This window comes from Ostrea edulis, chromosome 5 (genome assembly GCF_947568905.1).
Source record: "Ostrea edulis chromosome 5, xbOstEdul1.1, whole genome shotgun sequence".
Lineage (NCBI taxonomy): Eukaryota > Metazoa > Mollusca > Bivalvia > Ostreida > Ostreidae > Ostrea > Ostrea edulis.
Genome location: NC_079168.1, coordinates 34,539,026 through 34,674,025, shown reverse-complemented (window position 1 = coordinate 34,674,025; position 135,000 = coordinate 34,539,026). Strand labels below are relative to the sequence as shown.

General features: G+C 34.8%; 8 protein-coding genes and 1 long non-coding RNA gene across 10 annotated transcripts in view; 6 read left to right on the top strand and 3 right to left on the bottom strand.

Annotated features, from left to right (window-relative positions):
- The window catches only part of LOC125650830 (lamin-B1-like), a 20,346-nt gene extending 12,685 nt beyond the window's left edge, over positions 1-7,661 (bottom strand). Inside the window, exons 1-4 of the mRNA XM_048879370.2 lie at positions 7,084-7,661; positions 6,493-6,625; positions 4,972-5,121; positions 3,504-3,674 (exon numbers count right to left, since the gene is read on the bottom strand). Coding sequence (XP_048735327.1) covers positions 3,504-3,674; positions 4,972-5,121; positions 6,493-6,625; positions 7,084-7,481 — 852 coding nt within the window. The 5' untranslated portion in view covers positions 7,482-7,661. The remainder of the gene's footprint in view (positions 1-3,503; positions 3,675-4,971; positions 5,122-6,492; positions 6,626-7,083) is intronic.
- Positions 7,662-18,687: 11,026 nt separating this feature from the next.
- Positions 18,688-34,926, top strand: LOC130054872 (sorbitol dehydrogenase-like). The gene is made up of 8 exons (XM_056165895.1): positions 18,688-18,753; positions 21,932-21,965; positions 22,207-22,371; positions 30,752-30,911; positions 31,711-31,895; positions 33,670-33,845; positions 34,028-34,149; positions 34,396-34,926. Exons 1-8 carry the CDS (start codon positions 18,706-18,708, stop codon positions 34,544-34,546), a joined length of 1,041 nt encoding a protein of 346 aa, XP_056021870.1. The 5' UTR covers positions 18,688-18,705; the 3' UTR covers positions 34,547-34,926.
- Positions 22,770-24,975, top strand: LOC130054873 (uncharacterized). Its single transcript, XR_008803206.1, has 3 exons — positions 22,770-23,138; positions 23,286-24,464; positions 24,725-24,975. It is a non-coding gene; the product is annotated as an uncharacterized LOC130054873 (long non-coding RNA).
- A 2,585-nt stretch (positions 34,927-37,511) lies between the features above and the next one.
- LOC125650991 (sorbitol dehydrogenase-like) lies at positions 37,512-48,356 on the top strand. Its single transcript, XM_056165894.1, has 8 exons — positions 37,512-37,602; positions 40,416-40,449; positions 40,814-40,978; positions 44,248-44,407; positions 45,059-45,243; positions 47,102-47,277; positions 47,460-47,581; positions 47,828-48,356. The coding sequence occupies exons 1-8, from the start codon at positions 37,555-37,557 to the stop codon at positions 47,976-47,978; spliced, it is 1,041 nt and encodes a 346-aa protein (XP_056021869.1). The 5' UTR covers positions 37,512-37,554; the 3' UTR covers positions 47,979-48,356.
- A 2,543-nt stretch (positions 48,357-50,899) lies between these two features.
- Positions 50,900-54,780, top strand: LOC125652633 (lysoplasmalogenase-like protein TMEM86A). The gene is made up of 2 exons (XM_048881971.2): positions 50,900-51,097; positions 53,846-54,780. Exon 2 carries the CDS (start codon positions 53,848-53,850, stop codon positions 54,553-54,555), a length of 708 nt encoding a protein of 235 aa, XP_048737928.2. The 5' UTR covers positions 50,900-51,097; positions 53,846-53,847; the 3' UTR covers positions 54,556-54,780.
- A 1,006-nt stretch (positions 54,781-55,786) lies between these two features.
- Positions 55,787-60,139, bottom strand: LOC125652171 (lysoplasmalogenase-like protein TMEM86A). Its single transcript, XM_048881170.2, has 2 exons — positions 59,695-60,139; positions 55,787-57,212 (listed from the first exon to the last, which is right to left on the bottom strand). The coding sequence occupies exons 1-2, from the start codon at positions 59,711-59,713 to the stop codon at positions 56,467-56,469; spliced, it is 765 nt and encodes a 254-aa protein (XP_048737127.1). The 5' UTR covers positions 59,714-60,139; the 3' UTR covers positions 55,787-56,466.
- An 8,181-nt stretch (positions 60,140-68,320) lies between these two features.
- On the top strand, positions 68,321-104,501 carry LOC125651747 (CCAAT/enhancer-binding protein zeta-like). The gene is made up of 28 exons (XM_056165893.1): positions 68,321-68,443; positions 69,778-69,876; positions 70,014-70,084; positions 70,257-70,503; positions 84,352-84,451; positions 85,379-85,567; positions 92,412-92,476; positions 92,590-92,715; positions 93,060-93,105; positions 93,214-93,257; positions 93,784-93,868; positions 94,158-94,242; positions 94,330-94,426; positions 94,586-94,670; positions 95,751-95,865; positions 97,358-97,499; positions 97,944-98,075; positions 98,615-98,771; positions 98,878-99,020; positions 99,280-99,379; positions 99,493-99,640; positions 100,014-100,117; positions 101,380-101,452; positions 101,710-101,906; positions 102,209-102,299; positions 103,167-103,209; positions 103,847-103,928; positions 104,314-104,501. The coding sequence occupies exons 1-28, from the start codon at positions 68,360-68,362 to the stop codon at positions 104,451-104,453; spliced, it is 3,090 nt and encodes a 1,029-aa protein (XP_056021868.1). The 5' UTR covers positions 68,321-68,359; the 3' UTR covers positions 104,454-104,501.
- Positions 104,502-109,866: 5,365 nt separating this feature from the next.
- On the bottom strand, positions 109,867-117,890 carry LOC125652168 (dr1-associated corepressor-like). 2 transcript variants are annotated; one of them, XM_048881165.2, is made up of 7 exons: positions 117,759-117,890; positions 115,303-115,375; positions 114,353-114,446; positions 114,096-114,227; positions 113,015-113,081; positions 112,468-112,754; positions 109,867-111,993 (listed from the first exon to the last, which is right to left on the bottom strand). In XM_048881165.2, exons 1-7 carry the CDS (start codon positions 117,798-117,800, stop codon positions 111,660-111,662), a joined length of 1,029 nt encoding a protein of 342 aa, XP_048737122.1. In that variant the 5' UTR covers positions 117,801-117,890; the 3' UTR covers positions 109,867-111,659. The 2 variants fall into 2 exon arrangements, with proteins under 2 accessions (XP_048737122.1, XP_048737123.1); XM_048881166.2 differs by lacking the exon at positions 117,759-117,890 and adding an exon at positions 117,618-117,680.
- A 401-nt stretch (positions 117,891-118,291) lies between these two features.
- LOC125651489 (BTB/POZ domain-containing protein 9-like) lies at positions 118,292-129,115 on the top strand. The gene is made up of 12 exons (XM_048880110.2): positions 118,292-118,429; positions 119,731-119,942; positions 120,152-120,287; positions 120,466-120,696; positions 122,940-123,204; positions 123,483-123,702; positions 125,136-125,255; positions 125,486-125,595; positions 125,784-125,973; positions 126,549-126,656; positions 126,744-126,822; positions 127,411-129,115. The coding sequence occupies exons 2-12, from the start codon at positions 119,758-119,760 to the stop codon at positions 127,645-127,647; spliced, it is 1,881 nt and encodes a 626-aa protein (XP_048736067.1). The 5' UTR covers positions 118,292-118,429; positions 119,731-119,757; the 3' UTR covers positions 127,648-129,115.
- The last annotated feature ends 5,885 nt before the right edge of the window (positions 129,116-135,000 follow it).

The window sequence follows — 135,000 nt, the reverse complement described above, 5'->3', positions numbered from 1 at the left end:
CAACCCCAGGGAGGCATGATTTTAACAAACCTGAATCTGCACTATATCAGGAAGCTTTCATATAAACCTCAGCTTTTCTGGCTCAGTGGTTCTTGAGAAGAAGATTTTTAAAGATTTTCCCTATATATTTGTATGTAAAACTTTGACCCCCTATTGTGACCCCATCCGACCCCCGGGGGCCATGATTTTAACAATTTAGAATCTGCATTATATAAGGAAGCTTTCATATAAATCTCAGCTTTTCTGGCTCAGTGGTTCTTGAGAAGAAGATTTTTAAAGATTTTTCCTATATATTTGTATGTAAAACTTTGGTCCCCTATTGTGGCCCCATCCGACCCCCGGGGGCCATGATTTTAACAATTTAGAATCTGCATTATATAAGGAAGCTTTCATATAAATCTCAGCTTTTCTGGCTCAGTGGTTCTTGAGAAGAAGATTTTTAAAGATTTTTCCTATATATTTGTATGTAAAACTTTGGTCCCCTATTGTGGCCCCATCCGACCCCCGGGGGCCATGATTTTAACAATTTAGAATCTGCATTATATAAGGAAGCTTTCATATAAATCTCAGCTTTTCTGGCCCAGTGGTTCTTTTGAGAAGATTTTTTAATGACCCTACCCTATTTTTACCTTTTCTTGATTATCTCCCCTTGGAAGGTGGCCTGGCCCTTTATTTTAACAATTTAGAATTCCCTTTACCTAAGGATGTTTTGTGCCAACTTTGGTTTAAATTGGCCCAGTGGTTGTTGAGAAGAAGTTGAAAATGTGAAAAGTTTACGGACGGACGGACGGACGCCGGAATACGGGTGATCAGAAAAGCTCACTTGAGCTTTTAGCTCAGGTGAGCTAAAAAATGGGTCAAAGACTCAATTGGCCGGGTTGCAATATTTAGAGTAAATAATTTGGGTAGGGATTTATTTGGTGGTAGTTATCTGGAGGACTGTTATGATTTGTTATGGCCTTAGTGTTGAAGGAGGCAGAATTGTAAAGTAAATTATCAAAACGAGTTTTGACGAGTGGAAAAAATGTTAGTTCCGTATCGGTAACGTGAGCGGACACGATTGTTTCCGGATACAGGTACGGATTTTTGTCTTGTAAAAATGCCGATATATATATATTAAAAAAAACATCACATATTGCCACAGGGCTTTTATTGATTAATTAAAAAAACCATGATACAGTGCTCCAAGTCGCATCTGCTATCAGGTCGCAAAATGGCAACCTAAAAATATTTCTGGTCGCCATTTTCAAATTTCTAGTCGCCATGTTCAAAATTTCTACTCGCCATAGTAAAAGCTTTTGTAAATATAAGACTTACAAGGTTTTTTTTAAAAATATGAATATCTTGCAAGTAAAAAATCAACACCATGTATACATTTTGTTTGTTTATATTTTGAAACTGAATAGAAATGTACTCTGAAACATGCTGGATGCTAACAAGTCAAGTATTTACTCTGGCAAAAGTTGTATTGCATTGGGCCATCCTGTATATTTTACAGTACGCTTCTGGAGAAGAAACCCAGCGTTCTACACAAGGATTTGCTTAAAAGTTATCAATAAGTGGGCCTTCACTGCTTATCATGTTATGCGAATAAGAGCTCCTAGTTTTGTTGGATCTTTTGCTGAACAATTAGTACCAGCATCAATAAGAACACTACATCCCGAGTTTGATTGTCTTTGAAAATTAACAGGAACAGTTGCCCCGCTCAACTTAACTGCTAATAATGCAGTCTCAGACAACGACATGTCTCTTACTGTTACCATGAATAGTCACATTTCAACGTTTGAAAGATGTACACTCGGTCGTGGCGAAATAGGACAATGGACGTTGCTGACTTATTGGCCTCACAAATTCTGCAAAACATTTTGCCATCACGAAAATTTCCTCCGCCATTTCAGGACTGGGGTTCTTCCTTTACTTTTGCATTTCTCTTTAGACATTGCTACGCCATCTTTTGATGCAGAACTTTCCCCGTGTGATTCTTGAATTTCTTTGTTACATGTACAAGGCTGAGGTTTCTGTTTTTTACTATTGATAAATCCAAAGTGCTCTAAACCTCGTTTTCCCGCCATCTTGATTGTTTTGACTGAGACTAAAAATATTTATTCAGACTTCCGATCCCGATTCTAAAATTTTACTGGTTGCCCAAATTTTCTTCACTCGCGAAAATGCGACTTAATTATAATCTCTAGTCGCAAAATTGATTTTCTGGTCGCAAATGCGACCGTTTTACTCGCAACTTGGAGCACTACTGATATATGTAATATTAAGTAATAATAACTAAAATGAACAATAACTTCAGGTGCTTGAATTGTATATGATTATATGATAAAGAAACAGAATTTCTCTATTTATATTGCAAATTTACAACTCATGCCCAGAAAATTTGACATTCATATATAATTGAATTTTTCCTCAGAGGTAGTGCAACTAAATTTAACCACAAAAGATAATCTCACTTATACCTTTTTCAAGTTGAACTCTATTTTTAGTAACAACTTTTTGCTGTAGCGCCCATATTCGACAAAGGTCAGACTTCAAAAAACCTAGTGCATAACTTCTATATATATACTTACTTTCTGCAAAGTTTCAAGGTTGTACATAAAAAACTGTAGGAGGAGTTGATTTCACAAAATTTCCCCAACCGCCCGCACTTCACCATACTATAGACCGGATTTGCACTTTGTGCAACCCGGCCAATTAGCTAATACAAATAATCTTATAAAATGGTAACTATGTTCAATATGTGTAGAATTTTAATGTAATGAATTCAACTACAAGAGTTATTGTTTTGTTTTTTTTTTGAGGTATGAAATCTTTGACATGATTTTGCTTATATATGAAGAAATAATATACCATGTTTTGTTGAGTGAACATTAGAATGCATCAAAGCAATTTTTCTTGACTTGTATTGATTATTTAACACTAAGTATTAATTTTGATTCAAATGTTTCAAAATTTTCCCAATTTGCAGTCAATGATATTAAGATTTGCAAACCACAAGCCATTCGGGCAACCATTTTCAGGAAATCTACATGCCCGAACTCAATTTCACTTGCCCGAAGAAAGTAGTTGATAATGAAAATAAATTATACGCACGCGAAATCTGAATGATTTTCAAGACAAATCCGAACAGACCGAGTGAAGGTGCGTAATTAATGGGACGAATGACTTTGTTTGGGGCGAGTTATTCTAATTCTATGACTTGAGCATGCGTGTAATATTTATTTACTTCCGATTGTGAAATTAGAACTCCGACGGGTAATTTTTCTTTACAAGTCAGTCCGACTTGTTGCCAAGCGGATTTTACAAGTCCGACAGGAAAATCACTAGCCGCAGGCATTCGGACTACCGCTAATTTCGCGGACTGATTTGAACATTTTACATGTCAATTTTCTCAATTCTATGGACCCTTGACCCAGTGTGAAAATAGTTGGAAAACCCCAGTAGAAATTAGAAAACCTTTTGCACCAGTACATATGGTAAACACGAATTCAGCATACCTGTCTTCCGTAAATAATTTCCACTTCCTCTCTAACTTCCCTGAGCTGATGATCATGCTTGTCTCTCATTTCCTGTAGAGCTTCCAGCATCTTACCCTCATACTCATCTCTAATAGCAGAATCAACATCATCATATTCTGTTGTTGTTTTCACTGCTCTTTCATTCAGTTGCTGTAAGAAACAAAATATATTTCATCACATATACACATGCAATTGATCACCACAGGTTCCTATAATAATAGAGCTCTGCCATATACATGTACAATCACCGTCAATTTCCTGTCACTATATACTGTACCCTCTCATGCATCTCAATTTCTTAATTCTGAATACTTCCTGAACAAGAATAGATTTCAAAGTGTTGACCATGCATTATTTAAATGTATACATTACATAAAACAAACAAAAACATTGTGGTCGGTGAACATTTTATGAAGTTAAATTACCACACTTAGTATTTGCAGGTTTGTTCACTAGAAGACTATAAACCAGTTTTGTCAAGAATTACTAGTTTAAACCTGCTATCAATTGATGAGCTTAAGGTTGTGCAGTATATCCCTAGGTTTTCAAAATTATTAAATTTTTTCAGGGTTTATCAACACTTGGGAACTGGGGCCCTAAAGAGTTGGGAATTTGGCTAATTTGAGAATTTTTAAAATATTGGCTATAAATCAGAAAATTTTATTTTGTTCTATTATGGCTGTTTTGTATGCAACTTCAAACATAGTGGATAAATTTAAATATTTTTAATTATCAAAATAAAGATATTGGTTTTAATGATACAGAAATCAATTTTAATGGGAAGACAATATAATTCAGAGCCTCTGAATAAACTTCAATAACAAAAGTTTATATATATACCTTATATTTTTTTCTGTTATTGAAAAAGTAAAGCACAATTAAACAAAACATTTTCCAACACCAAATTGTGTCTTTGTGTAACTTTGACAAACATTATGGTTGGTAACAAATAAAAAATAATGATATGGCTTATCCAATAGCATTAGTGGTTTGAAGAAATTCCCTGATGAGTTGCATATTTATCTGACCTTAACAATTATATCACAGTGATATGCTACGGTTCAATTCCCGATACTTAACACCATACTGCGGTTCAGTATTCTCGTTTCGGATTAATTTGAACCGTCCGATTTGGCTTTAAAATTATGTTGTAAAAATGCTTTCCGTTAATGGGAAATGTGGTTGCTGACAAGTGCCGCTGAATTTTTCTCACCATGCAACCCATAAATCTCCAGTATGGGAGCATTTTGGATTCCGTGCAAAACAAGAAAACAGTAGATCATATTGATGTTTTGATCTTTTAAAAGAATAACATGCAGTTGTAACCAGGTCTCTATCATGATAGGTATCGAATCACGAGGCAAGCACATCGTTGTACTCCGAACATTCATATAACTAGATGAAGCGCATTTCACCAACCTCCTCAATACCACATGTAGCTGCCTACCTGTTCAAACATCTGAGTTTTGAACTGCAGGTCTTCTTTAGTGCTCTGAAGCCTGTTTTGTAGGTCCACTCGTAGAAGTGTCTCATCCTCAAGCTGCTTCTTGGCATGTGTAAGCTGCCTCTCAAGATTGGCAATCTCTCCCTTTAATTTCTGAAATACAATATGTAATTTGTCTACAATTTAAAAAGCTTTTAAATAGTCCCACATTCAAATTCTTCATAACATCCCTATTTACCATACTCATGAGAACTGAAGTGAAAACTAAATTGATATTATGCCCATTGAAAGCTCTAATGTAGAGTTTTTCAGTTTCCCTTTTTTCCCCCCAGTCAAATACGCCATGAAGCTGTACATCTTAAACTTTACCAGAAAACATTAAAGTCAACCTTCAAAGTTATCTAGTCTCTTATCTAGAAAAAGCAATGGTAAATTAACATGATTAAGTTCTGTGTAAACCATTCCTGTGGGTATAGTGCATACCTTCAAAATACAGTAAATACAGTAATTTCTATGGAGGCTAATGTTGTTTCATATGTATTTCATGATTTAAATCCTCCACACACAAGACCATAAGTATTGCAAGGAACCAAAAATAGCATCATTAATCATAGTATCCAGTAAACAACCCTCATACTGTACAAGGAATCCACATGCTAAATATCAGTTATTGGGTGTACAGAGTCCTAAAGTGTGACAGACTAACAGGCAACAAAATAATCCATGAAGTATTACTAAGCTTTGCAGCCAACAAGAAAAATTAACAACTCTTGAACCCTTAAAGGGACTGATTCACAATTTCCCCCAAAATTTTGTTGTTCACTTTTAATGATCAAAATCTATTGTCTAATGTGTTTAAAAGATTTCACATAAATATTAAGGTTTTACATTATCACTGAAGGTCATTTTAGAGAGTTTATCATTTGTTTTGTAAACAACGATTGCGGTATGTTATAGTTTACAAAATTTTCAAAAGAAATGGATATCGATCTAAGTTTATTATATCTTTCACATTTCAAGCATTCTTTGGGCAAAATGTATCATCTAAAAGTTAAAATTTGTGAGTATGCAAAATATAAGATGCTTTATATTACAAAATTAACATTTCACCAATTTGTTTGTACAAGTCTTTGTTTACATAACACAGATTAAGGCTAACATACTTTTATTCTTGCGTTCAGAAGGTCAAAATTTTGGCCGTCAACATTAAATCAGTTATATTTTTAATGTTTAACTTCAAAAATGAAAAAAAAAAAAATCAAATATCGTGAACTAGTCCCTTTAAATCAAGTCTCAACGAACATCTCATTTTTCTCAGATCATGAAATTTTGCACCCCATGAACAAATTAATTTTACAGCAGCAGTCTTCAATAAACAACAAAGCCCAACAACCCTGGCTAACAGAATTTTTTGTCGTTATAAATTATTGTAGTGAAAATTGTTAAGGGGCATTAAAGCACTTCTACATAATTGTCACAAAAGACTATAGTAGGCTTTAAAAAAAAACATCTTCATGTTCATACATTGACTTCTGTATCCAGCGCCTTCCTGGCTGCCTCTGCATCGCTGGTTCTGGCCTGCAGGTCATTGTTCTCTTTCTGTAGTTTCTGGGCATTGTTTTCAGCATCTCTAGCCTCTCGGTCTCTCTTATTGAATCTAGAAGTAAACAGCATGAGATGAAACACAAGTTTCTCACACTTTCTTATGTTGATATTCAATAGTAGCTGTGTTAGAATTACACTGATACATAAAACAAGTCTGTATCAGATTGTCAGTCATCAAAATCTTTTAATAAATATGAAATGTTGAGTAAATATTTAATAAAAATAAAATGCCAACTATATATATATATATATATACATCTGGCATTATGTTTCGTTTTTTCCGAATGAAGCATGCACTTAATATTGCTGATTGTGCGAAGTAACACTTCACTAAGAAGCTTATTACACTTAGCCGCTTAGTTAGCGTGGTAAACATGTGCTTGGGTTTGGCCAAGGGATGACTCATCCGAGATTTAAATGCCCTATAAACGCAGACGAGTGGAACGGATCCTTTCAAATACACAGATATTAGATTGCACAACAAACGTTTAGCATGTTAAATCTACTTACTTTCCCTTCCACTCATCGGCGTCTGCTTTGTACTTTCCGTTCTCAATTTGCAATCGAGCCTTTTCTTTGGCTGTATCGTCCAAGACACGGCGAGCATCCTCCAACTCATTTTCATACATAGACTTGACACTAGACACCTCGCGAGACACCGTTTCCTCTGTAGATCTGACCTGTACCAGTAGTCGACTGTTTTCTGTTTCTAAATTACGGATCCTATCGATGTATGCTGCCAGCCGATCATTTAGATTCTGTAACTGGGTTTTCTCCTCCTGTCTGGTGATGCGGGCGGGGGATGCCGCTCTAGAGCGCCGCCCTGGGGATGTATACCCACTAGTCGAGGGTGTTTCCTCCTCGGACCGTGTCGATCTTCTCGATTTCGTTGGTGTCAAAGTCGCCATTTCACTTTTTCTTCTATGGGTCTTGCAGAACCGGCTTTCCTCGGTGGACAGTAACAATGGCTTCCAAAAGCGTGGTTACCCGCCTTTTCAGTGTCACGTGACTTGCCTAAAGGGAAATTCGTAAAGGTTGAGTGATAATATAACAACTGGTTTCGGATAATAAAACCTCTGTCTGACTTTTTTATGCCGATAAGCCTAAACGAAAATATTTTCTTCGTCCGGAACCATCGAGAGTAAATTATTTGAAATAATATTGTGCCGTTGAACCGCGAATTTAAACTAGACTTTCTCAAGAAAAATAAATAAAAGATAAATATACGTGTGTGTATTCCATGTATTTTTTTTTGTATTTTTTTAATATTCTATGGTCTTTTTTAAAAAATTCTCGAAGAAGGTCACTTTGAACATACTATCTAGGCATATGAATGGAAATTCTATGAGAGGATATATATAGATCACCACCCCATCACTTTCTCTAGAACTTTACAACCAAAAAAAAATCCTTGTACATAGCTCAACTTGCCGAAGGCCAGCTTGAATGAAATTTGTAGGGCATGATCAGTCAGCAGATCTCGATCTCGATCTCTCTCTCGCTCTCTCTCTCTTTCTTTCTTTCTTTCTCTCATGTACTAGAATGACTGAATACTTAGTCCCTTCAGACCTAAGTTGTAAAATCCTAGTGTATGCATGCGTACCCATCACTACAAGGAATTGCTGCGGATCATCTTCAAGACCTAATAATCACGTACGGAAACATTCACAACTAATCAGAAGGCTTCAAGCTATCAAAATATTTTTGAATTTGAAATGTAGTTACACATTCAATTTAATTGTTATTTCAAACTTTTAAATTCGTGATAACAAATTTCCTGAAGTTGTTATAGCAAATTTCAAAATTTGTTTAAACGAAATAATAGATTTAAAAACACATAACTTTTAGGTTAGGACCCAATAACTCTTTTAGATAGAGCAACTATATAATTAGACAGGGGCGGATCCAGGAATTGCAGTTTAGGGGGGGGTATGAGATTAAGAAAGGGAGTCGGGCGCCTTGAGGTCCCGGTGTGTCCAGGCGAAACCCTGGTGAGGGCGCAGGGGGCTTCGTCCCCGGAAGCTCCTGGATTTTACAGATTTTATAGGGCTGAAATATGTCTCCTAACTAGTAATTTTTACTATTTTCTGCCATTTTTAGATAAAGTGAAATTAATAAAATGACACATTTTTCTAAGAAAAAAAGTGACCACGATTTACCCCTTAGGCATAAATCCCCCACTGTAGTGTTAGAGATAACTTAAATTCAACATATCCACAATTGAATTATTGATCTCTTTTTTTTTCTTCTTTTTTTTCCCACATATATCAGTCTTTAATTCCAAAATACATTACTATTTCGGGGTAAAGTCTCCGCAGAGACCCCCTTATAATCTTTACCTAGGGTGCCAGGGGCCCCTTGGATTAGATGTATATAGGCATACATATACATATATATAAATTTATACATATAAATTTCTATATATATAGAAAACACAAACATATATGCATACATACAAACACACACACATATAATATACTGTTATATAACAAAATTTATTAACATGTTATGGCAAAAAAGGTTCTTATTTTTACGGAAAAACCAACAAGACAACAATATAATTATGTACATAAAGAACCTGAAACTGCCATATGCGGGGTTAACAATTCAAAAGTTCATATCACAACCCCCATGGCAGCACTATAGGAGGACAGGACCCCTCCTCATAGTGGGAACTTTTTGCAAAATACCAGTATATAAAAGGTTTATTACAAAATTTTATTTGATATAGAAATATAATTGTTTGTAATCAATTCTCACATTGTAGCATAGTTAAAAATGTGCATAGACAGATATTTGTCAGAGGTTTCATATTATAAAAGGTCATACCTGCAAAGGTGTATAAATTACAATTTGTCTTTAATTGCTTTCATAACTTTAGCATATTTTTTATCCTGAATTTTTGTGTACACTTCTGTATAAAAATTCAATTTACTTTTTATGTGATTACATATTTCTTGAGGTTTTTCGTCTTTGTTATCTAATCTACAATACATTTTATACTTGTATATTTTACAGGCAATAAGAGATATTATGCTATTCAAAAAGAGTGTCTTTTCATTGTTTTCATAGTAAAATCCTATCACAATTGTTTTCCACGATATATCAAATTTTAAAATTTGTTTTACAATGTCCCATATATGAGAAACATTTTTACATTTTAAGATAAGATGTTCATTGTTTTCTTTAGCATCTCTGCAAAAGACACAAAAATCATTTTCTACTATCTTCCATTTCTTCAGCAATTCTCTGTTACACAATAGATTATTTAATAATTTATAATTAAATTCTGATATACTTCTGTCTCTTATGGATAAGATTTTTTGTTCATAAATAGATTTCCAAGCCGTTTTTGTTATTTCAAAAACCTTTCCGTAATATGCTTGGTGTAATGGAGGTATAAATTTTTCATGGCAAAGAATTTCGTAAATCAACTTTGAATTGATATCACACACTTTAACATGTCCTTTACATAATAAATCGTATGATGTATTCCCATGAAAAATGTTTTCGTATCGTATATTTGAAAATTCATAACTTTTGAAGGTTTTTGTTATAACTGTTTTTATAATCATATATTCACACATCCAGTTTTTTTTACATATAAGTTTGTCATCAAACCATTCCAAAGGTTTTATGCCATTTTCATTTACAATATCATTCAAATATTTAAAACCGCTCCTCAGCCAATTATGAAAAAATATTGGCTTGTTTTTGTACATAAAATTTTTATTACACCACAACGGTTCTTTCAATAATGCATTCAGATAAAATTGTTTTATTTTTTTTTTACATTCGTTGAAAAATACAAGCATTTCCTTGTAGAATAGAGGAAAATGTTCCATTATTTGATAATCATTTGATTTCGTAATATTTGTTTTACATAGATATTCAAAATCAAAGTCTCTTTCTTTGCACAAACTATCTACAAAAAAGAATAGAGAGTTTCTCTCGCTTGAAATCCTGTTTATCCAAGATACTTTTATGGATTTTAATTTCAAAGATACATCGACAATTCCAATGCCTCCCTTTAGGACATTTCCAATCTGTGTATTTCTTTTAATTCTATCTCTTTTGTTCCATATATAGTTATATAACAAACTTTGAAATTTCTTAATTACTTCTTCATTTGGAAAGCTCAGAACTGATCCAACATATATAATCTTTGATATTGCTAGGCTATTGATGACACAAACTTTACCAAAAATGGTTAGTTTTCTTTTTTTCCATGATTCAAACAGTTTTTCTAAGTCATCTACAATTTTTGTCCAATTGTTTTTATAACATATTTCTTTGTTGTGTCCTATATAAATTCCAAGAGTTTTTATGCTATCATTGTTTACGTTAACATTTCTAATTTGTTTATAATGATATTTGTGAGGACCCGTTAATATACATTCTGTTTTTGACATATTTAAATACATACCCGAAACATTGCTGAATTTTGCCATGACTTTTAAAGAATGTTCTAGAGAGGTTTCATCTTTCAGAGGAAGAGTACAGTCATCTGCATGTTGTATAATCTTAATACTGTTAGTCATTCCTGGTTTTTGAAATCCTTTAATATTTGAAATCGATCTAATATTTACCGCTAATATTTCTATAACAAAAAGAAATAATATTGCAGAGATGGGACATCCTTGTCTTATACCTCTCTGCATATTGCATGTTTTGGACATCCATCCATTATTTTTTATTTTAAATATAGGTTTATTGTATAGTATGTTGACCCATTTGAGAAAGTTTTCGCCAAAGTTAAATTTTTTAAGAACTTTCGTCATAAAGTTCCATTCCACAGAGTCGAACGCTTTTTGGAAATCAAGAAATAACATTATTGATTCTATATCATTTTCTTCACAATATTCAAAAATATCAATAATTAACCTTGCATTCAGAGCTATATTTCTCCCTTTTATATAAGCTGATTGATTAACATGTATTGCTTTATCCAACACTTTTTGTAGTCTATTAGCTAAAAGAAAAGCTATTATTTTATAATCAGTATTTGTAAGACTAATAGGCCTATAATTGTTAAGACTCTGAGGGTCTCCTTTTTTAAATAAGAGAGTAATTAAAGATAGTCTTTGTGAATATGTCATTGTATTCTTTTGGAAGATCTCTTGAAGAGTGCAATAATAATGTTGTTTTATGTTTTCCCAGAAAGTTTGATAGAATTCACACGGTAATCCATCAGATCCGGGTGATTTATTTTTTTTCATAATGAATACTGTTTCCGTACATTCTGATAGTGAGGGAAGGGTGTCTAATTCATTTTTTTCTTCATCATTTAGACTATATTCTAATTGTATATTACTTAAATATTCATTCACTTTATTATCATTTTCATTATTTGATGTATACAATTTTTCATAAAAATTGCATGTAGAATCTAATATTTCATCTTCATCAAAAACTGTACCTTTTTCATTTTTTAATGATTTTATCACATTTGATATTTGTCGTCTCTTTTCTAAATTTAAAAAATAAGAGGTATTTCTTTCTCCCTCTTCAATCCATTTTGCCCTTGATCTTACCTGTGCACCTTTTGCCTTTTTGTTTATTAATTCTGTCAATTCATTTTCTAATTTTCTTTTTCTATTCATATCTATTTTTTCATACGGCAAGTCTTCTATCTTACTTATTTCTCCTTGAATAGAATTTATTTTGTTTTTGTAAGATTTAGATATATTTTTCGATAAATTTATACATTTTGTTTTTATATTCCTTTTCAAATTTTCCCATGAATCTAGTGCATTTTCTTTATCGAAATTATAGTTTTTCAGGAATGTATTCATTTCGTTCATGAAGGTTTCATTTTCAATTAAAGATGTGTTAAATTTCCAGTATCCTGGACCTCTAAGGTTTTCATTTACAATCAAAGAAAAAATTAAACACTTATGATCAGACATCCTAGTACCGTTTGAGTGTGAACCAGGAATGTTTTGAAGCCTTATATTTTCACATTGAAAACAAAAGGTATCGGATAGTAAAATATAATCTATTCTACTTGTTGGGATATTTACTCCGTTACACCATGTATATCCTTTTTTTTCGCTTTTCATAGTTTTCCACATGTCGTGTAAATCGAGCTTGTTCAGTAGTTGTTTTAAAATTATAACACTTTTATCTGATTCATTTTCTGTTGAGCAATTAAGGTCACCACATATCAATAGATTATCAAAATTTGCTGTATATTTACTAATCCATTCTTTAGCTCGTTTAAAAAAATCACATCTATAATTGATATCGTTTGGAGCATATAAATTAACTAATGTAATAATTTTTTCATCATATGCTATGTTAACCATGAGTTTCCTGCCTTCATTAGATTTATGTATATTTAGTATTTTGAAATTCAAATCTTTATTAAATAATATTGAAACTCCTCTACTGAAAATTGAATCGGAAAAGCAATGTATTGATATACCTTTCCACCTTGCATCATAATTTAGTACATTTTTTTCAATATAGTGGGTTTCTTGCATAAATATTACATCAAAACAGCTATCATTAATCCAGGTATAAAATTTTATACGTTTTTCTGCAGTATTTAAACCCCTGCAGTTCACTGAAATAATATTTAACTTGTTCATGCGTATGACTGACTAGCGTTTTGTTTTTTTGTTTTTTTTGTTTTTTTTTGTTTGGTAGACTTAACTCTGTTTTTTGCCCTGCTTGTTTCTTGTTGATCTAGAGGAATTGTTGGTAGCTGAAATTTCGTCCGTACGCTGCAATTTGGCTGCCATGCCGTCGAGGATACGTCCAAGCTTGTTTTCACCTGGCCAATGTTGCATTAGAGTATGAGATGTTCCGGTCACGTTCAGCCCGCTACCCCAATAAGTATCCCACGTCGATTCCACCAGAATATCTGATTTTCTGATTTTTGTTAAAGCACTTCTGAATTGTGAACAATGCTGTAATTTAGATTCCAGTATTTCCCGCATAACGGAGTCTTTAGATGTAATCCAAGCATCAGATTCCAGGACCTGACCTCCTACACGTTTGGCATCTAAGGCGGTTTCAGCTTTACTTACGGCTTCTGCACGGTTAAGATCACCAGAACGTAAGGATTTGATGTGTTGGAAAGCATGTTCGGCTGAAGGATATGTTTGCCCGAAAACCTTTAACTCAGTAGGGAAGAAATTTGAAAGAGGGTTATCTTTTCCAGAGAAGCATACTATGTCCTCCTGGTGAGTGACATATGATCTGCATTTATCCGATCCCGGAAAGTGACTTGGTAGCTTGCATATTCTACAACTCTGCTCGAATTCGCAAGCATTTTTGTAATGGTCATCTGCCCAGCAGTTTGTGCACTGCTTCTTTCGTTCCCGTAGGGGTTGGCCTTTGTGAGATATGGTACAGCGTAAACCTGCACATGACGCAGAGCGTGGAAGGAATTTTCCATTCTCTAGAGGCGACATATACACAAAACGATTTCCATTTAATATTTCAGTCATTCTGTGGGTTTTAGGATGTCTGATTTTTTCATATTTGATATCACTTGTTAATTCTACTCCTAGACCCAAGCCTTTGAGCATCTTTTTAATACATGAATCTTCAACCGATAGAGGTATACCTTTAATTAGGACTCGAACAACTTTCTCATCAGGAGAGTCTGTACCCGCAGAGAATGGGTTCGTGTCATAAACCTGGATTGATCTGCTTCCAAGTGAGAATTATTGATCTCTTTAAAAATAATTGAATGAAGAAATTAGATAGATTCATCAAATCATTCATTTATATCGAATTCCAAATCAAAATTTCCCGAGCAATGATTCGATCACATTGATACGAGCATTGAATTAAAGAGATCACCAAATCATTCATACCGAGTTCCACTGAATTAAATTTTGCAAGCAATGATTTCATCACATTGATGCGCGCATGAATTGAATTGATGAGAGCAATAATTGAATTGATGCGCGCATGAATTGAATTGATGAGAGCAATAACTGAATTGATACGCGCATGAATTAAATTGATGAGCATCAAATTAATCACTGATCTCGTGAATTGATTTCAATCGACGAGAACTTGCGATTAATTCAGTGGTTAATTGGGGGGGGGGGGGGGTAGAAGGCATACACCCCTTTTGTTGACAGAACATGATCTAGATGCATAAATTTATAAATAATATATATCTTCCCATCGTCGCAAACCACGGGTTATTGTTTCATTCTATGTTTGTGGTTTGCGACGATGACATCTTCCAAGCTATATATAATTATTAAATAAAGTACTAATAAACATATAATTCAGCTCAATAGAATATATATAACAATTATCAAGCTGCCTCGCAATCAGTCATCACTAGAGCTGCTCTACGGAACACATGTCGGTCCTTGCGTCAGAACCCCCCCCCCCCCCCTTAATTTACCAGACTTTTTAAACAGATTTCACGTTTCATATTTATCAATGATTAAAATTTATGAATGATTAAAATCAAGTTTTCCAATTCTTTCATAAATACAAAGTTATTTCACCCGGAAATATGACTAAGTTAGAAGGAAAAGAAATTTGTAATGGAGGACCCTTAGAACGCACCATTTTGTAGTCTGAGAGGAAGAATATTAGGAAGAAGAAACCCAAGAAAACTTGAGAATACAGTGCCGAGAGGGAGTGCACCGGAGACGTAGAAGATACATGTAGGCGTTTAAATTTTTTTTAAACATAAAGAAAAGTTATTTATTACGAAAGCCGGATAGGCTCATTTTTGAAAAGTAAAAAAAAAAAAATCCGACTTGTTATAACGAATTAGTTATCTCGTTATAACGACTTAATTATCTCGTTATAACGAGTTAGTATCTCGTTATAACGAGTTAGTATCTCGTTATAACGAGTTAGTATCTCGTTATAACGAGTTAGTTATCACGTTATAACGACTTAATTATCTCGTTATAACGACTTAATTATCTCGTTATAACGAGTTGATATCTCGTTATAACGACTTAATTATCTCGTTATAACGAGTTGATATCTCGTTATAACGACTTAAATATCTCGTTATAACGAGTTAGTATCTCGTTATAACGAGTTAATCATCTCGTTATGACGAGATAATTATCTCGTTATAATGAATTAGCTATATCGTTAAAATGATACATATTACGGAAACGTTGTAATACCTTCTCTTATTCCCGAAATCTAAGATTAGTTTGAAAACAATTTAAGCATTAATACAATTTCTATATATTTAAACAAATATCTCCAAGATAAAAAAAAAAAACATGTCAACTTCGTAAGTGTTTGTAAAAATATCTTATGAAATAAATCATCAAAGTATATCAATTTGCAGATGTTTGTAAGTTTATATATCTTATTTGAATATTTTTTTGTGATATTTAACAACAGAAATAAATTCAAACTACTGTTTGCTTGGTCAGCCCGTGTTTACATTTATTATATAAAAGAAATGAAGTACATTTAGTGATATTTTTCAGTGACTGTTTACTTTATTGGTGGATTGGCATTACAGATTACAGGCTCTTATCCCTGTTTTTCAAAGTAAGGGAGAGGACAGTGTTATGAGAAGTTGACTTCACAATTGTCTGTGATTCTTTACAAGCAAATAAATAAATAAATAAAAATCCATAATAAATTAAAATCTAAATAAACCCAACCTTCAAAATCCTGGAATGGGGGGGGGGGGGGGGGGGGGGGGCAAGGAAAAGCACGCATGCACACACAAAATAAACGACGATTTTACTCAAAACTCAAACTTCACAATCGTAAAGGGTCGGGGGGAGGGTAGCAAGTGTTCGTCCTCCTCTACACGGGTTCAATTCATAGGGTCAAATGCTGTCTGACGAGTTACAGTGCATGCCAATTGTGAGAACGTTCTTTTTATACTACTTTTGACTACGGATTATTCCGATTGCCTGATCAAGATGTGGGCTTACCGCGGGGTGCGACTGTCAACGCTCGCAACCTTCACTTGTTCAAGCTTACATCCTTAACAGTCGACACTACTTTGAAAAGACGCAAGGGGGAGGGGGTTATAACCCAATATATTTTACTTTGGATTGTAAAGATATAGTTTTTAATGTAATAATTAACGGGAAATGTACGCTGTCAAACACGATGTCAATAGGCCACATCGCTCACCTTAAGCCATCTTAGCCCTGCCGTTGTTCAAGGTCATTAGGTCAAACAACAAAGTATAACAAGATATAGATACGAAATAGAAAGCCCTATCTTAAATAGTTCAGGAGATACTAAATAGGTCAGAGTTTTTTCAAACATAGTTCAAACTCCAAGGTCAAAAGATCAAATACCATTGTGTCACAAGGTCTTGCCAAAGAATATATACACAAAATATGAAAGCCCTACCTAAATAGTTCCGGATTTATTTAATAGGTTATGTTTTCTAACAAGTAGGTCAAACTAAGAGTACAATGTCACAAGATCAAAGGACATAAGATGAAATGAAAGGTCTTGCCATAAGAAATGTATATAAGATATGAAAGATCAATCTTAAATAGTTCAGGACATATTGTATAGGTCAGAATTTTATTAAAAGTAAGTCAAACTTCCAGGTCAATGTCATAAGATCACAAACCATGCAATCACATGAAAGGTCTTCCTGTAAAGAATGTATGTACAAAATATGAAAGACGTAGCTTAAATGCATGTAGTTCAAGAGAGTTGTAATGATTTTTCCTAAATATATCAGCATACAAAACTTTTATCCTCCTATTGTGACCCCCATCCTAACCCCCTGGGACCATGGTTTGAACAACCTTGAATCTATTCTATGTAAGGAAGCTTTCATGTAAATTACCACTTTTCTGACCCAGTGGTTCTTGAGAACATTATTCAAAAATTTCCCTATACATCTAAATGTAGACTTTGATCCCCTATTATGGCCCCATCCTAACCCCGGGGACCATGGTTTGAACAAATTAGAATCTATTCTATATCATGGAACTTTCAAAGTTTCAACTTTTCTGACGCAGTGGTTCTTGAAAAGAATATTTTAAATGATTATCCCTATATATTCGCATGTAAAACTTTGATTCCCTATTGTCACTTACCTCTGGGGGCCATCATTTTAGTAACCTTGAGTTCACTATGTCAGAAAGCTTTCATTTAGATTTACATTTTCAGGCCAACTGGTTCTTGAGAGATTTTTAAATTCATTCAATTTTTGCGTTATCGTGATTACTCCCCCTTTAAGGGACCTGTCCCTTCATTAGAACAAACTTGAAATCTCTTTACTCAAGGATGCTTTGTGCCAAGTTTGGTTGAAATTGACCTTGTAGTTATGGAGAGGAAGTTGAAAATGTTTACTGACAGACAGACGGAGAGACGGACGCCGGACAAAATGTGATCAGAAAAACCCACTTGAGCCTTCAGCTCAGCTGAGCTAAAAAAAGGAAAAGCTCTCTAGTCCTACGTGTTTGCATTAGTAGTATAAATATATTTATATTCTCAAGAAAATCATCTACATCTAGGCTGGCTGATTTGTTGCTCAAATATCGAGTTAGTTCGAACACGTTGTCAAACCATTTTGGTATATTGAAACAATAAAATCTAAATTCATTCATGACAATGGAAGATAAGTATTTTTGTTGAATCGTCACCTATTCATTTGTTGCATCTAAAAATAAACATTTTTTTGTCATCTTCACGACGAATAAAATTGTTACGCAATACATGTAGTCATCATAAAATAATAAATTCAATTTTGCGGATTTTGTTATTCATAATCATTGTGATTAAATTTTGGAAAGAACAGGCCCATACCATTTCCATAGGTACTAACTCGTTATAACGAGATAATTATCTCGTTATAACGAGATACTAACTCGTTACAACGAGATAATTAACTCGTTATAACGAGATACTAACTCGTTATAACGAGATAATTAACTCGTTATAACGAGTTGAAATATTTTTTTACTCTTTCAAAATGAGCCTAGCCGGCTTTCGTAATTTAATGAAATTTCGTCCGTGATGAACTTGTACTTGTGACCTTGCCAGTGAATATAAAACAATGGAATTTGGTATATAATGAACTGCCATTTAGTTGGTCATTTGAATGTTATCATTCACACAGGCCCTCCGAACGTGTTGTAAATTAATATTAAACAGCTATGACTAGATCATACCGCCATATTTTCACTTAGCACAATGGCCAACCCAACTGTTATCTTGAAAAAGCAGGGAGAAATCGCAATTGTAAGATTGTATACAGGGCCGTAACTGCCGATGAGGCAGACGAGGCAACTGCCTCGTCTGATTTTTTGGCAAAAAAGAAAATAAAATTATATAAATGTTATATTATAGGATATATGTTTAAAATGAAGACAAGCACCTTTGTCTTTGACACCATATTACGATTCTTTACATAGTACAAATGAAACACAAACATGATAAATTGGGATTTAAAAAGTGTCATTTTCAGTCGTAAAGTCAATCGGCGGCCCCCAATCCCCTGCCTCCCCTGATTTAGAACCCTACTTACGGCCCTGGTATACGATTAATATTTTGGTACTAATTAACGATTAATATTTATTATCTGTTCTTTGTCACGTGTCATGCAGGTGTGTGGATCTATTAATCGTTCCCATATGAGCTGACACAAATCGAGACGAAATAGGTCACGGCGCGATGAAATCCAATGCCTTGTAGGCCTAATTATGGTTCACAGTACGGAACACCATCAATTTAACGACTGTTAAAAAAAAGTTAGGAATCTATTCTCTAGATAAAGCAGTCTTGCATTATAAGTTGGTCATAGTTTAGAAACAATAGATTGCTTTTTTCAAATAATAAAAAAACCCCAAGAAATTCCATTTTAGGAAATACGTGAAGGTATGATGCGTCAGCTTGATTTAGGCTCTGTGGAAACCAGGGGGATAGAAAGACCGAATTTATATAGCCCCTCGTTATGGAGCGCCAAATTAACATAAACTCAAATAATTGAAGATATCTTCATTTATTTGAAGATATCATCAATTCAATTATTGCTCCCTTTAATTGAATTAATGCGCGCATTTGATCAATTATTGCTCTCATCAAATGCATTAATGCGCGCTTCAATTCATCTATTGCTCTCATCAATTGAATTAATGCTTGCATCAATTGAATTAATGAGAGCAATAATTGATTTAATGCGCGCATTAATTCAATTATTGCTCTCTTCAATTCAATTGATGCGTGCATAATTAATTCAATTAACGAGAGCAATAATAGATTTGATGCGCGCATTAATTCAATTATTGCTCTCTTCAATTCATTTGATGAGAGCATCAATTTAGTAGAAATATTGCTCGCAATAATTAATTTAGAGCTCGGTATAAATAATTTGATGATCTCTTTAATTCAATTGAAGATATCTTTAAATCAATTACAATGCTTTTGTATAAGGAATTAATGCGTGCATCAATTCTTTTAAAGAGAGCAACAATTCAATTAAAGATATAATTTAATTCAATTGTGGATATGTTGAATTGATGATATCTTTAATTATATAGTTGCTCTCTCTAAAAGAATTATTGCTCTCTTCAAATGAATTAAAGATATCATTAATTCAATTGAAGAGAACAATAATTGAATTAATGCGCACATTAAATAAATTATTGCTCTCATCAAATGAATTAATGCGCGCATCAATTCAATTATTGCTCTCATCATTTGATTTAATGTGCACATTATATCAATTATTGCTCTCTTCAATTGAATTGTAGCGCGCATCAATTCAATTGTTGATATCATTTATTCATTTGAAGATATCATTAATTCAAGTAAAGCGCGCATCAATTCATCTGAAGAATTAATGCTATCATCAATTCAATTAATGCGCACAATAATTCAGAATTGAAGATATCATTAATTATTTGAAGATCTCTTTAACCCTTTAACGCCCAGTGATATCGTTAATTATTTGAAGAGATCTTTAATTCAATTGTTGCTCGCATCAAATGAATTGATGATATCTTCAAATAATTGAAGATATCTTCAATTATTTGAGTTTATGTTAATTTGGCACTCCATACCTCGTTTCCACAGAAATTAGATTTAGGCTACTATGTAGTGGTGGGTATTATACTGGGGGAAAAAACCCAACAGTTAGTACTAAGTAGTAATTTTTCACTGAATGTTTTGAAATAATTTTTTTATACATTTTTTTCCTTGTTACATCAAACATTGAAATCGTCTACTGGATAGATGATTCTATAGAATTTGAGGACAATAAAACATGTTTCCATAAAATCCTATAATAGGTCTCTGTAACTAGAGATGCTTTTTGAGAAATGCCATGTCTGAATGACGCTCAACGCAACAATTTGCAGTTGCAAGAGGTTTCAATGTCACACAAAGCACCATATCTCGCCTTTGGAATAGACATCAACAGCATGGTTCAACAAACGATTGTCAGAGAGTAGGTAGACCACGTGTGACGTCGGAAGCACAGGATCACTTCATCCGATTACATTGTCTAGCTGTCATCTAGAGCATCTACCATTCCTGGGATTCGCGGAATATTGGATCAGACTGTTTGCAATCGACTACAGGAAGCTGGGATTAGAGCACGCAAACCTGTTTGTGTAGCATTGATCTGATTCCACAACATTGCCAGAACTGACTTTAATGGTCTCATACTTATAGAGTATGGCCGTAGCAATGCTAGCATACAGTTTGGTTCAGCGATGAATCTAGATTTTAATTGTAGAGGCCTGATGGAAGACTCAAGAGTGCATAGGCGCCAAAATGAACATTTTGCAAAAATCACATCGAGGAGGCTGACCGGTTTGGAGGGGATATTGTTATGTTGTGGGCAGCAATATCTTATAACTAAAGGGCAGGGCAGCATTGGTTCACATACAGGGTATTGTGACGGCTCAACGGTATATTGATGAAGTCCTACTGTCACACGTGGTTCCTAATGCAGCATCCTGGAACATTATTCCAACATGACAACGCCAGATCGCAAACTGCTCGTCTAACACATGATGTTCTGTAAAGACACAATATCCAGGTTCTTCCTTGGCCAGATTTGAACCCTATCGAACACTGGAGAGGTGCATCCACCAAAGACGACCGCAGCCTCAATGGGTCCAAGTTCTGCAGTTGGAGTAGAACAACATCCTAAAACAGTTTATTAGAGACTTAACTGCGTCCAGGGAATGCGTTGTCAGGCAGTTATTGTTGCTGGGGGGGGGGGGGGGGGGGCACACTAGATATTGGACTGTTAATAACTGTAATTGTCATTAGTGGTTGTGATACTTTGATTATAAACCCAGTAATTACATAATTTTTGTTGTACACTGCACAAAAAATATTGAAAACAACTGAAAGTCAAATGAATATTCCATATAATTGAATTAAATGTTTTGATTATCTTAATTTTAAGGAAGACTGTCCCATTCCTGAGCCCAAACCAGGGGGTATGTATGATTTTTCTTCTTAGAAATAAAAATCATCTCATTTTTTGGTAACAATAATCAATGATCGATTATAAAATTTTGTAGTTCTTGAAGTAACAATGTTTGACCTTTTGCACTAGCTTTGTCACTATTTGACCTCTTGCACTAGCTTTGTCACTATTTGAACTTTTGCACTAGCTTTGTCACTATTTGACCTCTTGCACTAGCTTTGTCACTACTGTTTTCAATTCTTTTCTATAAGAGGTTCAGCTGTGTGTGCAGGATGTTGGGATCTGTGGATCCGACGTTCATTATTGGCAGCACGGAAGAATCGGCGACTTTGTTGTTAATGCACCAATGGTACTTGGTCATGAGGCAAGTGGAGTGGTCAGCAAAGTAGGGGAAGGCGTGTCCAACCTCAAAGTTGGTAAGTTCTGATTTATCTAATAAAACACTCCTTAGCACTGAAGCAAGTAGCTGCAGAATTGTACCTCCCTGTGAAAGAATTTGGATTATATCCCAATCCCCCCCCCCCCACCACCACCACCAAGAGCTACAGATTTGCAGCTGCATAGCAGGGTTGGGTTGGAGGTATGATATAGGAACCATCATTTCCACGTATCTTGTTTTAGTTTTAGCGTCTGGTTTTAGATATAGTGTTGTATAGATATATAATATCACTATACACTCAAGTTTCACCTAAAGGTTCCCTAGTGTGACTATTTTATGATGGTGAATCAAGGTCATTTGGACAAGGTCAAGATAGTCCAAGCAGTGTAAAGATGTGCCACATATTTTGTCTCTCCTTATTCTTAAAGGTTCTTAAAGGAAGAATTGTTTTATTCGCAGGACACTAAAAGGTAACGAATGAACTCGGTATGATAATGAGATCATAATGAGCTGATACGTCATGACAGTTGCCCCGCCTTGATCAATCCATATTTGGAAAGATATACACAAACTCTATTTTTAGGATCATATAAAAATATATCGGAATATTGCCTTTATTCTACGCTTAAAATTAGTCAAATTTCCCTGATTTGACAACACATCACAAGGCATTATGATGAGAAATACCCTGGTGAAGTTTGTCGTATGGTTGGAATCAGCGTCTAAAATACGCTTACTAGGCACATGGCAAAGACGACGTTCAGAAGATGTCAGCTGTATAACTTTGAAATCGGAAAAAACAAGGTAAATTCTCGTAATTGAAATAATGATGTATGAATACCTGAAACCAAGGTTGTCAACAATGAAAGTAGACAACATTTACTGTGTTTTATACATTGACTCAATAATTTAGAGGTAGTATATACATAGTTTGATGTTCTTTGTTTACAGGCGGGTATCTAGGCAGTAAATTCCACAGACACCTGAAGATTGGACACTACCCCCCCCCCCCCCCACTCTTTCTTTTGATTTTTTTTGCGATAATTTCTCACACGTAGCCGATGTGTAGCGTATTGGGTGCACACACGCAAAATATGCCTATATGTTAGAGAAATGATGCTCAAATGGTACCAGTTGTTGTTTGTTTATATAAACATGAGCACAGGCAGGTATCTAGGCAGTAAACTCCACAGGCACCTAAAGTATGGATATTACATGACCCCCCCCCCCCCCCCCCACTCTTTCTTTTGATTTTTTTTCTTGCTATACTTTCTCTGAAATAAGTCGATTTCCTGTCTATCTCATCCTTCTTTCGATTCAGGTAATCCTTTCACGCTTTTTGTAAGCTTCTACCGGTATCATTTAATTTATTTATTGATTCACCAAGCATGTTGGCATACAATCATGTTACACAATGATGAGATATGTATAATGATGACAAACTAAATACTAACAGTTCATATGCATATATGTAAAAACGTGTATATATATTTGGCATGTACATATGACATCTAACTGTATATATAATTTAGTATTGCAAGTATAACAGCCTATGATTTATTACAAAATTTGTGCTCAATTTTTTTTGTACCCTACAAGGCCACTCTCTAAAGCTTACAAAAAGTGTGAAACGATTACAGTACTTTTAAAAATCGAAAGAGAAATGAGTTCGACAGGGAATCAACACATTTCAGATTTATCGCTGCAAAAAAAAAAATTCAAAAAAAGGGGGTGGGGGGGCTAGTATCAGTGCATCAGGTACCTGTGGTAATATCTTGTACAAACGCACGTGTAACGACATTAATTTTCATGCTCTAGATTTACAGTCACATTTAATTTTATCAAGTGACATACAAAAAAAATAATAAACTTGGGATATTTTCGCTTACATTACAGTTTGAATAAATGGAAGAAAAATAAAAGACTTTGAATGTATACTGATTGCCCACATTTTTTATGTGTATTTGAGACCCTTCTCCAATACATTGAATGTTTGCAGCATATGTATTTATAATATGAGATAATGCTATTTACAGATGTGCATGATACCAACAAGAATATGAACTTTTCAAAGAGCATATTTCCAATTTTCCACATCTCTAGAGCTGTGACCACAAATGTACATGCAAGGTAATTTTTACAAACTTTAAGTAATCCAATCAGGCACTGGATATACATAAATATAGGCATTATTTACATCTAGTCAATATTAATTTCTTCAAAATGATAAATTAAAAGAAAATTCATATGAAGCATGTTTTGATATTGCTGTATGGTATGGAATTTGAATGTTTTTATGTTATAATGCACATATAAACTTGAACACTTAGACCTACAGTACTGTGTTTTAAATATTTTTGACTGGCAACTTTCTTCTTTTTTCCATTTAGTACCCACAGATGACAGCCATATTGACTCCAGTGGATAATATTTACCTCCATCAGCTGGTTACTACACTGTACATAGTGGTCAAACCAGGATATCCACTAATTGCTTTCAGTGATGTGAATTGTCATCTACATTTGTGCTTATGAACTTTAGTAAACTGTCAAGTTTTAATACGAAGAAAATGACTGCTGAAAAAGCATCTAATCTTGTGTTCTATGAATGTTTTCAATTAAACACAAAACAAAATGAGAAATAGTTTTATTGAAACTTAATTGAAATTCACTTTGAATTACTTTGCATTGACTGAGTACTTCAAATTTTAATCGTTCTACATTTTCATGGTCAAGTGATAAAAAGTATTTGAGAGTGTGGGGGGGGGGGGGGGGGGGGGTCATATGAAGTAAAAAGATTAAAGATTGACACCCATTTGGTGAACTAGATATTTTACACACTGCAGCCACTTATCTTTATTTTCAATGATGACTTAAGAATATTTCTTAAAAATGGAAAAAATAGACCCCCTCCCGAAGTAGTGGAGGAATATGTGTCACTTCTGGTTTTCCGGTAGCTTGTATGATGGCTGTATTCTAGATACAAATTTTGTTGAAAGCTACTTTGAAGTTGTCATCTTAAACTATTTCTAAACGAAATTCAACTCGAGTCGTTAAGTATTCCCACGGATTTTTTATATACACAGTGATATAATACAAATATTCTTTGTAGAACAAGATATATATACCCCCCCCCCCCCCATCATTATGTATGTTTCGTTGCAAGAGCAGATGCTGCATGGGTCCAGACTCCTACCCAACCCACTCAACTTGAAAAGTAATAACTCCATGACATTTTCATCGTTTTTAAAACTATCAAATTAAGTTATCCCCTTCCCTAAACTGTTTCATTGCAAGAGCAGCATGGGTCCAGATATAGACAACCACCCTTCAACAGTGTTTCATGAAAACATGCATGTAGTGTGTCATATTTTTGTATATATTCTACATCTATTTAATAGATACTGCATGTTTGTAACCTTATTTAGACACACCCCCACCCCCCAATGCAAGGATTGACACCCAAGACTATATTCCTGGATCATCACATGATTTTCACCGCGAATCGTCAGTTACAAATTACGCACTGAGTTTGATATTTTATTTTAAAAGCTCAGAAATATAAGAACTTGCTGTACTAATGGCTATCACATATGATGTGTTCGAGGTAATGCAGAGAATTCAACACCGCACCGATTTCTGTGAAATTAAATGCATACTTCTTTGCATCAGATTAAATTTTCAATAGATAGATAGATAGATACTGGTGTGTTATTGTATTCATACCAAAGCGAAGAAATATTTTTTAATATATGTAATACATATATTACACACTTGTTTAAAACAATCACATTGAAGGAATTATTTCGTTTTAGGCCTAGATCGAAGGTAGATATAGTGCATGTATATTTATGTGTGTAGTCTGATTAAAACCAGCTCCCTTCTAATGGTCCCTGACGACGATATGGTAAAAAAAAAAAAAGGGGGGGGGGGTAATCAGACTGTCATTCATTCATGAGGTTTAAGATTGGAATCTAAACAATCTGATTGTAAACAGATCTTTGATCCGCTCCGTTATTATTATGTCGTTACAAACGTACAATGTTTGAATACAAACTAGAGTTTAAAATGTTTCTGAAATTAGTTAAATATAGCTGTCTTGGTTACTGGGAGTACAAGATCAACAGTCCGGTACAATACATTTATTACCAGACTGTTAACAGGCACTGTCCCATTGGTGCCCCTGTAATCAAGTCAACAATTCATGAATACCTTTTTTACTGAACACTTCATACAATTAATTGTTTTCATTTATATAATCATTCTATTCTAACTTCTCTGCATTAGCATAAAACATTCAGAACAATTGGATCGTACATGCACATGTGTTTTATACTTGCATACTGTACTTACTAAACTATAATTAATATACTGATTTGATTACAATTTCATTATGTATTCACACAACACACTTATCCGCTGTTTCAGAAACTGATGTGTGAAGCAGTTGGGTTATTTTATTGTATATATCAAGTTGTTAATCTAAATCTTGTCTGCAATCAGTATTTCATATATAATTATAGATATGTGTAGTGCAGAAGTGTGAACTCTGATAGTATTAGTGATTCTGAATGATTGGTTTTTATTCCCATTGCTGTACATGCCCCCCCCCCCCCCTTTCCCAAGGAACCTTGATTGGCGAATAAACAACAGAGATAGAGAGAGAGAGAGCGTTAAAAGATTAAAACTAAGGTAAATGTTTCTTGGTTAAAATACATTGGTTGTCCTGCGTACATGTATCATGTATATATTTACAATACATAATAAATTGTAATTTTCCCGCCGTGTTACTTCCCTTTCCAGTATCTAATTTTGGATCAATAGTCTACATCAGTGCTGCGTTTGAATATTAATTAGATAGCGTGTTTACATGAATATCGAAGATAAAACTGGATGGCGGTAAGAGGAAAATAAATGTATTGTGATAACATGAGATTATTTGAAAGCATTGAACAAGGCTTTATCTAGAAATCACTGTCCAAATCTTGAAATATTCTTGAACAATACACTGAACTCGAGAAAAAACACAAATAAACAAAGTGCAGGGGTAGGTTTTCATATTGCGGGCCATTTTTAACTTATTTGCATGCGGATGATGCAATTTGGACAGTGAATACTGGATTCTGTGAAACTTATACATTTCTATCATGTCATGTTTTTATTGGTTTATGTACAACTGCCTGTGCGCCGTGTCGATTTATGATCATCTACTTGCGTCTTGTATAATCTGGTCAAATGACGTCATATGACCCTTGACATCTTACGTAAACATGCGAAGTGAAAGTACAGGAGACGTATATATGTTGTGGTACTTGAAAAGTGTCTTTAGTTTTGTAATATTAATAAATGAACTACACCCAAAACAATAGGATATAAAGCTTCATTTTTCTGAATAATTCTTACACATGACCTTAAGTCACACGCGTTCTGATTTTTTCTTGGTGATCCTCTTGCCATATCTTTCTTAGTATACACTTAGTATTCGAATATTTGGCATGTAGATGCATTACTGTAGTAATATGTTCCATTTATCCTAGTAAACAAAACATGACGTTGTATAGTTATCTCAAAGGTCAAATTACTTGTAAAATTTAGCAAATATTGTCAACAATATTTTTGCTCCCTTCAAAGAAGAAGGGCATATTGCTTTGCACCTGTCATTAGGTATGTCGGTGGGTAGACCATATGTTGTCTGCACAATATCTTGAGAACCATTCACTTGATCATAATGATATTTCTTATGTGGGTTGGTTATGGGTAGTGGAGGTCCCCTATTGATTTTCAAGTCAATAGGTCAAGGGTCAATCCACTCTAGACATGGGAATATACTGTCCACTCAATATCTTGAGAACCCTTTGCCTGACAGACATCAAACTTGGTACACTGGTACATTCTAAGGAGTAGATGACCCTATTGATTGTGAGGTCACATGGTCAAAGGTAAAACTGGACATAGGGAGATATTGTCCACTCAATATCTTGAGAACCCTTTGCTTGACAGACATCAAACTTGGTACACTGGTACATTCTAAGGAGTAGATGACCCTATTGATTGTGAGGTCACATGGTCAAAGGTAAAACTGGACATAGGGAGATATTGTCCACTCAATATCTTGAGAACCCTTTGCTTGACAGACATCAAACTTGGTACACTGGTACATCATAAAGAGTAGATGACCCTTACTAATTTCAGTTCACATGGTCAAAGGTCAAGGGTCAAACTGAACATACTAATGTTTTGTCTCCTATATTTTAAGAATCGTTTGCTTGACAGACACCAAACTTGGTACACTGGTACATCCTAAAGAGTTGATGACCCCTATTGATTTTTAGGTTACATGGTCAAAGACCAAGAATCAATCCACTCTGGACGTAGTAAGATATTGTCTGCTCAATATCTTGCTATTATCAATTGAATGATGCCTGTGTATAACCCTTTTCTATTTTGCACCACGGGGGCCAATATGCTTTACATATATTTCTTGTTGTCTTACTATTCTGATATTTAGTTCATGTAGTGAGATTCAAAATATATGCCTGAATTTTGAAAAAAAATTAGTTGAAATTTTAATTTTAATTTGTCAAAATCTTAATCTGTTTGGAAATTTACTATTATCCACATTTAAATTGATTTAATGTTAGCAATTAGTATGTCTGATTCTGAACATTTTAAAGATGGAAGAGAAATTTGGAAAGATTCGACATTTAATTCTTTCTTCTTTTTTGTTGTTGAGTTGTTTGAATTTCCATTATCTAAAGAGCTGGATAGCATTAATGATCGGTATCTCTGGTTTCAAATATATGATTGAAGAGAAGGAATTAAGCCATTAAGATCCTCAGTATTACAAATACGTACACCATACCACAATATATGAAACATGTGAAATCAGTAGTAGGCCAACACAAGCTAAGGATATTTTCACCTGTTTTGATTTAGCCTGATTTTGTGTGTGTGTGTCATGTTCTTGAATCCTGATCACAAGTTCGAATGTTTCAGTATGTCTAGATCTACCTCCTTTCTCTGGAGTACCCCGACCTCCCAGGCCAACTCGGTGTTAAATGTACAAGTGATGCAACACATCCTGGCTATAATTACAAAGCTAACGAATCATTTGGCAAAATTAATTCATAATTGAGTGATTAACAATAATTAAGGCCTCACCATATGGTGGTTACCATATAGTATCATTCTGTCCATCCGTCCATCTGTCATCACTTTCTATGGCACACAATAACTTACGTTCCTTGGGAAGATTTACATAAAGTTTTACATAGTACTTGGATTAGGGAGAGGAAGCCCCTTTCCATTTTCAGAATTATCAGCTTACCATGAAGCTGGAACTGTAATACTTGACCAATGCAGATTGGTGGACAGATATAGACAGATGGCACAGTGGTTCTATGTGATAGCTCTAGAACAGATTGATCTGATTAATTCACTTCATATTTCAGACATAGATAGACAATAGTGAACTGCATTTGAAGATTATTCCATATTCATTTTTAAGATTGGGTATGAAAGTACGAAATCCATGCAAACAAAAAATGTAAGCACTCCATCGACCATGCATTAAAATCAAGAGGCCTATAGGCCACAATACTCACCTGGGTCAACTTATCCTATTGTTCTTGTGAAGAGTTTTAAAAAAATTAACCATATTATGACCCCAGTCTTGCCCCACAGGGTCATGACTTAACTGAATTTGGATCCACACAACATAATGTGCATCTATAATAATATTGATACATGTAGCATGGTCCCACCCTAACTTCAGGGGGTCATGATTTGATCAAATATGAATTATGTCAGGGGTCATGATTTTATAAAATATGAATCTGCACTAGATTGGGATTTTCAACCCCCCCCCCCTCCACCCATATATTCCCATATAAAACTTTGAATCAGTATTGTTACTTAATTTACCCTTGGAGCATTAATTTGATCAAACTTGAATCTGCACTACCTGAAGATACTTGCATTTTCATTTCCTAATGAGGCCCCATCCTCCCCCTGAGTGTCATGATTTGGACAAATTTAAATTTTCAGTATGTTAGGAAGCTTCCACGTAATTCTGGCCCAGTGGTTCTTGAGAGATTTTTAAATGACCCCCACCCTATTTTTGCCTATCTTGATTATCACCCCTTGGCTCATCATTTAAACAAACTTGAATTCCCTTCACCCAAGTTTGATTGAAATTGGTCCAATGGTTCTGGAGAAGAAGATAAGATTGTTAAAAGTTTACAAGACCAACAGGCAATGGTCAAATTTTGATCAGAAAAGGTCACTTGAGCCTCTGGCTCGGGTGAGCTAAACAGGCGTTCAGTTGATTAAAATCATGTGCGAGTTCTTAGAGTATGTAGTAGATGAGCAGCTACAGATCCATTACTGTATGAACTACATTGTGTTTTGTTGTTATAGGTGACAGAGTGGCTATAGAGCCAGGAGTGCCGTGCAGAGCGTGTAAGAGTTGTAAGAGTGGTCGGTACAATCTCTGTCCTGACATGAGGTGTTGTGCTACACCTCCCTTCCATGGGAACTTGGCGAGATTTTACACCCATGCTGCAGATTTCTGTTTCAAGTAAGATATTACCATAATAAATAACTTAAAGCATGTTGTTATGTGTTGGAAACCCATTTGAGAAAGATAAAACATGCAGGGATGATATTGACTTTGTAGTAATTAGGGCTATACGGACCATGGATATTGGCCTGGATAGCTCAGTAGTTAGAGCACCTGACTAGTAATGCAGGGGTCCCGGGTTCGATTCCCGGTCCAGCCAAAGATTTTCTCCTCTCTTCTTTATATACTACAACTTGATGAAAATTTTGTAAACATTCAGGTTTGGCAGGTTAGATGGTAAAGACATCAAGTACTGTTTGTTAGAAGCACATTTAACCTTATTTGAGACCTGTGTTAATTTCATATCAATAGAATGAATTATCTTAAACTAGTAAAGTAATTAAAACCAATATGTGTAACTGTGTGTGTGTAAAGGGGGGTGGGGGTGGATTTGTCACCCCTAACCACACATCATGCATACTCATTGGATGAATAGAACATATCCTATGTTGCTCTCTAGAAACTTATTAAACAGCAAGCCAAAAACAGTGAACATGTTTGTATTATAAATATGATTGTAGATGTATTGATGGCTTTTTTTCTGTACATCTTTTACTTGTAAAACTTTGTTTGTCCTGAAGAAGGGATGGGTCATCCCAAAAATTTGACAATTGTTCGTATTTAGGTCTGTATGTCATTTTATAGTGCTTTTTGTAATTTTTGTATTTACTTTGTGGATCTGACACTTTCAGGTCCCCACCCCCACACATACACATTTTTGATATCATGTACAAAGGATTTTTTTCTGGAATTTCAGATTACCAGACAATATGAGTACAGAGGAGGGGGCCTTCCTGGAGCCCCTGTCTGTTGGGGTCCATGCCTGCCGCAGGGGTGGAGTCACTTTAGGAAGTAGGGTACTAGTGTGTGGGGCAGGACCGATTGGATTGGTCAACCTAATGACAGCAAAAGCTAATGGAGCTTCAGAAGTCTGTATTACAGGTTAGTATCTAAAAAGGTAGGACCTCACCCCTGTTTGATCCACCTCCAAATTTGATGTGTAATGACTGAATATGTAGACTCGAGTTTCATTGTGAATCATTCCTATGAAAATCATAAAAAGGACATCATATGTGATCATATAATGGATTACATATGATTTATATTATTCTGTGAACTGCATCCAATAAAAACTTCAATTCATTCACATATGATAGGGAATTCCATACATCATACAGTCTTGAGTCCAAATCTGATTGGCCTCCAATATGAAGACATTTTAGAATCTTTCACCCTTCATTCTAGGGACAGGTATGGTGTCCAGATAGAGGCATGTGCAAACGCGTTTCTGAAAACACGCTATCACACAACACGCCGTTGTGCTGTAATACTAACATGCTGTTGCGCTAATACACAATACGCTGTCGCGCTAGTACACAACACACCATTGTTCTATCAAGCTAGTACACAACACACCATTGTTCTATCAAGCTAGTACACAACACACCATCACCCTAACACACAACACGCTATTGCGCTATCACGCTAACACACAACATGTCAAGCTAGTACACAACATGCCGTCATGCTAACACGCCGTCATGCTATGTGTGTTTGGGGGTTAGCGTGATTGCGCTACGGTGTATTAGTGTGATAGCGCAACGGCGTGTTGTGTGTTAGCGTGATAGCATGACAGCGTGTTTTAAGAAACACACAGTTGCGCTTTTGCATATGGGACACCATAGACAGGGCATATCTATGGCACCAAGGATAAAAGGACGGGGAAAGGGAAGGGGGAAATTTATTGGTCCCCTGATACTTTAGTCATTCTATTATGGAATGCTCAACCAACTAAGCTATTTGTCAGTGACGATTGAATCTGATTTAACAGTTCATTCTCTGGTTGTTGTGCCTGGAGAGATTTTGAGAACAATATCATCACATGACTTACGACATTTTGAGTAGAAAAATGAGGCATTAGGATTTTCATTTGTTACTTAAATTAGATGCATGTATTTCTAGAGTGCCTACCGTATATTCTCGCCTATAAGTCAGTTTGCCTAAAAGTCGGTTGTATAGTTTTGGGGTTATTTTGGAGGGAATTGCCATTGACCCATTTACAAGTCGGTCTAACTTTTTTCAAGAATCAGTTAACAATTTCAAATCAATGCTCTAATGTTTTTACCTGTGTTTCAAATAATATTTTGAGAAATGCGTCGACATTGGATATTTTTTCCCAACAAATCAATTTCCTATCAATACTCTCATATATTTATCCGTGTTCCAATAATGTTTTGGGATATGTTATCGATATTTCACTTTTTATTCTCAACAAATTCAACAGTTACTATTTTGTTTATTTCGACCATGTTTGTTGTTTAAAAAATACTAGGCTATACATTACGCCATCTAGAAAAAATACCAATCTTCTTAGGACAAGTCGGACATAGAGTTTTGAACCAAAATTTAACTCCCAAAAATCTGACTATACGGTACATGTTTTTATAAAACTAAGTACCTATGTTAATCTGAAAAATATTGGGATAATAGGTTCCCACTTTGCTTTTAAAGAAACATTGCCAAATAAGCAACAAAATCATTATAATTTCAAAATATTTTTCTTTCATGTTATCTGTAGCTTTCTTAGGAAAACAAATTGGTTTATCCCAAATCTTTCCCCAGAGAGCTATAGTTCTATGTAAGCTTGTCTGCTATCAACATATCTAGTTTTTGATAAAAAATGACCAAGTCATAGAGAAGCAATTGATCTATGCAGACATTGATGAGAAGAGGCTAGAGCTGGCTAAGAAAATTGGAGCTGACTACACAATCCTTGTCAAGAGCAGAGATGGACAGGAAGTAGCTAAACAGATAGAGCAAGTTATGGGTCAGAAACCAGAGATCACCATTGAATGTAGTGGGGCACCACCAAGTATACAAACAGCAATTTATGTAAGCTTTATGATGTTTTATCAAAATTTTAAGACCATAACTTGAAAAATAAATACAGGTATCTTCTTTTTTGTTGTAGCCAATATCTGATTTAAGCATGAAACAATTTTGATAATTTTTTTCAGGGTTTATATATCTGGTGAATATCTACTGACCAAACCTTTTTCTTGCATTTTTGCTAGGCAACCGAGTCAGGTGGTTGTGTGGTGTTAGTTGGACTAGGACCAGCAGATGTCACTTTACCCATCGTTAATGCCTCAGTGCGTGAAGTAGATATCCGAGGCATCTTCAGATACGTCAACTGGTAAGATCTATACCCTGAACATAAAGGAAGAATATCATCCATTGGACTGAAGGCTTGTTTTCTTAGAGGGATGAAATCACCACCTAGTGATTCATAATAGAAATTCTTATGACAAAAACAATATTGGGATTGCCTTCCATTACGCATGCAACATACGGCATACTGTATCTGTGGATATCTGACATGCATATTCTCAACTTTTGCTCATTATTACATGCATTCACACAGTTATTTGTTGTATTGCAGCTATCCAACAGCTATGGCCATGATTTCCTCAGGGAAAGTCAATGTAAAGCCCCTCATCACTCATCGATTCAAACTGCAGGACAGTGTGAAGGCATTCGAGACTGTTGCAAGGGGCGAAGGCATAAAGATCATGATTCACTGTGCTGAGTAACCAGTCAGATCATACTGTGGTGTAGGGTACAAACAGGCATGGAGTATATTTAAATGAAGATGACATATTTTTTTTTTCTTCGAATTAATGAATGAGAATCATGGATAACAAAATAGAAATGGTTACTCATGGTAGAAACTGGCAGACATTGGTAGAGAGTAATCTACCGCATGTATTGACAGAACTTACCTGATCTGCATACATAAAATGTACCTGCATTGATTTTATATTCCTAGTCAGTTTTACACACATGTATTGCCTTGATTCGATATGAAATTGGATTGATTTTGTCTGTGATATAGCCATTCATTAGTTGTAGAATCACATAATCGTATATCTAGTGTTGACCAGTGTACACCAATAAAGGCTCGGACACACTCGTTTCTATTTGTGAGGATTTTTTGAGCCGTTGTCATGACTACCAGCCATTTATGTGGTGCACAGTGATGAGGCTAGTATTGTGACATGAACTACAATTATCTAAGTATTGCACATAGCATTTGCTTGAAATTAAATCTGGCACATTTTGCTCTTTTTATTTAATTTTGACTGGGGTGTCATACATCTTCAACTACCAGTAGATGAGAAAGACATTTTGTATTCAATTCAGATAAAAGTCCCAGGAAGAAAGAAAAATGAATATTGTACATGTATCTTCTATCCTGAACATTTGTCATGGTAAGGGACAATGCATTTCACTGTAAGACATTTTGGGTTAGATTTTAAATATAGCTTTGATAAACAAACGAAAAAACAAGTACATGTAACTCTTAATCTATACACATTTGTAAACTAGATGTTGTTTGTTTTCATGATGAAACAAGAGGCCCATGGATGATATCTGTCCCCTGAGGAATAGCACTGTCTGATGTTAAACATTGACTCCCCGTCGTGCCTTTATGCTGGTTCCAGGCATCATGATATTTACTTGAATCTACACTACACATGGAAGCTCGTATATTGACAAACCATTCACATGAGATGAATGTTAAAGAATGTTCCTATTTCTTTGCATAAATTAAAACCCTTTCTTTGGACCCACTTTTATATAGTTCAGGAGATACTAAATAGGTCAGAGTTTTTTCAAACATAGTTCAAACTCCAAGGTCAAAAGATCAAATACCATTGTGTCACAAGGTCTTGCCAAAGAATATATACACAAAATATGAAAGCCCTACCTAAATAGTTCCGGATTTACTTAATAGGTTATGTTTTCTAACAAGTAGGTCAAACTAAGAGTACAATGTCACAAGATCAAAGGACATAAGATGAAATGAAAGGTCTTGCCATAAGAAATGTATATAAGATATGAAAGATCAATCTTAAATAGTTCAGGACATATTGTATAGGTCAGAATTTTATTAAAAGTAAGTCAAACTTCCAGGTCAATGTCATAAGATCACAAACCATGCAATCACATGAAAGGTCTTCCTGTAAAGAATGTATGTACAAAATATGAAAGACCTAGCTTAAATGCATGTAGTTCAAGAGAGTTGTAATGATTTTTCCTAAATATATCAGCATACAAAACTTTAATCCCCCTATTGTGACCCCCATCCTAACCCCCAGGGACCATGGTTTGAACAACCTTGAATCTATTCTATGTAAGGTAGCTTTCATGTAAATTACCACTTTTCTGACCCAGTGGTTCTTGAGAACATTATTCAAAAATTTCCCTATACATCTAAATGTAGACTTTGATCCCCTATTATGGCCCCATCCTAACCCCGGGGACCATGGTTTGAACAAATTAGAATCTATTCTATATCAGGGAACTTTCAAAGTTTCAACTTTTCTGACACAGTGGTTCTTGAAAAGAATATTTTAAATGATTATCCCTATATATTCGCATGTAAAACTTTGATTCCCTATTGTCACTTACCTCTGGGTGCCATAATTTTAGTAACCTTGAGTATGCACTATGTCAGAAAGCTTTCATTTAGATTTACATTTTCAGGCCAACTGGTTCTTGAGATTTTTTTTAAATTCATTCAATTTTTGCATTATCGTGATTACTCCCCCTTTAAGGGACCTGTCCCTTCATTAGAACAAACTTGAAATCTCTTTACTCAAGGATGCTTTGTGCCAAGTTTGGTTGAAATTGGCCTTGTAGTTATGGAGAGGAAGTTGAAAACGTTTACTGACAGACAGACGGAGAGACGGACGCCGGACAAAATGTGATCAGAAAAACCCACTTGAGCCTTCAGCTCAGCTGAGCTAAAAAAGGAAAAGCTCTCTAGTTCTACGTGTTTGCATTAGTAGTATAAATATATTTATATTCTCAAGAAAATCATCTACATCTAGGCTGGCTTATTTGTTGCTCAGATATCGAGTTAGCTCGAACACGTTGTCAAACCATTTTGGTATATTGAAACAATAAAATCTAAATTCATTCATGACAATGGAAAATAAGTATTTTTGTTGAATCGTCACCTATTCATTTGTTTGCATCTAAAAATAAACATTTTCTTGTCATCTTCACGACGAATAAAATTGTTACGCAATACATGTAGTCATCATAAAATAATAAATTCAATTTTGCGGATTTTGTTATTCATAATCATTGTGATTAAATTTTGGAAAGAACAGGCCCATACCATTTCCATAGGTACTAACTCGTTATATATCGAGATACTAATTCGATATAACGAGATAGTTAACTCGTTATAACGAGATAATTATCTCGTTATAACGAGATACTAACTCGTTACAACGAGATAATTAACTCGTTATAACGAGATAATTAACTCGTTATAACGAGTTGAAATATTTTTTTACTCTTTCAAAATGAGCCTAGCCGGCTTTCGTAATTTAATTTCGTCCGTGATGAACTTGTACTTGTGACCTTGCCAGTGAATATAAAACAATGGAATTTGGTATATAATGAACTGCCATTTAGTTGGTCATTTGAATGTTATCTTATCATTCACACAGGCCCTCCGAACGTGTTGTAAATTAATATTAAACAGCTATGACTAGATCAGACCGCCATATTTTCACTTAGCACAATGGCCAACCCAACTGTTATCTTGAAAAAGCAGGGAGAAATCGCAATTGTAAGATTGTATACGATTAATATTTTGGTACTAATTAACGATTAATATTTATTATCTGTTCTTTGTCACGTGTCATGCAGGTGTGTGGATCTATTAATTGTTCCCATATGAGCTGACACAAATCGAGACGAAATAGGTCACGGCGCGATGAAATCCAATGCCTTGTAGGCCTAATTATGGTTCACAGTACGGAACACCATCAATTTAACGACTGTTAAAAAAAAAGTTAGGAATCTATTCTCTAGATAAAGCAGTCTTGCATTATAAGTTGGTCATAGTTTAGAAACAATAGATTGCTTTTTTCAAATAATAAAAAAAAAACCAAGAAATTCCATTTTAGGAAATACGTGAAGGTATGATGCGCCAGCTTGATTTAGGCTCTGTGGAAACGAGGGGGTTAGAAAGACCGAATTTATATAGCCCCTCGTTATGGAGCGCCAAATTAACATAAACTCAAATAATTGAAGATATCTTCATTTATTTGAAGATATCATCAATTCAATTATTGCTCCCTTTAATTGAATTAATGCACGCATTTAATCAATTATTGCTCTCATCAAATGCATTAATGCGCGCTTCAATTCAATTATTGCTCTCATCAATTGAATTAATGCTTGCATCAATTGAATTAATGAGAGCAATAATTGATTTAATGCGCGCATTAATTCAATTATTGCTCTCTTCAATTCAATTGATGCGTGCATAATTAATTCAATTAATGAGAGCAATAATAGATTCGATGCACGTATTAATTCAATTATTGCTCTCTTCAATTCATTTGATGAGAGCATCAATTTAGTAGAAATATTGCTCGCAATAATTAATTTAGAGCTCGGTATAAATAATTTGATGATCTCTTTAATTCAATTGAAGATATCTTTACTAGTAAATCATTTACAATGCTTTTGTATAAGGAATTAATGCGTGCATCAATTCTTTTAAAGAGAGCAACAATTCAATTAAAGATATCATTTAATTCAATTGTGGATATGTTGAATTGATGATATCTTTAATTATATAGTTGCTCTCTCTAAAAGAATTATTGCTCTCTTCAAATGAATTAAAGATATCATTAATTCAATTGAAGAGAACAATAATTGAGTTAATGCGCACATTAAATAAATTATTGCTCTCATCAAATGAATTAATGCGCGCATCAATTCAATTATTGCTCTCATCATTTGATTTAATGCGCACATTATATCAATTATTGCTCTCTTCAATTGAATTGTAGCGCGCATCAATTCAGTTGTTGATATCATTTATTCATTTGAAGATATCATTAATTCAATTAAAGCGCGCATCAATTCATCTGAAGAATTAATGCTATCATCAATTCAATTAATGCGCACAATAATTCAGAATTGAAGATATCATTAATTATTTGAAGATCTCTTTAACCCTTTAACGCCCAGTGATATCGTTAATTATTTGAAGATATCTTCAATTATTTGAGTTTATGTTAATTTGGCACTCCATACCTCGTTTCCACAGAAATTAGATTTAGGCTACTATGTAGTGGTGGGTATTATACTGGGGGGAAAAACCAACAGTTAGTACTAAGTAGTAATTTTTCACTGAATGTTTTGAAATAATTTTTTTATACATTTTTTTCCTTGTTACATCAAACATTAAAATCGTCTACTGGATAGATGATTCTATAGAATTTGAGGACAATAAAACATGTTTCCATAAAATCCTATAATAGGTCTCCGTAACTAGAGATGCTTTTTGAGAAATGCCATGTCTGAATGATGCTCAACGCAACAATTTGCAGTTGCAAGAGGTTTCAATGTCACACAAAGCACCATATCTCGCCTTTGGAATAGACATCAACAGCGTGGTTCAACAAACGATTGTCAGAGAGTAGGTAGACCACGTGTGACGTCGGCAGCACAGGATCACTTCATCCGATTACATTGTCTAGCTGTCATCTAGAGCATCTACCATTCCTGGGATTCGCAGAATATTGGATCAAGCTGTTTGCAATCGACTACAGGAAGCTGGGATTAGAGCACGCAAACCTGTTTGTGTAGCATTGATCTGATTCCACAACATTGCCAGAACTGACTTTAATGGTCTCATACGTATAGAGTATGGCCGTAGCAACACTAGCAGACAGTTTGGTTCAGCGATGAATCTAGATTTTAATTGTAGAGGCCTGATGGAAGACCCAAGAGTGAATAGGCGCAAAAAATCACATCAAGGAGGCTGACCGGTTTGGAGGGGATATTGTTATGTTGTGGGCAGCAATATCTTATAACTAAAGGGCAGGGCAGCATTGGTTCACATACAGGGTATTGTGACGGCTCAACGGTATATTGATGAAGTCCTACTGTCACACGTGGTTCCTAATGCAGCATCCTGGAACAATATTCCAACATGACAACGCCAGATCGCAGACTGCTCGTCTAACACATGAAGTTCTGCAAAGACACAATATCCAGGTTCTTCCTTGGCCAGATTTGAACCCTATCGAACACTGGAGAGGTGCTTCCACCAAAGACGACCGCAGCCTCAATGGGTCCAAGTTCTGCAGTTGGAGTAGAACAACATCCTAAAACAGTTTATTGGAGACTCAATATGTTGTCAGGCAGTTATTGTTGCTTGGGGGGGGGGGGGGGGGGGGGGGCACACTAGATATTGAACTGTTAATAACTGTAATTGTCATTAGTGGTTGTGATACTTTGATTATAAACCCAGCATTTACATAATTTTTGTGTTACACTGCACAAAAAATATTGAAAACAACTGAAAGTCAAATGAATATTCCATATAGTTGAATTATATGCTTTGATTATCTTAATTTTAAGGAAGACTGTCCCATTCCTGAGCCCAAACCAGGGGGTATGTATGATTTTTCTTCTTAGAAATAAACCAGGGGGTATGTATCATTTTTTGGTAAAAATAATCAATGATCAATTATAAAATTTTGTAGTTCTTGAAGTAACAATGTATGACCTTTTGCACTAGCTTTGTCACTATTTGACCTCTTGCACTAGCTTTGTCACTATTTGACCTCTTGCACTAGCTTTGTCACTATTTGACCTTTTGCACTAGCTTTGTCACTATTTGACCTCTTGCACTAGCTATGTCACTATTTGAACTTTTGCACTAGCTTTGTCACTATTTGACCTCTTGCACTAGCTTTGTCACTATTTGACCTCTTGCACTAGCTTTGTCACTACTGTTTTCAATTCTTTTCTATAAGAGGTTCAGCTGTGTATGCAGGATGTTGGGATCTGTGGATCCGACGTTCATTATTGGCAGCACGGAAGAATCGGCGACTTTGTTGTTAATGCACCAATGGTACTTGGTCATGAGGCAAGTGGAGTGGTCAGCAAAGTAGGGGAAGGCGTGTCCAACCTCAAAGTTGGTAAGTTCTGATTTATCTAATAAAACACTCCTTAGCACTGAAGCAAGTAGCTGCAGAATTGTACCTCTCTGTGAAAGAATTTGGATTATATCCCAATCCCCCCCCCCCCCACCAAGAGCTACAGATTTGCAGCTGCATAGCAGGGTTGGGTTGGAGATATGATATAAGAACCATCATTTCCACGTATCTTGTTTTAGTTTTAGCGTCTGGTTTTAGATATAGTGTTGTATAGATATATAATATCACTATACACTCAAGTTTCACCTAAAGGTTCCCTAGTGTGACTATTTTATGATGGTGAATCAAGGTCATTTGGACAAGGTCAAGATAGTCCAAGCAGTGTAAAGATGTGCCACATATTTTGTCTCTCCTTATTCTTAAAGGAAGAAGAATTGTTTTATTCTGATTTCTTCTTGGTGATCCTCTTGCCATATCTTTCTTAGTATACATTTAGTATTCGAATATTTGGCATGTAGATGCATTACTGTAGTAAAATGTTCCATTTATATTAGTAAACCAAACATGATCTTGTATAGTTATCTCAAAGGTCAAATTACTTGTAAAATTTAGCAAATATTGTCAACAATATTTTTGCTCCCTTCAAAGAAGAAGGGCATATTGCTTTGCACCTGTCATTAGGTATGTCGGTGGGTAGACCATATGTTGTCTGCACAATATCTTGAGAACCATTCACTTGATCATAATGATATTTCTTATGTGGGTTGGTTATGGGTAGTGGAGGTCCCCTATTGATTTTCAAGTCAATAGGTCAAGGGTCAATCCACTCTAGACATGGGAATATACTGTCCACTTAATATCTTGACAACCCTTTGCCTGACAGACATCAAACTTGGTACACTGGTACATTCTAAGGAGTAGATGACCCTATTGATTGTGAGGTCACATGGTCAAAGGTAAAACTGGACATAGGGAGATATTGTCCACTCAATATCTTGAGAACCCTTTGCTTGACAGACATCAAACTTGGTACACTGGTACATCATAAAGAGTAGATGACCCTTACTAATTTCAGTTCACATGGTCAAAGGTCAAGGGTCAAACTGAACATACTAATGTTTTGTCTCCTATATTTTAAGAATCGTTTGCTTGACAGACACCAAACTTGGTACACTGGTACATCCTAAAGAGTTGATGACCCCTATTGATTTTTAGGTTACATGGTCAAAGACCAAGAGTCAATCCACTCTGGACGTAGTAAGATATTGTCTGCTCAATATCTTGCTATTATCAATTGAATGATGCCTGTGTATAACCCTTTTCTATTTTGCACCACGGGGGCCAATATGCTTTACATATATTTCTTGTTGTCTTACTATTCTGATATTTAGTTCATGAAGTTAGATTCAAAATATATGCCTGAATTTTGAAAAAAAAATAGTTGAAATTTTAATTTTAATTTGTCAAAATTTTAATCTGTTTGGAAATTTACTATCATCCACATTTAAATTGATTTAATGTTAGCAATTAGTATGTCTGATTCTGAACATTTTAAAGATGGAAGAGAAATTTGGAAAGATTCAACATTTAATTCTTTCTTCTTCTTTTTTTGAGTTGTTTGAATTTCCATTATCTAAAGAGCTGGATAGCATTAATGATCGGTATCTCTGGTTTCAAATATATGATTGAAGAGAAGGAATTAAGCCATTAAGATCCTCAGTATTACAAATACGTACACCATACCACAATATATGAAACATGTGAAATCAGTAGTAGGCCAGCACAAGCTAAGGATATTTTCACCTGTTTTGATTTAGCCTGATTTTGTGTGTGTGTGTCATGTTCTTGAATCCTGATCACAATCTCCATTAGTTCGAATGTTTCAGTATGTCTAGATCTACCTCCTTTCTCTGGAGTACCCCGACCTCCCAGGCCAACTCGGCGTTAAATGTACAAGTGATGCAATACATCCTGGATATAATTACAAAGCTAACGAATCATTTGGCAAAATTAATTCATAATTGAGTGATTAACAATAATTAAGGCCTCACCATATGATGGTTACCATATAGTATCATTCTGTCCATCCATCCATCTGTCATCACTTTCTATGGCACACAATAACTTATGTTCCTTGGGAAGATTTACATAAAGTTTTACATAATACTTGGATTAGGGAGAGGAAGCCCCTTTCCATTTTCAGAATTATCAGCTTACCATGAAGCTGGAACTGTAATACTTGACCAATGCAGATTGGTGGACAGATATAGACAGATGGCACAGTGGTTCTATGTGATAGCTCTAGAACAGATTGATCTGATTAATTCACTTCATATTTCAGACATAGATAGACAATAGTGAACTGCATTTGAAGATTATTCCATATTCATTTTTAAGATTGGGTATGAAAGTACGAAATCCATGCAAACAAAAAATGTAAGCACTCCATGCATTAAAATCAAGAGGCCTATTGGCCACAATACTCACCTGGGTCAACTGATCCTATTGTTCTTGTGAAGAGTTTTTAAAAAAAATTAACCATATTATGACCCCAGTCTTGCCCCACAGGGTCATGACTTAACTGAATTTGGATCCACACAACATAATGTGCATCTATAATAATATTGATACATGTGGCATGGTCCCACCCTAACTTCAGGGGGTCATGATTTGATCAAATATGAATTATGTCAGGGGTCATGATTTTATAAAATATGAATCTGCACTAGATTGGGATTTTCAACCCCCCCCCCCCCCCCCCCCCCATATATTCCCATATAAAACTTTGAATCAGTATTGTTACTTAATTTACCCTTGGAGCATTAATTTGATCAAACTTGAATCTGCACTACCTGAAGATACTTGCATTTTCATTTCCTAATGAGGCCCCATCCTCCCCCTGAGTGTCATGATTTGGACAAATTTAAATTTTCATTATGTTAGGAAGCTTCCACGTAATTCTGGCCCAGTGGTTCTTGAGAAGAAGATTTTTAAATGACCCCCACCCTATTTTTGCCTATCTTGATTATCACCCCTTGGCTCTTCATTTAAACAAACTTGAATTCCCTTCACCCATGTTTGATTGAAATTGGTCCAATGGTTCTGGAGAAGAAGATAAAATTGTTAAAAGTTTACAAGACCAGCAGGCAATGGTCAAATTTTGATCAGAAAAGGTCACTTGAGCCTTTGGCTCGGGTGAGCTAAACAGGCGTTCAGTTGATTAAAATCATGTGCGAGTTGTTAGAGTATGTAGTAGATGAGCAGCTACAGATCCATTTCTGTATGAACTACATTGTGTTTTGTTGCTATAGGTGACAGAGTGGCTATAGAGCCAGGAGTGTCGTGCAGAGCGTGTAAGAGTTGTAAGAGTGGTCGGTACAATCTCTGTCCTGACATGAGGTTTTGTGCTACACCTCCCATCCATGGGAACTTGGCGAGATTTTACACCCATGCTGCAGATTTCTGTTTCAAGTAAGATATTACCATAATAAATAACTTAACGCATGTTGTTATGTGTTGGAAACCCATTTGAGAAAGATAAAACATGCAGGGATGATATTGACTTGATGAAAATTTTGTAAGCATTCAGGTTTGACAAGTTAGATGGTAAAGACATCAAGTACTGTTTGTAAGAAGCACATTTAACTTTATTTGAGACCTGTGTTAATTTCATATCAATAGAATGAATTGTCTTAAACTAGTAAAGTAACTAAAACCAATATGTGTAACTGTGTGTGTGTAGGGGGGGTGTGTGTGGATTTGTCACCCCCTACTCATACATCATGCATGCTCATTGAATGAATAGAACGTATCCTATGTTGCTCTTTAGAAAACTTATTAAACAGCAAGCCAAAAACAGTGAACATGTTTGTATTATAAATATGATTGTAGATGTATTGATGGCTTTTTTTCTGTACATCTTTTACTTGTAAAACTTTGTTTGTCCGGAAGAAGGGATGGGTCATCCCAAAAATTTGACAATTGTTCATATTTTAGGTCTGTATGTCATTTTATAGTGCTTTATGTAATTTGTGTATTTACTTTGTGGATCCGACACTTTCAGGTCCCCACACATACACATTTTTGATATCATGTGCAAAGGATTTTTTTCTGGAATTTCAGATTACCAGACAATATGAGTACAGAGGAGGGGGCCTTCCTTGAGCCCTTGTCTGTTGGGGTCCATGCCTGCCGCAGGGGTGGAGTCACTTTAGGAAGTAGGGTACTAGTGTGTGGGGCAGGACCGATTGGATTGGTCAATCTAATGACAGCAAAAGCTAATGGAGCTTCAGAAGTCTGTATTACAGGTTAGTATCTAAAAAGGTAGGACCTCACCCCTGTTTGATCCACCTCCAAATTTGATGTGTAATGACTGAATATGTAGACTCGAGTTTCATTGTGAATCATTCCTATGAAAATCATAAAAAGGACATCATATGTGATCATATAATGGATTACATATGATTTACATTATTCTGTGAACTGCATCCAATAAAAACTTCAATTCATTCACATATGATAGGGAACTCCATACATCATGCAGTCTTGAGTCCAAACCTGATTGGCCTCCAATATGAAGACATTTTAGAATCTTTCACACTTCATTCTAGGGACAGGTATGGTGTCCAGATAGAGGCATGTGCAAACGCGTTTCTGAAAACACGCTATCACACAACACGCCGTTGTGCTGTCATACTAACATGCTGTTGCGCTAATACACAATACGCTGTCGCGCTAGTACACAACACACCATTGTTCTATCAAGCTAGTACACAACACACCATTGTTCTATCAAGCTAGTACACAACACACCATTGTTCTATCAAGCTAGTACACAACACACCATTGTTCTATCAAGCTAGTACACAACACACCATTGTTCTATCAAGCTAGTACACAACACACCATTGTTCTATCAAGCTAATACACAACACACCATTGTTCTATCAAGCTAGTACACAACACACCATCACCCTAACACACAACACGCCGTTGCGCTATCACGCTAACACACAACATGTCGTCAAGCTAGTACACAACATGCCGTCATGCTAACACGCCGTCATGCTATGTGTGTTTGGGGGTTAGTGTGATAGCGCTACGGCATATGGGACACCATAGACAGGGCATATCTATGGCACCAAGGATAAAAGGACGGGGAAAGGGAAGGGGGAAATTTCTTGGTCCCCTGATACTTTAGTCATTCTATTATGGTATGCTCAACCAACTAAGCTATTTGTTAGTGACGATTGAATCTGATTTAACAGTTCATTCTCTGGTTGTTGTGTCTGGAGAGATTTTGAGAACAATATCATCACATGACTTACGACATTTTGAGTAGAAAAATGAGGCATTAGGATTTTCATTTGTTACTTAAATTAGATGCATGTATTTCTAGAGTGCCTACCGTATATTCTCGCCTATAAGTCAGTTTGCCTAAAAGTCGATTGTATAGTTTTGGGGTTATTTTGGAGGGAATTGCCATTGATCCATTTACAAGTCGGTCTAACTTTTTTCAAGAATCAGTTAACAATTTCAAATCAATGCTCTAATGTTTTTACCTGTGTTTCAAATAATATTTTGAGAAATGCGCCGATATTGGATATTTTTTCCCAACAAATCAATTTCCTATCAATACTCTCATATATTTATCCATGTTCCAATAATGTTTTGGGATATGACATCGATATTTCACTTTTTATTCTCAACAAATTCAACAGTTACTATTTTGTTTATTTCGACCATGTTTTTGTTGTTTAAAAAATACTAGGCTATACATTACGCCATCTAGAAAAAATACCAATCTTCTTAGGACACTCCTATGAGTCGGACATAGAGTTTTGAACCAAAATTTAACTCCCAAAAATCCGACTATACGGTACATGTTTTTATAAAACTAAGTACCTATGTTAATCTGAAAAATACTGGGATAATAGGTTCCCACTTTACTTTTAAAGAAACATTGCCAAATAAGCAACAAAATCATTATAATTTCACAATATGTTTCTTTCATCTTATCTGTAGCTTTCTTAGGAAAACAAATTGGTTTATCCCAAATCTTTCCCCAGAGAGCTATAGTTCTATGTATTAAGCTTGTCTGCTATCAACATATCTAGTTTTTGATAAAAAATGACCAAGTCATAGAGAAGCAATTGATCTATGCAGACATTGATGAGAAGAGGCTAGAGCTGGCTAAGAAAATTGGAGCTGACTACACAATCCTTGTCAAGAGTAGAGATGGACAGGAAGTAGCTAAACAGATAGAGCAAGTTATGGGTCAGAAACCAGAGATCACCATTGAATGTAGTGGGGCACCACCAAGTATACAAACAGCAATTTATGTAAGCTTTATGATGTTTTATCAAAATTTTAAGACCATAACTTGAAAAATAAATACATGTATCTTCTTTTTTGTTGTAGCCAATATCTGATTTAAGCATGAAACAATTTTGATAATTTTTTTCAGGGTTTATATATCTGGTGAATATCTACTGACCAAACCTTTTTCTTGCATTTTTGCTAGGCAACCGAGTCAGGTGGTTGTGTGGTGTTAGTTGGACTAGGACCAGCAGATGTCACTTTACCCATCGTTAATGCCTCAGTGCGTGAAGTAGATATCCGAGGCATCTTCAGATACGTCAACTGGTAAGATCTATACCCTGAACATGAAGGAAGAATATCATCCATTGGACTGAAGGCTTGTTTTCTTAGAGGGATGAAATCACCACCTAGTGATTCATAATAGAAATTCTTATGACAAAAACAATATTGGGATTGCCTTCCATTACGCATGCAACATACGGCATACTGTATCTGTGGATATCTGACATGCATATTCTCAACTTTTGCTCATTATTACATGTATTCACACAGTTATTTGTTGTATTGCAGCTATCCAACAGCTATGGCCATGATTTCCTCAGGGAAGGTCAATGTAAAGCCCCTCATCACTCATCGATTCAAACTGCAGGACAGTGTGAAGGCATTCGAGACTGTTGCAAGGGGCGAAGGCATAAAGATCATGATTCACTGTGCTGAGTAACCAGTCAGATCATACTGTGGTGTAGGGTACAAACAGGCATGGAGTATATTTAAATGAAGATGACATATTTTTTTCTCTCGAATTAATGAATGAGAATCATGGATAACAAAATAGAAATGGTTACTCATGATAGAAACTGGCAGACATTGGTAGAGAGTAATCTACTGCATGTATTGACAGAACTTACCTGATCTGCATACATACAATGTACCTGCATTGATTTTATATTCCTAGTCAGTTTTACACACATGTATTGCCTTGATTCGATATGAAATTGGATTGATTTTGTCTGTGATATAGCCATTCATTAGTTGTAGAATCACATACTCGTATATCTAGTGTTGACCAGTGTACACCAATAAAGGCTCGGACACACTCGTTTCTATTTGTGAGGATTTTTTGAGCCATTGTCATGACTACCAGCCATTTATGTGGTGCACAGTGATGAGGCTAGTATTGTGACATGAACTACAATTATCTAAGTATTGCATGTAGCATTTGCTTGAAATTAAATCTGGCACATTTTGCTCTTTTTATATAATTTTGACTGGGGTGTCATACATCTTCAACTACCAGTAGATGAGAAAGACATTTTGTATTCAATTCAGATAAAAGTCCCAGGAAGAAAGAAAAATAAATATTGTAGATGTATCTTCTATCCTGAACATTTGTCATGGTAAGGGACAATGCATTCCACAGACATTTTGAGTTAGATTTTAAATATAGCTTTGATAAACACACGAAAAAACAAGTACATGTAACTCTTAATCTATACACATTTGTAAACTAGATGTTGTTTGTTTTCATGATGAAACAAGAGGCCCATGGATGATATCTGTCCCCTGAGGAATAGCACTGTCTGATGTTAAACATTGACTCCCCGTCGTGCCTTTATGCTGGTTCCAGGCATCATGATATTTACATGAATCTACACTACACGTGGAAGCTCGTATATTGACAAACCATTCACATGAGATGAATGTAAAAGAATGTTCCTATTTCTTTGCATAAATTAAAAATTAAAACCCTTTCCTTGGACCCACTTTTACCCCCCCCCCCCGGGGTGTTAAAGCTCTACTATATGAGGATGTTTGATGACATATGGTACCATATAGCGATTTTTTTTCTCGCGGGGTTATAATTTTGGCTTATTTTAGCGGTTAGATAGCTTTCCGCCAAAATTTCACCCGTTGAAGGAGAGACAACTCTTCCCTGTCCACCAAAATTTATTACGCTATAATTATTAGCATATTTTTGAGCCGACAACTCGCCAAATTTTAGACCCGCGGAATAAATCCCCTATACGGTATCATTGTGGTTCTTGAGAAAAAGATCTTTAAAATTGTCCTTTATACACTGCATTTCTATGTAAATCTTGAAGCCCCTTTCCTGGCCTCACCCTGTCCCTGGGTTCTGGATTTGATCATGGTTGCATTAAATGAAGCCTCTTACAAGTTATGATTTAGGCAATATATTTTTCAGTTCTGAGTGGGATTGGTACGATGGTTATTGAAATTTTTACTATTGTTAGCTCACCTGATCCTAGGGCTTTTAATTAACTGACCTTTGTTGACTTAATTAAAGGCCTTCACACATCTATTGGGTAACATTAATGTACAATTTCGAAGTCATTCCATGCACTGCAGCGTCAGGAGCACTGAATAATTACAAAGTGATCTCTTTAATTCAAATGAAGATATCTTTAATTATTTACAACGCATTCGTATAAGGAATTAATGTGCACATCATTGATTCAGAATTGAAGACATCTCTAATTATATATTACCTTTCTCTAAAAGCATTATTGCGCGCATCATTTGAATTAATTAATGGTATAAGTTCAATTTGAAGAGAACAATAATTCAATTATTATGCGCATTAATTGAATTGATGCGTACTACGATTCAATTGAAAAGAGCAATATATTGAATTGATGCGCACATTAATTCAATTATTGCTCTCTTCTATTGAATTGTAGCGCGCATCAATTCAGTTGTTGATATCATTAATTCATTTGAAGAGAACATCAGTTCAATTATAGCGCTCATCAATTCAACAGAATAATAAATGCTTAATGTGCGCAGTAATTTTGAATTGAGGGTGACGAGGTAGCGCTCTCGCTTCTCACCGCTGCGACCTGAGTTCAATCCCCGTGATCGGCAGTGGTTGTATGTGAAAGGGTGTGGCGGTCGCCCGCTCGGACACATGGGTTTCCTCCTGGTACTCCGGTTTCCTCCCACATAAATTAATGACCTAGCTCCTAGCGCAAACATCCATGCATCGAAAGACCCCATTGGTAATAAGCATTCGAGCTTACATGGGTTATCCTTGGTATTTATGTATATATGTTTGTATGTAGGTATATACCGAATAAACATTTATTTAAGATACCATTTATTATTTGAAGAGATTTTTAATAACGTCACAAGCACTGTTTTCGCTAATTGGGAAATTGGCGGCTCGTTTACGACAATTAGGTGCCATTGCGTCAACTTTTAGAGCACTCCACATTGGTACTTTTTCCTGGTTTTGAGAAACTTCTTGCTTAGCTCCATATACGGCCCTGTGTACAGTACAACATACACATACTCGTATCAATCTTGACTCATTGTATTAGTTTTACTAAGGAGCTGGATATGATATTCCTACAGCGAATATCATGATATGCACGTAAAGAGAGAGAGAGAGAGAGAGAGAGAGAGAGAGAGAGAGAGCGTCTAATTGCTATCTACACCTAATTAAGAAATGACATATAATTATATAGATTCTCCAAAGTCGTTTGGAGGGGGTACTAATTAAATCTGCTGCTCGATCGTAATACATTGATACCCCCTCCTTAAAAACTGCACCCACACATAATTATGAGCTTTGTTGTCCTTGAACGGGTGTACACTCATACTCTAGACAGTACAAGAATGGGTCAGTAAGTAGATCGGGATTAATGCTGTAACTGCACCACGGATATGCACTGCGAGAATATCGATTGTGAAATCTTCGCATGTTGTAGACGGTCGCGTCAGAGTATAAGCAGATTTACTCGTTGTACAGAGGTTCAAAGTTCACCCCTTTGTAAACACTTCGCCTCCACTCTATCTCCAGTTCTGACTGACCAGCAACAGGTAAGTTTATGAATAATTCAAAGGCGGATTTCATTTGTATGTGCACTTAAAATCCCTGTCCTCTTTAAGTGTATCGATTTCTGGTGCAGTCCGGTGTCTTTGAGCTCATTATTGAGAATGTGAAGTTCAATAAAGGTACCGGATATTTGTTTCTTAATTAATACCATAGGTTTTGTTTTTAGCTCACCTGAACATAGACCCATTCTGAAGTAATAAGTTTGTTGTCAGTCTGTTGACTGCCAACATGTATATGGCTTTCAACCAACGAATTTTAAGTAACCTTGGATAAAAGGGGAGGTGTCTTTAAGATATGTACTTTCGTTTTCGTATTATTGTATGGGGTTTGTGTTTCATTCACCTCTCGACGACACTGCGGCCCACAGCTGTACATGGCGCCAAATGAACTTCTCCGACCGTGACACGGGACCTCGTCTGAAATAACCATGACTTTTCATCTCACATTGCAAGCATACATTCGTATCATTTGGAAATAATTGAAAAATTGTTAAAATAACGATTTCCTTTGAGTCATTGGACCTGTCAATCCGTGTGGGAAGCAAATTAATATTGCTCAACTCATGACCTAGATAGATATAAGTCTTGATTGGTCCACGGTGGTGTGCATAGTTTTACGTGAATTTCAGAAATTGTAAAATTACCTAGCTGCAATAATGTACCCTATCTGATTTTATTCTGACTCTCTCCCACCAACAAAAAAAAAATCGAAGAGGGCTACATTGCAGCTAAAAATTACCATATACATTGAGAGGCTCACGCTTCCGCCCCTCTTCTCGTCCCATTTTTCTGCCTTTTGAAAACAGTCCCCCTCTCTCTTTCTATTTTCTCCTCTCTTCCTCCCCCTTCTCCCCCTCACCCCTTCTTTTCACACCCCTCCCTCTCCCTTTACCCTTTCCACACCACATACATGCAGATTGTTGTAGAAACCACTATTCTCATCAAAGACATCCGTTATGTCCATGTTCTAATTCATCAACTATGGCTCCTTGGTCGATCGTGCTAGAGGCAACTTAGACGGTCCTAGCTTCATTAAAGGGATACAAAAAGAACGTTTTTAACTTTACATGTACATATATCAGCGCTCCGCATTTGAAGCTAATTGCAATATTATGTATAATAATGATTTAGCGCAATGTATTCCGGGCGGATGCAGGTCAGAGGCAGGGGTCTGTAGGCCACCTTTAGGCCCCTAATGAGTCTAGAGCAAAACCATGTAGGGGCGCAACATCAACGGTTGCACAAAAGCCCGCGGGCCTACACATAATTTTCACTAAGAAAATTAAGTCGTTGCCATGTTTTTGTTTACATATATATGCCTTAATAGAATATAGCATGTTTAAAACAAAATGATTTGTGCTATTAAAGCACTAAAAACTATTTAATTGTGTACAGAATAAACTTGTAAATTGAAAAATCTGCTTTAAACGAACTTGGGGTCCTTTTAATTTAACGTTTCCTTAAATACGAACTCATCATAATGAGATAACTAACTCGTTGTAACGAAATGATTCGCCCGTTTTGACAAGGTGACTAACACGTTATAACAGATTATAAACTCATTATATTTTCATATTCATGTTATGGCGCTGTCCGTGCCTCTGGCTGGCTGGCTGTCCGTCCGTCCGGGGTCATGTTTTCCGGACTTTTTTCCGTAACGGATGCATGTACAACTTTGAAATTTGGTCATAATTTCTCCCTCAAGAATTGTAAGAATGAGTTTTCATTTCAACTGGACTGGTCCTTCCTTGACCTACTTTAGGGCTATAAGTACGTCAAACAGTTTTCTGGACTTTTTTTTTTCGTTAGATACAGATATTGCCCTGAAATTTACATTTAAGCTTCCTTTCAGAAGAATACTAGTTCAGTTTGCATGTAAGCTGGATTGGTCTATCCTTGACCTACTTTTGGGCTAGAAATAGGTCAAACAGTTTTCCGGACTTTTTTTTTCCATTACGGATACATATATTGCCCTGATATTTAGTCAAAGACTTCCTCTCAGAGGAATACAAGTTCAGTTTGTATTTCAGCGGGGTTGGCACACTATGACCTACAGTACTTTAGGGGTAGAAGTAGGTCAAACAGTTTTCCAGATTTTTTTGTTGGAATGGTCACAGGTATTGCTCTGAAATTTAGTCACAACCTCCCTCTCAGAGAAATACATAATCAGTTCACATCTCAACTCAATTGGTGAACAATGACCTAGTTTAGGGCTAAAAGTAGATCAAATGGTTTCCTGGACTTTTTACCATTATAGATAGATATTGCACCGACATTTTGTCACAACCTCACTCACGAAGAAATTCATAATCAGTTCACATGTCAGATGGATTGGTGCACCATGGCTCACTTTAAGGCTTTTCTATTCAGAATGTTTGTTGGTTCAATTCAGAGTGCACAATATGCTTCCAGGTTGAATTTCACAGTGCGACGAGTGTATATTGTACCGTATCTAGTGGTACTCATCTTGTATTATGAAGACCCCTCACCGCCAAACGCACTTGTCCAGATACTTCTATAACATTAGTAGATCAAAGTCTTGTGAAGTAGCAGGAATATAAAACATCTTACATTGATTAATGTCGTTATATCATTCCCTGAAGTGGATCAGGTGCTTCAAATTGTTCGCCTATCCCTTATCCGGAGATTCAAAGCTATAATTAATTAAAACTATAAATAAGAATGAGAATCGATTTTTCTTTGTAACAAGATTTTTTTTTATATATTTTTCAGAAATGGAAATCAAACAAGAAGAAATTATTCAACGGTTGAAAAACTTGTACTTAATTCCGTTTTATTTATCCTGTGCAGTATACTTTGTCTTGTACCAGCCGTTTTGGCACTATCCCGAGGAGACGATTTCGGCAGCCTTCTTCAAAGCACTGCCCATATTTGCTTTGATTGTATTCGTCAGACTAAACGCAGGAGACGACAATATCCTCCAGAATCCACTTCCTAGGAGCGACTTCCACAGATTTACCATCCTAGGATTAATCTTCTCTAGCATTGGAGATGCCTGTCTCGTTGTCAGGGAAACTATGTTTGTACCAGGGATGTTATTTTTCTCCATTTCGCATGCGTGGTATTTGTACGCGCTGGGTCCCGGAAATAAGGGAAGTAGGTTAGAGTCTATATTTTACCTTGGAGGAGTTGGGACATTTTTGTTCTTGGAGTGTAGTATAGATAACATCATCATGAAATTTCTGGTTTTAACCTACACAGCCCTGATTTTCACGGTAGCATGGAGGTCGGTATCACGATTTGAGCGGGAAAACACGTACCCTGCCCTGCTGGGATTTGTGGGTGTCAGTCTGTTCACCCTGTCCGACTTCCTGATTGGGATCAATAAATGGAAGTTTTACATCCCCTTCTCGGAGTTTTTAGTAATGATAGCATACTACGGTGGACAGCTTGGAATTGCTTTAGGTACGCTGAGAGAGTAAATGCTGGCGCTCAAAGAATGACAAATTTGACTTGCGAATTTCTCCATAGCAGTCGATCTATTCATTTGATAGCGTGTGTGTCTACATGTTACTATGCTTAGCTTGCCGTTTAATGTACACCTGAATGCAAGTTATGTGTATTTTGTCAATGCCATAATAAAAGTAATATTTTTCTTTTGCGCATCGATCTACACTGCGTATTTCAATAAAATACTTTAAAAAATATATATTTAGTTTACTTTCTGTGTCGTGTACAGAATATCATCCAGAGCGTTCTTTGTACATAGCAGTACTAATTTTTAGCACAAGTGAACTATTCTGATCACCGTTTGTCTGTACGTCCGTCTGTCTGTAAACTTTTGACATTTTCATCTTCTCCAGAACCACTAGATCGATTTCAACCAAACTTGGTACAAATTATCCTTGGATAAAGAGGATTCATGTCTGTTCAAATGAAGGGCCATGTCCCGTTCGAAGAGGAAATAATTAAGAAAAGACAAAAATAGGGTGGATCTTGTTATCAAGAGCCACTGGACCTGAAAAGTTAAATGTACATGAAAGCTTCTTGACATAGAATAGATTCAAGTTCGTTCAAATCATGGCCTATGGTGGTAGGGGGACCACAATTTAGTGAATCAAAGTTTTACATGCAGGTGTATAGGAATCATATTTAAAAATCTTCTCAGAAACAACAGGACTGATTAATCATGTTAAACATGCAAACATCCCAAGGTTGTGCAGATTCAAGGTTATTCAAATTATGGCCCCCTGAAGTAGGGTGGCGCCACAAAAGGAGATCATATATATATACCTCTAAGCACTTTGTCGACCGTATTACCGGTTACATTTGTACATGAGGTGTTTGGAGGTTTTTATATTTTACTTCGAAAAAAAAGAGACATATATATATATATATATATATATATATATATATATATATATACAATGTATACAAGCACTTTCTTACTAATATTTTGTGTGAACTCTGTACCTTCTATCAGTATGGCAAAACAACTAAGTCCTTTGCTTTAGTTATAAATGAATTTATTATGCAAGAAATGTATAAAAGTTGTTTTTATTATCATGTTTCTAGAAAGTGTAAACCATGGGACATTTCTTTGTAGGAATTACCCCATACATAAACAAACTAGACATATATTCCTTAAGTTTCTCTCTGGAGTTGAAAGGTCACTTGCTTTTCACAGTGCTTAAAGTAAGAAATAAAACGCAATGAAACAGCAAATATTTATTACTGACAAAATGTTGGTGAATGTAAATATTGAAATATCAATTTCCATTACATGTACACATATATTGGTATAATAGTATGTACTCAATATTCCTTTAAAAGTGCTGGCAATGCCAACAATGCGATGTGTCAAGCTCTGCCTGATTTCCATGAACAGTTTCGTACTTGGTCTAAAGGACTCTGGAGGTTCAAGTATTCCTCTTATTGTTTATTGACTAAAGGAGCCCTGTGGCTCATAAGTAAAATGTGTACAATACAGGTAAATGGCAGAGGATTCAGAATTATTACAATATGTAAATATATATTATCAGAGAAATAAGTTTAAAAACAAATAAATCTAAGCAACGAAAAAAGAAACGGACATAGTTTCTCTACAACCGAGGCGGAAAGGACTTGTCTGCCGTGAAATGTCCCAACCACTATACACCAATTACATACATTGGAAATTAAGGCAGACATCGACATATACTCGGACCTGACTAAAGATCACATAATTCAGTTTTAAGTTGTCTTAATATTTTGAAATATAGGCCTACAGTATCTGCAATATTCTGACACGTGGACATTTTTCAAGTATCTTTGCATCCATGGCAAGTTTGCGTCCGCTTCAGAAAAAAGGCGTGAGCAGGGTTACAATAATAAATGTTTTCTTTGTAAGATGATTACTTGTTCAAATAAAAATTTATGAATTTTCTCTCAATATACAAATCTGTTTTCGTTGTACCCATGATTAAAACATAACAAAGTAAAGCTGTATAGTCAAACACGGTTCCCAAAAAATCAATAAATGCCACTTTCCACCTCCATTTATTGGCAGCCTGAATAGTATCTGAAGCAATGAAAAGGAGACTTCCTAGACAAGGCATTAAGGTAGAAAAAGCCAGTCCCTCTAATCGCAGACGACATGTCGCGCGCCACCCGACGGTATAAATCAAAAGTAGATGGAACAGTACAAAAATATCCATGATACCATCGTCGATGTAGTTCATGACAAATGAAAATGACACTAAGCCAAAAAACATAAAGACATATTTCACTCGGCTATTTGTGATTTCCTGCTGGACAACGAGAGAGAAATAAAACTGGGCGATAGTGAAGCACAACATGCCATCTTCCATAAGGTCCGTGTCGAAGATAAAGAAAATGTCTCCAAGGCTGAAGAAAAGTAGACCTATGATCATATTCTGGTGGTCATAGCTTTTTGGAATGATGTGCTTTAGTTTTTCACGTGACGAGAGTCGCACATACACGATCAAAACCCAGACCGGAAGTGCTTTTGCTATTGCAGCTGTCCACGTCTGTGGCGGGAAGCGAATTAAAGGCTGGAACAAAGTGAAATAACTGGCGACCGAGATGTAATACGGGTACATCACCTTGGACGTCAGCCGTTTCCTCAGAACTGGTATTACTAGAATAAGAAAAAATACAACATGAAATGTAAATACCGCTTGTTGGTAACCTCTCCCTTCTACCCCACCCCCCTCTCCGTGTGTGTTTTGTGTGGGGGTTTTCGGCCTCGTATTGATTTTCTTTCTTTCTTCTTCATACTAACTTGATTACAATACATGTATTCAGTATATATTGGTACTTTTAATGCAAAGAACATAAACATTATTTGAAGAGATAGGGATGGCAAGTGTATATATACATAATGAATAACATACAAAGATAAAAATCCTTCCGCTGTGCTATACAGTTACATGTAGAATAGTGGATTTAAAGTTATCAGTAGGTCTGCTGATTCATGTGATATATCACATTTATATGTGGATTAATGTATGGAGCGCCAAATTAACATAAACTCAAATAATTGAAGATATCTTCAATTATTTGAAGATATCATCAATTCAATTATTGCTCTCTTTAATTGAATTAATACGCGCATTAAATCAATTATTGCTCTCATCAAATGAATTAATGCGCGCTTCAAATAAATTATTGCTCTCATCAATTGAATTAATGCGCGCTTCAAATAAATTATTGCTCTCATCAATTGAATTAATGCGCGCATCAATTCTTTTAAAGAGAGCAACAATTCAATTAAAGAGATCATTAATTCAATTGTGGATATGTTGAATTGAAGATATCTTTAATTATATAGTTGCTCTCTCTAAAAGAATAATTGCTCTCTTCAAATGAAATAAAGATATCATTAATTCAATTGAAGAGAGCAATAATTGAATTAATGCGCGCATTAAATCAATTATTGCTCTCATCAAATGAATTAATGCGCGTATCAATTCAATTATTGCTCTCATCAATTGATTTAATGCGCGCATTATATCAATTATTGCTCTCTGCAGTTGAATTGTAGCGCGCATCAATTCAATTGTTGATATCATTAATTCATGTGAAGAGATCATTAATTCAATTAAAACGTGCTTCAATTCAACTGAAGAATTAATGCTATCATCAATTCAATTAATGCGCGCAATAATTCAGAATTTAAAATATCATTAATTATTTGAAGAGATCTTTAATTAAATTGTTGCGTGCATCAAATGAATTGATGATATCTTCAAATAATTGAAGATATCTTCAATTATTTGAGTTTATGTTAATTTGGCGCTCTATATTAATGAGCCCTTGTAAATTTCGATCTTAATGTGAGGTGCCGAATGACAGAACTTGTGAGACATCAAACAACGCTTCTGCTTCTTAGGATTATTAAACTGTTAGCTAAAAATGAATACCATTACAATGAAAAAAGGTTAGGCAACACCATTGCAGAATATACACCTGGGGGATAGAATTACCACCATTTACCATATGGGAATAATGCGTGTAGCTGAGGGTAACATTGGGAATTTTCACCCTTCGAAAACCATTGTCAGCCGAGGCACCATCTTCGCAAGCCAAGGGTTTTCGGTTTTGTGAGCGGAGTGGACAGAAAACCCTTGGCTTGGGAAGATGCCGAGGCGCAGCCCTCAACAACATGCACTAGACTATTTGCCTTATTGTACACTGAATGTCATACAGTTGATATAATATCTAACAAAATTCAACTTAATTTCTTTTTTGCTAGATTTTGTCGTAAACAAGTAACATTATGAAATTAATTCAAAATTAACAAGTTCAAACTTTACTTTTTTGCAATAGCAACACAGTACATGTAGATACCAATATACATGTACCCCCCCCCCCCCCCCTCCTCAAGCTGCTGATTATCGTTTTTCTTTTTTTCTTTTTTTTTCTTCTTTTTTTTGTCTTTTAATCAATCGATTCTCTCTGTAATGTATGGTAATGCACTGCAGCCCACATTTCGTTTGAACGACACAAAAGTGCTCTGCATTGACTTCAGGTACAAATGCATTCCCATTTCCTCATAGATTAATATTGCACATACATTATGTATCAGGAGAGTTAGCTTCCCGTTGCTTTCGGGGAAAACTTTTTTTTCCCAACCGTTTCTCGTCCAATCAGGTTCGAGTATTTTACATGAAAATATAATCAATATCATCTTCAATGTTAACATTGTTCGTGCTAGGTCAATGTGCATGGTGCATTACATACTCAACCACCGAGCTACCAACAGTGCTATTGCCATACTAGTAAACTGTTAGAATACGGAATCTCGAAATTTAACAAATATTGCCAATATAGATATATTAATGCACTAACTCAGTAACAGCTTCATGAGAGTTGCCCGAAAATAGGAAATGTTTATCGTCTTCAATTTCACGTAGATATATGTATATACAAATGTATATTACATTCATTGTATCAATGAATCTATATAGATTTCAAGTATTTAAAACAACAGTACAACAACACAGTGTACTAAATTCAAATTTAACTATAACTTCAGTTCTTCTGAAAATAAATATTGACTACTTGAAAGGAATTTGTATATGCGTTTTAAAAACACTTTAATAAGACGAAAAACTTACGTTTGTCTGTGGATGACATTGTTCATGCACCGTGCGTTTCTTCCTCCTCTCTACAACAGCGGAAAACAGCACACAAGTACTTCACAATTTTCTGTTATGTGGAAGTTGTGTAATGTTATAAAAAAACAAATACTCCAGTCACCACCAGCTGATGAGCTGTCAACTCCATGGTGAAGATTGACTGAAATCTTACAATTTTAACCTACCATCAGTCTGATGTTTTGGTTTAAACTACATTTATTAATTGAACAATTCATAAACATACTGTAACTTGTAAGTGATATATGATTCGGAAACAAGTGTAAATACTTATGTCAATCCGTCTCCTATATATTATATATAACAATGTTACAGGGTCCTAATATGACGTAACAATATTAATGGCCGAAAGTGTAAACACTGTATTAATTTCCACTCAATATAATTTAATTTGATTAAAACTAAAGAAAATGTTGATGTAGCCACCTTTTTTAAGGATGTCAGACACATACATTTAAGCAGACGGTGTAGGTCAACATAAGAAAATCACACATTTTCGTAAAACAGAATAATAGAAATAGACAAAAACTTATTCAAATGTCTGAAATGACACAATTTTAATGTCAACAGTTAAGAAAAACTCCTAATTCATAGATATGTGTAAATTATTTGTGGATATTGGGGAAATCATTGTATAATAGACATGCAGTAGAGAAAATACCAACATGGAGTTATTGTCCTTGACAACTTTTTAAAATCATGAATAATTGATTATCTATGGAAAATATAATCTTTTCGCTATCAATAGTTTATCACATGTTTTAATTTATCCAGTGAATATATTTCCTTTTAACGATATGTTTTTGTCATGCGCAAAGTTTAATTTAAATAAAGGTTTCTGCAAAACCTATGACATCACTATGGCTAGCCCTTTTACTATTTATTCGAAAAATAAGACATCTCTTTAAATTAAACAGATATCTCTTATTTCAAAGAGACATCTCTTTAAAATGAGAGATATCTCTCTAAATAAGAGATATCTCTTTCACTTAGAGAGATGTCTCTTTTACTTTTAGAGATATCTCTTTCATTCAGAAAGATATCTCTTTACCTTAAAGAGATATCTCTTTTACTCTGAGAGATATCTCTTACTTTGAGAGATATCTCTTTCACTTAAAGAGATAGCTTTCTAAGAAATCTTAGAGAGATATCTCTCAAAGTATAAGAGATATCTCTTTCATCGTTGAAAAAGAGATATCTCTCAAAGAGAAAGAGATATCTCTTTCCAATATTCTTATTAGCTTGAATACTGAAGTAATTCTCCCTAAAACGGAAGCCCTCCAAAGCAAATCTTGCCATTATGGCTGGGGTGTTGCTAAAACGCGGAACGAAAAATGGAACGGAAGACGGAACGGAACAGAAAACGGAAAATATATTATGCAATAATGTTATGAGGAGGTCAACATTTTGCAAAATCAAAAGGCTTATTATGAACAAGGAATGCAGAAATTACAGGATGCAGGAAGTCATCCTCAGAATCCACTATTTCATATTGATATCTCATACTAATGCATTATTATGTATTTTTACACGGTGTGTTTTGTGGATGAATGTACTAACAGGCGCTTGCTTAATAATTTGCATAGTAAGTTTTAATAAAAAATATCAAGCAAGCGCCAGTTGGCACCATCTTTTCCCCCGGCTTTGTCATCCCTCCCCCCAGATTTTGACAGTATGTTGTTTCACAAATGAAGAAAAAATAAATAAGGTAACGTGCTGAAAAAGACTTCAATTATAATTCAACCCCTTTCAAATTCTATTACTTTATTCTGGCTGGTATGGTAAGAAAAGATTTTATGAGCCCATCCAATGAATAAAAGGTACACCCACCCACCCCCTCCCACCGAAAACAACATTGTAAAAGATAAAATAATTTTTTGAACAATTTCCCCCAAACATAGCCTTTTTAAATCGAACGTGCTTTTAATCAAACGACATATGTTTAAGATAACTGAATTTGAATTTAGTTCTACACCTGGTACAATACATACATTTATGTATCACATAAAATTTTAAAGCGAACGAGTCCAGTGAAGACAAAAGTTTTGCCTCATTTGGGATGAATCTATGTGAAAGTTTGTACATTTACCGATATCCTGCGGATTAGTGTTGAAACTGAAGAGATACAGCAGGAAAAAAGATTGAAACATAACCAATGTTAACTAGGGTGAAGTTTACGAACAGTAGTAAGAGGAATTAAGAGATTTATTTCATAATATATAAAATAGCCAAAAAGCTAACACAGAATTTATGCTTGAATGGAATTAAAAGTCATCTAATTATTAATCCAAATGTTAAGCTATACAAGTATTTAGTTTAAAAATTAACTGCCAGAAGTCCTCCCTATTTAGGATTGGAGTGCTGCGGTTACTAAGTCTCCTGTTAGTTAAAAAATGATAAATCAAACAAAAGATGTTTAACTTGTTGACTAAATAAAATCATGAATTATTACTGTTTTATATATATATCACACTCCCTGTTGTAAGTACACACATACACGGTATTAAGTGTAAAAACAAATACGTGTACATGTGCGGTAATGACGTTTTGCCAGGGGAGGGGGGTATAAACCACGTGTGTTCTTTTCATTCTCTACCCATAGGTGTCACTGCTCGTTAACACCGCTGTCATTGCCGAAATTTCGAAATTCTTGTAAAATGTATTGTAAATTCTTATACTAACGTTTAACTAAATTCGCTTAATCAATTTACATATGATGCAAAATTTTAAGATAAAGTTGTTTTATCACTTGTAAACATTTCCCAATTTGTTGATTTTAATCAAAATGAATCCCCCCCCCCCCCCGATTTTTACCGTTATCTTATCTACATTAATCATTCTAATTTTAAATTCCGTTCCGTTTCGTTTTCCGTCCCGCGTTTTAGCAACACCCTGATGGCTGCAATTCCGTGGGAAGATTTTGCTTTTACCACATGTGAAATGTAAACATGTACAGGTGACAAAAACAAAGACAATAAATTGATGAAATATGCGAGCAAGACTAGATTTCGCCTCTCGGCAACTTGACAATGTTACCCCAACCACCTCTTCAACCTTTCCCGCCATTTTTACACTAGAAGTATTTTGCTTGGTTAAAAAATAGGGTTACATCATTTCAATGACACTGCAACAGGGAGAAGTCATTATGGTCACCGGGGAAAAAATCTAAATAGATATCTCTTTAGATTAAAGAGAAAATTTAAAGAGATATCTCTCTAACTTAAAGAGATATCTCTTTTTACATCGATAGAGAGATATCTCTTTACGCTAGAGAGATATCTCTTTCTCTCTGAATGATATATCTCTAGCTTTGAGAGATATCTCTCAGAGAGAAAGAGATATCTCCCAAGCGTAAAGAGATGTCTTATTTGTTTAAAGAGATATCTTATTTGTTTAAAGAGAAATCTCTTTAAACAAAAGAGGTATCTCTTGTTTAAAGAGATATCTCCCTAGCGTAAAAATATCTCTAACTTACAGAGATATCTCTTTAACCAATAAAGATATCTCTCTTATTTAAAGAGATATCTTATTTTACGAATAAATAGTAAAAGGGCTTGCCATACATCACATGAGGATCGATCAACCTTAATTAAACTTTGTGCATGGTAGAGATATATTTTCCCAAGTCGGTATAATAAAAAACGTGGTAAACTATTTGGTATTGAAAAAGTATATTTTCTATAAATAATGAATTATCTATATCAAAAGAATGTTGCCAAGGGCAGTAATTCCTATGCTGGTATTGCTCGATTTCCCCCGATATCCACAATAAATGTTTACATATCTATACAAAGTAGCAGTTTTTAGCCGAGTTGCAACGAAGTTGAACTCGGCTATTGGTTTGGTGATGCGGGCGGGCGGTCGTCAACAATTGGTTTCCGGATGATAACTCGAAAAGTTTACAATCTAATCAAATGAAACTTTAATATATTGTTGGGTACCAGGTAAAGAAGACCCCTATTAATTTTGGAGAAAAATGGTCAAAGGTGAAGGTCACAGTGACCGAAAATAGAATGAAAATTTAAGAAAAATTTGGTTTCCGGATGATAACTCAGAAAGTTTAAATCCGAATCAAATGATACTTAAAGATATTATTAGGTATCACGTAAGGAAGACCCCTATTGATTTTGGACAAAAAAGGTCAAAGGTCAAGGTCACAGTGACCGACAATAGATTGAAAACTGCAGACAAATATGGTTTCTGGATAATAACTCGAAAAGTTTAAAACTGAATCAAATGAAACTTGGTTATATTGTTGGATAGCAGGTTAGGAAGACCCCCTATTGATTTTGGAGGAAAAAAATCAAGGTCACAGTCCTAAAAAAAGATTGAAATTTTTTGAAATATCTGGATCTGCATGATAACTCTAAAAGTTTACAGTGGCGGATTTAGAGGGGGGCGCAGCCGGCGCCCCCCCCCCCTTCTAAAATTTTCAAATTTAAGGTAAATCGCGGTATCTTGTTTCGGAAAATGTACTAAACGATAAAGGAAACAATAATTTCTTCCACTCCCGGAGAAATAAATGACAAAATATTTTGATTTCTTGAATTACTTTATTTGGAGAACTTAAGTTTTTCCAAAAAACCGTAAAATTTGGGTCATCTTATTAATTTCACCTCATTAAAATGATAGAAAATAGTACAAATGACTAAATGGGAGAAATATTTCAAGTCCCATAAAATCTGTAAAATCCCACTGCCTCATAAAGTGGCGCCCCCCGTAACCGCAATTCCTGGATCCGCCCCTGGTTTAAATCCGAATACTCACAATTATAACTATGCCACATCATTCCTGACTTTACAATGTATCCCATGCAACTCGGCTCATGCACCCCTGGGTGCATATATTGATTTTTTTGTTGTTTTTGAAAATGTTGAAATTAAAAATTTTGTCATTTTAATCAGTTTTATGTGCTTTTATTATGCTGTTTAATAAAATATGAGATTTTCTGACTTCTGTTCACATTAATAAGTCATCTTCGCAAGCCAAGTGTCCGATTCGCTTACTCTCATTTCCGAACACCTGGCTTGCGAAGATGACATTAAGTATGTTTGACATCGATCTTTAAAAAGATGGCAACATATACATTTTCTTTGGATTTTGATTAACTTAGATTATAGTAAGTGGAAATCAATACATTTTTTTCCTTCTTTGATCCATTGAAATTGATAAATCACATGAGGGTGAAGGTACCTTAACTCTGTGCTAGTAAATCTTTGAGTTAATGCGGTATCTCATGCACTCACCGTGTTGTATGCAGTCCTATCACACTTTAAAGCTTGGTTTAGACTGACCTTTGAAATCTATAATATATGTGTTTCTCTTACCTTTGTTTTTTTTTTTTATATAAAGAACGGTGAACTTTCCAGACGCCCTCACGACATTCTGTGATATAGTACAGTCTACCGGACGGATGGAGGATTTCTTATCTATATGATTTGTTTACCTTGGAGTTCTGTCCTCTGCTAACCCAGTTCCGATTATACTACCCAAGAGATTGTGTACATTGAGCAGAGAGATAAAGAGGGAACGTACACAGGAAGTTCCCAAACATTCCTGTACAATTCTTAAAATTTAAAGGAATTGAAACATGTGCAGACGATTACCAACAGGTGATTTACATCGATTCTCCCCATCAGAATGTGGACTCGAAACCGTGGTTAGCGACGGTGACAAAAGACCAAGAGACATAAATTGTTCATCTTTGTTACCTGAGAGGTGAATAACAGCACGTCAGAGGTGGATCCAGAATTCAGCAAACCGGGGAAGGGTGTGTGTAGGAGCACGTCAGGGGGTGGATCCAGAATTCAGCAAACCGGGGAAGGGTGTGTGTAGGAGCACGTCAGGGGGTGGATCCAGAATTCAGTAAACCGGGGAAGGGTGTGTGTAGGAGCAGTTCTCCCTGGCTTCACGAAGGACAATTATATATCAAAATCGGGAAAATCAGTATTATCTGTAGACTTTCATGACAAAACTCATTGAGTATCAAACACATTTTTGCTTTGTGAACGAAAAAAGAATGACAAATTTGATTTCAGGCCGTGGTGACAGAACAGCAACGTGTCGGGGACGCAGAGGATCCTGACTTTGCAGAAGTGTTGTTAACGATTAATATCACTTGAATCACCACGAAACGTTGTAACGAGCGTTTTTCTATGGCAAGCCCTTTTAAGATATATCTTTAGATAAGAGAGATATCTCCATTGGTTAAAGAGATATCTCTGTAAGTTATAGAGATATCTTTTTACGCTAGGGTGATATCTCTTTAACCTAAAGAGACATCTATTTAAACAAAAGAGATATCTCTTTACGCTTGGGAGACATCTCTTTCTCTTTGAGTGATATCTCTTAAAGAGAAAGAGATATCTCTAGCGTAAAGAGATATCTCTATCAATGTAAAAAGAGATATATTTTCACCAGTTTTTCGACCCTGCATTCAAAATTTCATAATCAAGAAACGTATTTTACTTTTGAAACCCTGAAACCCTGAAGAATGTACTCCAAAATTAAATGAAAATTACATCTATGTGAATATGATCATATTATAAATACGTGTACATAATTACTTCAACACAAATTAATACGATAATAGAGATCCATCGGCTACATCGCTTACCCAAGCAATACATTTTCACCCCACATCGCCCCCGTGAAATGGCAGAAGCAGTGGTACCATTTCCCGTCATAATTCGGCTTCTGCTAAGAATGCACACATTCAACCAAGTTTGTACGTATTTCATGCACATATCAATCAATTGTACATACATGTATATATTAACCAATTGTACATACAAGTATATATTAATAAATTGTACATACATATCTACAGATATAATTTATCATATAATTACCTTATGAAAGCAAATTATCTTTTGACCTTTGATACCATAGTGTTTCATTTCTTGAACATTATCTTATGTAATCAATACGCAAGATCGTAAATACCGAGTTAGTGGAACTCTCTTGTAAAGAAGTCCGGAAAAGCATGTCGATCTTGGGCATTTTTTGTTTATTCAAAACATGGCATCGGAAGACGATTTAACCTCTATGTGTTTTCCACAATTAAAGACATTTTTAAATGAAAGGTGTGTAAAAACGTCTGGATACAGGAAAAATGAACTTCTGAAATGAGCTCGCGAAGCTATATATTTTGACGCAAGCTTTTCTCAGCTGTGGGAATTTCCTGGCTGACAGCAGTGGGGGAAAATCCACCACATTTCCATTAAAATCTATCAGTTGTGGATATTTCTGCGTATTATGTTTCTTTCTTGAATCATTACTAGTCTAATGCAATGCAATGTGATAGTACACCATTGTTAAAATCGGGTGAATCGATCACGACAAAAGTTGCACAACTAGTATTATTTACCAACATGCCCAAATTCTCGCATACTCTGGGTCTCGCGAGACTTTGAAAGGGGGAAAGTAAAATTTAAAACCAAGACGGAAAAAGTAGTCGCGATCTTGCGTATTGTCACATAGGAGAGGGCGTTCTAAGTTTTAAGAACTTGTGCTCCATCCTTTTGTTATAACACCTAGACAATAAAATAAGTTCAAATCATTCAATCAAAATTTGGTATATGGATACATCATGGGAATATCCAGGGTTAAGTTTGTGTTTGGCCCTGGCTGAACAATTTTTGACAGAGTTGTGTCTCTTGGTCTTGAAATTTTAAACAATTCATATTTCCCGCTCATTATCTCGGTCGTGGTTGAATATCTTTAACTGAAATCGGGATATAGGCCTAGATATATCATGAGCATATACGCAGGTCAAATGTTTGTATGAGTCCGGTTAGCTGCAATCCTGTAGCTCTCTGGAAAATATTGAATCGAGACAGACCAGGTTTGTACCGATATTTTATCATGGCAGGTCTGCAGCTAGGGTTCGGTCGAAATAACTTTTGGTAGAGTTGTGGCCATTGGACGGGGACAAATGTCAATCGTTGTCACTCCGACAAATCTAATTTCTGACTTGGTTTTAAAAGATGTTTTTTCTGAGAAGATTATATCGACTGAAAATCTGTGCACAATTGACGTTGGCATATCGTTGGTTTGAGCATGTTTTATTACTAAGATGTAAATTCACAAGAAAAGGATTGGACAAGAGTTCTTTGATAACAGTATAGAATTAAGTTTCCATATATCATATTTTACCCTCCTGTGATCTCATCAGATTTTACAAAATCAATGATTTATTTAGATTTATGCATAATAGGAACATAAATTTTGTTGGAGTCTTTTCCGATAGTTATTGTGAAGAATCTTGTTAAAGATAAACTATTTCAAAAGTCTAAGCTATAGAAGAATAATGAATAATAAGTTAAATAAATACACTTTTGTATTGATCAGGTAAAACTGCAAGTATGGAATTACTGTAAATACTGTTTTATGCTGACCAGAAACCGATTTGATTTTTTTTTTTTTTTGTATCAAGAAAAAAAATCCAAATGACAATAAGAAATTAAAATGAACCCAGCGGAATTACTTTGATAAATACAGTAATTAATTTTTTGTTGACCGTTTGAAAAAGTTCAACTTCCAGGAGTGCATTCTGTACTTTGATGGATAAGATCCGGATGATAGAATTCCAACGTTCGTGGTTTTAGACGTTACTAAAAAAAAGATGGCGTCAAAAAAGAAAACCAAAACACGTGTGAAAGAGTTTGATCTAGATATTAAGATTGTCGGTGAACTTGGTGGAGATAAGGTGATTTATTTAAATCTTAATGCATGATGTCAGTGCATGGTGCCAATATTTTTGTCGACACAGTTTTACATACATTTTATTTAATGAAATATCGCCGACACTTGTGTCAGTGTCACAGGACCTGTGGTCTGCGGACCCTTCCACAAGGTTTTGACACAATCCGAGCAAACTGTTATCTATAGAATAAACCCTGTGGACCCTTCATCTGAACTTCTGAACCGAGACAATCACTCTAGAGCTCGAACACCTCTTTACTGAATAAAAACCCCTCTATTACGCCTTTACGGTAATTTTCATTGTTTTGTTGAAAAGTAACTATTTAAAAATGATGGACGAAGACAGTTACTACATGAAGCATAGCATATAATTATGTCTTCTTCCTTGACAGGAGCAAACTCGACATTTAGTGTAAATTTAAGTTTTTTTTGTAACACTCCACTCTGTCAACCTCGGTACATTTTTGGAGCCACAGATTTTCATAAGAAAGTGATGGCCTAAAATCTGGTTATTGTATTAAAAATATGGAGTATTGAAATTAATCATTGGATGTCTTGAAATGGAAAGGATTAATTTATTTTGGCATGCTAAAAATGCCCCCCCCCCCTCCCCCCCAGTTGCATGACTCGTGAGGAAAATCAACCAAAGATAAATCAATCGAACAGTGTGCGAAACTAACTTTAAAGTCTTATAGACTTTCGGTCCATAGTCATTTCATTTCCTATAGACCACAACAAATTCCTATAGACCAAAATTTAACATGAAATATTCATTGTTATTAAAAAATAAATAATAGACACAAATTTGATTTTGGTAATTCGTTCATGATATTTTAATTATATTCTTTTTCAATTGCATGCACAAGCTTTTCAATTAGAATTCAGTTTTATTTTTCATTTTGTTCCAACTCAGTTTCAGTCTGATTCCTCATCTGAGTCACTTCTACTAGGTTTCGTTTAGCGTAATATCTATAAACTGGTTCTGCTTCTCATATATGTTTAATAAGCGGCAGGAAACCAGTTTTTTTTACTCAGAATTCCTATAGACAAGTCGGTCTATAGGTATTTCGATTGTTATAGACCAATCCGATTTTCTATAGAATATAGGACAGAATGAAATGGCATTCTGTTCTTTATTCCCTCTCAAATAATGAAAGAACTCTGTATGTTTTGAAACAAATTTTATTCATGTATAAGAAATATCCACAAAATATGTGAAAAGTATTTTGTCATGAACACACCACGAATGGGTTGGTTTACAGTAGCCTTGTGAATTGATGCAATTTTTCACATGTTTATAGTTGTCTTGTTACTTGACATAGTTTTCTTTATTGATAGAATGATATTCAGTTGTTGAAAGGAATAGATGAAAGTGATGAAGAAATAATTGATGTCTTTGATGACAGCGGACATGAAGATGGAATTAAGAGGGATGAGGTAAACTGATGCCTTAATCATTAAATAATTGATGTATATATGGCTACTATAACGACACTTTAAGAGAAAGGTATGAATCACTTCATAATACTGTCTCAGTTTATTATGTTTCATGTCTATACCAATTTCTTTTTCAGATCATAGATTTTATAAAGAATCTTGGAATTCGTGAACAGTTTGCTGAAGATGAGCCAGAGGAGGATAAAGGGTTAGCATTCTAGATCAAAAGCTGTTCAGAAAGTTAAAACTGTTATGCATACATCATAACCTCATTTGAATTATCTGTGTTGTAATAATTGAGTCTCTGCATTATCTTAAACAAATTCAAACACTCTTCAGCAATATCTCATTGTTGTATCATTTGTACAAAAAAAATACAGGAAGAAGAAGAAGAACAAGAAACTTGCAACTATACCTGGCTCAGAAGAAACTGAAGTGCAAGAAGAACCTCCACCAGGGGCAAAGAAGAAGCAGAAAAACAAATACAAGATTCAGCATGAGGAGATATCAAGCACAACATCAAACTTACAGAAAAGTAAAGGCTGGAGTTTGAAAACCCATCAGTCTCTTTATACGTCAAGATCCTATCTGCTGGTTAAACCTGGTCAGGAGAGCTTTGAGGAGGAGGTATCTTTGAATTAGATACAGTTTTTTTTATTTGTTAGTGATGTTTTAATTATGTTCCCCAAACAAAGTTTGGGAACATATTGTTTTTACTCTGTTTCTTATTATTAAGGTCTTCCGTTTCCAACGGAAGACCTTCTAGTGATTCTGCTGTTTATTATTATGTTCCCCAAACAAAGTTTGGGAACATATTGTTTTTACTCTGTTTCTTATTATTATTATTATTATTATTATTATTCTTCTTTTTCTCCGGTACTTTTTTGTCCGGTAGTGTTCTCAGGAACTACAAAAGGGATCGATATGAAACTTTCCAGGATGATAGTATAGCGTTTGTAGATGTGCATAGTGATAGTCATTTTGTTTGCACGTGCATGCACGCGCGCGCACGTGCATTGCAATTTTGGTACAAAAAATGGAAAATCAGAATATTGAAGGAAGCGATATAAAACCTAAATAGGATGATAGTATATCATTTGTACATATGAAAAATAATAGTTATTTTGCCAGCACGCGCACGCATGCGCGTGCACGCGCATTACAAAATTTGTACGCTAACTTTGGAATCAGTCTAACTTTTTTGTTGTTCATTGAAATGGTTTGAAATTCATATCATAGGTAGATATTGAGACCCTTAACTGATTTGCATGGTCAAAATTACCAATTTGCACGCGCATGCACGTGCGCTTCATTTTGATTGGATAATGCTAAAACGTTTGTAACTATCTTATTTATGAAGCGAATGAGATGATATTCACAGCATATGTAGACAATATGTGTATCTATATGTTGGTGTAACAAAAAATGCCAACGCGCATGCGCGTGCAACGTTTTTTAAATGTTCAATTTTTAAAGGACGATAACGTTTTTGTTTTTCATCAAATTCTATTCATATTAGGGGTTTAGATGTATCTTGGTACTCCTTACAAATTGCTGTGGTTAGAATTACTGCTCATCACGTGCATGCACGTGTGCTGATTTCTGATTGGACGATTTTAAAATCACTATAACTTCCTTATATTTGGTGGAAACGTTATGAAATTCATACTGTGGGTATATGATACAAATGCCTGTTGAACGACATCAACAAAAATTCGGAATCATACACGCGTGCGCGTGTATGCACGTGCAACGCTTTCTTTCATTTCTTGGTACTGAAATGACCATATTGAACGTAGTACATGTAATTAAAGGCTAAAATAAAATGATTTTTTCCTATAGATTCACAAGGACATCACTTTTTAATTGGGGGAGGTTTGGGGAACATCTGTAACGGTCCCCGTTACAATTAGAACTAATTATTATTATTATTATTATTTTTTTTTTTTTTTTCCCTTTCGTCTCCTAAACCGTTGGATGGATTTTCCTGAAACTTTCACAGGTTATAGACAACGATGGTACCTCGAGGCATTTTTTTCATTTTTTCAAAATTTACTTCCGTTCGTCAGATACGTCCGATTTTCCGGTTTTTGAAAGAAACTTTGTCCGGGGGTAAACTTGAAAACCACAAAAGATAATCGAATGAAACTTTCAGGGATGACAGATCTATCTTCTCTATGGTGCATGCACGTAATATTTTTTGTCGCCGTCACTTCCGGTCGTCACCGGAAGTGATTAAATAAATCATCAATTTCAAACTTTTTTCTTTCAAATTGAAACCTATATCGTTTTACTAGGTCTAGTTCTAATTCTCAAAAAATGTTGATCCCACCGGAAGTTGAATCTCCAACTTCCGGTTATATCAAAGAAAGACTATTCATTCTCTCATTTTTCAGTGCCATAAATCTTGGTCATGAAACCAGTTAATGAGTTGAGTTTTACATATATTATAGTCACTATAAATGTCTAGAGTAACGTCAAATATTTTTGTAAAATTCACTTCCGGTCGGCAAATACGGCTTATGAGCTGTTTTCGTTGTACAGCGTTTTTCTCAGAAACGGTTAAAGATACAGTCATCAAATTTTCAGAGTTAATAGATCTTACTTTGTAGGCGTGCAGTAGGGGGTTAAGAATGTCGGCCGTCACTTCCGGTCGTCACCGGAAGTGATTAAATTAATCATCAATTTCAAACTTTTTTCTTTCAAATTGAAACCTATATCGGTTTACTAGGTCTCGTTCTAATTATCAAAAAATGTTGACCCCACCGGAAGTTGAATCTCCAACTTCCGGTTATATCAAAGAAAGACTATTCATTCTCTCATTTTTCAGTGCCATAAATCTCGGTCATAAAACAAGTTAATGATTTGAATTTTACATATGTTAGAGACACTATACATGTCTAGAGTATACTTAAATATTTTTGTAAAATTCACTTCTGGTCGTGAGATATGGGGTGGATATATTGAAGCCTTGTTTTTTCAGTTTCTCAATAATGAATATAGATAGACGCTTGAAACTTGTCGAGTTGATTAACTAACATTAGTCCATTGTACACATACATTCAATTTTTTCGTCCGTCACTTCCGGTCTATACCGGAAGTGTTTTAAAAAATGTCGATTTTCCGATTTCTTCGAGTGATTTCTCAGAGATGGCTGGATATATTTTCTTGAAATTTTCAGGAATAATGTCTTATGAAATGACCTTGCTATAATTATTTTTGTTTTTACAAAATTCACTTCCGGTCGAAAAATATGGCCGATATTCTGTCTCTCAAAAGGAATTTTGTCCAGCATTTTTCTTGGAAAAGGTAAAATATAGGTTCATCAAATATTCAGGGATAATCAATCTCCGTTTATAAGCGTGCAGTAGGGGGTTGAACCGTCACTTCCTGTCGTCACCGGAAGTGATTGAAGGAATCGCAAATTTCAAACTTTTTCTTTCAAATTGAAACCTATACTAGTTTATTAACTCTCTTTCAAAGTGTCAAAAGAATATTGAGTCTGTCGGTAGTCAAAACAACTACTTCCGGTTTCTTCATAAAATACCTTTTTTCTTTTTGTCTCTTTCTCCCCATAAATCTCGCTTATATTTGAAGTCTTTCATATGATTTTCACATGTCTCAATAAAAAGTATCAACTTCTAGAGTTTTGATGATTTTGTTTTTCAAAATTGACTTCCGGTCGGTAGTAACCTACTACTTTCTCTTTCTTTAGTCTACTTCTTTTTGTTGAGAACTCTTTCAGATAGAGACGTGAAATTTTCAGGGAATATAAACAGTAAAGAGTCGCTCTCATTTATAGGAAAACACATCTGAATAGTACTTCCGGTCGTCACCGGAAGTTACAAGAAATGAGTAAAAAATTCGATAATACACTTCTCATTTATTGTTAAAGTACATTCTCTGATATATTTGAATGGTTTTTGTAGGATCAGAAAACTCTTTACCTGAAGTGAACAAACGGAAGACCTACTCATTACTAGTAATGAGTTTCTAGTTATTAAGGTCTTCCGTTTCCAACGGAAGACCTTCTAGTGATTCTACTGTTTATTATTATTATTATTATTATTATTTTTTTTTCCCTTTCGTCTCCGAGACCGCTGGATGGATTTTCCTGAAACTTTCACAGGTTATAGACAACGATGGTACCTCGAGGCATTTTTTTCATTTTTTCAAAATTCACTTCCGTTCGTCAGATACGTCCGATTTTCCGGTTTTTGAAAGAAACTTTGTCCGGGGGTAAACTTGAAAACCACTAAAGATAATCGAATGAAACTTTCAGGGATGATAGATCTATATTCTCTATGGTGCATGCACGTATCATTTTTTGTCGCCGTCACTTCCGGTCGTCACCGGAAGTGATTAAATAAATCATCAATTTCAAACTTTTTTCTTTCAAATTGAAACCTACTTTGGTTTACTATATCTCGTTCTAATTCTCAAAAAATGTTGACCCCACCGGAAGTTGAATCTTCAACTTCCGGTTATATCAAAGAAAGCCCACTCATTCTCTCATTTTTCAGTGCCATAAATCTCGGTCATGAAACTAGTTAATGAGTTGAGTTTTACATATGTTATAGTCACTATAAATGTCTAGAGTAACGTCAAATATTTTTGTAAAATTCACTTCCGGTCGGCAAATACGGCTTATTAGCTGTTTTCGTTGTCTAGCGTTTTTCTCAGAAACAGTAAAAGATAGAGTCACCAAATTTTCAGAGTGAATAGATCTCACTTTGTAGGCGTGCAGTAGTGGGTTAAGAATGTCGGCCGTCACTTCCGGTCGTCACCGGAAGTGATTAATGAATCATAAATTTCAAACTTTTTTCTTTCAAATTGAAACCTATATCGGTTTTCTAGGTCTCGTTCTAATTCTCAAAAAATGTTGACCCCACCGGAAGTTGAATTTCCAACTTCCGGTTATATCAAAGAAAGACTATTCATTCTCTCATTTTTCAGTGCCATAAATCTCGGTCATGAAACAAGTTAATGATTTGAATTTTATATATGTTATAGATACTATAAATGTCTAGAGTATATTTAAATATTTTTGTAAAATTCACTTCCGGTCGTGAGATATGGGGTGGACATATTCAAACCTTGTCTTTTCACTTTCTCAATAATGAATATAGATAGATGCTTGAAACTTCTAGAGTTGATCAACTAACATTAGTCCAATGTACACATACATTCAATTTTTTCATCCGTCACTTCCGGTCTCTACCGGAAGTATTTGAAAAAATGTCGATTTTCCGATTTCTTCGAGTCTGGATATATTTTCTTGATATTTTCAGGAATAATGTCTGATGAAATGACCTTGCTATAATTATTTTTGTTTTTACAAAATTCACTTCCGGTCCGGAAATATGGCCGATTTTCTGTTTCTCAAAAGGAATTTTGTCCAGCATTTTACTTCGAAAAGGTAAAACATAGGTTCATCAAATATTCAGGGATGATCAATCTCCGTTTGTAAGAGTGCAGTAGGGGGTTGAACATGTCGACCCTCACTTCCTGTCGTCACCGGAAGTGATGGAAAGAATCGCAAATTTCAAACTTTTTCTTTCAAATTGAAACCTATACTAGTTTATTAACTCTCTTTCAAAGTGTCAAAAGAATATTGAGTCTGTCGGTAGTCAAAACAACTACTTCCGGTTTCTTCATAAAATACCTTTTTTCTTTTTGTCTCTTTCTCCCCATAAATCTCGCTTATATTTGAAGTCTTTCATATGATTTTCACATGTCTTAATAAAAAGTATCAACTTCTAGAGTTTTGATGATATTTTGTTTTTCAAAATTGACTTCCGGTCGGTAGTAACCTACTACTTTCTCTTTCTTTAGTCTACTTCTTTTTGTTGAGAACTCTTTCAGATAGAGACGTGAAATTTTCAGGGAATATAAACAGTAAAGAGTCGCTCTCATTTATAGGAAAACACATCTGAATAGTACTTCCGGTCGTCACCGGAAGTTACAAGAAATGAGTAAAAAATTCGATAATACACTTCTCATTTATTGTTAAAGTACATTCTCTGATATATTTGAATGGTTTTTGTAGGATCAGAAAACTCTTTACCTGAAGTGAACAAACGGAAGACCTACTCATTACTAGTAATGAGTTTCTAGTTATTAAGGTCTTCCGTTTCCAACGGAAGACCTTCTAGTGATTCTACTGTTTATTATTATTATTATTATTATTTTTTTTTTTCCCTTTCGTCTCCGAGACCGCTGGATGGATTTTCCTGAAACTTTCACAGGTTATAGACAACGATGGTACCTCGAGGCATTTTTTTCATTTTTTCAAAATTCACTTCCGTTCGTCAGATACGTCCGATTTTCCGGTTTTTGAACGAAACTTTGTCCGGGGGTAAACTTGAAAACCACTAAAGATAATCGAATGAAACTTTCAGGGATGATAGATCTATATTCTCTATGGTGCATGCACGTATCATTTTTTGTCGCCGTCACTTCCGGTCGTCACCGGAAGTGATTAAATAAATCATCAATTTCAAACTTTTTTCTTTCAAATTGAAACCTACTTTGGTTTACTATATCTCGTTCTAATTCTCAAAAAATGTTGACCCCACCGGAAGTTGAATCTTCAACTTCCGGTTATATCAAAGAAAGCCCACTCATTCTCTCATTTTTCAGTGCCATAAATCTCGGTCATGAAACAAGTTAATGATTTGAATTTTATATATGTTATAGATACTATAAATGTCTAGAGTATATTTAAATATTTTTGTAAAATTCACTTCCGGTCGTGAGATATGGGGTGGACATATTCAAACCTTGTCTTTTCACTTTCTCAATAATGAATATAGATAGATGCTTGAAACTTCTAGAGTTGATCAACTAACATTAGTCCAATGTACACATACATTCAATTTTTTCATCCGTCACTTCCGGTCTCTACCGGAAGTATTTGAAAAAATGTCGATTTTCCGATTTCTTCGAGTCTGGATATATTTTCTTGATATTTTCAGGAATAATGTCTGATGAAATGACCTTGCTATAATTATTTTTGTTTTTACAAAATTCACTTCCGGTCCGGAAATATGGCCGATTTTCTGTTTCTCAAAAGGAATTTTGTCCAGCATTTTACTTCGAAAAGGTAAAACATAGGTTCATCAAATATTCAGGGATGATCAATCTCCGTTTGTAAGAGTGCAGTAGGGGGTTGAACATGTCGACCCTCACTTCCTGTCGTCACCGGAAGTGATGGAAAGAATCGCAAATTTCAAACTTTTTCTTTCAAATTGAAACCTATACTAGTTTATTAACTCTCTTTCAAAGTGTCAAAAGAATATTGACTCTGTCGGTAGTCAAAACAACTACTTCCGGTTTCTTCATAAAATCCCTTTTTACTTTTCGTCTCTTTCTCCCCATAAATCTCGCTTATAATTGAAGTCTTTCATATGATTTTCACATGTCTTAATAAAAGTATCAACTTCTAAAGTTTTGATAATTTTGTTTTTCAAAATTGACTTCCGGTCGGTAGTAACCTACTACTTTTTCTTTCTTTAGTCTACTTCTTTTTGTTGAGAACTCTTTCAGATAGAGACGTGAAATTATCAGGGAATATCAACAGTAAAGAGTCGCTCTCATTTATAGGAAAACACATCTGAATAGTACTTCCGGTCGTCACCGGAAGTTACGAGAGAGGAGTAAAAATTTCGATAATACATTTCTCATTCATTGTTAAGGCACATTTTCTGATACATTGAAATGGTTTTTGTAGGATCAGAAAACTCTTTACCTGAAGTGAACAAACGGAAGACCTACTCATTACTAGTAATGAGTTTCTAGTTAAGGTCTTCCGTTTCCAACGGAAGACCTTCTAGTGATTCTACTGTTTATTATTATTATTATTATTATTTTTTTTTTTCCCTTTCGTCTCCGAGACCGCTGGATGGATTTTCCTGAAACTTTCACAGGTTATAGACAACGATGGTACCTCGAGGCATTTTTTTCATTTTTTCAAAATTCACTTCCGTTCGTCAGATACGTCCGATTTTCCGGTTTTTGAAAGAAACTTTGTCCGGGGGTAAACTTGAAAACCACTAAAGATAATCGAATGAAACTTTCAGGGATGATAGATCTATTTTCTCTATGGTGCATGCACGTAATGTTTTTTGTCGCCGTCACTTCCGGTCGTCACCGGAAGTGATCAAATAAATCATCAATTTCAAACTTTTTTCTTTCAAATTGAAACCTACTTTGGTTTACTATATCTCGTTCTAATTCTCAAAAAATGTTGACCCCACCGGAAGTTGAATCTCCAACTTCCGGTTATATCAAAGAAAGACTATTCATTCTCTCATTTTTCAGTGCCATAAATCTTGGTCATGAAACTAGTTAATAAGTTGAGTTTTACATATATTATAGTCACTATAAATGTCTAAAGTAACGTCAAATATTTTTGTAAAATTCACTTCCGGTCGGCAAATACGGCTTATTAGCTGTTTTCGTTGTCAATCGTTTTTCTCAGAAACGGTAAAAGATAGAGTCACCAAAATTTCAGAGTTAATAGATCTCACTTTGTAGGGGTGCAGTAGGGGGGTAAGAATGTCGGCCGTCACTTCCGGTCGTCACCGGAAGTGATTAATAAATCATAAATTTCAAACTTTTTTCTTTCAAATTGAAACCTATATCGGTTTATTAGGTCTCGTTCTAATTCTCAAAAACTATTGACCCCACCGGAAGTTGAATCTCCAACTTCCGGTTATATGAAAGAAAAACTATTCATTCTCTCATTTTTCAGTGCCATAAATCTCGGTCATAAAACAAGTTAATGATTTGAATTTTACATATGTTATAGACATTATAAATGTCTAGTGTAAATTGAAATATTTTTGTAAAATTCACTTCTGGTCGTGAGATATGGGGTGAACATATTCAAACCTTGCTTTTTCAGTTTCTCAATAATGAATATAGATAGACGCTTGAAACTTCTAGAGTTGATCAACTAACATTAGTCCATTGTACACATACATTCAATTTTTTCGTCCGTCATTTCCGGTCTATACCGGAAGTATTTGAAAAATGTCGATTTTCCGATTTCTTCGAGTGATTTCCAGAGATGGCTGAAATTTTCAGGAATAATGTGTTATGAAATGACCTTGCTATAATTATTTTTGTTTTTACAAAATTTACTTCCGGTCGGAAAATATGGCCGATTTTCTGTTTCTCCAAAGAAATTTTGTCCAGCATTTTTCTTGGGAAAGGTAAAATATAGGTTCATCAAATATTCAGGGATGATCAATCTCCGTTTGGAGGCGTGCAGTAGGGGGTTGAACATGTCGACCGTCACTTCCTGTCGTCACCGGAAGTGATGGAAAGAATCGCAAATTTCAAACTTTTTCCTTCAAATTGAAACCTATACTAGTTTATTAACTCTCTTTCAAAGTGTCAAAAGAATATTGAGTCTGTCGGTAGTCAAAACGACTACTTCCGGTTTCTTGATAAAATACCTTTTTAATTTTTGTCTCTTTGTCCCCATAAATCTCGCTTATATTTGAAGTCTTTCATATGATTTTCACATGTCTTAATAAAAGTATCAACTTCTAAAGTTTTGATAATTTTGTTTTTCAAAATTGACTTCCGGTCGGTGGTAACCTACTACTTTTTCTTTCTTAGGTTTACTTCTTTTTTTGAGAACTCTTTCAGATAGAGACGTGAAATTTTCAGGGAATATAGACAGTAAAGAGTCGCTGTCATTTATAGGAAAACGCATCTGAATAGTACTTCCGGTCATTACCGGAAGTTACGAGAAAGGAGTAAAAAGTTCGATAATACATTTCTTATTCATTGTTAAGGCTTATTTTCTGATATATTTAAATGGTTTTCGTAGGAACAGAAAGCTCTTTACCGGAAGTGGTCTAACGGAAGACCTACTCATTACTAGTAATGAGTGTCTAGTTAAGGTCTTCCGTTTCCAACGGAAGACCTTCTAGTGATTCTACTGTTTTTTCTTATTATTATTATTATTATTTTTTTTTTCCCTTTCGTCTCCGAGACCGTTGGATGGATTTTCCTGAAACTTTCACAGGTTATAGGGAACGATGGTACCTCGAGGCATTTTTTTCATTTTTTCAAAATTCACTTCCGTTCGTCAGATACGTCCGATTTTCCGGTTTTTGAAAGAAACTTTGTCCGGGGGTAAACTTGAAAACCACTAAAGATAATCGAATGAAAGTTTCAGGGATGATAGATGTATTTTCTCTATGGTGCATGCACGTAATATTTTTTGTCGCCGTCACTTCCGGTCGTCACCGGAAGTGATCAAATAAATCATCAATTTCAAACTTTTTTCTTTCAAATTGAAACCTACTTTGATTTACTATATCTCGTTCTAATTCTCAAAAAATGTTGACCCCACCGGAAGTTGAATCTCCAACTTCCGGTTATATCAAAGAAAGACTATTCATTCTCTCATTTTTCAGTGCCATAAATCTCGGTCATGAAACTAGTTAATGAGTTGAGTTTGACATATATAATAGTCACTATAAATGTCTAAAGTAACGTCAAATATTTTTGTAAAATTTACTTCCGGTCGGCAAATACGGCTTATTAGCTGTTTTCGTTGTCCAGCGTTTTTCTCAGAAACGGTAAAAGATAGAGTCACCAAATTTTCAGAGTTGATAGATCTCACTTTGTAGGCGTGCAATAGGGGGTTAAAAATGTTGGCCGTCACTTCCGGTCGTCACCGGAAGTGATTGATGAATCATAAATTTCAAACTTTTTTCTTTCAAATTGAAACCTATATCGGTTTACTAGGTCTTGTTCCAATTCTCAAAAAATGTTGACCCCACCGGAAGTTGAAACTCCAACTTCCGGTTATATCAAAGAAAGATTATTCATTCTCTCATTTTTCAGTGCCATAAATCTCGGTCATAAAACAAGTTCATGATTTGAATTTCAGGTATGTTATAGACACTATAATTGTCTAGATTATGTATTTAAATATTTTTCTAAAATTCACTTCCGGTCGTGAGATATGGGGTGGACATATTCAAACCTTGTTTTTTCAGTTTCTCAATAATGAATATAGATAGACGTTTGAAACTTGTAGAGTTGATCAACTAGCATTAGTCCATTGTACACATGCATTCAATTTTTTCGTCCGTCACTTCCGGTCTATACCGGAAGTATTTGAAAAAATGTTGATTTTCCAATTTCTTCGAGTGATTTCTGAGAGATGGCTGGATATATTTTCTTGAAATTTTCAGGAATAATGTCTTATGAAATGACCTTGCTATAGGTATTTTTGTTTTACAAAATTCACTTCCGGTCGGAAAATAGGGCCGATTTTCTGTTTCTCAAAAGGAATTTTGTCCAGCACTTTTCTTGGAAAAGGTAAGATATAGGTTCATCATATATTCAGGAATGATCAATCTCCGTTTGTAAGCGTGCAGTAGGGGGTTGAACATGTCGACCGTCACTTCCTGTCGTCACCGGAAGTGATGGAAAGAATCGCAAATTTCAAACTTTTTCTTTTAAATTGAAACCTATCCTAGTTTATCAACTCTCTTTCAAAGTGTCAAAATAATATTGAGTCTGTCGGTGGTCAAAACGACTACTTCCGGTTTCTTGATAAAATATCTTTTTACTTTTCGTCTCTTTGTCCCCATAAATCTCGTTTATATTTGAAGTCTTTCATATGATTTTCACATGTCTTAATAAAAGTATCAACTTCTAGAGTTTTGATAATTTTGTTTTTCAAAATTGACTTCCGGTCGGTAGTAACTTGCTACTTTTTCTTTCTTTAGTCTTCTTGTTTTTGTTGAGAACTCTTTCAGATAGAGACGTGAAATTTTCAGGGAATATAGACAGTAAAGATTCGATGTCATTTATAGGAAAACGCATCTGAATAGTACTTCCGGTCGTCACCGGAAGTTACGAGAAAGGAGTAAAAAATTCGATAATACATTTCTCATTCACTGTTAAGGCACATTTTCTGATACATTTAAATGGTTTTCGTAGGAATAGAAAGCTCTTAACCGGAAGTGGTCTAACGGAAGACCTACTCATTACTAGTAATGAGTGTCTAGTTATTATTATGTTCCCCAAACAAAGTTTGGGAACATATTGTTTTTACTCTGTTTCTTATTATTATTATTATTATTTTTATTATTCTTTTTCTCCGGTACTTTTTTGTCCGGTAGTGTTCTCAAAAACTACAAAAGGGATCGATATGAAACTTTCCAGGATAATAGTATAGCGTTTGTAGATGTGCATAGTGATAGTCATTTTGTCTTCACGTGCATGCACGCGCGCGCACGTGCACTGCAATTTTGGTACAAAAAATGGAAAATCAGAATATTAAAGGGATCGATATGAAACCTAAATAGGATGATAGTATATCATTTGTAGATATGAAAAATGATAGTTATTTTGTCTTCACGCGCACGCATACGCGTGCACGTGCATTACAAAATTTGTACACTAACTTTGGAATCAGTTTAACTTTTTTGTTGTTCATTGAAATGGCTTGATATTCATATCATAGGTAGATATTGAGACCCTTAACTGATTTTCATGGTCAAAATTATCAATTTGCACGCGCATGCACGTGCGCTTCATTTTGATTGGATAGTACTAAAACGTCTGTAACTATCTTATTTACGAAGCGAATGAGATGATATTCACAGCATATGTAGAAAATACGTGTATCTATATATTGGTGTAATAAAAAGGGCCAACTAACACGCGCATGCGCGTGCAATGTTTTTCAAATGTTCAGTTTTTAAAGGACAATAACGTTTTTGTTTTTCATCAAATTCTATTGATATTAATGGTTTAGATGTGTCTTGGTACTCCTTACAAATTGCTGTGGTTAGAATTACTGCTCAGCACGTGCATGCACGTGTGCTGAATTCTGATTGGACGATTTTAAAATCGCTATAACTTCCTTATATTTGGTGGAAACGTTATGAAATTCACACTGTGGGTATATGATACACATGCCTGTTGAACGACATCAACAAAAATTCGGAATCATACACGCGTGCGCGTGTATGCGCGTGCAACGCTTTCTTTCATTTTTTTTGGTACTGAAATGACCATACTGAACGTAGTACATGTAATTAAAGGCTAAAATAAAATGATTTTTTGCTATAGATTCACAAGGACATCGCTTTTTAATTGGGGGAGGTTTGGGGAACATATGTAACGGTCCCCGTTACAATTAGAACTAGTTATTATTATTCTTTTTCTCCGGTACTTTTTTGTCCGGTAGTGTTCTCAGAAACTACAAAAGGGATCGATATGAAACTTTCCAGGATGATAGTATAGCGTTTGTAGATGTGCATAGTGATAGTCATTTTGTTTGCACGTGCATGCACGCGCGCGCACGTGCATTGCAATTTTGGTACAAAAAATGGAAAATCAGAATATTGAAGGAAGCGATATAAAACCTAAATAGGATGATAGTATATCATTTGTACATATGAAAAATAATAGTTATTTTGCCAGCACGCGCACGCATGCGCGTGCACGCGCATTACAAAATTTGTACGCTAACTTTGGAATCAGTCTAACTTTTTTGTTGTTCATTGAAATGGCTTGAAATTCATATCATAGGTAGATATTGAGACCCTTAACTGATTTACATAGTCAAAATTACCAATTTGCACGCGCATGCACGTGCGCTTCATTTTGATTGGATAATGCTAAAACGTTTGTAACTATCTTATTTATGAAGCGAATGAGATGATATTCACAGCATATGTAGACAATATGTGTATCTATATGTTGGTGTAACAAAAAATGCCCACGCGCATGCGCGTGCAACATTTTTTAAATGTTCAATTTTTAAAGGACGATAACGTTTTTGTTTTTCAGCAAATTCTATTCATATTAGGGGTTTAGATGTATCTTGGTACTCCTTACAAATTGCTGTGGTTAGAATTACTGCTCATCACGTGCATGCACGTGTGCTGATTTCTGATTGGACGATTTTAAAATCGCTATAACTTCCTTATATTTGGTGGAAACGTTATGAAATTCATACTGTGGGTATATGATACAAATGCCTGTTGAACGACATCAACAAAAATTCGGAATCATACACGCGTGCGCGTGTATGCACGTGCAACGCTTTCTTTCATTTCTTGGTACTGAAATGACCATATTGAACGTAGTACATGTAATTAAAGGCTAAAATAAAATGATTTTTTCCTATAGATTCACAAGGACATCACTTTTTAATTGGGGGAGGTTTGGGGAACATCTGTAACGGTCCCCGTTACAATTAGAACTAGTTTGTTAGTGACGTTTTAATGTTTTAATTTGTTAGTGATGTTTTAATTTGTTAGTGATGTTTTAATTTGTTAGTGATGTTTTAATTTGGAATGATATTCTTGTCTGTTTCTGTATTCAAAATATGACAGAATTTTTCTGCAGCATGAAATTTAAAATCAGTACAGTTCATGTATGTTATCTTTCAATTCTATGGAGGCTTATGTTGTATATTTCTATTAGGATGTTGAGGAAATAACATCCCTGCCATCTGATTTGGAAGAACAGCTGGAGTCTTTTGCATCAAAATTATTGGAAGATGAAGTGTCTGTGTATCTCAGACGTAAGAATGAAATAATTTGTTCTCTTGCCAATGATAATTTGCTTATTATAGTGTATAAAAACCACAATCATTTAGAAATGAAATTTTCACACGTTGATTTTGCATGTCCTGATTTAATCGTTGTGTTACAAGAGAGGAAAAAATTATATCATTTTGGTAGGTTTTTTTGAGTTGAAAGCTCGTGAACTTTTCTGATCAGGTTTTGTCAGGTGTGTGTTCATCAGTCTTACCAACTGTCCATAAATTTTTTGACATTTTGACATCTTCTCCAAAACCACTTGACCAATTTCAATCGAACTTGGCATAAATTATCCTTGGGTAAAGGTTTAAGTGAAGGGGCATGCTCTCTTCAAAGAGGAGATAATCAAGAAAAGGCAAAAATAGGGTGGGATCATTTAAAAATCTTTTTAAGAACAACAGGGCCGGAAAAGTTTAAATTCACATAAAAGCTTCCTCACATAGTGTAGATTCAAGTTTGTTCAAATGGTTTCTAGGGGTAGGTTGGGGCCACCATAGGGGATCAAAGTTGTACGTGGGGAAAATATAGGGAAATATCTTTAGATATCTTCATCTCAATAACAGGGCTGTGATAAGTCATTAATATACAAGCATCCCCAGTTAGTGCAGATTCAAGTTTGTTCAATTCATGTTCTTCATATTGGTATTGAGACATCCCCATGTTGTGTCAATTCAAGTTTGATTATGTCTTGACCCTATGTGGCCCTTTATGGTTAGGCTTGGGCACAATATGGAGTCAATTTTTTTTTATTGAAATAAAGATTGAAGAAAATTCATTTCAAAATTACAAAGCCCTTGGGCCGCTTGTTTGATTACAGACATTTAATGACTATAGCATACTTGTGCAACCAAAAGCAGTGTATGGACTGTAACTTATGAAACAGATAATACATTTTGAAATTTACATAGAGCGAGAGAATGCAAAGAAATCGGAGACAAGGTGGATTAAAACCGTTCTAACCACTGGGACCCTCACAGACAAGGTGGCGGCTCTGACTCTGCTTGTCCAGGAATCTCCAATCCACAATCTACAGAACCTGGATAGTCTCCTGAACATGTGCAGGAAGAAGAGCAAGCGGGAGAGCATGGTTGCTGCAGGTAAATAGTTCATGTACTGTAGTACTGTAGGTCTGATAAATCTGTACTGTAGGTCTGATAAATCTGTACTGTAGGTCTGATATATCTATACTGTAGGTCTGATAAATCTGTACTGTAGGTCTGATAAATCTGTATTGTAGGTCTGATAAATCTATACTGTAGGTCTGATAAATCTGTATTGTAGGTCTGATAAATCTGTACTGTAGGTCTGATAAATCAGTATTCTAGGTCTGATAAATCTGTACTGTAGGTCTGATAAATCTATACTGTAGGTCTGATAAATCTGTACTGTAGGTCTGATAAATCTGTACTGTAGGTCTGATAAATCTGTATTGTAGGTCTGATAAATCTATACTGTAGGTCTGATAAATCTGTACTGTAGGTCTGATAAATCTGTATTGTAGGTCTGATAAATCTATACTGTAGGTCTGATAAATGTGTACTGTAGGTCTGATAAATCAGTATTCTAGGTCTGATAAATCTGTATTGTAGGTCTGATAAATCTATACTATAGGTCTGATAAATCTATACTATAGGTCTGATAAATCTATACTGTAGGTCTGATAAATCTGTACTGTAGGTCTGATAAATCAGTATTCTAGGTCTGATAAATCTGTACTGTAGGTCTGATAAATCTGTACTGTAGGTCTGATAAATCTGTACTGTAGGTCTGATAAATCTGTATTGTAGGTCTGATAAATCTATACTGTAGGTATGATAAATCTATACTGTAGGTCTGATAAATCTGTATTGTAGGTCTGATAAATCTGTACTGTAGGTCTGATAAATCTGTACTGTAGGTCTGATAAATCTATACTGTAGGTCTGATAAATCTATACTGTAGGTCTGATAAATCAGTACTGAAGATCTGATAAATCTGTACTGTAGGTCTGATAAATCTGTACTGTAGGTCTGATAAATCTATACTGTAGGTCTGATAAATCTGTATTGTAGGTCTGATAAATCTGTATTGTAGGTCTGATAAATCTGTACTGTAGTACTGTAGGTCTGATAAATCTGTACTGTAGGTCTGATAAATCTGTATTGTAGGTCTGATAAATCTGTACTGTAGGTCTGATAAATCAGTACTGTAGGTCTGATAAATCTGTACTGTAGGTCTGATAAATCAGTACTGTAGGTCTGATAAATCTGTACTGTAGGTCTGATAAATCTGTCCTGAAGATCTGATAAATCTACTGTAGGTCTGATAAATCTGTACTGTAGGTCTGATAAATCTGTATTGTAGGTCTGATAAATCAGTACTGTAGGTCTGATAAATCTGTCCTGAACATCTGATAAATCTGTACTGTAGGTCTGATAAATCTGTACTGTAGGTCTGATAAATCTGTCCTGAAGATCTGATAAATCTGTATTGTAGGTCTGATAAATCTGTACTGTAGGTCTGATAAATCTGTCCTGAAGATCTGATAAATCTGTATTGTAGGTCTGATAAATCTGTACTGTAGGTCTGATAAATCTGTATTGTAGGTCTGATAAATCTATACTGTAGGTATGATAAATCTATACTGTAGGTCTGATAAATCTGTATTGTAGGTCTGATAAATCTGTACTGTAGGTCTGATAAATCTGTACTGTAGGTCTGATAAATCTATACTGTAGGTCTGATAAATCAGTACTGAAGATCTGATAAATCTGTACTGTAGGTCTGATAAATCTGTACTGTAGGTCTGATAAATCTATACTGTAGGTCTGATAAATCTGTATTGTAGGTCTGATAAATCTGTATTGTAGGTCTGATAAATCTGTACTGTAGTACTGTAGGTCTGATAAATCTGTACTGTAGGTCTGATAAATCTGTATTGTAGGTCTGATAAATCTGTACTGTAGGTCTGATAAATCAGTACTGTAGGTCTGATAAATCTGTACTGTAGGTCTGATAAATCAGTACTGTAGGTCTGATAAATCTGTACTGTAGGTCTGATAAATCTGTCCTGAAGATCTGATAAATCTACTGTAGGTCTGATAAATCTGTACTGTAGGTCTGATAAATCTGTATTGTAGGTCTGATAAATCAGTACTGTAGGTCTGATAAATCTGTCCTGAACATCTGATAAATCTGTACTGTAGGTCTGATAAATCTGTACTGTAGGTCTGATAAATCTGTCCTGAAGATCTGATAAATCTGTATTGTAGGTCTGATAAATCTGTACTGTAGGTCTGATAAATCTGTCCTGAAGATCTGATAAATCTGTATTGTAGGTCTGATAAATCTGTACTGTAGGTCTGATAAATCTATACTGTAGGTCTGATAAATCTGTACTGTAGGTCTGATAAATCAGTACTGTAGGTCTGATAAATCTGTACTGTAGGTCTGATAAATCAGTACTGTAGGTCTGATAAATCTGTACTGTAGGTCTGATAAATCTGTCCTGAAGATCTGATAAATCTACTGTAGGTCTGATAAATCTGTACTGTAGGTCTGATAAATCTGTACTGTAGGTCTGATAAATCTGTATTGTAGGTCTGATAAATCAGTACTGTAGGTCTGATAAATCTGTCCTGAAGATCTGATAAATCTGTACTGTAGGTCTGATAAATCTGTACTGTAGGTCTGATAAATCTGTCCTGAAGATCTGATAAATCTGTATTGTAGGTCTGATAAATCAGTACTGTAGGTCTGATAAATCTGTACTGTAGGTCTGATAAATCTATACTGTAGGTCTGATAAATCTATACTGTAGGTCTGATAAATCTATACTGTAGGTCTGATAAATCAGTACTGAAGATCTGATAAATCTGTACTGTAGGTCTGATAAATCTGTACTGTAGGTCTGATAAATCTGTACTGTAGGTCTGATAAATCTGTATTGTAGGTCTGATAAATCTGTATTGTAGGTCTGATAAATCTGTACTGTAGTACTGTAGGTCTGATAAATCTGTACTGTAGGTCTGATAAATCTGTACTGTAGGTCTGATAAATCAGTACTGTAGGTCTGATAAATCTGTACTGTAGGTCTGATAAATCAGTACTGTAGGTCTGATAAATCTGTACTGTAGGTCTGATAAATCTGTACTGTAGGTCTGATAAATCTGTACTGTAGGTCTGATAAATCTGTATTGTAGGTCTGATAAATCTGTATTGTAGGTCTGATAAATCTGTACTGTAGTATTGTAGGTCTGATAAATCTGTACTGTAGGTCTGATAAATCTGTATTGTAGGTCTGATAAATCTGTATTGTAGGTCTGATAAATCTGTACTGTAGGTCTGATAAATCAGTACTGTAGGTCTGATAAATCTGTACTGTAGGTCTGATAAATCAGTACTGTAGGTCTGATAAATCTGTACTGTAGGTCTGATAAATCTGTCCTGAAGATCTGATAAATCTACTGTAGGTCTGATAAATCTGTACTGTAGGTCTGATAAATCTGTATTGTAGGTCTGATAAATCAGTACTGTAGGTCTGATAAATCTGTCCTGAAGATCTGATAAATCTGTACTGTAGGTCTGATAAATCTGTACTGTAGGTCTGATAAATCTGTCCTGAAGATCTGATAAATCTGTATTGTAGGTCTGATAAATCTGTACTGTAGGTCTGATAAATCTGTCCTGAAGATCTGATAAATCTGTATTGTAGGTCTGATAAATCTGTACTGTAGGTCTGATAAATCTATACTGTAGGTCTGATAAATCTGTACTGTAGGTCTGATAAATCAGTACTGTAGGTCTGATAAATCTGTACTGTAGGTCTGATAAATCAGTACTGTAGGTCTGATAAATCTGTACTGTAGGTCTGATAAATCTGTCCTGAAGATCTGATAAATCTACTGTAGGTCTGATAAATCTGTACTGTAGGTCTGATAAATCTGTATTGTAGGTCTGATAAATCAGTACTGTAGGTCTGATAAATCTGTCCTGAAGATCTGATAAATCTGTACTGTAGGTCTGATAAATCTGTACTGTAGGTCTGATAAATCTGTCCTGAAGATCTGATAAATCTGTATTGTAGGTCTGATAAATCTGTACTGTAGGTCTGATAAATCTGTACTGTAGGTCTGATAAATCTATACTGTAGGTCTGATAAATCTATACTGTAGGTCTGATAAATCAGTACTGAAGATCTGATAAATCTGTACTGTAGGTCTGATAAATCTGTACTGTAGGTCTGATAAATCTGTATTGTAGGTCTGATAAATCTGTATTGTAGGTCTGATAAATCTGTACTGTAGTACTGTAGGTCTGATAAATCTGTACTGTAGGTCTGATAAATCTGTATTGTAGGTCTGATAAATCTGTATTGTAGGTCTGATAAATCTGTACTGTAGGTCTGATAAATCAGTACTGTAGGTCTGATAAATCTGTACTGTAGGTCTGATAAATCAGTACTGTAGGTCTGATAAATCTGTACTGTAGGTCTGATAAATCTGTCCTGAAGATCTGATAAATCTACTGTAGGTCTGATAAATCTGTACTGTAGGTCTGATAAATCTGTATTGTAGGTCTGATAAATCAGTACTGTAGGTCTGATAAATCTGTCCTGAAGATCTGATAAATCTGTACTGTAGGTCTGATAAATCTGTACTGTAGGTCTGATAAATCTGTCCTGAAGATCTGATAAATCTGTATTGTAGGTCTGATAAATCTGTACTGTAGGTCTGATAAATCTATACTGTAGGTCTGATAAATCTGTACTGTAGGTCTGATAAATCAGTACTGTAGGTCTGATAAATCTGTACTGTAGGTCTGATAAATCAGTACTGTAGGTCTGATAAATCTGTACTGTAGGTCTGATAAATCTGTCCTGAAGATCTGATAAATCTACTGTAGGTCTGATAAATCTGTACTGTAGGTCTGATAAATCTGTATTGTAGGTCTGATAAATCAGTACTGTAGGTCTGATAAATCTGTCCTGAACATCTGATAAATCTGTACTGTAGGTCTGATAAATCTGTACTGTAGGTCTGATAAATCTGTCCTGAAGATCTGATAAATCTGTATTGTAGGTCTGATAAATCTGTACTGTAGGTCTGATAAATCTATACTGTAGGTCTGATAAATCTGTACTGTAGGTCTGATAAATCAGTACTGTAGGTCTGATAAATCTATACTGTAGGTCTGATAAATCAGTACTGTAGGTCTGATAAATCTGTACTGTAGGTCTGATAAATCTGTCCTGAAGATCTGATAAATCTACTGTAGGTCTGATAAATCTGTACTGTAGGTCTGATAAATCTGTATTGTAGGTCTGATAAATCAGTACTGTAGGTCTGATAAATCTGTCCTGAAGATCTGATAAATCTGTACTGTAGGTCTGATAAATCTGTACTGTAGGTCTGATAAATCTGTACTGTAGGTCTGATAAATCTGTCCTGAAGATCTGATAAATCTGTATTGTAGGTCTGATAAATCTGTACTGTAGGTCTGATAAATCTATACTGTAGGTCTGATAAATCTGTACTGTAGGTCTGATAAATCAGTACTGAAGATCTGATAAATCTATACTGTAGGTCTGATAAATCTGTCCTGAAGATCTGATAAATCTGTTCTGTAGGTCTGATAAATCTATACTGTAGGTCTGATAAATCTATACTGTAGGTCTGATAAATCTGTACTGTAGGTCTGATAAATCTGTATTGTAGGTCTGATAAATCAGTACTGTAGGTCTGATAAATCAGTACTGAAGATCTGATAAATCTGTACTGTAGGTCTGATAAATCTGTACTGTAGGTCTGATAAATCAGTACTGAAGATCTGATAAATCAGTACTGTAGGTCTGATAAATCTGTACTGTAGGTCTGATAAATCTGTAGGTCTGATAAATCTATACTGTAGGTCTGATAAATCTATACTGAAGATCTGATAAATCTGTACTGTAGGTCTGATAAATCTATACTGTAGGTCTGATAAATCTGTACTGTAGGTCTGATAAATCTGTACTGTAGGTCTGATATATCTGTACTGTAGGTCTGATAAATCTGTACTGTAGGTCTGATAAATCTATACTGTAGGTCTGATAAATCTGTACTGTAGGTCTGATAATTTAATAAATTCACTTCTTTATCTCCAAAGTTAGTTTTATTTTGAACTGATCATTATATCTACATTCCAAATGATCAACTTTGTTTAATACATCTTGTTCAGTTTATACTTCTTTGTTGCTTCAGAAAAATGATGGAAGAGTCTGAAGATAAATATCCATATTGGTTTAGATTAGTACTGTAGATTTTGTAAATAAGTACCATAGATCAGGTAAATTAGTACTTAAGATCTGGTAAATTAGAATTCTGTTTACTAATACTGGTAAATTAGTACTGTAAACTAACTTTTATTGGTGACGACTTTATTTTTTAATTCACTGAACTGGTTCGCGGCGACTAATTTTCGAATCCAAGATAATCTTAAACATACAAGAAACATTAAAGGTCTGGTTCGTGGCAAGAAATATTCATGATGAAAATGTTCTTGCAAACAGTTGGTTTCCAGTATGCTGCTAGTGAATTATTTCTGGGTTTTTTGGGGGTTTTTTGTGTGCAAAGTTTTTACATTCTCTACATTTGTTGAGATAATAAACTCTGAAAAATTTAGTTTTCACAATTTTATCTGCTTATATTATTGGTACAATATCTATGAAAATATGGAAAATTTCTTCTCATGAATAGATCGACAGTGCTGATTGTATGAAAATTATATGTAGCAAAAAATTTTGTTATTACAATCTATGTATTTTAAATCTGGTATTCACACTGTAAGATAGCCTACAGATGTGATGCTACAGCAGAAGTAGACTAAATTTACACTGTAGGCATGTCTGTGACTTGTATTAATAGAAAAAAATATCTTATTTATTTAAACACAGACTTTAAAAGTTGGTAATTTATATTTCAGATACATTGAAAGACTTGTTCATCACAAATTTGTTACCAGACAGAAAATTAAAGCCATTTGATGAAGTAAGACACTTTTCATGTTGGATTACAACAAAGTTGAAACCAAAATTAATTCATTGTCTGTTTTGTATTTAGTAGTTTATAATACAGAGTGACATAATCTTTTGGTATATTAGCATCCTTTTGGAGATCTAGGGGAGATTTCTGGTGGAAATAAAGATACTGTTGACAGAAAACTTTTGAAATGGTTCTATGAACACAAGTTAAAGGAGAAATATTCTTCATTCATCAAAGCTCTTGAGGTAAGTGTGAAAGATGAAAGTGTTCATTCAATACACACTGTGGAATCATAAGAATTTGTAAGGGGGGGGGGGCAATTTTTGTGGCTTCCATGGGAATCCCTATCCCACGACTTTCAAAAAAACAATTGATATGATGCTTCATTTTACACAGTCCATGAATTTCACTCCTGAAGAATTTGAATGATTGGACAGTGCATACTATGTAGTTTAACGCAGTTAATGAAGTACATTTGTATGTAGTAGAAAAGTAGGTAATTCTATTATAACAGACCTTTCATTTTCTTAATTTGAGACAGTATCAGTGATGGGGAAAAGAAATATATTATAAAATACTTGTTCTATAGGTGATGTCAAAGGACAATATTTTGGCTACGAGACAAAAGGCGTTAGGTAAGTTTCACTTGTCAAACTGAAAATATTGGTGCTCTAAACAATGAAATGATGATTGATAGCAGCATGAACCCTATAGTTGAGAGTATAAACAAGTCTTTGTTTCAGGCATATTCTTTGAATTGCTTGTGGAAAAGCCTGAGGAAGAGAAGGTATGTGGTATGTGTTATGATTTGTTATCTTTACGCAAAGCCATAAAAATAAGCAGGTTTTTCAGGGTTTATGTTGATGCATAGTTGTGGGTAAAATATGAATAGAAAAAACACAACACCCCATCTGAAGTGTGAATGGTTTTGATGAAGTGTAAATGGTTTTGATGAATTGTAAATGGTTTTGATGAATTGTAAATAGTTTTGATGAAGTGTAAATGGTTTTGATGAAGTGTAAATGGTTTTGGTGAAGTGTAAATGGTTTTGATGAAGTGTAGATGGTTTTGATGAAGTGTAAATGGTTTTGGTGAAGTGTAAATGGTTTTGATGGAGTGTAAATGGTTTTGATGAAGTGTAAATGGTTTTGATAAAGCGTTAATGGTTTTGATGAAGTGTAAATGGTTTTGATGAATTGTAAATGGTTTTGATAAAGCGTAAATAGTTTTGATGAAGTGTAAATGGTTTTGATGAAGTGTGATTGGCGTGATGAAGTGGATTTTAATGTTGCGTATTTGGTTTGATGATGTAGGTTTTGTTGGGGTTGTTAGTAAATAAAGTTGGAGATCCTGAGTACAAAGTAGCTGCTCAAGCATCACATCAGTTGACAAAGCTCGGTAAGATACATCCAGTAACATGCATGTGTATCTATTATTAATTAATATATAAATTTAAATCCAAAAATAAATCCAATCATTGTGTAGATAACACACATATTTTGTGATTGTATTTGCTAGTAGGTTCTATGTATAATTACATACATGTACACGTAAAAAGGTTATGACAAAATTTTGTCAAAGGTTTTCAAGTTTCCATACTTTAGGCATATGTTTGCTTTATCAGACATACTGAATTAAAATGTGAAGCATAGATTGATTCTCATTGAATGAGTTTTATTGCTGACAGTGGACAAACATCCCAACATGAAGACGGTGGTTGTCAAGGAGGTGGAGCAGTTACTGTATCGGCCCAACATTCCCGTCAAAGCGCAGTGGGTATTGTTATACACTGGTTATCTAAAAGTTTAATAAGTAACTGAATAAAGTGTTGTGATTTTAATGGTTGCATTCTGTTTTAGGTATTACTGCATCTGTTTCATTAACCGTCTGCTATTAAGCCACGAGGAGAAAGACCTTGCTGTGAAACTCATTAGGCTTTACTTCTCATTTTTCAAGGTATCTGCCGCTGATCATAATCAAAGCTCATAAATCACACATACCCGCCGCTGATCATAATCAAAGCTCATAAATCACACATACTTGTTGTTTTGGTGTGACCATTATATTTCCTGCCTTTTTATGTAAAAATCTTTGTACACTATCGCTATTTTGCAGTCATTTGTGAACAGAGGGGAGATAGACAGCAGGATGATGAGTGCACTGCTTACAGGAGTCAACCGAGCCTATCCTTATGCCAAAAGTAAGTTATAACCGAGCCTATCCTTATGCCAAAAGTAAGTTATAACCGAGCCTATCCTTATGCCAAAAGTAAGTTATAACCGAGCCTATCCTTATGCCAAAAGTAAGTTATAACCAAGCCTGTCCTTGCCAAAAGTAAGTTATAACCGAGCCTGTCCTTATGCCAAAAATAAGTTATAACCGAGCCTGTCCTTATGCCAAAAGTAAATTATAACCGAGCCTGTCCTTATGCCAAAAGTAAATTATAACCGAGGCTGTCCTTATGCCAAAAGTAAGTTATTAACTTCAACTTTTTTTATCGTTCAGCTAAAAGCTATTCTCTTCAAATGAAATTGTCCATATGCTATTTTATTCAATTCAGCCAAACCTATTCTTATGCTAAGAGTAAGTGATTCAGTTCAACTACAATTAAACTGATCCTATCTTTCATCCCCCTTATTTTGAATGTAGATTTAGTTAAACCTAGCCTGTCTCTGTGCTATTTAAAGCATGTAGTTCAATTAAACCAATCAAACTTAGATATACAATTCTTGAAGTAATGTAAAATATGATTATAAAGTTATCCAGTGTTCTTAGGAAACAAAGCTTCTCTGACATTCTGTTCGTCTGAATTTAGAAATGATTTGCATTTTATTTGTAAGCGCAGAAATTAGGATTTTGACTATCATAATTAGGATTTTGACTACCATAATTAGGATTTTGACTATCATATTGACTATCATAATTAGGATTTTTGACTATCATTATTAGGATTTTGACTATCATAATTAGGATTTTGACTATCATTATTAGGATTTTGACTATCATAATTAGGATTTTGACTATCATTATTAGGATTTTGACTATCATTATTAGGATTTTGACTATCATAATTAGGATTTTGACTACCATAATTAGGATTTTGACTACCATTATTAGGATTTTGACTATCATTATTAGGATTTTGACTACCATAATTAGGATTTTGACTACCATAATTAGGATTTTGACTACCATAATTAGGATTTTGACTATCATATGGAGTAGACAATAGTCAAGTAAATCACACAAAATGTCTGCATTTAAGCCATTTTTTTTCCAGTGGAGGCAGATTACATTGGTGAACAGATGAACACTTTGTACAAGATCATCCACACCGTCAACTTCAACACCAGTGTCCAGGCTCTGATGCTAATCTATCAGGTTATGGATTCCAGGTCAGACTTCATGCCTTCTGAACGCTTACCTCTCCCGACATTAAGTTATTCTATGCATAACAAAAGGAGATTGAAGAGTTTTGAATGATTTAAATCAAAATTAATGTTTATTGTTAGATAATGGCGAAAATGAAGTAGATTAAATTCACACGACAGGCAAAGGACTAGAAGTTGATCTTTTTGCACATAAAACTTTTTGGAAGAGTTATGCACCCTTGGTAATGTCAAAGGAATTTAGTTTAGATTATAACTTGTATTCAGTTGAAACTTGAATAAAATTGAAACTTATGTCTTTCTGGTCTGCAGTTGTACGATGTTTTAAATATATCCTAATATGGATAAATCCAACAGGGGTTATTAGTCCCATTAGGACAGATCTAACTTATCATTTCTCTTGGGAGCTGCTTGACTAAAATTGACAAGCAAAGTGAAAGTTTTCTCAATATATACTGTAGATTGAATGTAATACAGAGGTCTAAAGTTTTACACATTTCAGCAATACATACATATACATAGGAAAAACAACAAAACAAAATAGCATGCAAGCATCCTCATGAAGTATACATTCAACTTCGTTCATATACTGACCCATAGTAGGAGATGGGACCACAATAGAAGAGTTGTTCTTGGTATATGGAATTATGAATGAAAAATTTTCAGAAGAACAGAATAAGATTTGTCAGAATAATATAATATGCAAACAACATGATTTGTTCGATTTTTTAAGATAAATTTCCCTGGAAAGCAAGGAGATATAATCACACTTGCTCCAATATGTGATCTTTGGCCTCTGTAACATGTTTAAGAATGTTTCTTACAATGTGTGAGCTTTTACATCTTTAAGAATGGTTCTTACAATGTGTGAGCTTTGGCCTCTGTATCTTACAGTGTGTGAGCTTTGACCTCTGTATCTTACAATGTGTGAGCTTTGGCCTCTGTATCTTACAATGTGTGAGCTTTGACCTCTGTATCTTACAGTGTGTGAGCTTTGACCTCTGTATCTTACAATGTGTGAGCTTTGGCCTCTGTATCTTACAATATGTGAACTTTGGCCTCTGTATCTTACAATATGTGAGCTTTGACTTCTGTATATTACAATGTGTGAGCTTTGACCTCTGTATCTTACAGTGTGTGAGCTTTGACCTCTGTATCTTACAATGTGTGAGCTTTGACCTCTGTATCTTACAATGTGTGAGCTTTGGCCTCTGTATCTTACAATGTGTGAGCTTTGACCTCTGTATCTTACAATGTGTGAGCTTTGACCTCTGTATCTTACAATGCGTGAGCTTTGACCTCTGTAAGAATGGTCCTTACAATGTGAGCACAGTTGCCTCTGAACAATGGTTTTTGCTGTGTTTGTTTTTACAGAGATATTGCTATAATGCTTTTTATTTTATTTTTATGACACATTTTAGGATTTTAAAAGTTGCTTTATGATAAGAGTATTTTTTTCATTTAGCTGCAAACTATGTTTTGGATTATTTGTTGACAGTGAAAGCATTTCTGACCGGTACTATGTAGCTCTGTATAAGAAGTTATTGGAACCTGAATTAAAGCATGCTGCCAAACAAACCATGTTTCTCAACCTCCTGTTTAAAAGTCTGAAGAAAGATGTGGTGGAGCGACGGGTGAAGGTCAGTGATTCAGCTTTGACAAATCTTTAGATACATGTGTCAAGCCTGTGTGTTGTTTTTCCATACAGGATGTGCAGACTTAGGGGAATCCGTGGATAGGGCATATTTCATATTCTTTCTATGCTATTGGTGATGTTTAATGATATCACACTGAATTGACAATCCAAGATGTGGAATATTATTGGATACAAACTCTTAAAATATAGTATCATAAATTTTAAAAAAGCCAAAATTGATGTCCTCAATTGAGGTTTGTTGAAATTTAAGGACGAGGAATATAGTGGTCAGTGGGACAAATTCCAATTTAGTTCAGATTGATATAATTTCAGTCCAGTTTGATATAATATCAGTCCAGTTTGATATTATTTGCCACTGAGATATTTGAGCATGTGAATTGAAGCATTAGAACATGCACTTATTTGTGTTGATGGTTCACTGTTTTAGGCCTTTGTGAAGCGACTTTTACAAGTCTGCTCTTACCAACCTGTGCAGTTTGTTTGTGGAGCATTAGTACTTCTTGGAGAATTGATGAAGGTCCACATTGGCATCCTTTCATTTACCCATACAAAAGAAGAGGTAATGTATGAGAGTAATAGTCAATGTTAAACGTTATGAGAGGGAAGGCTAGCTTTGAACAGTTGAAGTTTTTAACTCCATTTTATTTTTGTCCAATTTGTCCTCATCATAAGTGGTTGAATTTAAAACTGGGCTTATACAGATGTATTCATTGCTTCAAAGTAGCAAGATATGGCTTTAGGCAAATTTAAAATAGAACTAAAATCTTTTATTGTCGCCTTGGGTGAAAATAACACTGGGTGAAAATATTCCTGTATGTATTACAAGTGTGTAAGACAGAGATGTTGTCATAAAGGTTGCTTATACCCAGATAGCATGTCATAACCCTGAATCAAATTAATCTGACCGATGGTCAGGATCTTCAGTTAGAACCAGTTAAATGTGCCTCATGAGGGTACTGGTCATTTAGGATAGCTCAAGTTTAACTTTGTGCAGTCAGGATTTCTTTAATTTGTAGAAGAGTGTTTTGTATTTGTTGGAAGTTGCTTGCAATAGCAGCATATGCAGGAAAATGAATTTAGTTTGTGAACTTTTCACAGGACTCTGATGACGAGGAGCACTATGAAGATTTACCTGCCCCTGATGAGAGTGAAGCAAACGATACAACTAGTTCTGAGAGCAGCGAGTCAGAGGATGAGCAGAAGAGGGCAAAGTCAAATAAATCTTCCTGGGTTCATAAAAACTTAATAAATTCTGGTGAGTGGGAATATATATATATATATATCAAATACATGTACAATATTTCCATGTTACCATTCCTGTGTTACAATATGGATGTGAAAATTGTTTGATTTATTTTTAGGTTTCACAAAAACACCTGAGTATGACCCTCACCACAGGAACCCTTTGTATTGTCGAGCAGATTCTGAATGTTTTTGGGAATTACAGAAACTTTCTCAACATTTCCATCCTACTGTTTCATTATTTGCATCAAACCTTCTTAAGGTAATATATTAGAACTCAAAAACACTTTTTTTCTGTGTAAATGCTTTTCAAATAAATCAGTTTTCTTATGGTTTTCTGTGGCTGCACCTCAAGAAATAGTTGCTGATTCAGGAGATGACAAATTTGCTATTGTCCTCATAGCCAGTGAATAGACATGTAATATTTTCCAAAGAAATGTCATTGAACATTATTTATCACCTGGAGTGTTCAAGTATATGAAAGAGTCAAACATGTTCAGCAAATTTTGTTGATGTTGCAGGGTGAACGGGTGCGGTATACAGGAGACCCCCTACAGGATTTCACCATCATCAGGTTCCTAGACAGATTTGTGTATAAGAACCCAAAGAAACCAGAGACATGTATGCATTCTTCAGCAAAATTAATTTTCATAAAATCTTTTAATTATTTTTCTGTAGTTGGGCATATTTTATCTTCGAATTGTAATTCACCAGCACATTTTTACAAAATCTAGTTACAGAGATGCAGGGAACCTTGTCCAGGTCAAAGTTCAACACTAAAGTTACCAGGCTAAAAGGAGTAAAGAAGGTCCCGGTGTCCAGTGAGGACTATTTACAGAGAGCAGAGAATTACCTCCCAGCAGATGAAATATTTTATCATAGGTGAGCTTCAGAAACAAAGTTACAGTGCAAAATAGCAGCACCGTTATCACATGAAAGTCTGTCAATAAGATGATATGATATGCTGTCAGAAATGTTAATGACATTGACCAAATTATACATGACTGTATATGTAAATTGGTTAAAAACTCATTGTTTACTGTGAAAATTAGTGACAAAAAAATTGTTCTCTTAATACCACGAGCTGTACTATGCTGTTCTGAAATCCACATCAGTTAAGAGGAATGACAATTTTCATATCCACATGTAAAGAATACATGTACAACTTATTTTGCAGTAACATTAGGCTTATTATCCTAATGTTCACTTGTCCATACACTTTTTGACCAACCTCTTTATATTCATTTCTTGTTAGATTCTTCAAGCAGAAAGCAGAGAAAGATAAGAAACCAAAGGAAGTTGAGGAAGAGGAGGAGAGTGATGAAGATGTCAGTGACTCGGAGTTTGACCAGTATCTGGGTAATATAATTATATCAGTAATTATATCCCTATCTGAGTAGTTATATCACTACCTCAGTAATTATACCACCATATCACTATCTCGGTAATAATATCATAATCTTGGTAGTTATTTTGCCATCCCAGTAATTATATCTCCATCTCAGTAATATCTTGGTAATTATTGGGGGTGTAACAATACATCGATGCAGAGGGGTCGATATGATACATCGATACATAAAATGAAATATCGATGTTTTTCGATAATTTCCAGAAGTAAATAATGCGCACGTTTTTGGTTTCAAAATTAAGAGTATTTGCGTAAACAGCCATGGTGGAATTATCGACTTGTTTTTGAAATAAAAATAAAAAATCAAATTTTATTTTTCTCTGGAATTTATATCTTAGTTTTAGCTAGAAAGTACAATAAAACAACTGTTAAAGATAATAAGGATAAGACTTGTTGAAAAGGAGTGCAAAGGAATGATTTAACCTACATTTTGTACCCTTTAAATCAAAAAATAATAATAGAAAAAACAGTCATGATAAAAACTCGATATATCATGATACATTGCGATATTTTTATGAAATATCATGATACTTTTTTCCCTCACGATACACAGCCCTAGTAATTATATCACCATCTCAATATTATATTTTGGTAATTATATCGCCGGCTCAGTAATTTATCTTGGTAATTATATCGCCGTCTCGGTAATTTATCTTAGTAATTAAAATGTATATCGCCATCTCAGTAATTTATCTATTTGATTATATCACTATCTCTGTAATTATATCACCATCTCAGTAATTTATATCACCATCTCAGTAATTTATATCGGTAATTATATCACCCAGTCTGATGGCTTTGTATAATTTCATTTTTGATAAATACTGCATGACAATTTAAAATCTCCATTGATAGTTAGTATTTCATGATACCAGACTCTTACCTTATTAGTATTTGTACCTTAGGGAAATGAAGTATTAAGGGGCTATTCTAGTCTCATGATTAAGTTTACCTACCAGTCCATCAATCAGTTTGTCCATTTGTTGATAAAAGTGGTTTCCAAGCTATAAATGGATATCTTTTTCGCCTAGTCTGCAATAGTCATAACCATAGAACAATCTTAAATGAGGGGGGGGGGGGGGGGGCAGTGAATTAGAGGGAAAGATGGTATGGATTAATACATGAATATGGATTTTAAATAAAAAAGATGCGGATGGGTGGGGATTTTATACAGGTAGATGTAATTGCAATATTCATATTATCATATTTACAGACACTTATGAGAAGCAGTTTGAAGGAGGTGGTATTGGGGATGACTTCAGTAATGCAGACATGGACTTTGCCAGGTACATGTGAATTTGTTTTTTAAGTGAACATTCTATTTCATATTCATACAATATCACACAATGCCACGTTTAAATTGTCTGACTTGTGTACATTCGAAATGTTCTGAGGTTGCAGGAGTATACCAATACATGTAATTTGCAGAGTTGAATTCTTCAAAAAAAAAGTTCAGATATTAATGAACTTGGTCCAAATTTTATTCTGATCAGTTGTGTTGAATTATGGGTAATATCAATGGAGTTTTGTATTGTCATTGCAGTGCTGTGGGCATGAGAGCTTCCAAGAAAGGAAAGCTGGTGATGAAGGGATCTGATGAGGAAGACAGTGAAGAGGATGACATGGACTTGTCTGATGAAGAGGTGGACTTCGAACAAGATGAAGACTTTGCCCGAGAATTCCAGGAGTTTGATGCTGATATCAGTGATGTCGAGGAGGAAGCAGAAAACAGTAGTGAAGGTTTGTATGTCAATAGATGAAGAAGGATAATGATTTTATATTACTCTGTTTACCTGATCAAGATATGGGCTCATGGCTTGTGTGACTGGTCATCAGGGGATGCTTATTCCTCGTAGGCACCTGGTATGTCCAGGGTCTGTGTTTGTTCTTTTCTTAATTTTGTATTCTTTTAGGATTTATGAGATTGATCACTGTTCATTATCTTCACTTAGTCATATGAAGCAAAAGATGGACATTAATAACACCCATATTTATTTCAAGGTGCTTTTACTATATATTCATACACATTTTCTTTATGACAGATGAATTTGCAGAGTTAACACAGAAGAAACCAGGTTCAAAACGCAAGGTCAAGTCAGTCATTGAAACTGTAGGAAGAAAAAAAACCAAAAAGTGAGTGTAGCGTACACACACCCAGAGAGCATGCATCACTTTTCTCTCTTCATGTTTATTACTTTTCTCTCTTCATGTTCATTACTTTTCTCTCTTTATGTTTATAACTTTTCTCTCTTCATGTTTATTACTTTTCTCTCTTTATGTTTATTACTTTTCTCTCTTCATGTTTATTACTTTTCTCTCTTCATGTTTATTACTTTTCTCTCTTCATGTTTATTACTTTTCTCTCCTCATGTTTCTTACTTTTCTCTCTTCATGTTTATTACTTTTCTCTCTTCATGTTTATTACTTTTCTCTCTTCATGTTTATTACTTTTCTCTCCTCATGTTTATTACTTTTCTCTCCTCATGTTTCTTACTTTTCTCTCTTCATGTTTATTACTTTTCTCTCTTCATGTTTATTACTTTTCTCTCCTCATGTTTCTTACTTTTCTTTCTTTATGTTTATTGCTTTTCTTTCTTCATGTTTATTACTTTTCTCTCTTTATGTTTATTACTTTTCTCTCTTCATGTTTATTACTTTTCTCTCTTCATGTTTATTACTTTTCTCTCTTTTATGTTTTTATGTTTATTGCTTTTCTCTCTTCATGTTCTAGATTTACAAACTTGGTTATCAATGTCTATCTAGCCATTAAAAGGGTTTTTTCTTTCAAAATATGTGATGGCAAGGATTCAAAATTGTCATAAGATGGATTCCAAGGCAAGGGGGTAGGAAGAGGAATGTATTATGTTGGGGGAGGGGGGGGGGGGGGCAGAATTTTGAAAATTCGAATTGTGGAGAGGAATGACAATAAGGGATTAGGTAATATAGAATTTACAACATCAGGGGATTTATGTTTGAAAACATTTTATACTTTCTTGACAGGTCAGAGAAGTTTGATACTAATCTGTTTGCTTCAGCAGATGAGGTAAGATATATTTTCTCTAGTATCTTGATATCAGCATTTTGAATTAACATGAAAACTCAAAACATGTTCATATCATACAATGGGTTTTCCTGACATGCGTTGTCCACCAACTTTGAAGTTTGTGGTTGTTGGATTAGTTTTAGATGATGATTGTAGTTGTTTAATTGTCATTCATTATTAAAAATAATAAAATGCTTTCTTTCGTTTGCGACTTTCATCTCCCATTTAACAAACCAAAGAAAGCATTTTCTATATATTTTCCAATAATTTCAACTTGCTGTGAAGTAGGTCGGGGAGTTCATGGAATGTATAATATACTCACACATAGACAGACAGCATAAAAACCGCATCTAACTAGATAAAACTAGTTTGAAACAAGATGTGATTTCATAGCTGCAAATGACATGGAATGGATTTCAACATCTTCGCTAGCCAAGCCTTGTTTCTCTTTCGCCCCAAGGAAAGAGAAACGTTGTGTGTCGTCACCCTTGGCTAGGGAATTAAGAAATTAAGCAGAATGCACTCAGTGAATGTAAATATTCTGCTATAAAGCACATTTATTTCAAGACTATGTTTATATTTAATTGAACTTAATGTATCTGGATATTTAACTGAATTGTCTGTGGTTTTAATTTAGTTTGCTGATGTGATTGAGGAGAGCACCAGTTCTGGCTGGGATACCCTGGGATCCAGTGCTCTATCAAACCAGGATAAATCTAGTAAGTCTACACCGAAAACTCATTTTATCAAAGTAGATCTGACTTTTCAGCAACTTGACTTGTGCGGGTTTGAAAGATGTACCTAAACTTACAAAGTCTTGTACATTTATTATGTTAAATATATTGTCATCAATAGTGATAATCAGTGGCAGATTTAGCCCCCCCCCCCCCCCCCCCCCCCCCCCCCCCCCTTTTTGTCACAAATTTAGAAATGATATGAGTAAAACTACAGATCTGGCACTCAAAATGACTAATTGTTTTGGCTAATACTTATGTTTCACATATGCCCCCCCCCCTTTTTTTTCCAGATATTCTAGATCTGCCACTGATAAATATTTTTGTTATTAATTAAAAAAATGGAAATAAATGGATAATTTTATTTCAGGTGCTAAACAATTGAAATGGGAAATGGATCGTGATAGTTGGATAAAAGGAAGAAATAAAAAGTTTATAAACAAAGGTCGGAAAACCAAGGAAAAGCCGTCATTTAAATCTGGACATAAAAATATCAAAAAGAAAAAGTGATAGGCTGTGTTTATCTATTTGTTCCACAATAAATGATTTTAATATGCATTATTTACTGATATTTTACTCTTGGACTTCTGACTTTGCAGAAGCAAAAGTACATAGTTGGTACATGATGGTTCAGGAGTTCTCTAAACAGCAATGCTCACACTGCAAATTACACTGTACACAAGTCCTATATTTGCAGAAATGCAGTAGACAATATGAAAATCTAAATAAACTATTCTTTGGTCAAAATGGTTCTTGTCAGTGTCTGTAATATCAAAGAGCATCAATAAAATGTTAGTTCTTTGAAGATTTTGTTGAACATCAAACTGAAGAAACAGGCACCTTCTCGCCATGGTCAAAATGTGTAACCTGGTTTAGTTCTCTTAGCTTTATGAGAACTCTCTTTACTCTTTCCACATGGGCTCCTTTGCCAAATGCTCTGCATTTAGAAATGAGAATCATTAGAAATGGAGGTCCCATGTCATGGCAGGTGTTGGCATATTAAAGAACCCCCATTGATACGGCCCTGAGCGCTAAGCATAGGTCTAAATTTGTGGTACTTCACATACAGCTATTGACATCTCAGTTTGAGTGAAAAAGTCTTGACGGGAAGGAAAATGAACAAGCAAGCAACTTTCCACATGGTGCTGATGGAGGAACAGACAAAAACACTGCACCATACCATTATACACCCCGTCTATGTTTGATGAATCTGATCCCCAGCTAGGTTCAGTAACTCTCATTGCATGAATGAGGAGTTATCTTAGGACAGCTGTCGCATCACAGAATGGGTTCTAACAGTATCCATTATCTCTGACTTCTTTACTACAAGGCAAACACCAATAATTACTGCTGTCTCCACCAACTTCATGGAAGAGAGATGATATTGAAATTTAGATAATATCTTTGTTATATTGCTGGATACAATGCAAATCTTAAAAAAGGAAGAGGCCGATGGGCCACATCACTCACCTGAGTCACCTTGGCACAGCTGTTTTCATTTTAAAAAGAATTTTGTTCCCCTCCGCAACGTGGAAGGGGTCATAGAAATACTGGTGTCTGTCCGTTCCACTGACTCTGTGGACGCAACTCCTCTGAAACCACGCAATGTAGTTGATCATACTGCACCGCCATTTTGATTTGACAAATTTTACAGGAGTTATGGGACTTTGTTGAATTTGTATATGCTGCAATATAGGAACACTTTATGGACACAACTCCTCACAGACTGTTGTATGGATTTCGTTCAAATTTTGCAGGATTGTTAGTCACCATATGTAGCTGATCATATTCCACCACATTTTGATTCTACAGATATTTTTTGTACTTAAACTTTTATTGCGGCTGTGGGGGACATGGCTACGTGTAGCTATCTTGTTGTTTTTTTCAATCTCTTTTCCCATGAAAAATATTGACCCCATATTGTTGCCCTAACTTAGACCCAAAGGGCCATGACATAACCATGAAACAAGGTCAAACATCATGGTATGAAATGTACAGGTCTTGCCATAAGGGATATATATATATATATATATATATATATATATATATATATATATATATATATACAAAAATTAAATATTAAAGCCCTACCATAAACAGTTTAGGAGATATTGAATTCTCCATTGTACTAAATGCGTAAAACATACAATCTGAATACCACATTCATTGCTATACTTCGATGGATTTCCAACATTTGACTTTTCGTGTCGTGCAGGTCTACACATCTAGTTCTAAAAATAGGTCAAACTCCAAGGCCAAGATCACAAGGTTAAAAACTGCAATACTGATAAAAGGTATTGTCACAAATGCACAAATAAAATTTGAGAGCCTTATCACTGGCCATTCAAAGGTTGTGAGGAAGGTTAAAGATTTGGTTAGGGTTTTGAACTTGGGGCAATACTCTTGAGATCAAGATCACAAGGTCAAACATCATGGTATGGAAAGTCTTGCTATGAGGAATTTATATACAAAATATGAAAGTTCTACTTTAAATAGTTCATAAGATATTGCCTAGGTTAGGTTTTCTTAAAAGTAGGTCTTGTCACAAGGAATGCACATATAAAAATTATGAGACCTCTATCACTCACCATTCAAAAAGTTTCTGACAGGAAGACAGGTTAAACACAATATGCCCCCTGACTTTAGCCATGGGGGTATAAAAAATTTGAATTCACATAACTTTGGAATATTTGTATTTTGATGATTAAGTGTTCTTGAAAAGAATTTGTTTCATTAATTTCCTGCATATTCTCATATAAAGCTTTGATATGTTGTGCCCCCCTCCCCCCCCCCCCCCCTGGGACCTTAAATAGAACAAACTTGAATTTGCACTACCTGAAGATGCTTGCATATTAATATAACTAATCATGGCCCTGCAAGTTGTTCTTGAGAAATTTTTAAAAGATGTTTCCTATACACCGGTATATGTATTCTTCTGTAAAACTTTGATTCCCTATTGTGGCCCCATCCTACCCCCTGGTGTCATGATTTGAACACACTTAAATCTGCACTACCTGGGGAGATCCTGGCCCAGCTGTTATTGAGAAGATTAATTGTCCAATATATTCCCATGTAAGACTGATCCCCTATTGTATCCTGTCATGTATAACCGTGCTAGAATGTGATAAATGATAAAGTCACAGAAAACAATTTACATATTTATTTGGTATACAAATATTTAAGTTTCTGGTCCCGGTTTGATGGCGTTGAGCGTAAAGTTCCTCAAAGTGTTTCTGGCTTAAACACGGATTCACTACACTGATGACTGCTGTCATACGTGGATATCACACATGTTGATGCTCCCCAGTGTTTGGTTTTGATACTGTGGTTACTTGGTACATACTACAAGGTAGCACCTACGACAATAAAGTCATACTATATAAACGTACACATACACACAGGTTTTCAGGTTGAAACCTTACTTTACATTATCCATGGATATTATATCATACACTGTTATACATATAAGTTACTTCATATTATAACAAGATGCACAAAAACTCTAGCAATTCTATGCATATGAGTTACACAATGTTTCTACAGCGAAACAATTATGGCCAGTACTACACGCCGTAACTTTACAAACAGGACTATATAGTGAACACGTTTTTGAAAAAGGAAACCGGTATTGAAACAAGCACAAAACACAAAGTATGAATAAAGATACTTGGAAGCTTTAACAAAGAAAATACTCTATAAAAATCGTTACATAAAACTCACCTCAGAACAAGCCGAACACGGACAACACTTACAACAATGCCAAAGTGTCTACAATAAAGTTATTCTATAATTGATGGCAACATTCTGGTTGAAGCGTGCTCATATCAATGCGTCCTTCTCGCTGGACAGCTCAGTTCCTACTGAGAGCACGGACTGGCGGTTTTTATGCTCCAATAGATTGAGGTTTAATAAAGGGGTATTTACAATTTAAAAGAGGTCCCAAGCAGGATAAAGCTATGTTTGATTTGACAAAACCAAACTGAACTAAAATGAACATGCAGATAGATTTTAATGTGACATATCCCCACTCTAATCCTGGACACTACAATTTGAACAGACTTGAATCTGCAATACCTGGGGATGCTTGCATATTAAAAGTAATCATTGAGAGATTGCATGTTACGATATCTCATGTAAAACTTTGATCCCCTATTGTGGCCTCGCCCTACTCCTGGGGACCATGATTTGAACTATAAACTTATTTCTGCACTGTGTCAGGAAGGTTTTGTGTAAATTTCAACTTTCCTGGCCCAGTGGTTCTTAAAAACATTTTTAAATGCCCCTACTTTATTTGTGCCTTTTCTCGATTATCTCCACTTTAAAGGGGACATGGTCCTTCATTTCAACAAACCTGAATTCCCTTCACCCAAGGTTTGCTTTAACTTGTCCCTGTGGTTCTAAGGAAGATGAAAATATGGAAAGTTATCAATGGCAGATGCTGGATAAATTTTGATCAGATAAGCTAGTTCACTTGCAGCTTCAACTCAGGTAAGTTAAAAAAAGAATTATTGAAGATACAATGAGATTTTTAGATACAGTCATTTGAAATAAAACGCCGATTTGTCCTCCGATATTAAATTTTAAGGTAAAAGTCATTTGGATATTTTTAGGTCACTTGGGTGACCTATTGGTCTTCGATCATCCATAGTTAACATTTCTAACTTTTAACAACCATTCCAATGTTTTTTCAGTTTTGGTATGAAGCATCTTTAGAACAAAACTTGTAAATTTCAGGACTCCTGTACCCTTGGGGGCAGTGCAAAAACTGCCAAGAGATTGACCATTTTTCCAAAATCTTCTAAATAGTCGTACAAGTTCTGACTCCAGGGTAGGACCAAACCTGACATCTAGTGTGTATGTGCAACATTTAAATAACATCTTTAATACCAATTCATACTAAATGGATATTTAGAAGCAGCAGGTAGCCCTTTACCAAAACTGTAAATTTCATAATCCCAGAAGTAGATTTTAGTACATGTACCAAAGTGGGACCACAATGGTCCTTGTAATTAAATGAAAGACTTCTTTAATTTTGCTGATTCTATATAAAAACTTAATGCATATATAGGTAAAGCAGAAAGGGATGTACCGAAATTGTGAATTTCACCACTCCAGAGTTCTGACTTTATTGAAGGTGGGCCCATAATGGTCATATAGTGTTAATATAACATACATTAATGTCTTTCATCAGAATGGACACTTTCAGGGGCATGTGTAATTTAAGAACACATCTTGTTTTATACTGCTGCTGGATCCTAAAATTAACTTAGATATGCAGAATAGGATTCAAGATTATGATTTTGTAACACTTGGGGCTAGTGATACTTTTAATTAATACCCAGGCTACGAGTCTCTTGTTATGATGTAAAAAATGCTTAAAGGGGCATGGATACGGTTGAAACGAAAATTTTATTTTTCCATTTTTATTGTTAACTAACGTATCTCAAATGGTCGACCAAAATTTTAATATCAGTTGTTGAGTTACAAGTGAAATACAGCACTCGCAATTTTTTGTTATGTAAACAAGGCTTGTGCCAAGTTTTTGTTTACATATAGATTGCTTGATAGAAAATCGCATGTTTTAAACAAAGCAAGATATGCTAAACACTAGGAACTATTAAAATATGTTCAGAATTAACTCGTAAACTGAAAAATTTGCTTTAAACGAACTTTTACTGGTATATCTAGCTCATATGTAAACCAAAACAGGGCACGAGCATTGTTTGCATAACAAAGACTTGTGAGCTCTGCAACTCCCATGTACCTCGACAACTGACATTCAAATTTTTGCTGACCATTAGGAATACCTTAGTAAAGCGTTCTGAACATTAAAAATGGAAAAATAAAATTTGAAGATTTTCAGCTCAAATCGTGTCCATGCCCCTTTAAATTGGATGGCTGTGTTAGAATGTGGAGAGAGTCAAAGAATTTAATCAATTTAATCATTCACACAGCTAATAACATCGAAACAGTCTTACACATGTATCAACAAATACCACCTCTTACTATAACAACTTGTAGAACAATGGTCTTGGTCAAGTAATACAACAAATGCAAATCAGATCATTGTTTCTGGGCATTGGATGACAACAATACAGATGTAAATGATGTGAAGCACTTCCAAAGCTTGAATATTTAATATTCAAAGAGCTGGAGGCAATGTAGTGAACAGTAAAATATTGTTATAGCAAAGCATCAGGGGTAGTTAATTCCGATTCATTATATTAAAGCATAATTCTAATATTCAATTCATTATGACAATTACTATGGGGAGTGAAAAATCCCATTGTTATAAGCTTGAATTAGTATCTTTGTTATAGATTTATTTTACTGTATTCACACTCTGTAATCTAAGCAACATGGTAGGACGGAGCCAAGTGAAGATTTAGATGAATCCCAAAAATTGGGATTTAAATTGAAAAGGATATCTCTAAATTGGGTCATATTTCCATTAACTGTATGAGGATTAAAAAAGCATCATGCAAAAATTACACAATTAACTCTGTTTAATCATGAAGCAATAGAAAACACGATGAAGATGTAACTCATCAAATGTAATATTTATCCTTATCTAAATTGCATTTAGACTTTCTTATCCTTAAAACATACTTGAAAAGGTGGTACAATTCTATTTAAATATTTCAAAGTGGCTTTATTCAATTTCATAACTATTTTAAATTGGCAATATTCAATTTTTCATCTCATATTACCAAAGTATGTTTTATATAATTCCTTTTGGGTGATTTACATGGCTATTTTAGATCTCTAGATTGACCACTCTTGGCATTGTGTACAAGGTATCCAATAGGGAGAAATCATGTTGTTTCTTAAAGTCTCTCATAATCATAAAGTGAGTAAAACTGTATGTATGAAAATCTAAAGGTCACTCCACCCTACCAAGTTACATGGATTGGACAATATCTTATATGGATTTATGTTGAAGAACATATTTGATAAAGTAATACAAGATCCTTAATAGGCATCTTATTACATATTATGAAAGCTAGCACTTAATGATAAATGATACAAATACATTAACTTTATGTTTTCATCTTAGAATTGGGTCTCATAAATGTAAATTTGTTAGGCATGTACCCTTGAAATGAATCTTATCAGTAAATACATACAACTACACATTTAAGTATACTTTGGGGAATATATCACAAATTGCTATCCATAAACAAAAACTGAAATACATGTACATCTACACAAAATATATAACTATCCTAAAATCATGTAGGCACATTTACTTAAAATTTAGAGTAATATCTGTACATGTATATTATGCAGTATTACAAAATAAATACAACTTTCATTGTTACAATTCTGATGTAAAATGTAAAAATAAACACTAGCTTCCTGAAATCTGCATAGACTCTAAAGATAACATATTTAAAAGCAACCCATTCTCAGAGATATATGTATGTTTTAGGGTGTGTGCGGTGTCATATTTTGTGTATCAAAGATAAATGTAACAAACAATGAAAATTATGGTGTCCATCACAAAATCTCAAAACGGTGACACTGATCACATCCAAAACAAAGGGGAATAACTCCACACACTACTAGAACATCGAAATGAACCAAGAGCATATTTTGCTTAATTCAATGACAACAGAATGAAATGTTTCACAAATGATCCTGAGTTTTCCATTCTCCATCCCCACTTGGGGTCAATTTGCATACATTAAATGATGATAAGTCTTAGAAATTCATTCATGCATCATAATCATCATCATCAGCTGAAGTGGGTGGGGCTTGTTCTAAAGGTGCTGTAGCCTGAGGCACAGGCTCTATACTAGATTGAGACAAATCCTGTCCTTGATCACATGAGGGTGGAGCCTTGGGGTAGACTGGCAGGTGGGAGGGGCCAGGCATGGCAGCTGATGAGTGATTCATGCCTGGATGAGAGTTGTGTGCTGGGGGGCCTGGATTCACATGAGGTGGGTATGGATAACCCAGTGATTGGGGGTAGGAGTACCCAGATGACATGTACATTGATGGGTTGAATGGAGTGTTACACAGATTCAGTGGTTGTGTCTGTTGTGGCCTGAAAAGAAATTATAACCATGAATATATGAAGTTCAGGTGATCTATGTGAGCACATCAAAGGACTTAATTTGCGTTACATTGGTAAGCAATTCATTTCTATCTCTGACATATTATACAGAACTGCTGAAAATAAAGAAAAAAAATTTCCAGGACTGAAATGTTTATACTACCATTAGATAGAATACACCACAGGATAGCTGTCATACTTCTTGAAATAGTTTTTGGTGATAACCTCCTTGACAAAATAAAATATCTAGTAATTATCAAGTTTGGTACTGACCAACCATGGAAACATATCAGGTTAATGAAGCCTATAGACAGCTCTGTGATTAACCCAATGTTACCTAGGGCAGTCAGTAACAAACCTATTAACCCATTCCTTACAATGTACATTGTATAACTTCATGTATGGACCATCTAATTCACAATTATTACTTTATCTACATGCTTCACTGTTATTTGTTTGACTTACATGTGGTTATTCATTTGCATAGGGTAGAGATTATGCGGTGGTAGACTGGTCAGCCCCGGAGACGGATAACAGCCAGGTGGAGGGTATGCAGGATGACTAGGCATACTGCTGGTGGATGGGTATGACATCATAGCTTCTGGGTTTTCTACAGAGTTGACAGGGTGCTGGTACATTTCAGGAGTCCCCTGGTGTTGATCATGGTTGGCTGCTGAAATAGCAGCAAGGTGTTCGTGCTGACTGCTCTCTTCGTCTGTCTCCGTGCTAGAGCCATTTTCATTAGCTTCTTCCTACAACAGTAATGAATGCACAAATTAAAGTTCAAATATACAATAAACACTTAATTAACAAAGAGCATTGTACCTCACCTATTTAGTTTTGTTAATTATCAGTATCCCTTAACAATTAAGCTGAAGAAATTAGACTTTCAACAGTAACTAAATGATGTATGAACAACACTTGTTGGAAAGTATGTTCAACTTTGCCAGATTATTAGTTTACACATATCTTAGGATGATGTCAGCAGAGCTTTCTTCCCCTTCACACTTACCTCCGAGTTGCTATCAGATGAATTCTGTTTTCTTTTCTTTCTTCCCTCTGCTCTTTGTTTTCTTGGTCTGAAAAGATCCAACTATACTGCACACTTTTTCTCTAGCTTGTTTTATCCTGCTTTCCAGCACTGTTTACACAGTTCATTTCATTTCCATGGGTCAATCTTGCATACACCTCCAAATTTTGTCAAAGTTCACATACCGTACTATTGTTATAAATTTATACCGAAGAAGCAGGTACAGTTTCTACAGTCCCAGAAAATGGATTATTCCAGTTGGAGTCTCAAAATCTGGCATTCAAATAAGGAATATATAACCAAACCCAACTACGTTTAATTTGATCCAAAATTGCTTTGTGTTGTATGACAGGAGTGTGAAGTTGGCATAAAATTGCCAAAAATGCCAAAATAAATGAAAAAATTCATAAATTCAGGGAGTTTTCCTTTCAGAAAACATACAGCCTAAGCGTCGAGCAAATTCATATTCAAATACATTTTTCATCTTCTATTAATACACAATATATATTAATTTCATTTTGCTCGACGGATGGGCACACCTTTTCCTAACCAATAATCTGGATGAAATTTAACAGTTATCAAGCTCTTTTTGAAAAAAGGTGGAAAAAGTCTTATTCATGACGTAATAATGCTATCAAATAAGCAGTAACTTTAATTTAAGTTGAGATAGTATACTTGGCACATATTTAACTTACTTAAAACACAGATCAAGCTTAATTCAAGACACATTTAAAACAAAGAAATGTTTTGGGCCTTTTTATGTACACAACCGTACCTTGTTCTTTTTTTTGGTTAATATTTCATGGTAATAATTTTCTTGATAAAACATATAGGTATTTCATACTATTCTTCCTTTCATCATTTTAAAACTTATGCTAATAATAAAAAATTCATGTTTATTCTGGTTTTTGAGAACAGCTTGCCACAATATTAAACTTATAAGTTTTCAACATCTTGCCTATGAACTAAATATTGTTTCACCATACGGTAACCAAATTCTTATTTCAATGAAGTGATCTCGATCTCTCTCAGGTAATACATGTATTTCATATTTTTATATTACCTGGGCGTTTTCTGTCGTTTTGACTCTCCCCCTATATTTGGGTCTGTTTCATCCTCTGCCTGGTGGTCAGGTACATTAGCCACAAGGTCCTTTAGGAAATCAAACTTTTTCTCTTGATAAATGGTCTGCTTGCTATAAAACAGGTAAAATTAGTAATACATGTATGTATCGTATCACACAGAAAATGCAAGCTTTGGGTATTTCCACCAATCAGTATACATTTATTCATGATGATACATGTATGTATTAATACTCACATGTGGGATGTTGTCAAGGTTTTCGCATTCCTTATTTTTGTGGTTTCACTGGTTTTCATGATCAGCGTTTCTATAAATTTCTCCAAAGCTCTAGCTTTAGGAAAATTAAGGATTGTATCTTGCAAATCTTGTTATCATAAATATAATGGAGTTTGTGTGTAAACTATTGTATGAATTGACCAGAATATGCAACCTATTTTTGAACATGTATACAGTGCCCAACACCATACATATTGACAAAAATGTACATTCATTATACATTACTTTTTTGAATATAATTAACAGTACACTGAACAGTGTTTATTTGATAACAGATACTGAAATCTTTACTCCATCAGTGACTTGTACATCTCTCACAGAAACTGATGTCAGATAACACTATTGTTATCGTTTCCATTGTATACACTTACAAAGTGTATGTTGTTGTGAGGGTTAACTGACATTTTTTTATCGCTATTTCCTGCCAGTGTCTTTTATACATCACTTTCAAGATTATTTGACTTGTATCCTAGTTCACATGGTAATGACTTCAGGTACAGAACTACTTAATCTGTCAGATCCGTGCAACTGACTTCTACAGAAACAACAAGGTTTTATTTTTTTTACATGACAGGTCCACCATGACCTTGGTATATCTGAGCAGTCTCCATGTCTTGCATTAAGATTTTTGAAGTCCCAATCTTCTGATAAAGTACTTATACTGCAACTCTAGATCAAAAAGAGAACTCTTAAACACTGTACCACAAGGGCCACTCTCTGTCCTGGTAGTTAATAAGTGTCTAGATGTATCTCTGTCCTGGTAGTTGTTAAGTGTCTAGACGTATCTCTGTCCTGGTAGTTGTTAAGTGTCTAGACGTATCTCTGTACCCTGGTAGTTGTTAAGTGTCTAGACGTATCTCTGTACCCTGGTAGTTGTTAGTGTCTAGACGTATATCACACAGAAAGGATACATATAAGTACTGGCACTGCAGCTGCCACCTTTCCCACATCTTCATCAGTCTGCATAATTTTCTTTATACGGGCCTGCAAAATATCAAGAGACATTTTCCTTTTTAATTGATTGCAGGGACGCTAATCAGTTTGCGTAATTTTCTTTGTTACAGCTTATTAAATGTTTGCAGAGAAAATGCATATCCTTTTTTTCCTGCTGTTGTTTCAAAATTATATAATTACAACCATTGGTAGCCTAATGCACATATCTATATAGCACGGATACTATGTCACAATTAAATAATATCAACATTAGTATCACATTGTTAACAGATCCAGCAGTGTATCCAAACCACCACAATAAAATAAAATCCCCGATAATGATCAACTTGAATCTGCCTTTACACATTCATTTTTCTACTGTAAAGTTACTAATACATGAGGTCCAGATGTAAGCTGTAAGTTGCATCTCTTTTTTGCTAGATAGTATGTTGTGTCTCTTTTTTGCTAGATAGTATGTTGTGTCTCTTTTTTGCTAGATAGTATGTTGGGCAAAGAAAATTTGGTTTGTATCCTGTACTGTTGCTAATGCTTGAGCCTCAGACATCAATGTTTGCAAAATTAATGCTAATGAAAGTAAACACCACATATTACATAACATTCATATTAACTATTTCCACTTTTGATTTCCTGTATCTTGTTTCACTCATTATGTTAATTACATTTACATGTACATACATAATTATTTAAAATCAATAGTGCATACCTGTATGCTTTGATTTAATTCTAAACATGCAATGGTGAAAAAACAGAGAAGGCATAATTAGGCTAATATGTGCCTTATGTGGATAAGACATCACAGTCTATGCTTACTTTCATGCTTGACTTCATAGTGCTTATATAATTTATAGAGCTACCTGAGTTCTCAAGTTTCAGAATCCATTCTACATTCAGCTTTGTATTCTATTACATACTCCTTAATGGCGTCAGTCAACTTGATAGGAAAACTTCTGAAGTATGTTTGATGAAATAAAATGTTCAAAGGTACATGGCAACGGATGATTGAGGGGGTGAGTGGGGTAGTTAACTGGCATTGCATCGACAAAGGGGGTAAGATTTATGAATCAAAAGATTAGAACCTGAGTCAGACATTTATGAGGCTATCATTTTATTTTGAGGTAGATATATAGGTTCCATAACCAGTGCAAGTTAGTAACTGCCTTTTTTCACACTTGAGTTTCTTAATTTTTTTCAATTTTCAAGAGACATAAGGTTTGTCAAGTGTTGCTTGAAAATTGAAACAAGAAATGTTTCAGAAATATGCATTCAATCGCTTGGGTACCCTTGATACATGTCATCCTTGTGATTGTCTGGGTACCCTAACTACCCTTGATACGTGTCATCCTTCTGATTGTCTGGGTACCCTAACTTCCCCTGATAGATTGTCTGGGTATCCTAAATACCCTTGATACGTGCCATCCTTGTGATTGTCTGGGTACCCTAACTACCCCTGATAGATTGTCTGGGTATCCTAAATACCCTTGATACGTGCCATCCTTGTGATTGTCTGGGTACCCTAACTACCCCTGATAGATTGTCTGGGTATCCTAACTACCCTTGATACGTGCCATCCTTGTGATTGTCTGGGTACCCTAACTACCCTTGATACGTGCCGTCCTTCTGATTGTCTGGGTATCCTAACTACCCTTATAGTTGGTTAAAAAGCTCTACAGAGCTTGTGTTTGACATGTTGAATGTATATAGTGCCGACTTTAAATAAAATTTCCTTTACTTTACTTTACCCTTGATACATGTCATCCTTCTGATTGTCTGGGTACCCTAACTTCCCCTGATAGATTGTCTGGGTATCCTAAATACCCTTGATACGTGCCATCCTTGTGATTGTCTGGGTACCCTAACTACCCCTGATAGATTGTCTGGGTATCCTAACTACCCTTGATACGTGCCATCCTTGTGATTGTCTGGGTACCCTAACTACCCTTGATACGTGCCATCCTTGTGATTGTCTGGGTACCCTAACTACCCCTGATACGTGCCATCCTTGTGATTGTCTGGGTACCCTAACTACCCTTGATACGTGTCATCCTTCTGATTGTCTGGGTACCCTAACTACCCTTGATACGTGCCATCCTTCTGATTGTCTGGTACCCCTGACACAATGTATGATTCCGCAATTCTCTGATCAGCTCAGGTGACTATATACATCAAACCTGAAGGATGTACGATCGGACGACCTATGATACAGATGCAGTACTTTAATGCAGTCCCATTCTTACATAACGTGAAACGTATAAACTATATGCAAAACACTTACCTACTGAAAAGAATAAATTCATATCCCGGTTCCCAGGAAGACCGGGTAAAGGGGGGGGGGGGGGGCTGGGAAGGAGAAGGCAACATTTCGTAAAATATACATTCTCACAATTCATAAGGATCATTTTTAAATTTTACATACTGGAGGAAAACGAGCACTGAATTTCTTCTTTTTGCTGGGCATTTCTTCCTGGATTTGTAACCTTTCTCTTCCACCAATAAATTTTCTTGAACCGGAAGTTGAGTAAGAAACGTAAGGTGGCGTGTATGGAAACGTATTCCAGTCATTTCGACTTTGGTTCATAAGCGTTTTCTTCAAATTCTGTTTATTATTATTATTCTCAATAGACCCTCTGTTGAAATATATCTAACATTATATGCATTTGACAAAAATGTTTAAATATAATATGTGACATCACAGATTAATAGAAACATAGCTTGCTTTGTTTGTTTAACGTGTTAAAAATTCGATTTATAGGCTAATCACAAAGTGTTTAAAAACTTGAGGAATAATCCTATCATTACTTTAAAAACAGAAACATAGGCAAAATAAAGTAGATAAAATCAAAATACAAGATAGTGATATGAAAAATATAAGCATGTACTGAACACACACACTCACAAAAAAGCATTCATACACCGAAATACAAGGGGTACGAAAACACGCGCACCGCCAGAGCAAATCGGAACTAGTCAGTAAATAAACATGTCGGAAATTCAGTTTGCAGTGCGATTAGGCTAAATTTTCCTAATTTATAACCAACTGTTTGAAAATTTGAGCATGTAGTCGTGTATTTTGACTTTTTTTTAAAGGTAAGCTAACCAGTAAAGGTAAAATATTTATACAATACAGTTTAACAATGTTCATAACGTAGCGGAAAACTTGGAAATAATTTTTATGTGACAGTCCTACAGCATACAAAATCTACATGATGCAGTGCTGCATTGTATGTAGTTGATTGAAGTTTACTTTCATTTTGTTCAACTGCCAGTTTCGGCGAAATAACTCGATTATATTAAATAGCTGATTGAAAGATGCTTTATATAAAATACAAATATTAATGGCTTTGTAAGTTTGTTGCATTTATGATTTATAAATCCATCATTTCCAAGCATCAGCTCTATAGAAGTTAATTAGACAGTCTCTGGCTATGTTATATTGATGACGTTATTACACGTGTGAGTTATTTCGGAGGGTTTTCTCAAAAGCTCTCAAAATTTGCAACTCCACCTAAGGGATATCCCCATAAAATTTTGTTGGGTTCGACCTATAACAAAGCCTTGCTGGACAAATGTGTCCAGTGAGTATTTTCCATTATATTTTGAATATATATTTCAATATCAGGGTAAATACATTAATTGGCAAAACAATGTATGAGTTTCAATGAAAAGAAGACATATATTTCATAATTAGAATTATCAATATATCTTGTGTTGAATTGTTGATTGCTTTGTCACTTGTGGCATGTTGATTTACAAATGAAATAGTCATTTTGTCATGCTGATTTGAATATATATGACTGGCGTCATGAGAAAAGGGCCCTTACGGTCAAAATTTCACATTTTTAGTTTTTCCTAGAATTTTATAATGTATCATTTTTTGTTCACAAAAATACCAAATTTATGCTGATATCACGTTATTTAACGTTTTAATGACAATTTTTGGGACACATCTGTAAAAATATTAGAAACGTCAAAGTAAAAAAATTGTAACGTCATTAATATTTATGATAGTAAGCAGCTGCACAACATATAGATGTCATTAAAATAAACAACTTCATTGAATGCAGGAAGGCTTGGTAAGAAAAGAATTTGAAACACTTCAAATTGTGACTGTCATAAATGAAGAAACTTCTTGGGCAACCATGAAATTTAAACAACCCTATCTTGGAGGGATTTTGATCTACACTAAGGGAAAGTGTTGATACTTCGGATGATTGTGATATTTCGGACAGTCATTTAATACAAAATGGAAGACACCTAATTATATACATATGTGTAACCTAGCTCTCATTTCTTTTTCAATTTATGTTTCTGAAGGAAGTCAACCATTATGATGATGTGTTGTCCCTCCTGAAATATTTGTATTTGATAACACCATTTCTGTCTTTCAGATTGTTATGAAGATAAATTAGTAAAAGATGTGTGACCATCGACATTTAAGATCACCTCCACCAGCTGGCATCGTTGATCATGTTTCTTTTCTTTCTGACAATCTCGGGGAGTTGGTGGAAAACTCAGATTACAGTGATATTACTCTCGTTGTGGAAAATGTACCATTTCCTGCCCACAAAGTCATTCTGGCAACAAGATCAGAATATTTCAGGTACAAGAATGAATTAAAAATTCTACTTATATTGAATTATTGTGTTATAATGCATGATTGCAAAGATTATTTTGGTCTTCACATCTGCAGTGTAAGAGAAAAAAAAGAAAAACTAATGGAAGTTATTTTTTCCAAAATTTCCCCCTGTGTTAGGATTTTTGAAATATACATGAATCACATACCTTTGTATGGGTAATATCATTTTACAGAGCCCTCTTGTATGGAGGGATGAAAGAGTCTCAGCCGGGAACCACACAGGTTGAACTAAAGGACACATCAGCAGCTGCCTTCAGCATCCTTCTTAAATACATGTACAGTGGTCGTCTCAACCTGCTGGAAATCAAGGTATGGGTTTTTTTAAATCCAGAAACAGACACGAATAAACATGATTTGAGATAAACTGTTAGAATTTTAATATATACGATCACTTTGTAAACATTTATCAGTTGTAGTAAGGAAATCATTTAGAATTGTCTATAAAATCCAATCATATATATATATTTACAATGAATTTGCATTACAGGATGAAAATTTATTGGACATACTGGGAATGTCACATCGTTATGGTTTTGTGGATCTTGAGACGGCCATTTCTGACTATTTGAAGGCCATTTTGAACATCACTAACGTCTGTCTGATTTACGATATTGCAAATATGTACCATCTTACATCCCTGTGTCAAGTTTGTAAGGAGTTCATCGACAGAAATGCCCAAGACATCCTAGCAAATGAAACTTTCTTCACCTTGTCTCCGGTAACTATTTACAAACATAAAAACATTGTTATAATATGACAACACAGAAAGATTATTAGACACATCTTGCTGTATGCTGTTTGTTATACATTGTGACATCCTTGCTTAAGTATTATGTATGTACCAAGAATATTCTTGCCATGAGGAAAGCTTCCCTTTTTTGAAGATGATAGAGTTAAACCAAGTAAAGGAATACATGTATTTAATATTGAAAAATAATGTTCCAAAGGCATAGATCTATATATATATATATAAAATATATCCAACGATGACTAAGTACACATGATCCACATTTAATTAATTACACTTAGCGCTTTCACCATGTAGTTCGGCTCTTCAGAGTGTAACAAGTTTTACAAAAAGTGTACAATGTACTTGTTATGACATTGTAGTTAAGACGTCGTTATATATATATATATATATATATATATATATATATATATATATATATATATATATATATAAATTTCATCCAGTAACCAAATTCCAAAAAAAGAAATTCTTGCTTGATGGTTAGGGTGAGGGGTGGAGGGGCTGGAGCTGGAACACTCACACACAAATGCCCTTATTGAAACTATATGTGAAGTATTTGGCTTTTTAACTTCAGCTGTTCTATTGCATGATCACTCTGCTAACAGATAAACTTAAAGAAATAAGACAGATCAACAACACATCATGAGAATGCATGATTAAATTTTAATATTTGGTTGACCAGTTTCGACCATGGAGCGATCATCATCAGAACAACCTGTAGGTCTGTCTCATTTCTTTAAGTTTATACTTTGGATCTAGACCCTATTGAATACCACGTGGTATCCACTTGAGAGGATCTTCTGTAGTTTAAACTTTAAGGTGTTGGTTTCCAGTTTTGATGTCATATCATTTTACAATATTATAATCAAAAGAACTTTAATGGGTTCAATCAAAGTATATGTACAGGACGAAGCATATCTAAATGCATTTTACGATATTTATTGATTATTTTCAGTTACTTATACCTTAGAATAAAATATCTTATTGTCAGGTTCCTTTTAAGTTTCATGATACTATGACATATTTAGTAAGTGACTGTAAATTACTGTGTTGATAGAAATGCAAGGCAGAAATACAGGGGGGACAGTGAAATTGAAAACTACCCATCTGCATGTAAAATGTAACAAGATAATAAAAACAATATCCCTTAATGAGTAAAACTGGTGTAAACACTAGTAAAAATTGCTTCTGTAGCTACATGTATGTGCTTTCAAGTAATTTCACAGAATGAAATTGATGCAAAAAAATTCAGTTAGAAAAAAACCTGTAAGGGCTGAACTTTAATACAGCAGAAACCTCTGGCAACCTGGAGAAGTTACAATAATCAACAAAGTGTGTATATGTGCTAAATTCTAATATCAATGCTTAGCAATTAAGGTAGCTCACTACTTCAAAGGTTATACTCTTTATGACACTACATCACAAGATGGCGATTTGAATGTTTTGTGAAATTATTTGTATCGATCGATTTGTTTGTCTATTATCATAGCTCAGTGGTTAAAGCATTGGACTGGTGAACCGTAGATCTTGAGTTAAAATCCACCAGAGTCTTTTGTTCATATGTGTGGAAATATATTTTTGAAAATCATGTTTTTATCCAAATTTGCATATTTTTTGCCTTTTTGACATACATGTATATATTTATTATATATCATCATATCTTATATGATTAAATCAATTCATACTGATTTGAGAAACTATTTCAGGGTGTAGTGAGCCACCTTAATAAACATATTTTGAATATTTGACAATTTGAAAGTGATATATACAGAAAGTTGAAGATTTTGTCAGATACATCAGATATTAAGCTTTTTAAAAAAGTATTTCAGGTATCTTGATTTAAGTTTAAAAACTTTCATACTTTGTAAATTTTTCTATGCATGTATATTAAGTGAGGTAACTTGTGAAATCAACATGTAGAATCATGGATAATTACTACACAGCCAATAAATTTATAATCAAGTTAATTAAAAGATAGATAATATAGCTTAATTAATACAGATATAGAGCTTATCAAAAGTATTGTAATTATCAAAAATTCTCTAAAACATGTACATGTTTGGCTTTAGTTTCAATAACAGTATCCTTAACAATACGGTATTGTTTCAAAAATACCAGTATGATATTGTACAATTTCTTACAAATGTCAAACCCTAATTAAGATTACTCATGCTTTAAAGATTCAATGGATTTGGTTTTTTTAATTTCAGAGTTCTGTCAAAGAGTTGATTTCAAGGGATTCATTTTGTGCTCCAGAAAGCACTATATTTAATGCATTGGTAAAGTGGTCAGAACACAACCAAGGACAGGACCCAAGTCCGATTCTGCAGTGTGTGAGGCTTCCGCTGATGACCATGAATGACCTACTGAACGTAGTGAGACCCACAGGACTTGTATCAGCAGATTCCATCTTAGATGCCATCAAACTTCAGTCTGAGAGTCGAGACATGGAACTGGACTACAGAGGTTCCCTAAGTAAGTGTAACAACTTTGTTGATTGTGTTTGGAATGGCATCCAAAGTGAAGTAAATTCTTTATGTTATAGTACTGTAACATGTGCATTTAGCTTAAGTTGATGAATCTTCAATTTGACAATAAAATTTGCAGTCTATATGAAAACATGTAGTTTCTTACAACCCCCCCCCCCTCCCCCCAACAAAAAAAATTCATCATGATGTCAGAAAGGATAAGTAATTCTATTTTATCGATAAGAATTAGTCTATTGATTAAAGACATGTAAACACTTAATTCAGTTCCAGAGACAAACATAGCAACTCAGCGATTTGGAGCACAGGTGATCCGTGGTGAGATGAAGAATTCGCTACTGGACGGTGACTCTCAGAACTATGACCTCGATAGAGGCTTTACACGTCACCCAATTGATGATAACTATGGACAGGGTGTGGTGATCAAGTTAGCCAGTCCCTACATTATCAACTGTATCAAACTGCTGTTGTGGGACAGGGACATGAGGTAAACATCAGTAGAAACAACAAAAGAAAAGATGTCGGACATTACAAATTCAAGATAATTCCTGATAGATGAATTATTTATCCTTGTTTATTCAATCGCCTGATAACATGTAACTACGTGATAACATGTAACTACCTGATAACATGTAACTACCTGATAACATGTAACTATGTGATAACATGTAACTACCTGATAACATGTAACTATTTGATAACATGTAACTACCTGATAACATGTAACTATGTGATAACATGTAACTATGTGATAACATGTAACTACCTGATAACATGTAACTACCTGATAACATGTAACTACCTGATAACATGTAACTACCTGATAACATGTAACTATGTGATAACATGTAACTATGTGATAACATGTAACTACGTGATAACATGTAACTACCTGATAACATGTAACTACGTGATAACATGTAACTACCTGATAACATGTAACTATTTGATAACATGTAACTACCTGATAACATGTAACTACCTGATAACATGTTACTACCTGATAACATATAACTACACAGATGTTATCACTCTCTTTACTTTACTGCATAGTACATGTACCAGGTTTTCCTGGCAATATTTCTTTTTATACGCCTGTCTTTAGACGGGATTATTATGGTACAGCAATGTCTGTACGTCCATCCTTCCGTCTGTTTGGGGTTTTCTCTTTATAATTTCATTTCCCTTTCACATATCATGCTGAAACTTGCTGTGTAGCTTCTTTGTGGGTCACAATAGATCATACTGCATTTTGATCCATTTCGACCTTTTTTCCAGGAGTTTTGCCCCTTTATTTGGAAATAATTATTATATGGAGGGTACATAATTTGTCCGCCCTACTCCTCCCACAGTTTTCAGATGAGAGCCTTCTTATTTTGTGGAGTGTTTGTATGGGTATTGAAGATGTATATGTGGGATGGATTTTGATTTTCTACAATTTTTGAGAAAATTACAGGTTGTTGAACTTAGTCTATTTTGAAATTAATATTCTATGGAGGGTACATAATTTGTCCGCCCAACTCCTCCCAGTTTTCAAGTGAGGACCATCTTATTTTGTGGAGTGTTTGTATGGGTATTGAAGTTGTGCATCTGGGGAAGGATTTTGATTTTCTTCCATTTTTGAAAAAAATTACAGGTTGTTGAACTTGGTCCATTTTGAGGAAATCTCGATTTTTAAGCTAAGACCCTTTGTTCATATGAAAGTTTGTCACAGCCTCATGATGGCTGATACTACCTGAAGCAAAGTTATACAAATTATAGCACAAGAAAAACACCCTATGTAAGCATTTCACGGGCGTATTATGTACCGTTTGCAGTACTCTTGTTATGCTATAAAACTGTAAAACTTGTGTCATCATTCTGTGGAATCAACAGACCTTGAATTCAGATGTAATATACATGTAACATTTTGATTGACAGATCATACTCCTACTATTTGGAAGTTTCTATGGATGACAAGGACTACGAGAGGGTGGTGGACCACAGTAGGTACCTATGCCGGTCATGGCAGACCCTCTTCTTCCAACCAAGAGTTGTCAGGTAATGATACCAACACATTTTCAGATTGCAAGATGTGATCTGCATTTGGTATATATCTGAGTCACAATGAAAATATTTCATACATGTTGTTCATAAAATGTAATATTTAAAACATGTCCAATGTACATGTAATTATTGGACATAACTTAGCATTTCAGTTTATACTTTCTTGTGGAAGAAATTTAATGTAACATCTATGCATCTTTGTATATGTGAAATATTCTTTACAGATATGTAAAGGTCGTTGGAACTCACAACACTGTCAATAGAGTGTTCCATCTGGTTTCTTTTGAATGCTGCTTCACCAACAAACCATTTGTGTTGGAACAAGGATTAGTGGGTATGTGTGAGATCATTGTCTCTAAAAATCTCCAGTTTCCAGAGCATTGTAAAGTATTCACATGATCTGCATATTTTGTAAAAGAACATAATGAATCAAATTATATAGAATTCAGTTTGGGATGATATGTGAACTGGTCATTTTAATGCATTATACATTTGACTGCTATATTTTTATTATCTTTTCAGTTCCATCTGAGAATGTTGCCACAATAACAGCTGGTGCTTGTGTGATTGAGGGAGTGAGTCGCAGCAGGAATGCCCTCATTAACGGGGATACTCGACACTATGACTGGGACTCGGGCTACACCTGTCACCAGTTAGGGAGTGGGGCCATTATTGTCCAGCTGGCACAGCCTTACATCATAGACACCATTAGGTAGGAGCCATTTCCAGTGTGCTCTGTTTCTGCACACTGTCTACTGCATGGTCATTGTTGAACACTATGTAAATCTAACTTACACTGACAGATTGTGGTGGTGTGGTTTTTATGGAATCAAAGATTTGGGGGCATATAGTTTTTGGCCTGTCTCTCTGCAATAAAAAAAATAACCTATGTCACATCTTTTACACCATAAGAGGTAGAACTTTTATATTTGGTATGTGTACTTCTTGTGCCAAGACCTTTCCATTGCCACCAAACTCTTTGACCTGGTGACCTTTACATTGACTTTTGACCTGGTTTCACTTTGTTGTATTCTGGGGGCATCAGTGTTTCACAAACACATCTTGTTTTTACATGAAAAGGATTTCACTCCATCACCAGACTTTGTCTGTTTTTATAATTGTTGGATAGCATCAATATACCATAATTGTAGAATTTTAAGTACAGTATATGTACTTCTTAGTTTTAGTATTGTCTTAATTCCGTGTGTACATTGATCATATCTATCATTGTGTGTTCTGTTACTTTAATACTATATAATGATGAGGAATTTCTTTCCATCATTTTAGACTGCTGTTATGGGACTGTGATGATAGAAGCTACAGTTACTATGTCGAGGTCTCTACCGATCAAAAATCATGGTACTCCCTGGCCGACAGACGCAAGGAGCAGTGCAAGTAGGTGTCAGGTTGATTACTTCAATTACAATTATTATGCGAAGTCAGTTTGTGTGTAAATATTCATTCTAACTGATTTATTTACAGGTCCTGGCAAGTTATCAAGTTTGAGAAGAGGCCTGTTACATTTGTAAAAATTGTTGGAACCCACAATACAGCAAATGAGGTAACCGTTACATCCAGTGTACATGATGTGTAGTAGAACTGCTACAGTTAGAATTAAGCAACATCTAGAATTCAGAGTGATTGCTACAGTTAGAATTAAGCAACATCTAGAATTCAGAGTGATTGCTACAGTCAGAATTAAGCAACATTTAGAATTCAGAGTGATTGCTACAGTCAGAATTAAGCAACATCAAGAATTCAGAGTAATTGCTACAGTCAGAATTAAACAACATCTAGAATTCAGAGTGATTGCTACAGTCAGAATTAAGCAACATCTAGAATTCAGAGTAATTGCTACAGTCAGAATTAAACAACATCTAGAATTCAGAGTAATTGCTACAGTCAGAATTAAGCAACATCTAGAATTCAGAGTGTGAGGCCAACATGTGTGCAGTTTTAGGAAGTATTTTGGATGAGACGACATTTGGATTAGAAATGTCTTAAAGCTTTACTACCTTTCATGTGTGTCTGTTTCAGTTATGCATAATTGGATTTGATGGATGGAACAATTTCTTTGAACATGTTATCATTGTCATGTTTTGTCATTTATAGAACTAGTTATCATATTTGTTCTGTTTTCTTTTTCTAGGTTTTTCACTGTGTTCATTTTGAATGCCCGGCAGATGTGACTAACACTGCAAACAACAACAGTGTCCCATCTCCTGCAAGTCCTCAGCCCGGGCCGAGTTCTGCCAGCTCCCCTTCCAGACCCAATATGCACCAATCCCACAGTTCTGAGACTTACGCAAGTGCTGAGTACTGCCCTCATGAGGCCCCTGAGGCTGACCGGGTAGACAGCAACAGCTCTCATGAGTCAGAAAACTGAGTTCTTGTTTGATGGAATTATCTGGAGAGGTTCCAAATGGAGAGTGCAATTTACTGTGATTTTGTGCATCAAGAAGAACTTGTTTTCTCTGATTTGACACACTAATGATAATTTAACATTGACTGCTTTATATTTTATATCATTACGAAACAAAGCACTTTAGAAGAATGTATATCAGTTATTATTTATTTTGATGTTTATAACGAGGGAATGCCTTTGAAAACATGTCTGCTCATATACCTGTATTTGAAAAACTCTGGATAATATGACTTGTAAAAATTTAAGAAACATCTGATCTTATGTGAGGATGCTTTTGTGAGGAAGAGATTATTTTTGGATGAAGTCTAATGCCTCACATGGAAGTGCACTTTTTTGATATTAATACATTGATTCACTCTTTTCATTCATACAAATTTACAAAATATGATTCATGGATTTGGTGCGTTTAGAAACACTTCAGGCTTATTGTTTTGTTACAATACATCTTATTAATAGCATGTTCAAAAATACATGAACTGCATATACAATACAGCTATTAAATCATGTCATCAGGCTAAAAATAAAAATTGATTTGTTTGATGTACTTCGACCGACCCGTCAAATTTGCTCCTACCCGATCATATTTTTCAGCAATTTAAAATTTCATGTTTTTTTTTTTTTTTATTTTTTTTTTGGTTCCCTTGAAAAATAGAAAATTCTCCTTATTTTAAAACAAAATATTAAAAAAATTTCATGACATTAAAAAAAACCCACCAAACACCTACCTACCGACCCACCTTAAAAAATGTGGGTTGGAGTACAAACAAAAATATTTTTAATGATGGCCTGACAAACCACAATCTTAATAATCTCATTTCCAAATTTTACAGTTTATAAACTCCACAAATAAGATTTCAAAGATGATTGTAATATACACATTCTTGTAAATATTTATTTAAAAGTATTACGATTCAGATTTTAATTTGTTCCCCTATACATGTACATGATTTGTACATATATTTGTACCTGTATTTAATCTGACATGTCTTGTAATGTGAAGTACTGTGGGGCACCTCCAGTGATACTAGTATACAACCTACAATATTGACTTTGATTCAGTTTCAATGCCATTGTAATAAACAAGAATTGTGTAAATACAATGTACTTGTACTGTTAACAGTAATTGTGGGTATCAAATTTGTATCATTTTCTTTCAAAACAAGGTTAGATACCCACACATTTTGTTAGAATGAAACCCGATGTTTTTTTTCTTTCTTGGTTGTTACCAATAACAAAATAATGATCAATGCAAACATGCTGACAGGTTTTGTACAGCCATGCAGTGATTGAAACAAAATTAACATGTTGTTAATTACCAATGTAAAGTTATGTATTTTGTTTTACATTTAGAATATTAAATAGCAGTTGTGTGCAGTGAAAAATGTGAAAGATTTTTCGTATTATGCATTAAATTGACTTTTTGATTGACTATCTTTGTTTTCATTATTGTTTTTGCTTAGCAGAGATGGGTTATATAATCTTGAAGTTCAAATATAATAAAATTATTGACAAGATATTGTTTGTGAAGCAATGCTTCTGTGAATGTGGCCACATTTAATTGTGGCAAATGACCTTTGGCAGTTGCATAACATTCACATTACCTTTCAGATCATCAAATATAAAAATTATTTTGTGACCTGTCAAAAGCATTTGATAGAGTATGGCATAATGGTCTTATTTTCAAATTACAAACTTATGGTATATCTGGTAGTCTTTTACATTGGTTCAGAAGCTACTTATGTCACAGATCACAAAAAGTAATGTATAAGGACCTTTTATCGTCACAACTTGATATATTTGCTGGTGTACCCCAAGGTTCTGTTTTAGGACCTTTACTATTTTTGATTAATGTTAATGATGTTGCTGTAAATATGCTATCAATGTGTAGATTATTTGCTGATGACAACTCACTCCAGCAGTCCTCATATAATATGCTAGAAATTGAATACAAACTTAATTATGATTTACATATACTAGAAAAATAGTCAAATAAGTGGCTACTCAAATTCAATCCATCCAAGACTAAAGCTGTTTATTTTTCGAAAAAAGATAACTCTATTTTACCGAAATTATTTTTCCAAGGTGATAGATTGGAGTGTGTTCCAGTCCATCGTCATCTAGGCTTATTATTGTCACATAACCTCAGTTGGTCTTTAAACATTGATTCCATAGTTGATAAATCTTTTAAAAAATTAGGACTTTTAAAAAGGCTGAAGTTCGAAATTGGCAGAAAACATCTGTCAAAATTGTATATGGGTTTTATTAGACCTACTCTTGAATATGCTTCAATTGTTTGGGATGGCTGTTCTGTTCACGATACTGATAAGCTTGAAAAAGTGCAATTATGTGCAGCTAGAATTGTTACTGGTCTTCCTATTTTTGCATCTAGAGAATCCCCTTATTCAGAAACAGGCTGGCTAACTTTAAAAAGTAGATGTTATATTGCAAAAATGACTACCATGTTTAAAATTTGCAATGGTAGCGCCCCTGATTATTTAAATGAAATTATTCCACATAAACATGAAAATATATCCCTTTATAATACTAGAAACAATGATAAGTTTTACATTCCAAAATGCAGATTAGAGTTATTCAAAAAATCATTTGTACCTGACTCTGTAAAACAGTGGAATTTATTAAATGTAGAAACCAGAGAAGCCATCTCAATCAATTCATTCCGCAAAAATATAATAACAGACATTACAATACCACCATCATATTACTCTTTTGGAAAACGATATATCAACATTATTCATACAAAGCTAAGATACAACTGTATACTTAATTATGATCTTTATAAATTAAATATTACAAATTCTCCGTTTTGTACATGTGGACATACTAATGAAGATATATATCATTTCTTTTTTGCTTGTAAAAATTACTCCAGGGCTAGAAATGATCTTTTTAATCGCCTTTTCATGCTTGACTTGGTTAATACTGATACAAAATTGTTATTATGCGGTGATATCAATTTACCTCTGCAAACTAATATAACTATTTTTTCAGTTGTTCATAAATTTATAGAAGAAACTTGTAGATTTGTTTAATCATTGTACATTATACCTGTTAATTATTACCTTGCATGACATATTGTAATATTTTAGGAGAGGGACTTGTAAGTTGTCAGAACTTGTTCCCAATCCTTTTGATTTCATCAATAAAATATGTTCAAAACAATTAAAACAAATATAAAAATCTTTAAAGTTTGGGGGGTGGGGGGGGGGGGGGTGTCCATGGATTTACTATTTCTATGACAGAACAAAATTAAGTTTTATAAACTTCTGTTTCCAATAATTGTGTTAGAAAACCTATTATGAGGCTCAGAATGAAGCACAATTATATTACTGTCTTCCTGTACAAAAATTCATGATTCTGTATAATGCTGCATATTCAACAGAATCAAATCTTTATTTTGATAAAATTGTAAACTAATGATTTTAAATTGTTAAAGTTAGATACAAAACTATCATAATAGCCCATTTTTATAACAGATTTAGAGCTAGTATTGCTTTAAATGTACATATTAATGTACTAGCAGTTTGGGACGTAGGTTGATGGATCCATTCATGTGAATTTTGAAAAAAAAATTCTTTTGATGGACAATTATTATTTGATTAAAGTTCATGAAAGTGGTGTAATTCACATGCAGTGACTGGAGGGGTACATGTAAAAACAGTCATTGACAAATTAAAAACATGTACTGTGTAAGAAGCTTAAAAGTCGGGGAAAGCAGTTTTAAAAAAGTGGGTTTACAGTTTTCATTTGTTACACCGATGGGTGTTATTTGGTGCATAATTGGATTGTTGAAAAAATAAAGGATGTAAGACTTTTGATGTGGAAGAATTGATTTTTATGTAATGTAAAATTGTTTTAAGACAATTATATGAATTTTTTTTTTTAATTTTTATAAATAAATAAAGAGACTTATATATATATATATATATATATATATATATATATATATATATATATATATATCAATTTTGTGATGAGAAATAATTTGGAAAGAAATGCAAAGTAATTTCTATCAAAATTACCCTTCATATTGTTTGTTCCTGGGAGCATTTTTTGAAGAAAAGACCCACCAAACAACAAATGTTGAAGATGGATATTAAAAAACTCATTTTTTTTATCACTGATTAAGAACATATACACAATTTTACAATGACTTCTCATCAATCTTTTTCAATTATCTTTTTTTGGGGTAAATGGACTGACCTCATGCACAATAATCCGAAACTACGCACATGCGCCCTTTTCCTTTACAGCCATCATGGGGTTCAGTAACATTTGGAATTCTCATCCCAAAAAGTACGGCCCAGGATCAAGATATTGGTAAGTATTGTAGATTGTATGTTTTATACATGTTAAAAAGCAATGTCTTTGTTATAGACATATATTTAATTGCATATTTGTTATCAAAATATGGTAATTTTGTGTTGAATCGACGTGTTCATAAGCGCACGTGTTCAAAGATGTTACATGTTGTATTTCATTGAATTTATTTCCCGCCGTTCTGATTTGTAATTTTTGAGAGAATTGTTGTAAAATTCTTGCAAATATATTTAATCATACAAAAGTCTTCAAAATTGTTTGATATGTTCAGAAACTACTACTGGTTATGTTTATTTATTCAAGGGCTCCCAGGGGGCATGTATCTGTATGTGTACGTTGAATTAATTCAATTTCTGACGTTTCATCTACGGAACGGAGAGTGTATTTGTTCAGCTTAATCTCGAACACTCACCTGACTTCTTAAGCACTTGGCCTGTTACCCTAATAGAAAATTGGTGGTTCTACTCTGGACTAGTTAGAATAATCTGTGTCTCGGAACAGGCCCTCACCACTGTTGGAATGCCTCCCATATACCCGTAATGCAGCAGAAAATTGCAGAATCATTCCTAAACAATTTTAAAATTTCCACAGAATAAACACGTAAATTTAAAGCCAAAATTGAATACAACTAACCTCATTGATTATTCATAAGTCCTTAAAGGAAGTGAACATGAAAACACGACAATGCAAAGGGTTTAAATTTGTCATTTTGATGTATATAATGAATTCTGAAAATCACTACGATGTAGCTTTCTTCAGTAAGGAGATCTTTCATAAACATTAACTAATCTTTTCAATCCTTGGGAGCTGCCATATTGAAAAAATTATTACCTCCCTGCTGAGTTATCTCTTAGCATCCACTAGAGGGCAGCACTGATACTGACGTCAATAGGACACATTGTGCATTTTTGGCACATTTTAAGCATCAAATTTAAGTGTCATCTGCAGAAAGTGAATTAAATATGGGATATGAATTTGAACCTGATGTTACTAAGGAAGAAATTGTTTCTCAGAATAATACTTCTTCACCAGGAGTTGATTTTAATGAGAGGAATTTTCCTTGATTGGTGTGCTTGTGGAAATTGTAGCTATGTACATTCAAGGGGTGTCTTTGTTGTCATGAGTTTGAACATTTTGTGTCAGATTACATTGATATACTGTATTTAAAAAAAACAAACAAAAAAACCCCGTAAAATAATATTGTAAACTGAACTCTTTGAAATATCACTTTTCTCGATTCAAATTGACTGCCATTTTACTGGAAACTATCATCGGAACACCTTGCTGTTTGAAAAAGAATGCTCGTTGAAGAGCCACACACTACCATATATGGAAAACGGTGAAATGCACCTTTCGCATAAAGCTTGAAGACAAAAAAAAATATGTGTAGTAGATACAGAATTACCCTGTGGAATTGAAAGGCAAACTGCCAGAAATAATCTCTGCGATGCTAAAGGGGAAAGATGTGTGTTTGCCAGTGCAATCTGGTTAATTTTCTTCATTCAAGCAGTCCTCGTGCTTAATTATTTTTATACCACAAGCCCTTCGGGCAAGTAAAAGTGAAAAATTTAGTAGCCCAAATGCTATGCAAGAATGATTAAAGATAATTCAAAATTTCAAGTTTGAACATTTTTATTAATAACTACAATACAAGTTTAAGATAAGAGTTCAATCCCTCTTTCAACTTCTAATTCTGTCATTTCAGGCAGATTCCTCGGAATCCTCCAATGTTTTAATTCTTCTAGTTCTTCATCACCACTCTCATCTTTAAAACAGTAAAAACTGGGGTTGTTAACTAATAATCATACATTCTGAATGTGATGCTACTTGTGGTTTTTTAATTTAGGGTAAAATGCTAACGCTATTTTCGTGTTCACTTACAGAATCAATTCTGAATTATCTGAGCCGAATACGAACTCACAGTTTGCAATGCTTTCCTTTCTGCACCAGATGCAAAATACGAGACCATCATTGTATTCAATCCAGGGGCAGTTCTTCTGCCAAACATGCTGATAATTTTCTTTTTGTCGCTTTGTTTCCGCATACTTCTTTGCGCCAACTTTCTCTTCCTCTGTAAGAACTGGTTGTTTCACCAATTTCCTACCAGGAATCACATTCTAATAGCGGAATCATAATATCAGCCGAAAATATGTACTGGTCCACCGGGCATGTACGTTAATAATTTTTGGTAGCCCGATCCTGATTTTACTAGCCATGATCATCGGGCTACTGCTTAATTTAGAATACTGTTCAAGCCCTAGCTGCCTAATGAAAGCAATTTTCATCCGAAGAAAATATTAAACCTTCATATTAATTTAATTTGATGCTGCAATGGTAACTAAAGTTATATTTCTTAATTTCCTGTATTTATTTGAAACTATAAGTTAATTTTCCTGTAAAATAACAGTATAGTAAAGCAGTCTATGCGAAAGTTTCTTGGACCACACAGGACATTCGGTCCTGTGTAATCAATGAACACACCGGACCAATTAAACCAAATTTTGTCAGACCGAAAAACCTAATGTAAAAAAGTGAAACACATGAAAATGCAAAACCAAGGTAATCTTATTTATTATACTAGTAATACTATACCAGGGATCCCTCCCGTATAATACTTTAGACAGTCCATACAGTTTTAATCACATTCATTTACGTATTTGGATTTGTGTGCTTTTTTTTTTTTTTTTTATACTTATAACAAACATTTAAATGACTCCGCATCAAAATAGTAAAGCTCAAAACCAGACACTGAGACATCGGACATTCCGGTCCGGTGTAAAAAATGATGCATCGGACCTGAGGCACTGCACATCGGTCAGGTCCGACGGTCCGATGTCTTTCGCATAGACTGGTAAAGATCTTAGTACATTTTCCATAAAAGGTCATATCTCCATATTTGGGAGCTGTTTAATTACCCAATGACAAGTTTCAGTAAAATGGAAGCTATACACAATGAAATTTAAACTTGTAGGTTTT

Excerpts from the sequence above, each read along its gene's own strand:
- LOC130054872 (XM_056165895.1), top strand. The coding sequence starts at position 18,706 with ATGGCCAACCCAACTGTTATCTTGAAAAAGCAGGGAGAAATCGCAATT. Across the intron at positions 21,966-22,206 it reads TCCTGAGCCCAAACCAGGGG|AGGTTCAGCTGTGTGTGCAG; the intron begins GTATGTATGATT and ends CTTTTCTATAAG. Across the intron at positions 30,912-31,710 it reads GCTGCAGATTTCTGTTTCAA|ATTACCAGACAATATGAGTA; the intron begins GTAAGATATTAC and ends CTGGAATTTCAG.
- LOC125650991 (XM_056165894.1), top strand. The coding sequence starts at position 37,555 with ATGGCCAACCCAACTGTTATCTTGAAAAAGCAGGGAGAAATCGCAATT. Across the intron at positions 44,408-45,058 it reads GCTGCAGATTTCTGTTTCAA|ATTACCAGACAATATGAGTA; the intron begins GTAAGATATTAC and ends CTGGAATTTCAG. Across the intron at positions 47,582-47,827 it reads ATCTTCAGATACGTCAACTG|CTATCCAACAGCTATGGCCA; the intron begins GTAAGATCTATA and ends GTTGTATTGCAG.
- LOC125652633 (XM_048881971.2), top strand. The coding sequence starts at position 53,848 with ATGGAAATCAAACAAGAAGAAATTATTCAACGGTTGAAAAACTTGTAC.
- LOC125651747 (XM_056165893.1), top strand. The coding sequence starts at position 68,360 with ATGGCGTCAAAAAAGAAAACCAAAACACGTGTGAAAGAGTTTGATCTA. Across the intron at positions 70,504-84,351 it reads AGGAGAGCTTTGAGGAGGAG|GATGTTGAGGAAATAACATC; the intron begins GTATCTTTGAAT and ends TATTTCTATTAG. Across the intron at positions 99,380-99,492 it reads CCCAAAGAAACCAGAGACAT|TTACAGAGATGCAGGGAACC; the intron begins GTATGCATTCTT and ends TACAAAATCTAG.
- LOC125652168 (XM_048881165.2), bottom strand. The coding sequence starts at position 117,800 with ATGCCCAGCAAAAAGAAGAAATTCAGTGCTCGTTTTCCTCCA. Across the intron at positions 114,447-115,302 it reads TGCAGTGCCAGTACTTATAT|CTAGAGCTTTGGAGAAATTT; the intron begins GTATCCTTTCTG and ends ATTTTCCTAAAG. Across the intron at positions 112,755-113,014 it reads CATCTGATAGCAACTCGGAG|GAAGAAGCTAATGAAAATGG; the intron begins GTAAGTGTGAAG and ends TTACTGTTGTAG.
- LOC125651489 (XM_048880110.2), top strand. The coding sequence starts at position 119,758 with ATGTGTGACCATCGACATTTAAGATCACCTCCACCAGCTGGCATCGTT. Across the intron at positions 123,205-123,482 it reads GGACTACAGAGGTTCCCTAA|TTCCAGAGACAAACATAGCA; the intron begins GTAAGTGTAACA and ends CACTTAATTCAG. Across the intron at positions 126,657-126,743 it reads AGACGCAAGGAGCAGTGCAA|GTCCTGGCAAGTTATCAAGT; the intron begins GTAGGTGTCAGG and ends ATTTATTTACAG.